We start from the raw sequence: 144,179 nt of genomic DNA on the forward strand, positions 1-144,179 counted from the left end.
CCACTGACGTCACCAGGAGCGTACTGTGCAGGCCCAGTGCGCTCCAGGTGACGTCAGCCGGAGTGAGGGCACAGCAACACAGGCACAGTGGTTTTTTAGACTTTAAAGTCTGAAATTCCAGAATTGAACCGGAGGCGGGGCCGGAGCATCAGTGAGTGGCTGCGCGGGCACAGGATGTCTGCGGGGGACCATTAGAAGAAGCCCGGGGTAAGTTCAACTCCTTTTCACCCGACCCTCCCCCCACCCCCCTTACAATATTCCTTTAAAGCCTTACAGTTGCAAAGGAGAACCCTGGCTAACTCCTAAGTAGGATTGGTACTACTCGTGCTTGATGATTATTCCATTATGTTTAATGTCACATCAGGTACAATTTAATGTGCAAATATACTGGTAACTCTTTAGTTCCTAAAGTACTAAGTATGATATTTATTTTGTGTATGTTTCTAGGATGGATGTTGAAAAGGGCAAAATAGAAGATACAGGAGGAAGTGGTGGATCATACTCTATCAAGACACAATTTAACTCTGAGGAGCAGTGGACGAAGGCCCTGAAGTTCATGCTGACTAATCTGAAGTGGGGGCTGGCATGGTTTCCTCACAGTTCTACAACAAATGACACTGGGAGAATGTTGGCTAGGCTGCAGCTCACGTTGCATTGACACTTGGCATTTGAAGCTAAAGGGGGAGCCCGTACCTTATGGCTGTATCTGAAGTCCAACCACGTCAACTCGCATCTGGGGCTGGCTCTGGAGATTGCTAAAGCAGCTTTCCTCCTTCTCAAATGTCACATGTGTGTCAGCTTGCTGCTGTGGTGGCCATTTTGTGTCAGAGGATGACTATTGCACTGCAGGAATGAGACTGACCCATAGTATGTAAGATGCGTACAGTAGTTCTTTACATTTTAATGAAAGTATGGCAATGAGGACTGCTATTTCGAGTTATGCAATGAAATATGTTGTAGCAACCTAGAGACACTTGTATTATGTTTTTCTCTGGCTGCCTATATAGTATCTCTCCTCTACCACATGGAAGACTGATGGGGCGGAGCTAGTTTATTTTCTGCACAGCTGCATCTTACTTTAACCTCAAGCAATAGGCGGCATCAAGGACTGAAAGTGTTATGAATTCATTGTTTGAAAGTAATACAGAAATGTTATTTGTAATGTATATTTTCAGCATCTCTGCACTGATGACCTAAAACACTGAAATAAATAATATTTTGTAACCAGCATAGATGCTGCTATTTTCCCTATCTATCTTTATGACTGTTCCCTTCTTACCCCTTTCAGCATAGTTATTATAGTTATTTTCCTCACCTATTCCCATAAAAAGGTCACTGAGAACATGAGGGAAGAGGGATCTCTTAAACAGACGCGGACCTACCATGAAGCCTCCTGATTCAGGCGGCAAAACATAAAGGGTGGCATTTGGACAGTTTGCGCCACCAGCGTCCTCTCTGCTCTTCCGCCCACCTTCCTGGCACTACCCTCCTCATCCACGCATCCCCATCCTCATTCGACCTGTGGCACCTGCTGCCTTTTTTTTATGACATCATAGGGCATGCTACGGTAAAACCCCATCACCGGCGAGAGATTACCATGGACTGTTAGAGAGGAAATTTGGCATGCGATCAATCAGGAAGGGGAGTCCTGGCAACAGACTGGCCAATCCCAGCCGCCCGCTTATCCTTTTGCTAATTGGTGCCGATGGTCTTGTGGGTGGGACACATCCTCCAAAGTTTGCTTCAGGCAGCTAGAAAGTCTAGAACTGGCCCTGCTCCTAAACAGGAAAAGAGAAAGCAATAAAACCATGTGCATTTCCAACCCTTTCTCATTATTCCTGAACAAGTAAAACTTTTTAACGAGACGTACTTTCATTTGAACAAAATTATTGCAAGCCACAGACTGAATACTAACACGGGTGCAGGGGAGTTCATATTTCTTCACTAAGAAGAAAGTATTTTCAAAAATTTTAATTTGGGCTACAGGTAAAACTACCTATTTCTCAGCAGTTTATACTTGCACGGATGGAAAACAGATCAGTGTAAAAATTGATCTGTGGCACAGATCAGACTTTAAAAGGTTTCGTTTTCCATCCTTGACCCTCCGTTCCATTAGCGCACGAACGGTCAATGCAATGCATCAGTCGGTCCGGAAAAATCACAGCAGACCCAAACTTGCAGTATGTTTGGTGAAACGTGCCAAACTGATCTGTTCGAATGGCTCAATGCTAGTTATAAATATGCAAAAGTTATAAAGCTAGTGCCACCATGTTGCAAATTTTCCATAGATTTCTATTAGTCGCATTGCTGCGATGCTTGACTGCATTAGTCTTCAAATGCAGTTTGTTTGTTTTTTGTTTACTTTTACTGTGGATCAGCAACTGAACTATATATTCAGTAGGTTTGAATCCTGGCCAGGACACTCTGCATTGGGTTTGTATGTTCTCCCGGTTTCTGTGAGTTGCCTCCCATATCTATTCCTATTGGTGGGTGTAATGTCACTACTACACTATTGCTGTGGCTGGACATGGAGCATTAGATTTCGAGCTTTTGTGAAGGACAGTTAAACGCATACATTTTATCAGTGTAATCTGTAAGCAATGCTGAATAAGTCAGCAATGTAGAAATGCATAATAATGCAATGACTAGGAGCTACAATTTGCCATTGTGGTTGATGGTTGCCTGTGTAGCCACTAGAGATGGCCCGAACGGTTCGCCCGCGAATTTCGGTGGTTCGCATTCGCCCGCGAACTTTATGGCGGTTCGATTCGCCTCCTATACTACATTATTAGGGTCAACTTTGACCCTCTACATCACAGTCAGCAGGCACATTGTAGCCAATCGGACTACACTCCCTCCTGGAGCCACTCCCCCTTATAAAAGGCATGCAGCGTCCAGCATTGGACTAAGGGCTCGTTTCCACTATTGCGGTGCGGAATCGCCTGGATTCCACCGCTGATGAAATCGCATGCAGATGCGATCCCCCATGCGTTTTTTTTGCTGCGAATTCGCATGCGTGAGGGTATATGCGATTTTAACCATGTCACTGCCTGTGTGAATTTACATTGGTACCTATGCGAATTCGCGGCAAAAAACACATGGGGAAATCGCATGCGATTTCCCTATTAAATACATTGCATGCGATTCACATGCATTCCACTCGCAGGCGAATTCTGCGGCTCTTTTGTGCGTTTTTTCACCGCTGAAAAAAACGCACCTCAACAACGCTACAGTGGAAACAGGCCCATCCACTTGCATTACATGTGTGAATCCGCATGCGTTGGACGCATGCGGATTCGCGATAGTGGAAACGAGCCCTAACTCGTGTGCCTGCATTAATTAGAGAAGGGAAAGCTGCTGCAGACTCTCATAGGGAAAGCTTAGTTAGGCTCTTGTAGGCTTCTTAGCTTGCTCCTTGCTGATTATTATTGCTAAAAAAGCACCCCTCGAGAGCTCTTTTGAGAGCTAATCTTGTTCTTGTGATCTAATTTGTGTGTGTGTGTGTGTGTCCCACTGACACTTGTGTTGCGTAGACAGCCTTGGTAATTCCTATTGTGTGTGCCACTGCCAGGCCCAGCATATTCAGTGACTACCTGTGTGTGTGTGTGTGTGTGTGACAGGTGCACAGTACCCATCATTGCATATACCTACCTGTTGTTCATAGTGCACCCACCCACCTACGTGAGCGCAAGCAGTGTCACTGTGCCTGTCCGACCGCTACCTGTCTGTGTGTGACAGGTGCACATTATAATACCCATCACTGCATATACCTATCTGACAGTCAAGACAAGACAAATAACATTTATATTGCGCTTTTCTCCTGGCGGACTCAAAGCGCCAGAGCTGCAGCCACTAGGGCGCGCTCTATAGGCAGTAGCAGTGTTAGGGAAACTTGCCTAAGGTCTCCTACTGAATAGGTGCTGTTTTCTAGTTTTCAAAGTTTGCCTCCCCATTGAAGTCTATTGCGGTTTGCGTGAATCGAACTTTCGCGGAAGTCAAAAATTGGAGGTTCGGGCCATCTCTAGTAGCCACCAATCTGGCCAGCACAGTGGTATAGTGGATAGCGCTCATCTTGCAGTCCTGGTTCAAATCCCAGCCAGGGCACTATCGGCACAGAATTTGTATATTCTCCCCATGTCTGTATGGGTTTCCTCTGCGCGACTCTAGGGACAATTTTATAGGAAAGCCAATTAACCTATCTGTATTCATTTTTCTTTTTTGGGATGTGGGAGGAAACCAGACTACGATGGACATATGACTATATGGTAGGATTAGATTATAATGTCCTCTTAGGGACAGTTAGTGACATGGATATAAACTGTGTAAAGTGCTGTCAAATGTCAGCGCTATATAAATGCTAATAATAATTCCATTAGAATAAATAGGGCAGGGCAGCAGATTGACAGGTTTTATGGGTTTCATCAGGCAAAGCGTTATGTTCAGGCAATAGGTTCAGTATGGGATCACCAGGGCAATAATGATTGAGCACTTAAAGTGGATCCGAGATAAACTTTTACTCATTGCATAATTGTGTTCCTTTCAGGGCTGTGGAGTCGGTCCAAAAATCCTCCGACTCCTCAGTTTAGGATTCCACCGACTCCGACTCCTCGACTCCGACTCCTCTAATTTGCATATTACAATTTTGTTGATTAAAAGTATGTAACGTGAAATTCGTCTCTTAACTGCCAACGCTTAGGATTTTTACAAGACAATTGAAGTGAGAAGGATATGTAGACTACTATATTTATTCCCTTTAGACTAAAACTAGTCCTTGGTAAGAGTACTTGTAAAAGGTACAGACCGGAACAAAGAACATTTATCAGGCCCTAGGCAATGTAAGTGTGGGTACATGTAAGAATGATGTGCAGGTACTCTGCAGGGGAATGAGGGTATTCTTCCTCTATTACACATTCTTCATGCACAATCTGAACAAGGTTTATGGGTAACAGACAACACCTCTGTGTTCAATGTGCACAGCATTCTCAGTGGATTCCCTGCAGCTCTGTGGGGAGTGCATATGTAGAGTATAGTACTACTGTGTAACAAAGTAAACCTGAGACAGATGAAATTAAAGTTTTATACATACCTGGGGCTTCCTCCAGCCGCCTTCAGGATAATCAGTCCCTCGTTGTCCTCCTCCACCACCTGGATCTTCTGCTATGAGTCCAGGTACTTGAGTCAGTCGGGCGTAGTGCGCATGCACACACTCCGCCGCCAGGAGCATACTACACCTGTGCAGCACTATTGCGCAGGTGCAGAATGTTCCTGGCTGTGGGAGCGGCATGCAGCCGGACAGCGCTGACTGGCTGAAATACCGGGACTCATAGCAGAAGATCCGGGTGGTGGAGGACAGCGAGGGACTGATTAGCCTCAAGGGGGCTGGAGGAAGGCCCAGGTATGTATAAAACTTTAAAGGGTACCTGAGATGGATGAAAAGTAATTTGTAGTCACCAAACCAAATTTTAACAACATATCAAATTATTTGATTTCATCAGCAAAGGGAGTGCATACATTTGCATAAATCAGCATCAGTGCAGAATTATTTCCATCTCATTGACCATCTCTATTAGTGACACAGCTACACATCAGGCTTTATTCTTACAGCATAGATGTTATTTAGTATGTATAAGATTCCTGTGTACACATCATATATACAGTCACAATCAGATATGTATATCTGACCTTAAAAATACGGGGACTGCTTTATTGAAGCAGCACAAGTAACTAATTTTGATTGGTTTTTGTGGACTAAGCACAGCTATTAATGTATATATACTGTATATATATATACATTATTTTTAATGACTATTATCTGAGAAATAGAACATTTTATTATATTTTCTATTTTAATTACAGTTACAAATTCATTAGGAGTCGGAGTCGGTGCGTTTTTTCCCGACTCCGACTCCAGGCACCCAAAATTGCCCGACTCCACGACTCCGACTCCACAGCCCTGGTTCCTTTCATATAGTTTATAGGGCATTCCCCAAGCCAAATACTTTTTTTTTCTTGTTTTAATACTCTAATGCCCTATAAACTAAACAAGCCTCGCCCACAGCTTTCCAGTGCCTTGGCACTCTGAGCAGAGGGCCTATGAGAGCTCAGGCTGGGCAGGAAGAGGAGGAGGTGTTACTAGCCAGAGATTTCAGAGGAGGGAGGAGGAGAGGGCAGTTAAAGCGGACCCAAACCAAACATTTTTTTTAATTCAAAATATTTAATTGCACCACTCTGACACATACAAAGATAAATAAACACTCCTTCAAGCCTATGAGCATTTCAGTGCATGTTTTTCACCCTTCTCTTTTCATAAGTAGGATTATACTGGGGGCAGCCATTAGCAATTCCTCCTTTGCTGGACACCATCTACTTCACCAGTTTGCCGGATTATTTGAAGGCAAAATGAAAGGAAGGGAGGGGTTTCTCCAATAAATGTAAAATATTTTATATTTGTCATCATGCAGCTGAAAAAAGGCTGCTATCTATTATTATAATTTAGAAAATAGATTTTATTTCTGAAATCTTGTATTTTTAGTTTGGGTCCACTAAGTTTTCATATGCTGAGGGGTGGAGATGCAGAGCAGCTTGCCTGTGTGTAATGATGACAAGCAGAATATGGCTGCTCTCATTGTATCACAGAAATAAATAATCCTATACTGTTGATGCTATTTGCAGCTAGATTTGCTGTCTAAACGTTAGATAAGATACTTGTTATAGTTTTTCATCTCAGGTCTGCTTTAAGCTCTATTAAAAGATGTGTAATCAGGGCCAGATTTATACTTCAGGAGCTTGTGGGCACAGAGATTCTAGTGCCATAAACTCCAACCCTCAACACAGGTCATACCCTCAATCCCAGCCCTTATTTTCTTATCACATAAAATGGTCCTGTCCAATGCCTGTCTTGGTTTGGGTAGTGATTTTCATTGTGAATTCTGAGTTTAGCCCTTAGCATGTAGTTTGAACATTTGTCACTAGGTGGCATTCTTTCCTCGTTTATAGTATTACAAGTAAGCTCAGACAGTATATTTTACTGATGAAGATCCTGCAGGTAGAGCAGGTCATTACATAATGAATAGCAGGTACAAATTAAAGAACAGAGAGTATAATATATAAACGTTACTCCCATTCTCTGTATTGATATGTTTCTTAATTGAAAACATTGATATGAAGGGAAATTAATGGTAGAACTAGCAAGTGTGGTTTGAATGATAGAACTGTGTCTTTTGCTTATGAATTATTTGTACAGCAAAGTCCCTGTTATCCAGAACTCAGGCAACCGAAAGTCTCAACAAGCTGGCATGCCTGAGGGGATAACTGGGATAACAGAGGACACGGAAAGCCGCCAGGAGCTACAGGACATTGCTGGAAGCTCGGTGAGTATTTTATTCTGCATGAAGGGGGGGGGGGTGTGCTTTTTCAGCCAGTTGCTCAAGCAACCGGCAAACGCATGTGTCCGGCAATAGGCGATCCTGCCGGTGCCAGATACTGGGGACTTTGTAGTAGCATGCTTGACTAGGAGCGCGATTAGAGGTGTGGAAGGGGCATTTTGTAAGCTGCCCCAGAAGGTATGGTATGCCCAGCTATTTACTGTCCCGCTTGACACACTCCTGTTCACACTGTGCTCACCACCGCTGCTTGCACTATGTTCACACTGTTCTTTCACCACCCCTGTTCACACTGCATTCACTAACCCAGTTCAAACTGTGTTCACCACCTCGATTCACCACTCCTGTATTTAGGAAATTAGCTCTGGCTCTCCAAAGGACAAGCTGGAAAGACTTGCATATTCACTAAAGTGATCTACCATGGTATCCAGAGTGACAGTTTGTACCCAAGTTCATACAAACAAGTCCTGCAACTTCAGTTACTATCGAATGAAGGGGCTATGGTGCAGTACACCACAGACCTGATCTGAGAATGGGGAGGGGAAGGGAGCAATGTGCTCAGTGGATGCTGACCTACCGTACCATGAAGCAACCCATCTGGCGTCTGCCTTCTCTGTTCTCCTGCCTGCCTTCCCGACACACACACTGCCCTCCTCATCCATGCCCTCATTCAACCGGTGGCACCTGCCGCCCTTCCCTATGACATCATAAGGCATGCCACGGTAAGACCCAATCACCATGGCCAGTCAGAGGGGAAGCTTTGGCACGCAACCAATCAGGCAGGGCCAATGACAGCCACCCACTGCTCCTTTTGCTAACTGGTTCCAATGGTCTTGTGGCTGGGACCACAGCACCGTCATTGGCCCAATCACTGCACTCGATCCTTAGCAGTGACATCTGGAGTTTATATGGAGAGTTTATATGATGGGGGTATCTAATTGCTTCAGACAGCAGAAAGTCTAGAACCAGCTCTACTCAGCTGAGAGGACACTCAGGGCTCTTTCACACCAGAAAAAATGCAATATCAGAAAGTAGTCGTCGGCACCATCTATTTATAAATAGATGGTGCCGGCGACTACTTTCTGATATGAGTTTGGAGATGGGAGTGCTGGATCTCCATTAGCCTTGGCACATCGAATGTGAAGATTTCTGGGGTGCTGTCTACATTCAGTCGTTTAAAAAAAAATGCAATAGCAAATGTGTTTTGCATTTTTCCTGCGTTTCAATTGAGCCCAATGTAGTGCAAAACAAGAAATGCAAAAGAACTATTGTCTTTTTAGAAAATCAGAAATGCATTTACTATGAATGTATTCCCACGATTTCAATTATAACTTCACTGTACTTGTGTTTGTAAAAATGCAAGCGTTTTTAAAAACAAAACGCAATGCAGCCAGTGTGAAAGGGCACCGAGCTGAAGAGATCAATGGCATTTTGTGCACTCTGATGGATTTTAAACTCTGTCTCTCTGTGGCAAATTGCTCATTCTCTGTAGCAGCCTTTCCACTTTCTATCTAACATCTTGCTTTCTTTCTCTCTGCCAGTGCCATCTCTTTCTCTCTCTGCCACTCTGTGCCATTTGTTTCTCCCTTTGCCACCTTCTAATCTCTCTCCCTGGAGAGTCTAGTTTCTCATCCAAGTCATCCTAGTTGTTTTCATGGAAGGTAATAGAGATAAAGTCCTTCATTTTAGCAGGTGTCAATACTGGCATCCAGCTTACTGATGTACAAGCAAAAGCTATAAAGTAATTGTCCTATCTTTCTAAATCACAAATGTCTGGTGAAATTCATAGGTAGAATATTTCACTATCCTCAATGATTGCACGTCAGACAGCACATAAATACATAAAACTTTATTTACAAAACAAATTCATATTAAAGTGACATAACTACACAATAGCAAAAAATAGAATAATTCTATAATACAAGTGAATGTTACAGGCATGTTGGAGTCCACTGGCACATTTTTCTTATTTACAGAAGGAAATCAAGGGAGGATGTTTAATTATTTACTGTTACTAGTAAATGATAAGCTGAATTATTGTGAATTCCCTCTGTTTTAAGAAGGCAAACTACACTTAGTAAATGATAAGCAACACTACATCAAGTTTTAAGTATGTCTGAAAAGGTGTTCAGCACTGTACAGTGAATCTACGTGTGCATTGATAATATAAGGTACTGTGAATATTCTGAAATATATATACGAGTGATATAGTAGGGATGTATGATGGATAAAAACAAACAACAGACACCACATAAGCACATTATTTATACCTTCTGAGGGGACATCATGGATATTCTTGCTAACCCTGTAGCTGTGGCATTAGCAGATCCACTCTGCGCAATCTTTGGGAAAGGACATATTGCATTACACACATGGTTTTAGGCTAAATGCCTTCTGAAGTGCCTTTCAAAAGTGGCAGACCGCTACCTGTTGTCTCCTTGCACTGCATTATGGAAGGAGGCGGGGCCAAGTCTGTCAGGAATGTTGGTCGGGATTGCATGCGAGTTCAGGTGTGGCTGAAGGGGCTAGCAGTGGTCATGTGACTGCTGCAGTTTTACTGACCTGTAGTTGTGTTGTCACAATGTTTCTTGTTATACATAGCATTACTATCTTCTTAAGGAGAAACTCCACTAAAAATAATGTAATAAAAAAAAGTGCTTACTTTTTACAATAATTATGTATAAATGATTTTGTCAGTGTGTGCTCACTGTAAAATCTTTCTTCTCCCTAATTTACATTCAGACATTTATCGCATGGTGACATTTTTACTGCTGGCAGGTGATGTCAGTGGAAGGAGATGCTGCTTGCTTTTTTTGGCAGTTGGAAACAGCTGTTATTTCCCACAATGCAACAAGGCGACCACAGTGTGATATCAGGACCTCAGAGCTGTTAGGTGCTGACATCACCACAAAATCAGCCATACAGAGCCCCCTAATGATCCGTTTGAGAAAAGGAATAGATTTCTCATGGGAAAGGGGGTATCAGCTACTGATTGGGATGAAGTTCAATTCTTGCTCACAGTTTCTCTTTAATATTCAGGAGGTGGGTACACTAATAGAGAACAATTCCTGGAGATAAACTTTAGAGGAGGCCCCCTATAAATGCCCGTATGAAAGAATATACTATAGCTTATAACAAATTACAGTTCTGTCATGAGGTGTTGCTTCCTGGTTTTTCTAGGATTTGACAAAGTGAATACAGACAGCTTTGCATGGCATCAATTAAAGAGAAACGATAGACAAATTACAGATTTATATTAAATTAACCCAAAGTTAAAGAGGGGCTGTAGTGAAAATAATGTAATGAATATTTTTTTTTTTAAACAGTATTAATTTATAATGAATTTAGTCAGTGTTTGCCCATTGTAAAATCCTTTCTTCACATTTTTAGTCCTGTCACATGCAGCTCTGTGGAAGGTTTACTCTGGGAGGAGAATTCTGCATGGCTAAAAAGCCTGGGATAAGGACTGGGAGGTAAGGGATAGATATATATACACATTACAGTGCCTCTTTAACACGTCCATGGTGATGAACACACAAAAAAGTGAAGAGGAGATTCTTTCCACTGTAATCTCTGCAAATGTCCCGCGGGGTGGGACACTGCAATTTTTCCTGTCAGAAAAGGGTAAATTATCTTATGTGTCGTTTCTTTAAAACACATTAAAACCTAAGGCGATTCAATTCACTTTTTCTCCTAGGAGATAATTTTTCATTTTCTGTTTACAATAATTTGTTAGCACTGCAATTGAAAATGTATTTGAAAAGGTACCAAGTATTGTTGCTGGTGGCTTATAAAGCATTTTATTGATTAGGTAGGAAAATATCACACAGTGAATTGAATAAGGGCCATAAGTTATTACTATATTGAAACATGCTAGTTGTCTGTTACACTGGAAGAGAGATGTTGTTTACAGCAACAAAAATTAGAGTTAAAACTATTGACTTTACAAAAAGGCTACGAGTGGAAAGGGAAGCCATTCCTCTCATGAGCAATGACCTCCTCTCTTGAGGAAGCTCTGTGGTCAGCCCTGATCCGTGCTCAATGACACTAAGGCTCAGCACTAGAGTGAGTATGAGCATTAAGTTACCCAGAACAGGGCCAGATAAGGCAGCTGTCACCATAGGCCTCTTTAGGAAGGACATTGGTCACCTCAGTAGGGATGCACAGTTCATTTACAACTTCATAAAGAGCATGTCATGAACCGTGAAAGGAGCCATAATGCCACACAGGTATACAGAGGTTCCCTGTCCTATCAGCTGATAAATACATCAATATTTGCAATATTCTTTAAGAAATGTAGCTATTTAAAAATGGCGGTGAAGGGGGTATTTTTCTGTCTATAGAAGCTGTTTGACCTTTTGTAAAGCTTTGCTTTTTCTGATTTTCAAACTGAGATGAGCAATGAGGTGTCACTATGCAGTAGCTGTACCTCATAAAGAGTATTCCACACATACCGTTGTGAAAGTGTGCTTTCAAGAAAAATTACCTTTTTTTTTCTACTGTCCAGACTGGTTGAGGGATGATAACAGTATAACAACTGTCATAAAGAGCTGCAGAGGGAAATAATATCCTTTAGTTTATGCGACTGACTGAGACTTGCTCCTCAGAGATGCTGCTGTGTAGTTACTTCCTGTTTTGCTGGGAGCACATACAGGGTTAAACTCCTGTGTTTACATATAACTTGTCTGAATGGCACAGTTCAGTCAGAGATGACAGCTCAAATTATAGTTGCTCATTACTAGCAGATAAAGGAGAGTTTGAGAGGCTGTTATCTCTAAAAACACAGAAGGTGGGTTTCTCTGCATTTTCCATCTCTCCTGTGGAAGAATTTAAGTCTTCTTTAACATTGTGGAATGGAACCTCATTACACATCTCTTTTAGTCAATCAATAACACCCTAGTGAGAATGCCATGGTCTGCGCAAGAACAGATTACTAGCATATTTGTGAATGCTTTGTGGGAATACTTTACACATAGCAACTTTAGGCCTCTGTCAAATGAGAAGCTGAACTCTGCGCTAATGGGGCGGCCCGGCCTGTAATTGGTCATCCACCAAGTGCCTTCTGGGTGTGGTTAAAGAGCAGCAAAGATTCACCTCATGAAAGTTTCACCTCATGTCACGTCCGTGTGGTCACAGCTGTACTCACATGTGACTCCATGCGCTGGGCGCCTCTTCACTGCCTATGTGGAGCGAAAGCAAGTGGCTGGACGATACACAAGAGCAGCTGACAGGCGGTGAATGCAGTGCCTTCAGACCCTCATGTAAAAGAGGACTTAACTTTTATGTTTCATCATACACTAAAAATAAATATGACAGAGTTCTCCTCAAATGCAAAATGGTCAGTGCCATTATGTTTAATGCAACAATAATCCTGCACGTTACATGTCATTGTTCTCCCCAGGCTCTTTTAGCCGGATGCTCCACCCGGCTAGTTCTGGTGAGCACCCGGCTGTCATTTACTCACCTCCTCCTATGCTGTAAGCAGAGTTGTGCAGAAAAGCACCGGCAGTGTTGCCAACTCATCCCTTTAATTACTGACACATCTAAGTTATACAGGTTTTGGGGCTAATCAGTGCCTTAACTGCATCTACCTAGCCACAAAACCTGTATAATTCATATGTGTCAGTAATTAAAGGGATGAGTTGGCAACACTGAGCACCGGCCCTGCATTCTCTCATCTCGCCCCACCCGGCTACTTTCTGATGCCACCCGGCTGGAAAACATATCTGGGGAGAACACTGCATGTGGACTGGTATCATTGATCACCTGATCAGGTAGCCAGTTAAGACCAGCGGTGAATAATTCACCATGAATGAACACTGCTTTAGCCCTGAAAATGAGCTATTCAAAAAACGACACAACGACACAAAATAACACATTACATCACATGTACCTTTACATATACACAGGAAAACTTGCCATTGTGACACACCAGGGACAAGCAGTTACATATGTAAATGCTGACAATAGACCTGTTCTTCGGTATGTCATCCCAATCACACCACGTATAAAACAGAAAGGCTTTGTTCCAGGTTTGGCGGCAACAAAGGTGATAAGTATAGCTTTAACATACAGTAAATTGCAGTCACTTTTTCATAGTCCAAGCAGTCTTTAAAAGTCTCAGAATTACAAAAATATTCCCAAGTGCAATACATGTATTATCTTAAAAAAAAAATATGTGCCCTTAAAATATTAGCGAGTGAAGGCCTCTGTTTTCGGTTGAGAATCATGGCCCAGCTCAGCCAAGGTCCCATGCCTTAGACAGGTATTTCTGTAGAGCAGTCTTCCATGAACAGAGCACTCTCTCAGGAGACCGGATGTGGCATCACAGAAGGACCAAGGCTTAGGTACTTCAGGGAAGCAACCACTGAGGCAGCAGATCCACAGCAGAGAGATCCAAGATGAAATATGGGCGGTTTTCATGCACGTCCGCATGTAACAAGGCCACAACAACAGAATTGTGTCTGCACTGCAGTTCAGACAGCCCTGGAATCCTGTATTCCTTAAGGTTACCCGTTTTCTTCTCGGCATAACATAAACTCGTGCAGACATAAGATACGTCGCTGCAGACGTGGGCTGGAGAGATTAAACCTGTGGCGGGTCAGCGGCCGTCTCTGTTAACACACAACCTCCTGCTGGATTTCCTTCAGAGCTGTAAACTGGTTCCTCACACTTTTGAGTTCAGTCTCTATGGTTTCCCTGCATGGGCAATGCACAGTGTATGAGGCCAACAACACAATTTCCTCCCTTGTCTCGGTGGTCTCCAGCTGACTTTCCTTCTGCTCGAATGGTTTGTCCTTCTGTGGTTCCGGCTCATGGCATGAGGTCAGCCAGGCATGCTTAAGACACTGATCAGCACGGGCTCGTTTTCTGCAGAGACGGGGAATTATGTAAGGTTATTTCAGCATTCTGCATCGGCTTAGAACAATCTCTAAAACATAACACAATTAATAAAAAAAAAAAGTTATACATTAAGAACTCAATTTTCTTGTCTATGGCAAAAATTCTGCTTTTTTTTTCTGATGTTCTAAACAAGATGTTTACAGAGGATATAAACCTCCAGGCTAAGTTCACAGTAGTGTGTCATGATGCAGTTTATGCATGCATGCAGTGAGTTACCGCAAAATACACGCCAAAACAGTTAGGGCCCTTTTACACTTAAAGGACAACTGTAACGAGAAGGATATGGAGGCTGCCATATTTATTTCCTTTTAAGCAATACCAGTTGCCTGGCTATCTTGCTGAGCCTCTGTCTCTAATACATTTAGCCATAGACCCTGAACAAGCATGCAGCAGATCAGGAGTTTGACTTTTTTGTCAAATCTGACAAGATTAGCTGCATGCTTGTTTCTGGTGTGATTCAGACCACTGCAGCCAAATAGATCAGCAGGGCTGCCAGGCAACTGGTATTGTTTAGAAGGAAATAAATATGGCAGCCTCCATATTATTTTCGCTTTAGTTGCACTTTAATGCGTTGCCATACGTTATGTTTTAACCACATGAGAACTGTAGGCTTACACCCCCCCTAGTGACCAGGCTATTTTATGCAATTAAGGCCACTGCAGCTTTATAGCCACATCTACACGCGTAGATGCGGCCGCGATGCTCCTTATCAATCGAGCCGCTGATGCGGCTCGATTGATAAGATCCGACAGGACGGATCTCCTCACCGCCGATTCCCTGCTCGCTCCCCGCGAGGGGACAATGGCAGGGAATCGTGCGGGAGATAAGCGGCGCCGGCGGGGACGAGCGGGCACGAGCGGGGAATCGAATGCGGCGCACGCGCGGCGAGCGGGGACGCGGCGGGCACGCGGAAGAGGCGATCCGGCGGCTAATCGAGCCGCCGGATCGCTGCAATGTCCCATCATGTAGATGGGGCTTAAGGCCTCGCTGCATGGCCGTACAACTCAGCACACAAGTGATTCCACCCGTTTTCTTACCACCAACAGTGCTTTCTGTTGGTGGGCTCTCATCGCTCCCAGGATTGTTTATTTACAAATGTTTTTTTTTAAATATTTTTTTTTTTAAATAATTGTCTTATCCCTCCCTCCCCCTGCCAGCCTATGACAGCGATCGGCCGTCGGCACACGATCTCCTGCAAAACGCCGCCCCAGGACTTGTTGCCAATTGGCGTTAGGCGGACCTGGGGGTGGTCATTAAAAGGTTAATGCATTTTCTTCTCCATTGTGAAAAAGCTTCAGTTTTCCAGCATATAGTGTAGAAGAGGCCATAGGGAAACAGACAATGGACTGCACATCACTTTCTGACAGCAACTGAAGTTACAGATTACCCAGCAAGCTCATGGGGAACCAGAACTCCTAGGAGTGTGTTAGGGGCTACAAAGGACCAAAAGCCCTCTTACATATAGTAAACAGGTGAAGCATACTTTTCATTGACTGTTCACTTCACTGAATGTGATGCAATGCATAGATAACATGCGGCGCCACTTTCCCGACACGTTGCATTCCTGCTATCATAGGAAAAGCATCACAACACCCACTGTATATGTAGCCCAAGAGATTGACATCACCTAATGGGGTTCGGGACCCGAGAGTAATCTACTGCAAGTACTTTAATCCTTGTAATATGCAGCCCGCACTGCAACGCCATAGCGGTTTAGAGAATTTGTTAAGATCAGATTTGATCAAATCTGCCTGAAGCCACCTGCTGCACTGAACTTTGATCAATAACTTGCAGTCGAGTTTCAGGATCTTATCATTCGAAAATGATGTTGGACAGGACAGACAATTTTGATGGCATTTGCTCCAATTCAATCGTTTTGTACTTCACTAAACAGATGTACGGTATCAGATACAAATTCAATTAATTGGATCAGCATATAATTTAGTGTGAAACTGCACTGCACTTAAAGGACAAGTGATGCCACCACTACGTAGTGCGCATGCGCAGAGCACTCCCGACCCCAAGTGCATGATCAAGTGTGCACTGCTCACCGACCCTGGCTGATCCGGAAGCAGCCTCAGGCAGCCTTTACAAGGTAACGGAGAGGGATGGAGAAGAATGGGACGAGCAGTGGGCATGAAGATTTAGAATCGCTAAGGTAACCTTTAAAAGTGCACTTGCAGCATTGTCACTGGAGTCACAGGCACTAATCTTTACAGTTTCTCCCCCCGATCGTTGCGCTGGTACAGAGGGTAAGCTCAGCCACTTTTGTGCATTACAACACTTAGCTCCATCCACTCCCACCATACACACCTACATGATGAATAGCTGTCTACACTATTGTGGTTGTATTTCTATTTCAAGTACTGGAAAACCACAAATCACTAGTAAGGGAAGGAATTTTGCAGAGGAGGCGGGGAAGGCCATACAACTCTAGGGTGAGACCACATCTCCTGTAACAGAGGGGTCAGACCACACGTTGAGCACATCCCCAAGGGTGTTCTGGTTGTGGATTCCCTGTAAGAGCATGTATTTCAATGTCAACTAGCAGGAATACAAGAAATAGCAAGAAAATCCAAAGAGCGCTTACTTTCAAAGTTTAATCTAAAGAACGGATTGTAGTGGGACGTGCAACCACCAACAAAAAGGTGCACCACCAATTCTCAATTATATATGAGTGGACAGTTATTGCTTTTCATTGTGGACTTTCTAAGGATCTGAACTCTCTTTGGATAAACCTAGTGATGCCCTTTTTGTTCAGCAGTTTGTGAACTGCAGCAACAGTACTAACCACTGTAAACACAGCCGTTTACAGTTGCTTAAAGGGGCACTATGGCGAAAAATTGTAAAATTTAAAATATGTGCAGAGACAAATAAGAAGTACGTTTTTTCCAGAGTAAAATGAGCCATAAATTACTTTTTTCCTATGTTGATGTCACTTACAGTAGGTAGTAGAAATCTGACAGAAGCGACAGGTTTTGGACTAGTCCATCTCTTCATAGGGGATTCTCAGCAAGGTTTTATTCTTTACAAAGATATTTCCTAAAAAGGATTTAAACAATGATGCTGGCCAGCTTCCTTACTCGCTACACAGTTTTATGGGAGTTGGACAGAGCAACTGCCATTCACTAAGTGCTTTCGAAAATAAATAAATCTAGAGAATCCCCTATGAAGAGATGGACTAGTCCAAAACCTGTCGCTTCTGTCAGATTTATACTACCTACTGTAAGTGACAGCAACATAGGAGAAAAGTAATTTATTGCTCATTTTACTCTGGAAAAAAAACTTACTTATTTGTATGTTTGCACATAATTAAAATTTTACAATTTTTCGCCATAGTTCCCCTTTAAGGCCCCGTTTACACTAACTCGGTTGGAACACGTTTTTTTTCTTCACCATAGCAGTGCATTGTGAAAAATTTCAGTTGAAACGTGTTAATGGGAACTGTGCCATAGGAAAACATGGGCATTACTTTGAAAATCAGTTGTCCTTTCAGTTATAAATGAGAGCAACTGATTAAGTGTAAACGGGGCATTAGGGTCTTATGCCAGTAATGCTATTTTTTCCTGGCAAATTTTAACATATATTTCAGCACTGAGATTTCACCGGCATGTTGCAACACTCATTAAGCACCTTTCACCTTCCAGGACATCTGCAGCTAGTATCTTGCTTGAGGTTCTGAAAGCAAAGTCAACCTTCAATCTAAATTGAGATTTGAAGCCAAGTGCAAACGTCAGAGAGCTGACAGGCATGCAAGCATGATCTGACAGGCCAGTAGGCATTACATCAAGTGACTGCTGCAATCACAGCTATGAACAGCTTCGCTTTGGCTCTTGTTTTCCTGTGTGACAACGAGCATGATGAATAATATTACAGATCCACAAGCTAAAGAATTAAGCTGTGTTCACAAACTAGATGAAACTTGGCCAAGGCAGTCAATAACTATCACCTCTGAGGAGAAACCAGCATGTGTACAGCAGCCCCTGACCCATCTTGGAATGTTTCGTCAGCGACCAGCCGGCAGAGAGCATTGTTGTCCCCACTCACCCAGTTCCCAGGTCATGTCACATCCACAACGCTCCGTCAGCACTCCCCCGGCCCCTCCCATCCACAGAACACTTCAGTAGCCTGTAGGCTAGCAACTCATCTGTACAGCCTCAGCCCTGTAAAGTCACCCTAGGGATTGCGTTCCTAGGGATTGGGTCACGGTCCCCACCAGGCGACATGCCTCATACGTGTGTACGAGGCTTAAGTGTAGGTAGAACATATTGCATTTTACATTTTTCCATAAGATCACCATGGTTACGATAAAGTGACTGTAAAGGGCTAAATGGTCTTCTCAAAAGCCTACGGCAACAACATTGACAATTGCATTGTTTCAAATTAAGAAACAGAATACGCTGACATCATACTATCCATGCATTAATGTAATACATTGAACAATTATGTGATGTAATCTACCTCAGGGCTCAACAAACCTGGCACCAGATGTCCTGAGTAATTATTAGCACTATGGTTAAGTCTTCTCTGTGTGCCAGGTTGTGTCCCAACGTCTTTTCAAGCTTTGTACAGCGCAGATGGTAATCACCATGCGGCTTCCATAACAAGTTCCTGCTGACTGTTACTGACTGGCACCACGCCTCTGTTATGGGGCTCAGAAAATGTACTTGCTGCTCCAACATCCTGTAGGTCTAAACTAAGCAGATAAAATTCCTGATCTTACAGACAACAAGACTGAAGAGCTAATAATGATGGGCCTCAATTTATACTGGGACTATGTGCCAATTCACTTAGGCGGGTGAGCAGTAAAGAACATGGACTGGGTTTAATGAGGCCCTTTTACACATGCAGGTGAAACCTGAGTTGCATTACCCTTTTTTGCCATAGAGGGCCTCAAAAGCAATGAAAGTCTATAGAGACTTTCACACATTGCAGCCCCTTGCGTTGCAATGGAAGTATCCGAGCGGACGAAAGGGCAACAGCGCACAACAGCTCTGCACTGCTCGAATGAACTTCTGGGTGGTGGGGGAGCAACGGGGGGCAGGGGATGAGAAACCAGCAGGGGGGAGATTAAGACCCCAATGGCAATAAGCATTGCCAGGCCACTTAAGGAAAGGTAATCTAGCTAACCATGGACTTTATTTAAACGAGTAGACGGTATCCCATCAGGTAATCACAGTAACTAGCCAATGATAAAATAGTAAGTTTGTTTCTCAAAAACAAACCTTCCTTGGTCATTAATATGTAAAGGACTTGCAGTAGGAATAAAACATTATTACCACTATGAATTTCATGTACAGTATGCTAGGTCTCTTTCTTTACTTTCTGTTTCATGCTTATGATAAGATGGTTTCCTCTGTCTCAGCAGTTGTCATAACGGCTCACCTCGGGTTCTTGATTAAAAGTGTTTGGATGAAGTCTATGGCCTGCTCGGAGATGCCCTCAAACTCGTCCTGGGTGTACTGGATGTTCACTTGTGAGATGTTCAGGAATGTCTCCTGCTTGCTGTCTCCCAAGAACGGCGACACGCCAGTAAGCATGACATACGTCAGGACTCCGATACTCCTAGGACACAAAAGATACAGAGGTCATCACAGAGCTGGCCTGCAATCAATAAGCTTCGGTGCACACCGAGGTTGATTTAATGAGGTTGGAGAACAAAGGAAAAAACTTAACCCTAACAAACTGGAATTTCTTTTTTTTTTTTTTTAAAGTTTGCAACCATCAAATGGGTAATAATAGAATACAACAACAACAGCTGACAGATTACTTAATTAGACTTTGTACTACAGCAGTCACATGTATCCCCCCACAGGCAGAATTATCTTTATTAGGTCCAGGACAGCCTGGAATAATTAGTCCTCACTGCTGGCTAACTCACTCACCCTACAGTTACAGATTGCCCGGCAAGTTCCTGGTGAACCAGAACTCCCTCCTAGAAGTGCGTAAAGGGGGCCATACATTGGGTGACTTATTGACCATCCAATTCGATTATATTAATCGAATTGGATGAAAACTGGTGCCGCCAAGTGCATGCCCACCCAATAAAGCGACCAATTTCGGGACGGAAATTGGTCGCATGTTCGATTGCGCATGCTGCAAGATGTCGGGCTGAAGTTGGTTGGTTGGGTGTGTGGTGGTACGAGAACGAGCAACGAAACCCCCGCCGCAGTGTAAGTGTATCTGGTGTGCATTATACATTACCTGTCCTGTAGCAGCCTCCAAGTAGTGTTAGTCCATGTCGCCAGGAAGCTGCATACACACTAGCGGCACATAGCGTCTGACGTCAGCTAGCATGTACCCATGTATGCGGAACCCCGCGACACGGACGGACACCACGTGGAGGCTGCTACAGGACAGGTAATGTAATGTATAATGCACACACTGTGGGGACACATATACATTAGGGGTGCAGCGGCAGTGCGGACACAGCGGGCTCAGCCGAAATCGGACGGCAATCAGCCCATAATCGTCAGGTCTATGGGCACTGAAAGAGACCAAAAAGCCTCCTTACTAAGATGCTATGCAGAACAGAAGTTTAACTTCTTAAAACAGAAGGTATTTATAATTATTATGGTTGGAGTGAGCTCTCATGTGGCCCACAGTGCATTACTGCTGAATAGGGCCATATTAATCCATGTTATGCACTGATGAGGATCAAACAATCCAAAACAGTCTGTAAGCATGTTGGATTAGTTTGGCTCCATAATATGGTATTAACAAGCTGACACATCATTGCATTCCAGTGGATCAAGAGGTGTGTTTAGCCATCAGGGACAACAAAAAAGATTTGCATATTCAGCAGTGATGCATTCTGGGAGTCTTCAGAGCTCTAGGTTGCATCTGATCAGCTGCATATCAGCTTTGTACTGACATAAAAACTACCCAGTCAGTTTTATATTGGTAGTTACTTCAGCCAGCAAGTGAGAACAAAAAAATTGTAGCCGATACATACAATTACTCACTTAAGAAATTACTTAGAATATTTTGCGTTCAGAAGTATTTTAACACACAGACTAGAACATTCAGAATGCTACAGCATACTTAGTATGGGAAAACTTACCACATGTCAGTGGATGTGCTGATTGGTTCGTAGTTAAGCACTTCAGGAGCTAATACAATAACAAGGAAATATACACGTTATATACAAGTTATTTTACATATGTGTTTATCTTCTAAATCAAAACAGTTTGTACAGTATGGTTCAACATTCCAAAAAAAGCTTCTGATTCCTTAAAGGACAACTGAAGTGAGAGGGATATGGAGGCTGTAATATTTATCTCCTTTTAAAGAGACACTGAAGCGAAAAAAAATTCTGATATAATGATTTGTATTTGTAGTACAGCAAAGAAATAAAACATTAGTATGTCTAATATTGTTTCCAGCACAGGGAGAGTTAAGAAACTTAAGTTGTGATCTATGCAAAAAAGCCACTGAGCTCCATGACAAAGTCGCAGAGAGCTCTGTCTTCTGAAGCTTATTATCTCAACTGTTAGTCACTGTATTTTCTTTTTCTCCCCAGAGGACAGGTCAATAGTTCACAAGACTGCTCTGTACAAACATTTAGAATGCTGAGTAGTGTGTAAACTGCAAATATTAGAGAATGATCCAATGTTAAAAAAACTATATAACTGAAAATAAAAATCTTTGCTACGAATGTTCTATTAATTATCCGTACTACACAACCAATTCATTAGATCATTTTTTTTCAGCTTCAGTGTCTCTTTAAGCAATACCAGTTGCCTGGCTAGCCTGCTAATACATTGCCTCCAATACTTTTAGCCATATACCCTGAACAAGCATACAGCATATCAGGTGTTTCTGACATTATTGTCTGATCTGACAAGATTAGCTGCATGCTTGTTTCTGGTGTTATTCAGACACTACTGCAGCCAAATAGATCAGCAGGGCTGCCAGGCAACTGGTATTGTTTAAAAGGAAATAAATATGGCAGCCTCCATATTCTGTTCAGTTGTAGTTAAATTTAAACAAATGTGAAATAACATGATGTGCCATAGCAACCATTTTGTTTGAATGACATAATAACCCACATTAGGTAGGTGTTCTACTGGAATGGGAGTAGCAGTAATCACACACAATGCACAACTATCTTTTTCCTGAGATTTCATACGCTATATTCAGTGAGACTTTGTACTCTGCAGAAATTCACTGAGATTCAATACTTTACAGAGATTTACTGAGATTTGGTACTGCACAAAGATTCACTCAGATTTGTTTTCAAAACACTTTATTAGAAGGTATAACAGATTACAGAGTTACGCAATAAATCCTAATTTGCTGTTTTACTCTCTGTTCACCATAAATCCAAGATAGGTAAACAGAAAATACAGGTTTCTTTTCAGTTTATGATTCAAGTTCTTACTGGATTCACTGAGATTTGGTAACGACAAAGATTCACTAAAAACTGGTACTCATCAGATATCTGCTGAGATTTGATACTTGATTTTAAGATTTAAGAGCCTGTAGGCACAAATTCCACCCCTAAATACATGCCACACCTTAAGCCACGCCCTTGTAACACAGCTGGCAAACTAATCACTCATCTATAATCTGTGAAATTTAACTGTAATAAAATGCCTCAGTAAAATGCCTGTGCTTATCTGCATACATATGGACATGAGTGAGTGATCCATACCGGTCATTGTAACTATATATTAAAGCACTTACGAGGCCAATTTTAGGGGAACAAAAAAAAGTTAGATACCTGCATCAGTTTGTAAGGCACGGAGGACGCCGTCCGCGCCCTCCATGCCGTTCCGCCAGGTCCCCGCCGCTCAATAGCCACCCCGAACGGCCCCTGACCGCACGGCCCGGGTCTGGCTCTCCAGCCTACACAAAGATGGCCGCCGGAGCTGGCCGCGGCTGCGCGAGTGCGGCTGCGCAGCTCTAAGGCCAACCACCCGATCCACGTAACAGGCTGTTTCCTGTAGCGTGGATCGGGGGGTTGGCAAAAGAGCTGCGCAGCCGCACTCGCGGCTATGCGGACTGCGCAGCCGCGGCCAGCTTCGGCGGCCATCTTTGTGCAGGCAGGAGAGCCCGACCCGGGCCAGCGGTCGGGGCCGTTCGGGGGGACCCGGCGGAACGGCACGGAGGGCGCGGACGGCGTCCTCCGTGCCTTACAAACTGATGCAGGTATCTAACTTTTTTTATTTTTATTTCTAAAATTGGCCTCGTAAGTCCTTTAAATATATGCTATATTGTTACACAGTGCAAACACACAGTTGCCCCTCCAATACTGGCACCACTACGCATGTACCTACTGTGCCTAATGAGAAATCTGGCCCAGTTGATATCAAAACCGTTATTTAAGGGGGGTTCCTATTCTGCTGGTATTTGCAAAAATGCTGCTTGTATGTTTGTTTATGTGATTGTTCGGCAAAATCCTGGCATTTTTCATGAAATACTTTATTTGCAGTCACAATGGAGAGAAAATCTATATTTCATGCTCACCTACATACTCCGGTGTTCCCAGAATCTCTCTAACCTCTTTGATAGTATCCACCTGCCTAGACAGACCAAAGTCCACGATGCGGATGTCACCCAGCGGATTGCTGCTGGTAAGCAGGATGTTCTGTGGCTGTAAAACAAGGAGTAGACACTTATGAGAAGGCACACAGGGAAAGTAAAGATAAGGCTGACATGCTGTGTTTTTTATATATACCGTATATTACTTCCATAGTCACTGCTAGGGATGAGATGCAAATAATTCCAAATTCACACAGGATTATGCAAATTCTGTATGCAACAATATGCAGCTTGAAAAAGAGCCAATTAAATTAAACCTTGGTGAGCCTTGATTGGTCCATTTTTAAGCTGCATATGTTTGCATACAAAATTTGCATAATCCTGCATCGACTCGGAATTATTTGCATCTCATTGACCATCCCTAGCCTCTGCTAACAGTGCCAATCACATTGCTTTAATGGCTGGTACACCATGCAATTTCTCGCCAGATAAATGGTCCAACAGAACGTTTCCGACAGGTCCGATAGATGGTTAGATAGATAATTTCCAACATGTAGGAAATGATCTATCTGGCAGGTAAATCTAACAGAAAATTGTATGGTGTGTACCTAGCATTAAACCGCATCTACACGAGTAGATGCGGCCGCGATGCTCCTTATCAATCGAGCCGCTGATGCGGCTCGATTGATAAGATCCGACAGGACGGATCTCCGCACCGCCGATTCCCTGCTCGATCCCCGCGAGGGGACAATGGCAGGGAATCGTGCGGGAGATAAGCTGCGCCGGCGGGGACGAGCGGGCACAAGCGGGGAATCGAATGCGGCGGGGACGCGGCGGGCACGCGGAAGAGGCGATCCGGCGGCTAATCGAGCCGCCGGATCGCTGCAATGTCCCTTCGTGTAGATGGGGCTTTAAGCTGAATGCCAAGCAGGCATAGCAAAATCACCATTCAATTTATCAATGGGGTCATAAAAGAATAATTAAATGCACAGAGCCAATAAAACTGATCGGTCCACATGCAGTTCACTTTTTCTCCTGAGGTTTCTCCTGGGTGATATTTTCACAACTTGTCATATAATGCTTTTTAAGCCACCAGCAAACAAACAAATACGGTACTCAAAATAATTTTGATAGGACTTTTTTACCAGCTTTTACTGAAGGTACTTTTTCCATTGTAAAATGCTTAAAAGTTATTTTAAAGAGAATATGAAAATGATCTCATGTGTTGGGTAAACCTTCTAAGGGCTTACAGGCTTATACAGAGAACATTTTGAATCATATTTTAACTGCTGCTAGGATGCAAGTTTCAGCTAAATGGAAGCGTAAGGAGCCCCCTAGTCTAGAGGAGGTTATTTTGTTTATTAGACGAATAAGACTGATGGAGTATCTGACTTCTCTAGTTTTTAACCCAAGGTGAAAATAAACTAATGAAATAAACAATTGTATCTATCCTCCTCCTCCTAAAAATGACTTTTTAGGACATTCCACAGTTTTATTTTATATTTAAATCTACTGTAAGTTTTTACTATTTTATTGTTTTTGCTCAATGGCACTTTCATTGAAGTATACCAGAGCTAAAAATCTATGAACTATTGACCCTTTTTATCTCTTTCCTGCTCTTAGAAGCCATTTTCTGCAGTCTTTTAGGGTATGACTCTACCAGCTTTGCACATCTAGAGACTGAAATCCTTGCCCATTTTTCTTTGCAAAACAGCTTCAGCTCAGTCAGATTAGATGGACAGCGTTTGTGAACAGCAGTTTTCAGATCTTGCCACAGATTCTCGATTGGATTTAGATCTGGACTTTGACTGGGCCATTCTAGCACATATATGTTTTGTTTTAAACCATTCCATTGTTGCCCTGGCTTTATGTTTAGGGTCAATGTCCTGCTGGAAGGTGAACCTCAGCCCCAGTCTCAAGTCTTTTGCAGACTCGAAGAGGTTTTCTTCCAAGATTGCCCTGTATTTGGCTCCATCCATCTTCCCATCAACTCTGACCAGCTTCCCTGTCCCTGCTGAAGAGAAGCACCCCAAAGCATGATGCTGCCACCACCATATTTGACAATATGGGGATGGTGTGGCCAGAGTGATGTGCAGTGTTAGTTTTCTGCCACACATAGCGTTTTGCATTTTGGCCAAAAAAGTTCAATTTTGGTCTCATTTGACCAGAGCACCTTCTTCCACATGTTTGCTGTGTCCCCCACATGGCTTGTGGCAAACTGCAAACGGGACTTCTTATGCTTTTCTGTTAACAATGGCTTTCTTCTTGCCACTCTTCCATAAAGGCCAACTTTAGTGCACGAGTCCATGACTAATAGTTGTCCTATGGACAGATTCCCCCACCTGAGCTGTAGATCTCTGCAGCTCGTCCAGAGTCACTATGGGCCTCTTGACTGCATTTCTGATCAGCGCTCTCCTTGTTCGGTCTGTGAGTTTAGGTGGACGGCCTTGTCTTGGTAGGTTTACAGTTGTGCCATACTCCTTCCATTTCTGAATGATCGCTTGAACAGTGCTCCGTGGGATGTTCAAGGCTTTGGAAATCTGTTTGTAGCCTAAGCTTGCTTTAAATTTCTCAATAACTTTATCCCTAACCTGTCTGGTGTGTTCTTTGGACTTCATGGTGTTGTTGCTCCCAATATTCTCTTAGGCAACCTCTGAAGCCGTCACAGAGCAGCTGTATTTGTACTGACATTAGATTACACACAGGTGCACTCTATTTAGTCATTAGCAATCATCAGGCAATGTCTATAGGCAGCTGACCGCACTCAGACCAAAGGGGGCTGAATAATTACGCACACCTCACTTTGCAGTCAGTTATTTGTAAAAAATATTTGGAATCATGTATGATTTTCGTTCTACTTCTCACGTGTACACCACTTTTATTGGTCTTTCACGTGGAATTCCAATAAAATTGATTCATGTTTGTGGCAGTAATATAACAAAATGTGGAAAACTTCAAGGGGGTGAATACTTTTGCAAACCACTGTACCTGATGTCATTCAGGCAGAGAAAGAAAAAAAAAAAAAGGTACACCGCATAGTTGTGTGCTTGGCAGTGTACATACCCATGTCTATCTCATCATGTCACATGTCACCTCGGGTATCCTTTAATGAAACTTCTGCACAGTTTTTGAAGGTATGAGATTATTGGGATATCAACCAAGAACTTCTGTCTGATTGATGTCTTATGATACTTATGCTTTTTTTTTGTTTTCGTTTGTGTTCTTTTATTTTTTGTTGCTCTAATGGACTTGTTAGAGAATTTAAATAATTGGATATATTACCTGTTTGTTTAATAATAGAAACCAGAAGGATTATTTACATGTGATGACTGTACTGGAAGGTTGTGTATTATCTTTGTATATGCTTTGGATAATGTGTAATCTTTGCAAGAATGTAGTTGTTCGTATGTAACCTTTTCTATGATGTGTTTCTTTTAATAAAAATTAAGTTACAAGAAAATTATCTCCTAGGACAGTGTTTCTCAAATTTGTCCTCGTGACTCCCCAATGGAGTACGTTTTGCAGGCAACCTCCCCTAAGCACAGGTGGGGTAATTAGTGTCTCAGCTACATGGATTCCACATAGCTGACATACTAATTACCCCACCTGTGCATAGGTGAGGTTGCCTGCAAAACATGCACTGTTGGGGAGTCACAAGGACAGGTTTGAGAAACACTGTCCTAGGAGATAACTCAGGAGAAATAGTTGATTACATATGAGCCATATGAGCGGATCGCTCAGAAGCAGCCGTATCAGTCCGCCGACAGTGCGTACACACGCCGGACTGTCGTTGGCACGCCCACCCAGCGCGAGGTAACGACGGACCCGCCGTTGCCTCCAGTCCGGCGTGTGTACGCACCTTATGATTCTTCCTTTATATCCTGTAATTTCCATCACAGATGCATTCAGTCTGGCAGAGGGAGAGTTGATAATCTGTTGACTAGGGAGTGTGAGTTCCATTACTGTAAGGGACAGCAGAATTATTAGGTCTTCAGTTAGCTGCTGACTGGCAGTATCCAATCAGCAGGCTAGGGAAAACCATGCCTCATGCTGAAGAAAAGAGGACAGCAAGGTAGTGGAGATTTTAATACTGACGGTACTGTGTTGCTGGGCTATTTGAATCACAGAGGCACTTACTGACCCTAGAAAGTGGAAGTACATACACAAAACATTTTGTTATTGTTTGTGTAATGAGCGGTTTTGACTATATCCAGACACTATGCATAATTACATTCATTTATATTTATGCTTTATTAGTAACGTTAAAGAGAGAGAATATATTCTACCTTTAAGTCCAAGTGGACAACATTATTTCGGTGGAGGTAGAGCACCCCCTGCAGGATCTGGCGGATGAGCCGAATGACGTCCTTTTCTGTGAAGGCTTCATCTTGGTCTGCTACGCACTGATTGAAGATCTCACCACCGGCTGCACTGCAAGGACAAACACATGTCATCTTTTTAATGGGTAATTAGCTGTATCCTGTGTTGGCTATTATTACATTTATGCATAATCTAATCTCTTGTCACAGAAGCATGTTACAAACAGGTTCTGATGGTTGAAGAGGAGTACAGAATGATCTGTATCTGTGGTGCCGGGAGACAACACAAACACACAAGTGCAATCTTGTCTCTAAACTTTGCTATGGGCTGTGTTAATGAAAGGTGAGTACTCTTGTGTATTCTGACAGGTCTGTAACAAGCCTATATATCATTGCATCACAGAGGATTGTGACAAGGGCATTTGGGTGGCAGTTCAAGTCTGTGTGGAGACACAGAAGAATTAGGTCTACTTTGAAAGTTTCCCAAGACGAGGGCTCTGGATACTATAGAACCTACACGTTCCTCCGTGCTGCCCTTTTCACACTTGAGGCGTCACGTTGCGTTGTGGTACTCTCCCCCGCCGCAGCTCGTTGCAACGGCCATTAATGTCTATGAGACAAGCCACAGTAACCGCGGTGCAATGTTAGTGCTCCGGGTGATGCTGACCCCTACGATTCCTGGAGGTGGACCGGAAGTCCCATGTTAATGTTTTTTTTTTACAGTTACATCGTGGCTATAATCATGGTGCAACTTGTCTAGACCATTGCGGTGCGATTGTTCAACAAATGCTGGACAATCGCACCGGTATAGTGCAAAAGGACCCTCAAACCTTCTCTATCTGCTAGCACTTCAGTAGTCTTTGGAAGTACTCGCTTCCACCAGTATTTCCAAAGACGAGCACATCTGTACTGTGTACGCGCGATTTTGGACTTCTGCAGCATGGATGCCCTTGTTTTTTTTAAGTGCTTGGAGATGCAAGTACTTCCGAATGTGGCAGGCAAAAAGGGCACCAGACTTTTGGGTGCCGCCATAGGCTGTCGCTAGGACAGCAGAGCTCCATGAGTCGGTCAATGAAAGTGGCTCCTGGCCCTGTGAGCCAATGTGTTTGGCTCTGATGTCATAGCAATCGCAGAGCAAGTGGTTTGCAGCAGTGGGTAGCGGCGCGATTGGCAGTAGTGGCGGGGCCTGCGGCACGTCAATTGAAACCTACACCCCGGCAGGGATAACAGGTCCCAAATAGGGCGTAGGTTTCAATTAGCTTAGTCCGGAAGTGATTAACAGGACATGACACAGGAACAATGGCCAGGACAAAGGAACAGGAAGACTCTATAGTGTCCAGAGCCTTCCCAAACTTTGCAAACACATTCTATTGTAACAAGGCAGAAAATGTGCTTCTTAAAACAGCCTTATTAGTCTGCTGACAGAGCGTACACACGTGCTACTGTCGGCAGAACGTCCGCCCAGCGGGAGGATCTGGCGGACCCTTCGTTGGCGGAAGTAGTGCGTGTGTACGCACCTTTAAAGACAGTGAGAGAAATTCTGCTAGATAAGGACACAAACGTCAATAAAAACCTTGAGCTGTTTAAATCATTTCTAAACTATTTAAAACTATAAAAAAACTATTGACAGCAATTGTGCTATGTGAACTGCGGGGGTATGTTGCAAAAAAAGAGCTCCTTTATTAGTTACCATATATTCGGTAAGTTAAAAATCAATGCATCCAGTTTATGGCACATGGATGAGCAGCACAACCCATGTGTGCCACGGCGAGGGTAGCAAGGGGTGGTTGCGGGGTACTAGAGGCTGGTCGCAACAACCGTTTCGCATTTTAGTACGCCTGATCACGCGCAGGGCCAGGCAATTGTGCTTTAACATACCCATTTAGAAGATGTATGTATTTTAACCAGAGCATTAACAAGTCACTGGAATATGCCCGCGGCCCCGGCTTGAAGAACAGTAGATTAGACAGGCAGAAAGGCAGATGGACAGATGTGGAGTGACGCTAAAGTATAGTCAGGATATCCCCAAGGCTTAGTGGGGTGTAACCAATACGATAATTGGCTCTGCCCTGTGTAAGGTTACTGATCAACCAGACGTTTCCACGCTTGTAGTCACAAAGCCTGTCACGCTGTCACATTATGGCTACAAACTGGCTGCCTCATAGCCGGAGGAAACCACTTAAGATGCCTGTGTCACTAGGGGAAATTTAAGTTACAGCTAAAGGAAAGGTGCTACAAATTTTACCTCATAATATCCTGCAAAGGCTCTGAACTTTCACACACAGGCCTGTTGCCTTTACAAGCATGTCAGCCTGCCTAGCAACTCACCAAGGAAGAACTACTGAGGCACAGGAGACTCAGGCCTGGCACTAGGCTGTAGTGCAAGGGATGTGCTGTTGAAGGTTGCTGACCTGAATGCATGCAGAGTGATTTTTCTCTTTATTTGTATAGTTTAGTACTACAAAGTTTTGAAAATTGATTTTTTTTTTAAGTTTAAAGGGAAAATACCTGAAAGATCAGTCATATCACTCCCTCCCATGCACTGATGTGGATCAGAAAGTCCAAAATAGTTGTCTGCATGTTGGATTAGTGGGGCTCTCTAAAATCACATGTATTAGCTATAGGCTCACTATACACCAGCGGTTCTGGATGTGCAGCCTGGCTTTCGGGGGCAAAAATAAATGATCGGCATATTCAGGAGTGATGCATCATGGGAAACTACAGATGTTTACTTAATACTGAATTAACCACAAACACACATACACACAGCATCCCGCTGTAAGTGTCATGTGAAAACTATTCGGCCCGGTTCACATTGGCACTAAAAACAGTCCATTTAGCGCAGGGGTGTCCAAATTTTTTAGGCCAAGGACCATATTGCTGTTCATGAGAGTGTTAGGGGGCCGAATTAGTGAAGTTAAAGGAAACCAGAGCTGAGATAATATGAAAGTTTTATACTGTACATACCTGGGGCTTCCTCTAGCCCCATCCGCACGGATCATTCCCACACCACCGTCCTCAGTCTTCTCTCTCTTTGGTATCGGGTACCGTAACTTCAGCCAGTTGCGGCCAGTCTGCGCAAAAGAAGTGCACTCTCTACGCATCTCTCTGGGGGCTTCTGGAGAGATGCATAGAGGGTGCACTTCTTTTGCACAGACTGGGCGTGACTGGCTGAAGTTACGGGACCTGGTACCGGAGCTGGAGAAGACAGAGGATGGCAGATGGGGATGGAGGAAGCCCCAGCCATGTATAAAACTTTTATATTATCTCAGCTCTGGTTTCCTTTAAACACAATTGTTAGGTACAGTATGCCCGTAAAATTTTGTAGAAAAAAAAAAATCCACGGGAAATAACTCATATACCGTGTGCAGTTAGTACAGTGGCAGCTGATAAACCATGGCCGCTACTGCTACAGTGGTGGCTGATAACCTACAGGCAAGCAAAGGGAGAGGCAGAGCGGCAACACGAGGTGGCCCCTGCATTCACTACCACAGACTTGACCTGCGGGCCACATGGAATTAACTACTGTAGAGAGCTTTGGGGCCACCAGAAAAGGCTTGAAGGGCCATGTCTGATTTAACGGAACTAAACAGACCGGAACCTAACGGAGGTGAATGGATTCTATGTTAATCAACAGGATACGTTCATATTGCTCCATTAGAGAGATACATTCGGTGTGTTCCATCGAACGGACCACAAGTTTGAGGAGGCTGCGTTAAATGCGGAGCGACGGACGCTTCACGCTGACCACACGCTAACAGAAAGGATAGTTTTTTTCCACGGATAAGTTCATCATCCATGCAGTATAAACCAGGCCTTAGTGCCCGTTTCTACTATGATGAATTTGCATGCATATTTGCATACACAATGTATTTCAATGGGCCTGTTTCCAATACAGGCAAAATTTGCTTCCACCCACAGGCAAAAAAAAACGGCTGCCTCTCTGTAACAATTTTCCATGCGGTGTATGTGTTAATGTGTGTTCAGGTACACGTTTTTGCATGCGCGGGTCAATAGTGATGAATGACGATGGGCAGAAAATAAATAAAAGATCCGCAAGCGTTTTTTTCTATGCGGCTTCGCCTAATTACAGTGGCAACGGGCCCTTGGGAGTTTGTTCTTCAACCTATGTGTTGTTTGCCTCACAAATTATGACTGTGGAGAAATTTTCCCTACTCGAGGCATTCCTATTGCTCACATATAAATTGCAGCCCACTTTTCCTGTCATTCATGCAAAGGTTACCAAATAAGAGCTGAATAGGTTAATCACCTCCCTGGCTGTGATAAGATGACTTTATGAGAATGTATTGTCTCAGCGCATTCCACATGCAGGGCCTGAAGAGATCCATGCACTGTCTACACGAGCAGGCGAGCGGCTAATGAGCACTGAAGCGCACAGCCCATTGACAAAGCCCTGACTAAAACAGCATCTCCACACAGCCACTCTGCCCTGCGACTCCAGCTGCTCTGTACACGTCATGGAAAAATATAATCAAATAATAAGCCAGAATTAGTCTTTGTAGCTAATCAGCCATAGAATTTACACAGCACCTGGCTCTGCATTTATGAGATGAAGTCAGCTGTGCATATGCTACACTAAAATCAATTCTGTGGTCAGGTTTAGGAATGTTTTAATCCTATTTATCTCTTAGATAGTATGTCTAGCTTTCCTGTTTCCTGTCAGTTTGCACAGAACTTTCACATCCATATTATTGAAATCCTATTACTTAATTAACCCTTCTGGCGGTCTATAAAAAACCGCCAGGGGCCAGAGCAGCAGTTTTTTTATTTTGTGTTTTTTTTAAATCATGTAGCAAGCCTAGGGCTCGCTACATGACAGCCGCTGTGCAGCGGCATCCCCCCCACCCTCTTCGATCGCCTCCGGCGATCAAGCCCGTCCGACAATCCCGGGATTTCCATTAGGGCTTCCCCCGTCGCCATGGCGACGGGCAGGATGACGTCACCAACGGCATCGATGTTGTGACGTCAAAGGGAGTCCCGATCCACCCCTCAGGGCTGCCTGGCACCGATTGGCCAGGCAGCGCATGGGGTCAGTGGGGGGGGTGTGGGGGGTAGCGGCAGCGATCGGAGTGCACACGCAGCTAGCAAAGTGCTAGCTGCGTGTAGCAAAAGAAAAATTATGCAAATCGGACCAGCAGGGCCTGAGAAATCCTCCTGCGCGGCTTACCCCGAAACCACGGGGTTACCGCCAGGAGGGTTAAGGGGTCCATACACCTAACGATTTTCACGCCGATATACAGCAGATTCGATCACTGTGATCGAATCTGCTGTGAAATCGTTGCGCAAACACTGACTGAACGATCGATTTCCGTCCGAAATCGATCGTTCCCGTCGATCCGTCCGTGCGGAAGATTTCGCTCGATCGCCAGCGGGTCGGGAGTGCGTCGATAGCGGCGTTCGAATGTCCGACGACAGCAGCAATACATTAACTGATCCGGCCGGCGCGTATCCCTGCTGCTTCTTCTCTCTCTGGGATCGGGCAGGCTTCACTTCTTCCTGTCCCGACAGGAAGTTCAACCACTTCAGCCTTCAGTCGTTTTCACTTTATGCATCCGAGCAATGTTCACCTCCCATTCATTAGCCTATAACTTTATCACTACTTAACAGAATGAACTGATCTATATCTTGTTTTTTCCGCCACCAATTAGGCTTTCTTTAGGTGGTACATTTTGCTAAGAGCCACTTTACTGTAAATGCATTTTAACAGGAAGAATAAAAGAAACACTGAAAATCATTATTTCTCAGTTTTCAGCCATTATAGTTTTAAAATAATACATGCCTCCATAATTAAAACTCACATATTGTATTTGCCCATATGTCCTGGTTATTACACCGTTAAAATTATGTCCCTATAACAATGTATGGCGACAATATTTTATTTGGAAATAAAGGTGCATTTTTTTCTGTTTTGCATCGATCACTATTTACAAGTTTAAAATAAAAAAGTATAGAAATATTTCATCTTTACATTGATATTTAAAAAGTTTAGACCCTTATTTACATGTTTTTTTTTTTTATTATTGTAATGTTTTTTTTTTTTTTATATTAAACATTTTATTTGGGTATTTTTTGGGAGGGTGGGATGTAAACAGAACTTTTATAATGTAAATGTGTGTTAAAGAGAACCCGAGGTGTGTTTAAAGAATGTTATCTGCATACAGAGGCTGGATCTGCCTATACAGCCCAGCCTCTGTTGCTATCCCAAACCCCACTAAGGTCCCCCTGCACACTGCAATCCCTCATAAATCACAGCCATGCTGTGAGGCTGTGTTTACATCTGTAGTGTCAGTCTCAGCTGCTCCCCCGCCTCCTGCATAGCTCCGGTCCCTGCCCCCGTCCCTTCCCTCCAATCAGCAGGTAGGGAAGGGATGCAGGCGGGGACTGGAGTTCTGCAGGAGGCGGGGAGAGCAGCAGACTGACACTATAGAGATAAACACAGCCAGCTCTGACAAGCTGTTTGTCAGCAGCGTGGCTGTGATTTATGAGGGATTGCAGAGTGCAGGGGGACCTTAGGGGGGTTTGGGATAGCAACAGAGGCTGGGCTGTGTAGGCAGATCCAGCCTCTGTATGCAGATAAAATTCTTCAAACCCACCTCGGGTTCTCTTTAAGGTTTTTTTTTTTTCCTTTTAGTTGTAGTTTTACTTTTGGCCACAAGATGGCAGCCATGAGTTTTACATGACGTCACTCTAAGCGTAACATACACTAGGAGGGACGTATGGGGGACGCAACAGCCAGAAAAAGCGGAGCTTCTGAGAGAAGCTGTCGCTTTTTCTGCGGGGGAGAGGAATCAGTGATCGGGCACCATAGCCCGATTCACTGATTCGTGGGCTAACGATCCGCGGCCGGGAGTGCGCGTGCACGCGCGGACGCGCACATGGCCTTCTGGGCGTAGCCAGTACGTCCAGGAGGCCAAAGTAGTTAAACAGTAGAGCACCCTCTACTGTTTAAACTTCCCCGGACAGGAAGTACAGTGAAGCTGCAGCCCTGGAGCCCAGAGCGGAGAAGACAGCAGAGACCAGGGGAGTTGCGCCGGCCGGAGCAGGTAATGTATGCGGGGGGAGGGGTGGCAGCAGCGGCAGCTTCACAGATGGTGAATCGATTTCATGCTGAAATCATTTCACAATCTGTTTGCAGTAAAGGCAGCCATACGATCACTCTCTGATCAGATTCGATCAGAGAGGGATCTATCTATTGGTCGATCTGATGACAAATCGACTAGTGTGGCCACCTTTACACTTAAAGTACAGTTCAACATCATAATGTCGTATTTAAAGGGGCATTATGGCGAAAAATTTTAACATTTAAAATATGTGCAAACAGACAAATAAGAAGTACGTTTTTTCCAGAGTAAAATGAGCATCTCTTCATAGGGGATTCTCAGCGAAGGCTTTTATTCTTTATAAACATATTCCCTATAATGGATTTAAACAATGATGCTGGCCAGCTTCCCTGCTCGCTACAGTTTTTTGGCAGTGGGACAGAGCAACTGCCATTCACTAAGGCCTAGTGCACACCAAAAACCGCTAGCAGATCCGCAAAATGCTAGCAGATTTTGAAACGCTTTTTCTTCTTTTTCTGTAGCGTTTCAGCTAGCATTTTGCCTGTCCTGTCTGAGTCAGGACTGGGTCAGACTACAGTGTGACCCTCACTGATAAGAAATTCCAACTATAAAACCCTTTCCTAGCAGAAAATGGCTTCTGAGAGCAGGAAAGAGATAAAAAAGGTCAACAGTTCATAGATTTAAGCTCTGGCATACTTCAATGAATGTGTCACTGAGCAAAAACAATAAAACAGAAAAAACTTAAAAAGTAGATTTAAATATAAAAGAAAACTGTGGACCATCTTAAAAAGTAATTTTTAGGAGGAGGAGGATAGATAAAATTGTTTATTTCATTAGTTTATTTTCCCCTCGGGTGTCCTTAAATATTTCATATATCCCTAATAAAAAAATATACAAGTAGTCTCTGAGTAACATATGTCCAGAGATTCATACGACCCGCTGATAAGAATGGCATGCCCATCGCAATGAGGTCAATTTCACACCAAATGTGAAGACAGAGAGCACAGAGAAGGATGGTTGGGGTGGGGGATTTTTTTTTGGCATTGAGAAAACTTGGCGGAGAGGAGGGGGGGGGGGAATACCAGTACAACATTTTTCACCAGTGAACTGTTCATGTATTTATGGTAACCCCCACTGTGAAAGAAGAATGTATACTTGGATGTGCGTGCCAGGCATGTTGGTAGAATACAGACAAATACAGACAATGTGAGAAATAAATGGTGTCAGCAGTGGTAACATTTGCTGTAACGACAAACCACAGATTTAAAGATCTGATGCGCACTTTCCTGAAATAGTTTCACAATCTCCTTATAAGGTGAGGAACTGAGAAGTAAAGCTGGTTTTATTGCTGCTGATGTTTGATCTGTGTTGGAGGATGTGGTCACCTGTGTGCTGTTCACTCAGGAGAGCTTCTCAGAAAGATGCGGCAGGTTGTCTAAGGTGCTGTGGTAGGAAATGTCTATGGTTTGCCTTGTTTGCAAATTGCAACATAGCTTGCTTGAGCTCAGGTTACCTAGACATGAGGACAACTAAAGGCAGCTACTTATATGTGTATGTGACAGTGGTATAGCAATAGGGCTCTTCGCTCCTGCTATTGTGGTAACAATCGCCTCTATTTTGCTGTGAACAGTGTTAATCATTACCTCTCTCACACTGTGACTGTCCTTGGAAAGCAGGTTTACTTGCAGGTTTGGGTGCTTCATGTCATCTGATGATTATATGCAGGGGTAGAGAACCTTGGCTCTCCAGCTCTGATAAAAGTACAAATCCCAGCATGCATTTGCCTTTATTAAAGTGGATCCGAGATAAACTTTTACTCATTGCATACTTGTGTTCCTTTCATATAGTTTATAGGGCATTCCCCAAGCCAAATACTTTTTTTAAATTTTGTTTTAATATTCTAATTCCCTATAAACTAAACAAGCCTCATCCACAGCTTCTCCAGAGTGCCTTGGCACTCTGAGCCTTAGTAGCAAGGGCTTATGGGAGCTCAGTCTGGGAAGTAGGAGGTTACTAGCCAGAGATTTCAGAGGCAGATGGGAGGAGAGAGGGGGAGAGGGGAGTGAAGTTTTCACAGGCTGAGGGCTGGGGATGCAGAGCAGCTTGCCTGTGAGTAATGTGACAAACAGAACATGGCCGCTCTCATTGTATCACAGGAATACATATTCATATACTGTTTAAGCTGTTTGCAGCTAGATTTGCTGTGCAAACTATCTAAACTTTAGAGAAGATATATAGACAAGTTACTTGTTATAGCTTTTCATCTCGGATCAGCTTTAATCATGACTGTGGCTGTCAGACTCCTGCAATGCATTGTGGGACTTGTAGCTCCTTAAAAGCTGGAGCGCCAAGGTTCCCTACCCCTGATTATATGTATAGTGCTGGGGAGGGGAGTAAACTCTGCACTGGGGCCTGCAGATCTGTAGCTACGCCACTGGTATGTGTGCTAATGTAATAGGTTCAGTTATTACTTGTAGAGAGAACATACTAGGTTCAAGGGTGCTGCTAAGGTTTTTGTGGCCCACAAGCTGCACATAACTTGTGTCCCCCCTTCCAAATAGAGCTGCGCACTAAGCATACAGCAGCAAAAATGGGTGTGACTAAGCCATTATGTGGGCGGAGCCAACTGCATGATGCTGTTGTGCATGATGCTATTGCCCCAGCCCAGTGTAGGTGGTCTGTTGTCATTTTTTTAATGGGATTTCCTTGGAGTAAAATAATTGATGGGTGTTTAGCCAGGTTTACAGGTGCTAGGTAAGTTTATACAGATCTTCATTTCCCTACAACCTTCCCATCGTCCCTATTATCACTGACAGGCACATTCTCTCACTCGCTCTATCGGTGCCTGCTGGTCATTCACACAGCCACCTCTGATTACTACACCCCCCTATAGAATTCAGTGGGAGAATAAGTGAGTGGGAGCTCAGCTACATGTGAGAGAGAGGGAGAGTGGCCATCCATGACCCCTCCTCTGCAGATCACAATGGAGAGGACGGTGACAGCCTAGCCATGCCCAGTTTTATTTTATATTTAATCTAGTTATTACGTGTTTACTGTTTCATTGTCTCTGCTCAATGACACCTTCATTTAAGTATGCCAGAGCTCAAATCTATGAACTATAGACTCTTTTATATCTTTTTCCTGCTCACAAAAGCCATTTACTGACAGGAAAGTGTTTTATGGCTGTAACTACTTATCATTGAGAGTTATGCTATAGTCCGACCCAGTCTTGACCTGGACAGAAACTCACTTCTATTCCTGATTTTTAACTTTTTCAGGCATAGAAAAAAGAAAATGCTTGGCACTGTACATACACATGTCTATCTCATCATGTCACATGTCACCTCGGTTGTCCTTTAACTGCTCTGTGTTCTAAACTAACAAAAAGTAAAGTGAGATTGGCTGAAATGGGTTACTTCTAATCCCTACATGCACTCCAATAATACTTATATACAGCCTCATACAGCAGCAGGCCTGGTTTCTGTAACACTTACTATTCCATAACAAGAATGATTTCACCGTTGGTCTCATAGACCTCATGTAGGTCCACCACATATGGTGAGAAGCGGGCCATTTCTAGGATGGCAATCTCGTTGATGATGTCAATGCGGCAGTCTTCCCCCTTCCTCCGCTTCCTCAGGAACTTTGCTGCATATTCTTTGCCGGTCAACAATTCCACGCATTTCTTCACCACTGCAAATTTTCCCCTAGGAGAACATGAGAAAAAGAATAACATTTCAATGAGTCTTTCAAAGTAAACCTGTGAGGTTTAAGTGGATCCGAGATAAAATTTTACGCATTGTATATTTGTGTTCCTTTCATACAGTTTATAGGGCATTCCTCAAGCCAAATACTTTTTTAGTTTTGTTTTAATGCTCTAATTCCCTATAAACTAAACAAGCCTCGCCCACAGCTCCTTTTGTGCCTTGGCACTGTAGCAAGGCTTATGGGAGCTCAGTCTGAGCAGGAGGAGGAGGAGGTTACTAGCCAGAGATTTCAGAGGCAGAGGGGAGGAGGGAGGAGGCAGAGGGGACTGAATTTACACACAGGCAAGCTGATAGCATCTCCAGCCCTCAGCCTGTGACAATGTGACAAACAGAAGATGGCTTCCCTCATTGTATCACAGGAAAAAATAATCATAAACTTTTGAAGCTGTATGCAGTTAGATATGTGACAAGTTACTTGTTATAGTTAGTTTTTAATCTCGGATCCGCTTTAAGTGAGAGAGAAAAATTAGATACTTAAGTCGTGAGGGGAAAGCCTGTAGATCCTTTAGAGGCTTCTCCCGTATTCCTACACTAAGCCATTTGAGAGCAGGGACCCCAAAAGTGAGGTCACAATGCGCCTGCACAGTAACAAAGAGACCCACTTCAGCGGAAATAGCTGAGCCCGAATGGGTCAGTGCTACTTTGCAGGCGGCTTGCACATGCGCAGTATCACTAACCCAATCGGGCTGTACGTTTTACACCAAAGTTCGAGTGGGTCTGTGCTACTGCACATGCCCAAGCCGGCGACAAGCCCTTCTTGACTGTTTTACGTCGGAGACAGCCCTGGAACTGCCCAGCGGAGGCTTCCTTCTCTCAAGGTAAGTACCCATTTGGGGCACACGGAGGTGTCTGGCTCTTCTACTAACCACATACGCTATTACGTTGTATTTATTGCCTGATGAAGCAGGATCAAATCTGCGAAACGCGTTGCACTGTCCCCCGAAGTATGTAAATAAAGTTGTCGTATTTGACAAAAACATTGGCAATTTTTGTATCTACTTGGAGGAGGTAAGTCCACCACTGCCGCCTCATGTTTTAAACTTTTTAGATACTATTATCCTTTTGGCGCCTCTGCATCCATACTACGCTTTTATTATCCCAGGTATGAGAGGGATATGGAGGCTGTCATATTTATTTCCTATTTAGACAATATCAGTTTCCTGGCAGTCTTGCTAGTCTATTTGGCTGCAGTAGTTTCTGCCTCACACCTGAAACAAGCATGTAGATAAATCTTATCAGATCCGACAATAAAGTCAGAAACACCTGATCTGCTGCATGCTTGTTCAGGGTATATGGCTAAAACTATTAAAGGCAAAGGATCAGCAGGATAGCCAGGTAACTGGTATTGCTTAAAAGGAAATAAATATGGCAGCCTCCATATCCCTTTCGCTTCAGTAGTCCTTTAAAGGGAATCCGAGTTACCAGATTGCTCCTAAAGATGGAAAATGTGGTAAATACCAGAGTTACCAGATTGCTCCTAAAGATGGAAAATGTGGTAAATACCAAAGAGGGTGTGGAAGGGAGTTCCAGAGGTGGATAGACTAGAGAGGAAGACAGAAGAATATTAACAGAGCAGAGTTTGTGTATAGGGTGGTGTCTGCAGATAAGTGTAGTTACAATGTAAGGAAAAGCAGGACTTTGTAAACGAGAGTTCGGGGTTCTGCCTTAACCATGCTACTTCAGGATATAAAGATTCCTCATGACAGAAAGGAAGCCATTAAATAGCTATAATCAGAGAGGAAGTGAAGTCTTCAGTGGAGCGTAACATCCTACGCAAGCCACACACAACTGTAAACACAGCTTTTCATGCCTCCCTTTATTTCTCTACTTCTGCATTTGCTGCTAGACACTAAATGCAACATTTGCCAGTAACACAACATTAAATAAACACTATTAACTCAATTGTGTACAAAGTACATTAAACACAACTGAAACAACCTAATCAGAGGCTGAGAGCCATTAAAAACAAATGGAGCTGCTGCCCTTTAAAGCGGATCTGAACTAAGAATTTCCTCTCTGCTCTATAGCCCAATCTACACGATACGATTCGATTACGATTCTATTTACGATCTGATTAAATCCGACATGTCCGATCGGGATTTGATTAGATTCGATTTGCCATTGTTTTGCAATGGCAAATGGAATTGAATTGAATCCCGATCGGACATGTCGGATTTAATCGGATCGTAAATAGAATCGTAATCTAATTGCACAAAGAATCGTATCGTGTAGATTGGGCTTAAAAGATAAGCAATAACATAATAACCTTTAAAGAAAAACATTTGTTACAACTGAAACAAATCCTGCAATAAATCGGCAGTGCATCATCTTCCTGCTTTCATGGAAGCAGACATTTTTAACATCTGGTGTTTGCAAATTAGCTGCTCTGCCAAGGCAGAGGAGATTCCTGAGCTGATATAGCTGAGAGATCAAATTACGGTGGTGATTAGTCACAGATGAGAGGGGATTAGACAGGCTAAACTCTCTAAATACATACAGGGTGCATTTATCTATGTTTTCCTTCTGGACAGTGCAAGAGTTCAGGTCTACTTTGAAGGACAGGTCAGAGGAGAAAAAAAAACAAGATCTACTTACCTGGGGCTTCCTCCAGACCCTGGCAGCCTATCTGTCCCTCACCGCAGCTCCGGTGTCCCGGGATCGGCATCTTCTGCACCTGCGCAAGCATGCCACACACGGTCTGCTCACTTGGCCTGGAGTGTTCTGCGCAGGCGCAGAAATACTGCATCTATGTAGATCTCTCCCTGCCACAGCTGCATGCTTGCGTAGAAGATGCCGACCTGGCAAGGAGGGGACCCTGGGACACCGGAGCTGTGGTGACGGACGGATAGGCTGCCAGGGGCTGGAGGAAGCCCCAGGTAAGTATGTCTTGTTTTTCTTTTCTCCTTGGATGAGAATTACTAATCCTCAGCTAATCAAGTTTATAGATGGATAAAGCTCTGTTGCTGAGTTTTTACACAGGACTAGGACAGTATTTCTAGCTCAAGGCTATATTAACAGATCTCTGGAGCCTGTATAAAGTGTTACCATATAACAAGTGGCTATCAACAATCAGCATCCATAGCAACTGGCTCGGTTTGGCTTGCATAGTTTCAGCTCCAGGAAGGGAAAAGTCACACAAGAGGATGCAAGCACTTCTGGAGACTCAATGGCCCTTTCCAAGTAATTGCGTGGAAAAACAACATTTAGAGGCAAATAAATAGCTGACCCACAATACACAGCATGATAAAATACAAAGACATTTAAAGAGAATCTGTACTCTAATATTCTTACACTAAAAAGCATACCATTCTATTCCTTATTTTCTCCTGTGCCCCTCTGTGCTGTTTCTGCCACTCTCTGCTGCAATCCTGGCTTGTAATTAACAGTTTTAGGCAGTGTTTACAAACAAACTAACCAGCTTCTAATAGGCTCAGCTAAGCATAGTGTGTGAGTATGCAGGGGGCCTGCAGAGGGTGTGTATCGCTTCTACCAATCACAAGCAGCCCTGCACATTCCACACAATCAAAGCCTTAGCCCGACAAACAGGACAGAGGAAAGATACATTGATTTATTACAGAGACAGTGTAATTAGGAAGAGCTGCAGTAAGCCCCAGCACATTAGAACAGGCATAGGAACTCATAGGATAGAAGAACTAAGGCTGAAAAAATTGTTACAGAGTCTCTTTAAATATCAACATAACAGCCTTTTTACTGTCTTGTGCATGGAGTATGGACCAAAGTTGCCGCATATGTCCACATCCCAACCCAGACCCACAGCTTAGGGCCCTACATCTGGGACCCCTGAACCTATACTTGTCATAGGCCAGGAAGCAAAACCCATGTCTGCCAACATTTGTGAGTCTAAAATATTTAATATACAGAAAATCTAAACTCCAGTCAATATTTTACTTTCATTGATCTTCCTTTTTTTTTTCTTTTTTTTATTTATCTCTAAGTTAGCCAATAAATGGTATCATGCTGATTTAAAACATCTTGCTTTTGCTGATGGCTAACACGGTACAATACTCTACTGCTGTTTTCTTAGAAAGCCATTTAAAGTGCAGCTGTCGGGCATAAAATCAAATCTGTATCTGGTAAACAAGTAATAAGGATGCAAACCAGGCAATCCAAAAGTTCAAAAATCCTCAAATTTTCTTATCCATCAAACAACATTCCCCAATTTCTGTGGTACATCTGCCATACACAAAGGAAGTTGCAGGGCATGCTGGGTTGTCCTTTTTTGCTTCTGCACTTCCCCTCAGACATAACAAACGCCTGGCGGATCGCTCAGAAACAGCCGTATCAGTCTGCAGACAGACTGTACACACGCCGGACTGTCGCTGGAACGCCCACCCAGCGGGAGGTGACGACGGACCCGTCGTTGCCTCCAGTCCGGCGTGTGTACGGACCTTTAGAGGTTTTGTTAGAGAAGGTGGGGTGGGAACTCCTTTTAAAATACTATAGAGTTTATCTTCTTTTTATGTTTTTGTAAATGTTTCACTTTAAATAATGCTAGAAATAGATTACATCAGCTGCACACAAAAGATATGGGAATTTATTTTCAGGCATTGCAATGATTGGATAAAGATGATGTTGGATTAGATTGGACAGGGCTGCTTTTACCTGGCACAGAGTTCTACCTGTAATCCTGCACTTCAAAGTGATTATCTGGGTTACCTGGGTATTGGCTGCAGATCAGGTGCAGTGCTTACAGATAACCTTGAGACGGCAAGTCAGGCCAGACTCGGCAGCAGACCTTTATCTCTTAGCTGGAGCCAGAGGGATTGCTGTGCACAGCCAGCTCCATTAAGAAATAGTCTCAGGTAGTGCGGAGGGGAAACTAGCTCATCCGGGGAACACTTGTGCCTTTATATCCAGATCCGCATAATCCTACCCCAAGGGCAGAAGGCATATGGACAAGCCCTGCCATAGCTTACAGTTAAATTCTAGCAGGCAGAGACACATATGGAAACGATTTTCATCAACCCTTTTACTTTGCACATTTCTATCATGCCAGATATACAGGATCTTCTAAAAAAATTAGCATATTGTGATAAAGTTCATTATTTTCTGTAATGTGCTGATAAACATTAGACTTTCATATATTTTATATTCAAATACACACAACTGAAGTAGTTCAAGCCTTTTATTGTTTTAATATTGATGATTTTGGCATACAGCTCATGAAAACCCAAATTTCCTATCTAAAAAAATTAGCATATTTCATCCGACCAATAAAAGAAAAGTGTTTTTAAAGAGAATCTGTATTGTTAAAATCGCTCAAAAGTAAACATACCAGTGCGTTAGGGGATATCTCCTATTACCCTCTGTCACAATTTCGCCGCTCCTCGCCGCATTAAAAGTGGTTAAAAACAGTTTTAAAAAGTTTGTTTGTAAACAAACAAAATGGCCACCAAAACAGGAAGTAGGTTGATGTACAGTATTTCTACACATAGAAAATACATCCATACATAAGCAGGCTGTATACAGCATTCCTTTTGAATCTCAAGAGATCATTTGTGTGTTTCTTTCCCCCATGCACTGAAGTTTCAGGCTGCTCTTTTCTTCCTGCAAACAGCTTTGCCCTTGTTAGTAATTCCTCAGTATGTGAAAGCCCAGCCAGCTCAGAGGATGATTTATCCAGCTGATTAGAGCAGCTTCTCTCTTATCTAAATAACACACAGGCAGTATGCATAGAGGGGCCAGGAAGGGTGAGTTCATAGCAGAACCACAACACTGAAGAACTTGGCAGCCTTCCAGACACAGGCCGACAAGTCTGACAGGGGAAAGATACATTGATTTATTACAGAGACTGTCATAGTAGAAAGTGCTGCAGTTAGCCAGAACACATTAGAATAGCTTTTGGAACATGTAGGATGATTAAAAACAGGATGCAATTTTTGTTACGGAGTCTCTTTAAAACACAAAAAGTTAACCTTCAAATAATTATGTTCAGTTATGCACTCAGTACTTGGTCGGGAAACCTTTTGCAGAAACGACTGCTTCAATGCGGCGTGGCATGGAGGCAATCAGCCTGTGGCACTGCTCAGGTGTTATGGAGGCCCAGGATGCCTCGATAGCGGCCTTAAGCTCATCCAGAGTGTTGGGTCTTGCGTCTCTCAACTTTCTCTTCACAATATCCCACAGATTCTCTATGGGGTTCAGGTCAGGAGAGTTGGCAGGCCAATTGAGCACAGTAATACCATGGTCAGTAAACCATTTACCAGTGGTTTTGGCACTGTGAGCAGGTGCCAGGTCATGCTGAAAAATGAAATCATCTCCATAAAGCTTTTCAGCAGATGGAAGCATGGACCCACTTTTGTACCAGAAACAGCGGCAGAAGCGCCTGACCTGGGCTACAGAGAAGCAGCACTGGACTGTTGCTCAGTGGTCCAAAGTACTTTATTCGGATGAAGGCAACTTTTACATGTCATTTGGAAATCAAGGTGCCAGAGTCTGGAGGAAGACTGGGGAGAGGGAAATGCCAAAATGCCTGATGTCCAGTGTCAAGTACCCACAGTCAGTGATGGTCTGGGGTGCCATGTCAGCTGCTGGTGTTGGTCCACTGTGTTTTATCAAGGGCAGGGTCAATGCAGCTAGCTATCAGGAGATTTTGGAGCACTTCATGCTTCCATCTGCTGAAAAGCTTTATGGAGATGAAGATTTCATTTTTCAGCACGACGTGGCACCTGCTCACAGTGCCAAAACCACTGGTAAATGGTTTACTGACCATGGTATTACTGTGCTCAATTGGCCTGCCAACTCTCCTGACCTGAACCCCATAGAGAATCTGTGGGATATTGTGAAGAGAAAGTTGAGAGACGCAAGACCCAGCACTCTGGATGAGTTTAAGGCCGCTATTGAAGCATCCTGGGCCTTCATAACACCTGAGCAGTGCCACAGGCTGATTGCCTCCATGTCACGCCGCATTGAAGCGGTCATTTATGCAAAAGGATTCCCAACCAAGTATTGAGTGCATAACTGAACATAATTATTTGAAGGTTGACTTTTTTTGTTTTAAAAACACTTTTCTTTTATTGGTCGGATGAAATATGCTAATTTTTTGAGATAGGAAATTTGGGTTTTCATGCACCCTGTATTTAAAGAGTTTAGCCTGTGTAATTCCCTCTCATTCACTAGTTGTAATTTGATCCCTCCCCTGTGTCACATGACTGCCTATGGCAGATAAGCAGATAAGCCCATTTGAAAGCACAGGCTGTAAACAATATGTCTGCTTCCATGAATCATGAAGTAGAAACTGTGCAGATTTATTTTAGGATTTGTATCAGCTGTAACAAAAAAATGTTTTTTGTTTAAATGTTATTATGCTGTTGTGTATCTTTTAGAGCAGAGAGGAGTTCTGAGTTCAGGTCCACTTTAAATAAAGTAGGAATGTTAGCCACACCCTCTAGCTCTCGGGTCAGTGCGGGCTACAAAGTAAGAAAAGGGATCTTATTGGTTTTCATGTAATGTGCTTGAGCTGTACACTGAGTGGCCAAAAAATTAGAGACACCCCTTATTTGAAAGTAAACCAGTCCAACAGTGACGTAGAGTGACGTAACAATGCAGAGTGGCTTATATATGGAAAGCTCAGCTTCAGACGATGTCGTTATCATGGATGTTAATGTCAAAATGGGTAAGACAAATGAGGGATGAATGAGGGATGATTGGCGGTGCAAGAAGTGCTGGTGCTAGCATCTCTGAAATGATGACTCTTATGCTGGGTACACACCATGCGTTTTTTGGGTCGATTTTCCATCCGATTGATTTTCGATTCGATTTTCCAATCTATTTCCGCTTCGATTCCGTTATCTTTTCTTATCTATTTCCATTCACTTCTATGAGAAATCGATCAGAAAATAAGATTGGACATCTTGGAAATTATCTAGCGAACTATCTAACACAAAATTGTATGGTGCATTCCCAGCATTAAGGAGCCTATTAACGGTACAATCTTTCACTAAATGCGATCGTTTGGTGCGATTTAAATGATCGTAAGTAATCTGAAGGCAATTATCGAATGTTCACATTTAGTGAAAGATTCTTCCCTCAAATGCGATCATATTTTCCAACTTTCAGGTCGATTTTATCCTATAAAGCAATCGACCGAAGAATCGTTCACCATTGAGTGCCTTCATAAACAACACATTTTCTATACAATTCGATCGTAAAAATTGCATCGAAATATTGCATTTGGATTTTCTCACCCAACAGTATTTCAGATGTTTACAGAGTGGCAGTTGAGAATGAAAACTTCAAGCGATAAGAACTAGTCTAATCGAAAAAGGCAAATGAACGAGAGAGGTGAAAGGCGAGTAGCATGTATTTTAGACTGTTTTAGGTATACTTAAGGGGCCCATACACTGAGCCGATTAGCGGGCGATCGATCGCAAATCGATTGACCAATCAATCGATTTGCGGCTGATTTCGATCGATTTCAATCGATCTGACATGCTGGAAAATCTAGGTCGATCTGTTGAGATTGCTTATCATTTTACATTGGACCTAATGGAAATCTGATGGCAAAAAAATGCCATCAGATCGATTTTCAATAGATTTCATACTGAAATCTATTGGAAATCTGTTCCCAGTAAAAAATGTTCCTAAACACATCAGATAGATCAGAAATCTATCTGATGATCTATCTGCTGCTAAACTAACGAGTGTATGGCCACCTTTAGGGCTTAGTCCTGTGGACCAAGCGTTGCTATCTCTCAGCATCTCTCAGAAAGAAAATCTGGACAGTGATAGCTAGGCTGGCCATACACTGGCCCGATTTCCCGCCGATCGACAGCAGATTCGATCACTGGGATCGAATCTGCTGTCAAATAGTTCGCGCTAAACGCATCTGACCGATTGATTTACTCCTGATATCAATCGGTCCATCGATCGCGCCGTGCGGGAAATTACCGTCGATCGCCCGCGGGTAGGGAGCGCGTCGCTTACGGCGTACGATTCGGGGCCTTTCGACGCAGGTATACATTGCCTGAGGCTGGCTCCCGGGCATCCCGTCTATCACTGCTCCCGTCATGGCACCTCCGGCATCCTCGTATAACTTCCGCTGTCACACCAGCGACAGTACAAATAGAGGGCGCTCTATTTGAGCTTTCGCTGTCACTGGTGTGATAGCGTAAGTTATATGCGGATGCCGGATGTGCCACATGACGGGGACATCACGCCCGGGAGCCAGCCTCAGGTAATGTATGCAGGGGGGGACAGGCAGCAGCTCAGCAGATTGTGAATTGGTTTCAGGCTGAAATCGATTCACAATCTGTTTGCAGTAAAGGCAGCCATACGATCCCTATCTGATCAGATTCGATCAGAGAGGGATCTGTCTGTTGGTCGATCTGATGGCAAATCGACCAGTGTATGGCTACCTTACTCTCGAAATGAGGTTGTCCACTATGCTGCCAGTTCCATGCAGGCTAGTGGGACATCCAGGTTACTTGACTGACTTTTTAAGATCGGATTTCCCTGAACATTCAGTGAATAACCGCATTGTCTCCTATTAAGCATTGCTACCAATGAAAAATTTGGGAGGGTTTTAAGCTATAATGGTAATTGCAAATGGATTTGTGTGGTATGACTGAACCTAGTCTTTGGTCAAGTTACTGAGGTCACCACAGTGCTAAATAAAATATTTATAATTTATATGGGTCATACAATAGTGATTATGGCTGGATGTTTTAGAAGCATCCCCCACCACCTGCAGCACCTCCACTCTACATCCTCTGAAGATCAAGCCACCAGAGAAATAAATGTTGAATGAAAACGGATTACGCCTCAGATCGTCCACCCTCCACCAGTCCACCCTACTTCAGGGTCTGTGTCACTGTAGTGATCACATGATCTCTCACAGGCACTTGACCACTGGCAGAACGCATACGAGAGAGAACGGCGCCGGAGACTTGGGCGCAGGACACAGCCAGTATATGGCTGATCCTGCTGCCGCACAAGTCCGGGCCGTGTTAATTACTATTCCCCCTCCAGGCCGACATGGATAGTGCGTAGATAGCCGTAGTTCCTATTACGGCCTATGGTGGCGCCGGCTGCGCCCAAGTCTCCTGCGCTGCTGCGCCCAAGTCTCCAGCGCTGGATTTACCGTGTTCGTGGCAGAACCAACGCTGGACACCAATGACCCACTGCAGCACATTGTTTACATTTATTTAACACAAAGTCCAAAACTTTCCAAGTAATAAACTTAAAACCATTTCAAAAGGTTACATAGATTCAAACAAGTTTGTATAAAATTGGACCCAGAACCATAGATTCAAACACTCGTCATTTCTTGAAAAAAAGGAAAAAAGTTTCTCAGAAATGCCTGAATTCAACTAAAATACACAAGGTTTTAGCTTTCCAATCCCTACAGCGGAGCCTGATCTGAAAATACTTGCATTATTTATGTCTCAGATATCTTCGTGATGGAACAAAGTTCCTTTCAGAGCTATAATTTTACCTTCCATACCAGGTACCCTTGGGCAATCAAGTTTTATCCAGGTGTCAGGCAAGTGAACGCACTACTCCAGCTGCAAGACAATCCTACACGCCTTCCTTAGCATGCTCAATATACAAAAAGAGAAAGAAAACTGTTTGTCTGAAAGGGGCACCTAACAAAACAAATTAACCTCTTAGGTTAACAGAAGCCATCTGTAGCAGATGTATAGAAAGGGCTCCTAGGAGCTGAAGGGACGCCTAGCAAGTGTTAATGTTTTCCACCTGTGCCCTGTATGTGCTGAGCTGAAGAACTTCACCTTCAAGGTCAGATACACAGGAATGTAGAAACTAATCCCTGACTTCTAGGCCTGTACTCCAGAGAGGTGGCTATTCGGTGGTGCTAAGTGCTTATCTGCAGACGCCAGACACGTTAATTCTATTTTAATAATGTGTCTATTCTTTTCCAGCTATATCCCCCCTCCACCCGATTCACAGTACACAAAGGTCAACATCCCATGATGGAATGCAAGCTGCAACCAAACAAAACGTGCATTTATAGAACCGCTAATGCCGACTGTAGACAGGCTGTGCAGGTACGGTCTGAGCTGTGTGAGTCGCGACGCAATCATGTAGTCATCAAACTCAAGATGCCTTCTTTAGGCCACTCAGTGTAAGTATTGGCTAAGGGTTAGAGGTCATAGTTCTGGTGATACTAATGATGACAGAAGAGCAATGTTTGTTTTCTCTAATGCACCGGAGTAGATAAGGAACATTTTAATGTGTCATTTTCCACTCTGCTAAGATGTCACAAATTCACCCGATGGATTAGCAGCTAGTACATCTTATTTGATGTCTACAAAGTAATGTGACACAATGCTGATTGCAGCAAGGACATTATTCAGCAATGTTCTGTACAGGCAACCTGGGATACTCAGACTAATCCCAACTAGACTAATATTTAACGAGGCATTTGTTTTGCCACTACGGGATGGAATACACAAGTAATTCAAGTCTAGTGATGGTCATGTCTAGGAGAACTCAAGAAGCATGTGATCAGTTTGGTCAGCTGATAGATATGTACGTCTCTGAATTGCTAGTCATGTAAAGGAAGGAACAAAAAATTGTGTGACGCACTCATGGCAAATGCTGGGAACTCTGAATATATACATATTAAGTGTATACAGTTATGTGTGTTTCTGGCTGTGTGTTTTTTCTTGTTTCAGGTACTGTCTGTGAGGAGTAACATTTCAGCTTCTAGAAGGTGCTATTGCTGAAGATGCTACCTGGACGTCATCCACTCAAAAGATTGACTGAGGGCAGGGTGTGGCGATTGGCTCAGGGATAGCTGTTGGTTCCCTGGGTGACCCAATGGGTGATCAGATATGGGGCAATATAGAAGATAAGGGAACCTGGAGCTCTTAATCAGTTTCTTCTACCCACCCTCCCAATCTCTTCATATCATTGGGTTTGTCGCGGTACCTACTTATTGGGGGGGGCTTCCCACTGGTAGGGGTGGACATTTGGTATGTTGGATGGTCAAACGATGCATTGCTAGGGTTTACAGACCATGCAATATTCTCTGGTTGAAAAGAAAAGTCGTTGGTTGTGTTAACTGAAGTTACAGTTTGAATAAAGTTTTTCAAATTGGTTAAAACCCGCAATAAAGCAAGGGCCGCAGCCTTTTAACAGCTTTATGTGTCTTGTCTTTTGATTTGACAGGAGGTTTCCATGCATTTGCCATGGCCATGTATGATTGACCATGTGCTAAAGCGGGATGTGATCACAGCAAATCGGAGCTTTGCAATCTATCAACTGATCAAACAAATCACATGCTTCTCCATGAGTTCTCCTAGGCATGACCATCACTATTCAAGTCTAATGATTTCAGAGAAGTATGTCCTGAAAACTGAAGGAGCTGCCAGATGTTGGTGGGAGAACAGTGAATACTGAGAATCAGATCCACTTAAATTTGAAGCATTGATGGAACTGACCACAATTTAAGAAGATGATATGAGGTGGCACGAAAGCAAATAAAGGATCATTCTCTTTCCTGTGTAAAATAATGGAATGATTTTGTTGCAGGGATTTTCCAGCGTGTTATTAAACTCTCCAGTTTATAACAAGGCTTTCCACCATTCTGCAGACCTTGTATTGTTTTCTAGTTAACCAGTAAGTTACATGGTTCGTCTGTGATAAACGATGCATGAATCTTTGCTGTGTTTTTCCAAGGCACCTAACCACATGCACAGCTTGAAGTTGAGACCCACTAATTATCATTGGACTGGACTTTCAATAGAATTATTGATTAACAGTGCCTGATAATAGTGGCATCCTTAAAAACAACAACAGAATGCCTGGGTATTGCATTTAAAACTTGTCTAGAGCTAGAATTGTTTTGTTTCCACTGCCCACCACACAGTGTATTTATTTGGGTCAGTCCCACTACCTTCCTTGGGCCAAACCACACTGCCTTCAGGCAGGGAGATGTGGTGCAGCTGAAGTAACCATTTGCAGCGGGTTGAGGCAAGAGGCAAGAACAAAGCTATAGGCCAGCTGAGTTGATCACGTGATGGGTGGCAGTTGCAGTACACACATCTGATTATTTGCAGAGGTCTTTATCGGCTGCCTCAGCCAACTTTAACTAGCGTGTGTATTAGGCCTGAAAGATAAATAGAAATTAAATTGAAATCGTGATCACCAAGCTCACAATTTCTGAATCGTCAAAGTGGCAATTTCCGTGGTTATTTCCACATGGGGGAAGTTTGAAGAAGCAGCTTCAAACTTCCCTCAAGTCCCGGCGTGTGGCCCACAGCATTGGCAGTGTTGGAGATACCTTCTGACAGGAGTCAAGCTCTTTTCGTCCTCTCTTGCCGTCTCTTGTGCGCGGCATACTTCCTGGTTCCTGTATGTCATGTGCCGTGCATTTGGGACTGCAAGAGGCGAAGCGGATAAACGGCATTGCTGGACTTGTGTTGGAAGGTATGTCCAGCAGTACTGCAGCTTGGGGGATGGGGTTACAGAGAGAGACCCAAAGGGTGCACAAATAGAGAGAGGAGGACAGAGAGGCACAGAGGGGGAACAAAGCTTGTTTTGAAGGAAATCGTGAATCAAATCAAAATCGTGATTTCAGAAAGAAATCGCTCAATTAAATTTTTTCTCAAAATCGTTCAGGCCTAGTGTGTATGGGCCTTAACCACTTCGCATCCAGACCTTGTTTTCCCCTTATTGACCAGAGCAGTTTTGACGCTTTAGCGGTGTCCCTGTTTAATCACCAATAACTTAATCTGTACTCGTGCCACATAAATGATCTATATATCTTTTTTTCAAGACAAACTAAGCTTTCATTGGGGGGTATTTGGTCCCAAGTAAAATGTTCCTCTCTATGCATGTTAATGGGAAAAAGGGGGGAAAATAAAAAAAATTCACTATTTCTCAATTTTGACCAATTTCTGTTTAAAAATAAAAAGTGCGATTGACATAAAAACTGTGCCACCAGTTAAAGTCGCCCCAGTATAGATATCCAGATGTGTCCCCAGTATCACCCCACCCCCCCACTATAGCCAGATGTGTCCCCAATATTAGCCCCCCCAGCATAGCCAGATGTGTCCCGTGTTTGCCACCCCCAGAATAGATTGACAGATGCACCCCCAGGAATAGTGCCCCTCTGTATAGCCAGATGTGTCCCCAGATCAGGATTACCCCCATTATGGCCAGATGTACCCCCAGGATTAGCGCTGCCCCCCATTATAGCCAAACGTGCCCCCAGTATTAAGTTATGGGCCCCCCCAGGTGCCCAGATGTGCAAAATTTGTAAACCCCCCTCCCCTTGGTTCCTCAGATGCCCCTCAGTAAACATGTATACCCCCCTTTGCATATCCCCCTCCCCTCCCCCCAAGAAACTATAGCCAGATGTCCCCCCCCCCCCCAATCAGGCAGCCCCCTCCGTGCACATATAGTTAATAAAAAGGCACTCACCTACCTCGGTCCTGCGACTATCCTGAAGCCTGATCCTCCGATCCCCGCTCTGCAGTCAGCCGCATATTGCCGGTAACCCGGGTCCCGGCTTGATGACGGGAGCGGGGATCGGAGGATCAGCCTTCAGGACAGTCGCAGGAACGAGGTAGGTGAGTGTGGCTGCTTGCTTGTGCCTTTTTATTAACTATATGTGCGCCGAGGGGAACAGGTGAAGGATCGCTGCAGTTCACTACTGCAGCGATCATTCATGGGAGGGGGGTATACTAATTGGCCAAAAGGGAACATGTTCCCTTCCACCAATTAGTATTGCAGCTGACAGTGCCGGAGGGTGCACTCTAAAGAGCACCCGACCGTGCACAGCAGGGCTTCAGCCAGGTCAGTATATCTACGTCGCTGTGGCTTGGAGGATGCCACAGCTGACGTAGATATACTGTAGTGGAGGGGAAAGTGGTTAAGACTATGATTAGCTACTATGGGGAACGGCTCTTCCTTTGACTGAGGTAACTTAAGCTAGATACTCATCAGAAAATGGAACAGGGAATCCAAGGCGATATGACGTACAAGCGTTCCCTGATCCATCTTCCGCAATCGCATACCACGGGAATAAACTACGGGCGTAAAGGACACTGTCGTGGTAATTAGCATGGGAATCTATTAGCATGCAGATCAGAGCGATCGCCCACGATGGGATCCATCATGGGGGTCGCGATTGCTGCACCTTGCTAAATATTGTTTAACTAATGATAGTTAAACAATGTTATACAATGCTGCAAAAAGATTGTTGGAAAAATTGTTGCAAAAATAGCGTCATGGGGATAGGCCTTTAAAATGGAACTGAAATTAGAACTTCCTCTCTGCTCTAAGATAAGCAACAGCATAATAACCTTTACAGAAAAATATGTGTTACAGCGGATACAAATCCTGAAATAAATCTGCAGTGTGCCAACTTCCTGCTTTCATGGAAGCAGACATTTTGTTAACATCCTATTCTTTCAAATGAGCTTATTTGCCATGGCAGTCCGCTGACACAGGGGAGAGATCAAATTACAACTTGTGATTAAACACAGATGAGGGGGAATAGACAGACTAAACTCTCTAAATACATACAGGGTGCATTTCTCTAGGTTTTGCTTCTGCCCTGTGCAAGAGGTCAGGTCACTATTCCGCCACATTTCCATACAGGATGACAGACTGGACACCCTGCTATGCAGATCTCTTCCTTCTTGTAGGAATTCAGCAATGCTGGGGAGGGAAGCATTTTTTTCAGACAAAGAAAAAATGCCAAGACAAGAAGTCCATTGTTGGAAGCTGGAAGGTGGTCAGCCAGGGGGACAGTGAAAACGTATGCCACAAATAGGGTGAGATTCCTGGAATTCCATCCCAGCAGAGGTGGAGAGCCCGGGCACAAATGGCTCAGATTGAAGGCTGGCTGCTTTCTGAGCCCAAGCCAAGAATCTAACGATAAATTTTATAACACGTATGAAAATGTCAGGTTATGTACACAGAAGCTGGGTTCCAAGTTCGCTGCTCACCAATTAAATTCCCCTTTCACCTGCTGTGGCTTTTGTTCTGGAACGTTGTTGACTACTAAGAAATTCCCTCCTTTGTTTGTACCTGGGACTCCGGTTACATAAGTGATATAATTCAGCTATAGACAGCTTTAGGTTCTACCCTTCTTGACAGATTTATGGGACTGTGAGATAAACTCAGCTTCTGGCACGGACAAGGCTAGCCCTTCACTAACCGCAAGAAACACGCCAGGACTTATAGATACTTCATGAATACAGATGATTCCTGATAACGTTATCTAGGCCTGCTGACAGATTTAATGGGGATCTTATCCAGGTGAAATATCTTGATGTGCTGTTGATAAGAACGGATTAAACTGCGGAGGCTTTTTTTTTTAATAGATTTCCTGGATAACTCTATACGAAATGTATACATTGAGTCATTTTACAAATAAGTATGGGCTTCCGGTGTCTCCAAAGGCCTAGGTTAAAAAGACACTTCTGAGCAGAATAGAGGCACATGGCTATGACTGAAAGGCTGCCTGCGGTATCTGTTGGCATGGTCACTGTGGCACTTGTTCTTGCACTTGCGAAGGTGTGTGTGCTGTGTACATCCAAAGCTTTGCAAGGGGGGAGGGGCAGTGATTTCTAGTTACACCTGACCTTATACTTTGTGCATTGCTATCAGATAATGCAACAGCACATTGATAAATGTTGATTGATTGAAGTTTAAAGATAATGGCCACTTTTAGGTATGCTTGCTGTGTATCCTGAACAGTGTACCAGCAATCACTTCAGAGAGCTTATAGCTTCGTACACACACTAGACCATTCTCGACCAAGGTGGCCAGTCAGGGCCATCTCTGCCAAGAATCTGACGTGTGCAGGGCAACCATGATGTGTCGGTAAGAGATCCTGCCAGATAATCTTGTCTGAGTGCAGTCACAGGGCCGGATTTCTGGAAAGGCCACAAAGGCCCAGGCCTTGGACGGCAGCTGGACATAGAAGAGGGATTGCTGCAAATGGAATATGGAAGCTGCAAATAAGAAGCAACATATGGACACAGGGAGCTGTGGGTCAGGAGGCTGCACAAGGATTAGGAGGGGGTTGCTGCACATGGAAGGGGAACCGCAAGAAAGTTGGCTTCGGATCGGAAAAACTATAAATCAGGGCTGTGGAGTCGGTCCAAAAATCATCCGACTGACTCCTCAGTTTATGAAACTACCAACTCCAACTCCCACTCCAGGTACTCAAAATGGCTCCGACTCCTTTGTCTAATACTTACCAGGGCGGTGGATTGGGTGCAAAAATCTCCCGACTCTTCAGTTTATGAAACCACTGACTCAGACTCCAACTCAGACTTCAGGTACCCAAAATTGCTCTAACTCCTCCACTCCAACTCCGACTCTGCAGCCCTGCTTTATAAATCCAGCCTCCAGTGCAGAGTGAGGGTACTATTCTCCTCCTTACCCCTGTTCAGTGCCACTACGTTGTATTCCAAGCCGTGGTAACCCCCCCCCCCCCCCCTCCTTTCCACAGCAACAGAACACGTCGCTACTCGGCCCTAAACGGTCGCCCAAGGGATTAAGTTCCAATCCTTGAGGTCAGCAGTCTTCACGCATGGTGGAGCTGGACATCGGTATCTACAGATTGCGCCCCATAGTTCATGGTTTGTGAGTTGCTCTGAAAGCTAAACTTATTTGTTTCAGTTTAGGGTGTTTTTACTCTAAAAATGGTAAAAGCACTGCCTGCAGCAAGTCAGAACATCAGCTGGACATCTGTGTGATTGTTTTATTAAGGTTTGATTCATACTTTGCAGCTGGAATGTGTTCATGTCTGCAAACGCTTTGCACTTCTCGAGTCTGCTGAGTATTTATGAGGTGTTACAGTGCCAGGATGTCCTGTTGCAAAAATAATCTCCAAACTTCAATGTATAAAGAATTCTTCAGATCTGTGTATACGAAGGTCTGTATTCACCGAATGGTTTAAGCAGCTCTGCCAATTCACACAACCGACCGGGGGGGGGGGGGGGGGGGGAGGGTCCCAAGCATTCTATGCTCACAAAATGTGGGCGTGAGGCCAACAAACTTTGGGTCATCTGCTATAGGTAGCTCCCAGAGTATAGAAAGCACAGCCTGCAACTATGCCCCTAGGGACAATGCAATCTTGTGATCAAGCATCATGTTTGTTTCCCACGCAAGTCAAACAGTAAGCAGAAGTGAAAGGTGATCACATGACTGTGACCAGCCAATCAAGTAACTGGCAGACATCATAGTTTATTCCCTGCCTAAAGCGGACCTGAACTTAGAACTTCCCTTCTGCTCTAAAAGATAAGCAGCAGAATAATAACTTTAAAGAAAAACATTTCTTTGTTACAGCTGATACAAATCCTGCAATAAATCTGCAGTGTGTCTACTTCCTGCTTTCATGTAAGCAGACAGAGTTAACGTCATGTGTTTACCAATTATCTGCTCTGCCATGGCAGCCAGCTGACACAGTTTAGAGATTAAATTACACTGGTGATTAGTCACAGATGAGGGAATAGACAGGCTAAACTCTCTCAGTGCATTTCTTTAGGTTCTTCTTCTGTCCTGTGGAAGAGTTCAGGTTCACTTTAACAAAAATCAGACTTTGCTTTAGGGCCTTTTGACACTGGTGTGTTGCGGTGGCCTGGTTTCGCGGCAGGCCAACGCTACGCCAATGAAAGTCTATGGGGCCTTTCATACGGACGTGCTGTGGCGCTATGCAGCGGAAGTGACCTTTTCGCCGCATCCCCAACGCAAGCGTATACCTACCTCTGCAGCGAAATGCGTTGAACCGGAAACCATATAAGTCTATGGCGACACATGGTATTTAAAATGACCGCCGCAAGTTTTACGCATTGCGCGAAAGCTTACTTTAGCAATACGCTTCCGTGCACGTCATCGATTCGGCCACAGGAAGTGAGCGTCACTTCCTGCTTGGCTGGCTGCCAGGCGGGGATTACCACATACTCACACAGTAATCCCTGAAGGCCGTTTTCATTGGTGCGTCCCCGGGGCAAACACATATATTCAGTGTGAAACTGACCTCATAGTTTTGATTCCCAACAGCATTTCAAATAGAAAACACAAAAAAAGAGAATGTCATGAGCAGAAATGATGGGGACCTAATCATTATCTACGTTTCAGATATCATTGGATCCGCTAAATGCTGAGCGGATCGTTCAGAAACAGCCTTATCAGTCCGCCGACAGCGCGTACACACGTGAATACTGTCGGCTAAAGACTGCCCAGCGGGAGGGTCCGGCGGACCCGCCGTTGCATTTGTTAGTGCGTGTGTACGCACCTTTAGAGTGACAAACAACTAGACGAGTGATAACAAGCGGTTTTCTTGATCCATCAGGCGGACCAACTCCCAGGACTGTTGGGCTGATATCGCACAGCTGGCCACATGTGTACAAATCACCTGAACGATTTGTACTTGTTTTGAATGCGGCTGTATTGTGCAGTCCATTGTTCCGCTATGTGTGTGCAGTATGCAAATGAGTTAGTCGTTCAGTTGATTGGTGTGCAGAAAATACAACTTGTGCAACTGCTTGTAAGGTTGGTCATTTGCAGTTGGAAGTGTGTACGAGCTTTTAACCACTTGAGGACCCACCCTTTACCCCCCCTTAAGGACCAGCGCTGGTTTGATTGATCTGTGCTGGGTGGGCTCTGCAGCCCCCAGCACAGATCAGGGTGCAGGCAGGGAGATCAGATTGCCCCCCTTTTTTCCCCCCTATGGGGATGATGTGCTGGGGGGGTCTGATCTCTCCTGCCTGCTGTGGGTGGCGGGGGGGGGCACCTCAAAGCCCCCCTCCGCGGCGAAATTCCCCCCTCCCTCTCCTACCTGCTGCCTCCCCCGGTGATCGGGGCTGCACAGGACGGCTATCCGTCCTGTGCAGCCAGTGACAGGACGTCCCCTGTCACATGGCGGCGATCCCCGGCCGCTGATTGGCCGGGGATCGCCGATCTGCCTTACGGCGCTGCTGCGCAGCAGCGCCGTACAAATGTAAACAAAGCGGATTATTTCCGCTTGTGTTTACATCTAGCCTGCGAGCCGCCATCGGCGGCCCGCAGGCTATTCACGGAGCCCCCCGCCGTGATTTGACAGGAAGCAGCCGCTCGTACGAGCGGCTGCTTCCTGATTAATTAGGCTGCAGCTGGCGACGCAGTACTGCGTCGCTGGTCCTGCAGCTGCCACTTTGCCGACGCACGTTATGAGTGCACGGTCGGCAAGTGGTTAAAGTACTTTGTCCAATCAAATTCTAAAGCAGACCTTTCTCTGGGCTCTAAAAGATACACAACAGCATAATACCCTTTAAAGCAAAACATTTCTTTGTTACAGCTGATACAAATCCTGAAATAAATCTGCAGTGTGTCTACTTCCTACTTTCATGGAAGCAGACATATTAACATCCTGTGCTTTCAAATGAGCTTATCTGCCGTGGCAGTCAGGTGACACAGGGGAGAGATCAAATTACATCTCGTGATTATACACAGATGAGGGGGAATTAGACAGGCCAAACTCTTTAAATACATACAGGGTGCATTTCTCTAGGTTTTCCTGCTACCCTGTACAAGAGTTCAGGTTTACTTTAAAACCCAACTGAGACAAACAACAATCAAAACAGACAGACACCAACTACAGAACTAGAGAATGGATGGGCTGTAAAACGGTTTGCTGATTGCTAATGTATTCTGCTGATTACTCATTTGTCCAGCTGATGTACATAATGAATTAAAAAAAAAAACCAATTGTTTGAGGATTTACTCATTACTGATGGAATGATCAGACCTTTGTGTTTGGGTGCACTTACTACTGTATAAACCATTTCTTTTATCTCTTGTAAGTAAATCCTGGTGAATGTGCAGTGTTGACACTCCCCATGCCTGTCCTTTCTTCTCTGATGTCAGCCACTGACCATATTGTGTGTATACAGACAGCCCATCATTTCTTGATAAGGTGGATACCTTTCTAGGTCATGAAAGGTTTAAGCCACATATCTCTACCCCCCACCAGTCTTCTGGCCTGATAATGACATGCTGTGTGTTCTCCTCCCTTGACTGCTTTCATCTTCTTGACTTCCTTAACTATTTTCAGACTTTTTTTTTTCTTACTTTTACTAGACCGCACACTACCAGCAATTATGATGCAGTTGTGTTGTGATTAGTTACTGACCCCTTAGGACACAGCAACTACATTTACACAATTCCAGTAAGCATTACAAGCCTCAAGAGTTCATGTAAATAGTGAAACTCAATGTGGTCCTTGACAGACTCAAGTGGCTTAAAGTGAAATTATCCAGAATCTTTCTTTGGTTGTACACATTTAGGTTGTGTTCCCAATTACGCATCAGGTGTGGCCAGCGGGGGCGGACAGTATAATGTCCGCTTCAATGGTCCGCAGTGATGCGGCTGAAGTCTGGGGCAGATGCATTACCTCCATAGGCTTTGCGCCTAGCCTGGGATTTTCATGGACTGCACAGAAGTGCGGCCCACTTATTGCCAAGGATCCCGCGGATCCATTGCAGAGTGCCAAGTGTGACCGGCTCCGATGTATAACATAGAAGCCATTCATTCTCTGCTTAAAGTGAACCTCCAGACTAAAAATCTACTCAGCAGCACTGAAAAGGCCTGGTGTTTCTTTAACAGTTTCACAGCATCAGAACTTTGTTTCTCTTATACAAGCCTCATTTTTAGCTGCACAGAAGAAAACTGCCCGGGCATTTTTCCCCTGATGCTGTGCAAAGCATGATGGGATTTCTGATGTTGTTCTCGTTCTGCTGTTTTGGTGCAATTTTTTATTTTTTACATTTTGAATTTGACATTTGAAGCCTAGCGCATGCAGCTGGGAGGGGTTATCAGGACAAAGGACAGTACGAACTGTGCCTTATGCTCCCTGTCACCTCCTTTCAACCAAAAAGATGGCTGCCCCCATGACAAAGATGGCAGCCCCCATGAATCACAAACTTGCCTGTTCTTTTAAAACAGGGTGGGTAAAAAATTATATTACCTATCTAATCTAATTAACATAACAGTATGTTTGTTTAGGCTGAAGTTCCCGTTTCCCGTTTCCCGTTTCCGTTCTCCGCAGTAGTGGCAACAGAGCCTAAGGCCTCATTCACATCATGACGCGCAGATGGCTGTGCAATAGAAACGATCGTGCGCCATCTACGTTTTGTGGCTGTACTGTAGTGAATGGCTCAGCCGTGCGTTTTGCCCAAAAAATGGGTGCAGAAGTCTGTTAACGCTACGCAACGCATGTAATGTGAACAGACAGTGCAGTCTATGCACTACTGATGTTTGTGTGTGTCCGCCTCCGTATGCGTTGCTGAAATACAGACGGCAACGCGTCTAATGTGAACGAGGCCTTAGTGCTAGTTCACACCACAAATCGCTAAGCATAATCGCAAAAGCTTAGCAACTTTTGTTGTGATTTGTAGTATTGATGCCGGGCATGTGCCTAGAGATTTTCTATTTATGCCTAACGATTTTGGAGCATTTGCATTTAGCGATTTTGTAGTTCTTATGGCTTAGTAAGTAGGAAGTACACTTTGACCTAGAAGTGAACAGCTTTTGACAAAAACCACTTTGAAAATCGCTCTGTCCAGCAATATTTAAAGCAATTTTACAGTTTTCCTATACTTTGCATTGAGCCGTAATCACCTCCGAAATGCTGCTTCACACTTGTCAATTTGCAACGGATCCACGTGATCCATTGCAGTAAGTGGACAGCACTTCTGTGCAGTCTGCGATAATCCCAGGTCAGGCGGATGCGTTCCCCTATATGGCATATGAGGGAGTGCAGCTGCCTCGGGCTACAGGCAGAACATCGGCTCCCGCTGGCCGCACATGGTCCGGAACAAGTGGCAACACAGCCTAAAGCCTTCCCCTTTAGTAGCATAGTTGGGCAATACAAAGCCCTGAGGTCATATTATGCCTGCAAATCCGGCCACCTTCTGATGTCTGTAGACACCTATATGTTGATATCAGATACTCTGTGCATTCCAGCTAAACACAACATACGTTTTCACACGAATCCCCTGAACAAAAGGACTATGAAAAAGACAATCTGAGTATCACACAGTCTGTGAGATGCCTTCCATTCCCTGAGAAAGCAGTTAAAAGATCACAAGTCAATAGCTTGAAATCTTTTTTTTTTCAAATCCCTAGAGATCCAAAAATGTCAAACAAGGGAAAGTGGGGTCTGAGGCAAGAAGGCCTGTCAGTATAACGCTGAGAGGAGAAGATACTACTACTCTACGGGGGAAGACATGCAGAAATATTGCACACACTGTGCCAAATACAAGAGATGAGTATAAAAGACCCTGCCCTTGTGGAAGCTGGACATGGTGTATAACCAGACCTCGATCAGTGTAAAGGAGGCCATACACTAATATATATATGGTCACCGAGTAAATAGGAACTCCAGTGAAAATAATGTAATAAAAAAGCACTTCATTTTTAAATAATTATGTATAAATGATTTAATCAGTGTTTGCCCATTGTAAAAGCTTGCCTCTCCCTGATTTACATTCTGACATTTATCACATGGTGACATTTATTACTGCTGATAGGTGATGCTTTTTTAGCAGTTAGAAACAGCTGTAAACAGCTATTTCCCACAATGCAACAAGGCTCCCATAGTATGACATCAGTACTATGGTCCTGACATCACACTGTGGGAGTGGTCTCACCACAATATCAGCCATATAGAGCCCCCTGTTGATCTGTTTGAGAAAAGGAATAAGATTTCTCGAGGAAAAGGGGGTATCAGCTACTGACTAGGATGACGTTCAATTCTTGATCACGGTTTCTCTTGAAACCACCAGATTACTCCCTCTCAGATGAAATTCTTCCACATGCTGTACACACATTTACAGTTGATTTTACCATGAATTCTATTAAAAATCTCTGGAGCTGCACACTGCTAGCCAGCACCTTCCCCCCCCCCCCACTCAGGTGTCCTCCATCTATGTGCCCCCACCCCCTAAAGAGTTTTCCCCGGTCCTCATTCGTCCCCGCAATGTTGACCCTGGAACATTGTCGAGGTTAATATTTACTCATCACAATCCAGCACAGACGCAGTAATGGCTCATATACACGTGGCACGCACATGTCTGGGCGACAGTTGCCCCGTGTGTATGAGGAGCGCACCCCAAACTGTCGCCGGAGACAGCAGTTGCCGTGCAATTAAAAAGTTCAATCGCCGGCAACTTCTGTCTTCGCAACGGTCGCTAGTCCACCACGCGTACTGCGTGTGTTTACGGACTAGCGACAGCTACCCACACACTGTAAACGGAGCTTCTGGCGGGGGGCCGAACCTTCAGTGACAGCTTCCGCTGCGTCTCTGCCTGTTGGGCAGAGACGTGTAGACAGCTGTCGCTCAGGCGGAGCTGTCGCCGAGCTGTTGCGCACACGTCTCCTGCGTGCTAGCAACAACGGTGCCCCGTGTGTATGAGCCTTAAATCCATGTACTCAGGTAGAAGTTTATTGCCTGTATCTTGAGAGACGTGTTGCTCTGCTCATTCTGTGGTATTCAGACAGGAGGGGGGAGTAGGAACCACCATGAGAAGGGCCTAAAGTATGAGGGACATCTCATGAACAAAATTTTTTGGGTAGCAAATGAGGAATACAGTCAATGCAAAGTTTTGATTTTCCATACATCTCTATCAGCTGTTTGTTTAAATGTGGGATGATCAGTGAAACGCTTGTATTGAACATTCAGAACATGAAGGGTGAAGAGCTAAACGCACAGCCCATGGTTATAATCATCCATGACGAGTACAAAAGGCAGGGGATACCTGTACAGGCATCAAACTATTCCAAGTTTTGAAGCTTGGAAGTAAATAACAGACCAGTCACATGCCGGATCAGAGTAATGATTTGCAGAATGTGGGTTAACAGTCCACATCCATCATGTGCTTCGCTGTAATACAGTATATTCTACCACTGGGCATGAGGAGGTCTCTTCCTCAACCCTCCCCAGTCCCCGTCCTGCATAGACAGCTAATTTGAGAGTGCATGTTTATGTCGCACTCATACAGAAAATATCTCAGGTGAGGACGGCATTACTCCAAGATACAGAGTGAGGGCTCGTTCACATCTAGGGCGTATTCTGCATTTTTTCCAGCGCAGGCGATTTTCAAAATCGTCCTAAAACGCTTGTTCAATGATTTCGTATGAGAGAGTTCACATAATCGCTTTGTACAGCGATTGCGTTCGCGTTTTTAAGAATAAATACATTGTATTTATTATTTTCCGGGCCAAAGAGTTTACTTCCTGACTTGCATCAGGGAGTGAATTTAAAAAAAAAACGGTTTTAAAAAAAAATGCAGCGCAGTGGAGTGCCAGGAGGCACTAAAGAAAAAAATTGCACACAAAATCGCAAAACGCTTGTGTTTGCGATTTTAGATGTAAACACGGCCTCACTGATACCAAGGGGCACAGAGAGCAGGGAATGGAATCCCACCATAAGATTGAAGAGCCCCTTTTCTCAAGGTCTTTTTGAATCTGAATATTTCTGAGTGGATAACTTTTAATGGGGATATAAGTTTGTAAAGCAGATATGCATATCACCTGAATCACCATTCTATTTCATGAGGTGTTCTTATGGGACTGTTTTTATACAAGTTTCTGTTATATTAGTTAATTGTGTTTTGTTGAATTATGTTAGTGCATACCCAACTGTGCAAGTATGCCAGCATTTATATCTTACATAAAGTTGACTTCATGTATGGGTGTATTTGGCTATGCTCACATTTTTCTGTCTGTACCGCACATCGGTAATCAGAGTTCCCTCACCCTACCAGGAAGTGCAGTACTGACGATTGCCTGGCTGTGCCTGTGCACTGATCAGTGTTATATGTCGATTAAAATGTAAAGTGGTGCAAGGCGGTCACTGTATTTCCAAGTCTTTGGCATGATGTCAGTAAGGTCAGTCACTTACTGGATTCCTAAAATGCAGCAATTGGAGTAGAAAGAATCCAGACACCAGACCACATCCTCAGAAAAATTAGGAGTGTAGCCTAACACAGCCGTTTCACGGGTTATACCCACTTCGTGAGAGGCAAAAGACACATTAGATGCGTCTTTTGCCTCTGAGGAAGTGGCTATAGCCCATCTGTCATTTTTCTGAGGATATATTAAAGGTGACGCTGCTCTGGAACCTGTGGTCTGGTGCCCGGATTCTTTCTACTCTAACTGCTGTATTGATCACCTATAGTCTGGAGGCACAGCCCACCTCACCTGATTCCCTCATAGGTCTGCTGGGTCTCCTGGTGTCCCCTTACATCTATCTGCAATGGACTCCTAAAATAGTTTGGGTTCCCCCGAACATTAAAGCACGTTGATATGGCCATAATATGCCCTTTTCAACTTCAAGTCAATCAATATGGTAGCAACTCAAGTTCAAGCAATATGGTGTCCTAGTTCACAGCAAAACTCTCATGTACATTGCTTAAGCCTCAGCTCTTGTGATACTCTGCAGTTAACACATTTAGTTAAAGTTTGTGGATGTGCTTTGAGGTTTACTTAAGTTACCTAAGCAAATCACAAAAGGTAAACATTGTTTTTTCAAGCCTATGTGTAGACCACAGGATATAAGACTGGATTACACATCAATTAGACCGTATTCACCATTATCCATTCACTCATAATTGCCCTGAGGATTAGTGTGTAAAGTTTTGAATCAGGACATACCTAGGCCAACCTAGCCCCCAGAGGAAGCAACAGGACAGCTTTCCTAATCGTAAACAAGGAGATGGGTCAAGTAATCATTCTCTCCTGACCTCGGCAGGCTGCTTGGAATTTCAATCTGATCACTCGCTTCTCTGGTATAAACAAGCCAGGATTTAATTTCTGCTGTAATGTATAGCTGGAAATCTGAAGGTACTACGAGAGCACCTGACCCGGCTTAGGTCCCATGCTGGCATTCTCAGACAGCCGGTCACATTCCCCCCATTGTGTGCTGCACTCATAAATTCATTGTGGCTCCAGCAAAACCGCAGAGACCTTGAAAGAGGAAGTCCTCTTCTCATGTTATGGGAAGGGTAAACATGGAGCAAGAATCACACTGAGCATTTCTCAAGCTTATATAGAAAGGACTCTATAGCCTGTTTCACGCTTTTTTCTTTGTTATAGCTGTACCTGTTAACAAGATCAGCTCAAAGCCCTTCTCAGATTTTTTACCACAATAGATGGCCTCATCCCTAAATAACACCTCTGATGCATTAAAAAAAACCAGTGTGAATACTGTAGTTTTACCGTTCAGCAGCGAGGTCACATGACCCTCACTGATCCCTGTTTGATTCCTTAAGTTGCCCATACATCAGTCAATGTATGGGCAGGTCGACCATGAGAGATCTGTCTCAAACCGAAAATGATCAGAAAGATCTGTTGCCTGCCTATACACCGCAAACCGATTTCTGGTAGATTTCAGCATGAAATCGTCCTAGGGACATCTCCTTCGTGCAGGGCCGGTGTTCTGTGAAGGCCTTGGGTGGTAAAACCAGAAGGGCAGCAGAGATAAGAGGTCACATGTCAAAATAAATCATCCCTCACTGCTCTCATCTCCCCTTGACAAGTGCTGCTCATACACAATGGTCATTTCTGAAGTATGTATGCCCAGAACACTATGGGCTGCTGTGCACATCAGGGCAGGGGCACAAATTTACAGGGAGTGTGAGAGGAAAGAACATGCACTGCTTCTTTGATCTATGCTGTAAGGAAGAGGCAGGGCAATTGGTGACAGTGGGCCTTAGGTGCTGGAAAGTACCAATCTGACCATGCTTCCGCGTGCCTAGCCGCCCTCCAAATTTAAAAATGTCACCCAGTGCCGGTGTGCCTTAAAATCTCACCTGCCTGCTGGTGCAATTCCTGGTTGAAGCTGCCATGTCGGCTATTTCCACAATAGCCTGCACTACGTGGCACCAGGCGCGTGTGACGTCACGCAACTGCCAAATGTTACAGACTATCCTGGTGAAGGTGGACAAGGCAGTGACAGCAGAGGAGACAAGGAATCGCTCTGGCAGACAGGGTAGAACTTAAAACACTGCACACGGGCACAGGGGACATGGTCTGGAGGTCCGTTGGGTACGTCGTTCTTTGCAATATGTATTTTACCATAAATATCAATGGGAACATGACAGTAAACACCGACCCTGCTCTCCGTTTCATTCTTCTCTGCTAAATCTGCCTGTTATCAGCCCTGATAAGGGCTGATACAGGCAGATTTAGCTGAGAACAATGAAACAAAGACAGGTGTTTACTGTCATGTTCCCATTGATATATATGGTAAAATACATGAGGGTGCTTCATCTCTGGTTCTCTTTAAGTGTTCAGCTAAGAGAGGGTCTGAGGCCACCAGAGGGGTCACAAAGAAGCAAAGCAGTGAAAATACTGCACAATTAACCCAATATATTGAAATCAGTTTATCTTTTCCAGGTGTCGATCACTCAGTACACAGTCATCAGCCTGTCAGATGATTTCACCACCAGCCCTTAAAGAAATATCTAGCAACTCTGAGTCAATTCCAGTTCTGTTAGTAATGGATGATATACTGTTATATAACTCAAGTCTCACTTCATCTTAGGTTATACAACGTTTGCCAAAGGGATAATTACTGTCCTGTCAACTCATCAGCTTTGTGTTTGTAGCCTAAATGTTGTCAACCAGTTCTTTCACGATAAAGATTTCACAATCACTTACCGATATAATCAAAAGAGAAGTGGAGAAAAGAAATATAAGCGTGTCAGAAGTAAGGGGGAGGTGGGAGGCGCACATACCAATCAGATTCTTGCAATACTCATCTGGGAGCTTTTGGGTTGACATGAAGTGAGAGACATGTAAACAAAATGGCTACAAACAGCAAACTACCAGACAATTTTGCTTTATTAATGCTTGCTGGATCTAACTACCCCAGGGGTATGTCCCAGACTACAGCACCCAACAGAGCATTATGGGTGGGGGGTGTGACCTGAAATATCACTCTCTTCCTTCTGCACATCCCTAGGTAGGGGTGTGTCCCAGACCACGGAACCCAACAAAACACTATTGGAGGGGGTGTGGCCTTTAGTATCATTCTCTTCCCTCTGCACAGCCCTAATGGAGGGGTGTGTAACAGACCACAGCACTCAACAGAGGTGGGAGGTAGTGTGGCCCGATGTACCATTCTCTTCCATTTGGCATTCCTAGGGGAGGGGTGTGTCCCAGACCACCGCAACCAAAAGAACACTATGGAAAGGGGTGTAACCTGAAATACCATTCTCTTCCTTCTGTACATTCCTAGGGAAAGGTGTGTCCATGACCACAGTTCCCAAAAAGGCACTATGGGAGGTGGTGTGGCCTGAAGTACCATCCTTCTGCGCTCACTCACTCGCCAGTACACTCCTTCTGCGCGGCCCTAGGGCAGGGGTGTGTCCCTGAACACAGTACCCAACAGGGAACTATGGGAGGGGGTGTGGCCTGAAGTATTCTCTTCCTTCAGCACAGCCCTGAGTGGAGGGGGGGGGGGAGCAGAGGTCCTGGAAGTATCTTGGATATATGGTGAAATAGAAAAGCTCAGTGACCATCACAAAAATTGCAGGTGATAGATATAATAAAAAGCTAGTGTTTATTTAGAAAATCCATTACTACTATGGCTTGGGTGTTTGAGGGATGGGGAGCAAAGGGAAATTAAAAAGTATTGGATTTGGGCTATTTGCAGAAGGTTTTGACTTCAGTTCCACTTTGATACTAAGGAGCTGTTTTTCAAACATGAAAGGTAGACTTTCTCTATGCAAAATATAAAATACAATAAAGGCAAAGTTATGTAAAGCTGCTATAAGCTTAAGAAGCCTTCATTCATGCCTGTTTCATTATGTAAAACATGTCTTCTCTTACATGTGAGCTGGTGCCATAAGAGTCAGCACTGCTCATTATCTAATGAGGCTGCATGAGTCAGATAATCACAGACCAAAGCCTCTCCAAACTGCTGAACATGCTAGGTGCTGAGCACAACAGGAGAAAAGCAATGTGGTGCCTCGCACAGCTACACTAGCCTCTGGCTGCTAAAGACCCAGGAAAACATGAGTTGGGGTGGAGATGCATATTAAATCACTTCATTGTCATGTCCTTGCCGTGGCACCTTTAACCCCCTCCCCAATACTGACCACGTGTCACAGGGCCAAGTGGTGCCTGAGCAGATCCCGTACCCACCAAGAGTGGCACAGTGCCAAGTAGTGTCTGAGCAGATCCCCTACCCTCCAAGAGTGGCACAGTGTTTTGCCAGTTGGGGAGGCATTGCTACACCCCCTTTTGCAAGTCACCTCCCCATTGCTGGCACACAGAGTCTAGCACTGCTACGTAAGAAAGCTCCATACTGGTTTTTCTTCTTGTTTAGGTAAAGGCAGCCCAAAGTGAGAGGGATATGGAGGCTGCCATATTTATTTCCGGTACTTACATATTATTCCGTCTGGAAAGTGTGGCAGCTTTTTATTAAAGTTGTGTTTGCTCTCCCAGGAAGATCTGACCATTTTTGGAAAGCTGAAAAGTCACGGCTTTCTGTTGCAATGGGTCCCAAGTCGGTATGATGCTCAGTTCATAAGTTAAGGTATTTTGAACGAGGGGGGTCCCCTGAACTTGGCTGCAGAAAGTGCAATTACAGAAGTACGGGATTAACACGACATGATAAGCAGCACCCCCGGTAGGTCTTCCTCCTTCGCTGCATAAATCTGTGTCTTCAAAACTTATGTCAAGTGCCCTGGGTCTCTCATTACAGATGAAGGAGCAGCACAGCTATGCACCCTCGTCTCCTCTCTGTCTTACTGGCATAGGCAGGAGACTCAATTCCACTGTGCTCTCTGCAGCAAAGTGCAGGAGACACCCGTCCCCCAAACCCCCATAACTTGGGAATGGGGCATCGCATTGACCCAGTGCAAAGGAAAGCAGGGACTTTCAGCTTTACAAAAATGATTAGATCTGGCTAGGGGATCAAACAGAACTTTAACAAAAAGCTGCCAAACTTTCCAGATGGGATAATACGTAAGTACCTTATTTCATTGTAAACAATGCCAGTTGCCTGGCAGCTCTGTTGATCTTATGGCATAAGTAGTGTATGGAGTCAAAACCCTGGAACTAAACATGTGACTAATCCAAGAAAACCTAAAGCCTCATCTACACGCGTGGATGAGGCGGCGATGTGGCTTAAGATCCGACAGGTCGGATCTTGCTACCGCCGATTCCCTGCTCGTTCCCCGCGAGGGGACAATGGCAGGGAATCGAGCGGAAGATAAGCGGCGCGGGGACGAGCGGGTATCGAATCCGGCGCTCGCGCCGGCGAGCGGGGACGCGGAAGAGTCGATCCGGCGGCTAATCGAGCCGCCGGATCGGAGCCTCATCTACGCGTGTAGATGAGGCTTTAGGCAGAATACCTGATCTGCTGCATGCTTGTTTAGGGTCTATTGCTAAAAGTATTAGAAGCAGAGGATCAGCAGGACTGCCAGGCAGCTGGTATTGTTTAAAAGGAAATAAATATGGCAGCCTCCATACCCCTCTCAGCTTGAGGTCCCTTTAATGTAAGCAAATAACAAAATCTGAGTTGAACAAATGCATATTTTACATAACAGGTGCATTGCCCCACTGTGTCTTACCAATAAATGTTTGCCTGAAGCATTCTATTCATCAGCCCTGAGGATGGCTGAAAAGCTGTCGAAAACATATGCAATAAACTTTTTCTCCTGAGTTTTCTCCCAGGAGATAGCAAAGTACCAAAAAGTATGTTAAAAAAAAAGTAATATACTTATTTTGAGTATTTTCTTGCATTTTATTAGTAGGTTTGAAAGTAACTCCATGCAGAAAACTCAGGAGAAAAGTTATTAGGATATGGCCTAAATCACCCAATGATCCAGTTCAAACTCCTAAAACTATCTTTGTAAGCTCTACATAGGCTATCCCCTCCATACATTTCCTTATTCATCTCCAGATATCATCCATCCTGGAACTTTCACTCCTCCCAAGAAACCCTCTTGTCCAGCTTGGTCACCTCCTCTTCCTCTCGCATCCAGGACTTCTCACGAACGTCACCTCTTATTTAGAACTCTCTCCCACAGCCTGTCTGTCGTGCTACAAGCCTGGAAATTTTCAAACGTACCCTCAAGACACACCTGTTCAAGCCTATAATTTGTTATAGGTATAATTTAAAGCTCACTACCTCATCTGCTAACCGTGTTGTCTACTCCCCTAGTGTCAATACCCCCCCCCCCCCCCCCCCCCACTACCCTCCAGATTGTAAGCTCGCCAGAGCAAAGACATCTCCCTTGTGTTTACTGTTTTTGTGCATTTTCTCAAATGATCATCCATCAATACTGATGTTTTTTAAACTACACATCGCTTGAGTGTATCTGTACTTGTATCCCTAGTTGTCCTGATTGTACTGTATGTTGAAGTGCTCATGCTCCCCATTATTGTATGTTTTTATACATTGTACAGCACTTCGGAAGAGGTTGACACTATATAAATAATAGTAAAATAAATAATAATAATAATATGGCACATTGAATGAGATAATTTATGAACATTTTTGCATGAGTTAATAATGCATTTAATTTGGCATTTATTTATGCAAACGTATTACATGGATGCTTAAAGGGAACCTGAAGCGAGTAAAATTATTTAAAATAAACTCATAAGGTAGCTGCAAATAAATATTACATGCTTACCTCACCGTCAGTTCCTCTCAGAAGCTCACCATTTTCTTCTTACAGTGATCCCTTCCAGTTCTGACAACATTTTGTCAGACTCAGAACTGAAATATACCAGTTGCTGTCAGTTATATATCAGCCGCTGTCAGTTACAACTGAATGTACAAGGTAATGTCCATGTTTCCCTATGGCTCAAGTGGGTGATATTACAGTTTAACAGTGTGCTGACCAGGAAGCTCTTATGGGATAATTACCATTTTAAAAATGGAGGACAGAGAATGCCATTGATCACAGTGGAAAAATTGGACGTAGGAGAGGAGAAAGAGATTGAGGAGTAGACTACACAGGAGGTAAGTATGACCTGTGTATGGTTATTTTGACTTTTTATTTTCAGTTCAGGTTCTCTTTAATGTTAGTGAGTCATGAGGTAAAGAAGCATTAGTTACAGTAAATGCTACAAAAAAATACGATAAAACAGGAACAAAAGAAGTTTACTACATCAGGCACAAAGTACCTACAAAAAAGCATTGTGGTTCTCATTACCGTAGCTTCTCGTGCACTGATGCCTAAAACACAGAGACATGCTTAACCATTCCAAGTTTCATGTATTTGTATGAATACACTTCCTCTCTGTATATGACCATTTGAACCACATTGTGAGGTCGCCTGGCTGGGCAGCCAATGTTTAACATGTCTAAGTTCTGCAATTATAGCCTGCGTATGAATTTGTCAGGTTGGTGTTAATCATTAAGTGGCTGTGTGCATGAGAAATAGCGCGGTGTTGTGAGTGACATATGATATATGTGATTAACCCCTTTGCTTTCTATCACTCATTGCCAGGGCCCCAGTACAGCCTAGTTATGCACTGTAAGCTACTGCAAACAGAAAAATAGCAATGCATTACTTCAAGACAAGACATATAACACTTACATCGCATCAAGGATGCAGCTACTTAGGGAGCTCTCCACAGGCGACCAGGAGCTTTAGAATGCCTTGCCCAGAGACTCCTTAATGGTTTACACAGGGATTTGAACCCTGCTCAAAAGGTGGCCACACACCATACAATAAAATGATCCAATTTTACAGCAATTCAATAAAAACTAACGGCTTTCACAAAAAAAAAAAAAAAAAAAGAAAGTTCCCATTTTAATGTGATAAAAGAAGATCGGGAAAGTTGGATTTGTCTGGTCAATTTTTATGTGTGGTAGATTGTAATTACTTGACATTCAGATCCAACCAATTTTTTCTTAGCTTTCAATCATTTTTTTTATAACTGGGGAAAAACTGAACATATGTGTGTGGTACATTGGTCAAATTTATGAAATGTTACAATCAGTCAGAAAAATTGATTACAATTCTTGAATTGAAAAGATGTACCACACACACATATGTTCAAATTTTCCTCAATTATGATAAAAATGCTTGGAAACGCTTAGAAAATTATACTAGTAAATTGAAACCCTACCACACACCATTCAATTTTCATAAAAATTGATAAGAAAAATGCACCGTTCCCAATCAACTTTTATCAAATAAAAATGGGAAATCCGATCAGATTTCTTGCTTGAATAAAAAAAAAAAAAAAAGCTTTTGATTTTTTCGGGAAATCCAACCTTTTTTTATCGAATTGCCATAAAATCGGATTATTTTATTGTATCGAGTGTGGCCACCTTTAGGCTAAGTGGGTTAGCACTCTTATTCTGGGAATACACGGGTGGATTTTGCCACTCTATTCTCCCGCTCCATCAATATGCCCCTCGAATCCGCAGTCAATTCTCTTATCTTCCGCTAGTTTTTCTTATCGTTTTCCATTCACTTCAATCCGGAATCGAGCAGCGAAATGATCAGGCGGGAGATCGGACATGTCGGAAATTATCTATTGAGCCATCTTAATGGCTCAAAATCAAGCCGTGTATTCCCAGCATTAGCTTGCAACACTGCAATGCCAGGCTCAAATTTCATACAGATCGCTATCTGTATTGGGTTGCTAGGTTTTCTCTGTTTGTGTTGGGCGCTTCACTTTGGGACAGTTACCTTCCTTCGGTGAAAATGGCTCAAGACTGATGTAGGCACCATCATCTGTGAGGCACAGTAATAACGGATGTGAATTCTCCACTGCACTCAGTAAAGCACTGCATATTCCAGTATGTATCCACTAATGCTCAGCTACCAATATGATATGTACCGGTATGTAAGCTTCCAAACAAGAGACAGAAATGTGCAGGGGCTAATCAGAATCTGGAATGGCAATCAAACACCAACTAGTAAATAAAACAAAAGTTTGCTTTCCTAAAACAGAAATAATTTGCGATAATTCAGGTTGGAGTGAGCTTGAGATGTCTCCCAGAGCAACACTGCTGAATATATGCAAATTAACCATTGTACCCTTAGAAGCTAAACACACCTCCAGAACCGCTGGAATGCAATGATGTGTCAGCTTGTTAATTTGTACAGAGCCATAATAATCCAGCATGCATAAAGACTGTTTCGGATTCTTTGATCCTCATCAGTGCATGACATGGATTAATTTGGCTCTATGGAGTAGGGCTTGTGAATCCGAGAGGCACAGACTAACCAGCAAGCTCATGGTGACCCAGAACTCATTGGAGTGTGTAAGGGACTACAATGGTCCTAAAAGCCCCATTACGAAGATGTAAATGTATCAGCTACTGGTAAATCGATTGTCGGTTCCAGATTCTGACTAGCTCACCACACTGGAAACTGGCACACCAGGTAATTTCCTTTAATTATCTTTACTTAGATACACTGGGTAAATGCTTGCCTAGCAACCAGATACGAATTATACCAGGGTGGGTGGTCAATTCGAATATGAACAAAACAGACTTTTTCTTACGAAAAATGATATCTTTTCCTGATTCAAGCCTTTCAAGTAAGCAAACAGCATTCATGTTTGTTTATTGCTACAAAGATGGTGTTGTTATACACCAGGCCTTTATACTAGTTGGCCTTAACAGGTTTGCACTGGTCTTCCTAGTGACGGATAAGCAAGGCTTTCAATAGAGAAGCAAGAACCGCATACCCAAACAAAGCTGCTCTTATTATACAACCCTGAAGCAAACGAAATCAAAGGCAGCCATCCATCAATTATTAGATAAGCCATCACATGTAGGTAACCAGGTCACATTGCTTGTTGCACAGGGGTAGCAGCAACATTTTGAGCAACGAATATAAAGTAAAAGTATATACGACAAAAAGGTGTACAGTGGTGTCACTAATGATGGACATTAAGCCCTACTTCCTTTATTGCCTGCTTCTTGTAAGAGGAAACCTCCTTAGTGGCTGCTTCCTGCGAGGAAAGGCCTTCTTAGCGGCTGCTTCCTGTGAAAAGAAACCTCCTTAGTGGCTGCTTCCTGTGAGAGGAGACCACATTAGTGGCTGCTTCCTGTGAGGAAACCTCCTTAGTGGCTGCTTCCTGTGGGAGGAGACCTTCTTAGCGGCTGCTTCCTGTTAGATTAGACATTTTTAGTGGCTGCTGAGTCCATTGTTTCCTACCTCACCCTGCCTGCTAGAAACCGATTTGTTGCTCCCGACGCTGTCCTCGACTCTGCATAGACAAGGATTGTGTAGCTCAGCTGTTGCCTACCAACACGGGCCCTGCAGTATCACCTGCTGAACTGATTTCCATCCTGGTGGTGCCACTAACTGAGAGGAAATAATGTGTGTGTACACACCTTTAGGCCTGGGGCCCACTATAGAGCTTTCAGCAGTGTTTCGAGAATTGCCAGTGATTCCAAACGTGTCAGGTTAATGAAATACTAAGTGGTAGAAAAATCAGCACTGATCAGCTATGCACTGCTCAAATAATTCCATTTATCTTGTTCGGTGTCACACTGGAGCCCCTCCCTCATAAACAAAGGCAAACTAAATATAGTTTTAGAAGGTAGCGCTGCACAATAAAAGCCAGAATGGCTAAAGTCCATACACAGTCCCAATCCTTGTCTGAAGCAATCTTGGGTACACAGGTAGTTTCCACAAACAACAAGAGGATACCATCACCACACCCGATGCAATCAAACTCTGGGTGGAGCGTAGATGCGGAACTGGGAGCAAGTAAAGAACATGCAGCATCCATAGCGGTATCTGGACTATCCTTACATGTGGAATGTGGATTGTGAATGCACCGGTCATACACATAAGTGGAGGGACAGAGCCAAGGGGGAGAGCCCGTCTAAACACTCTATGCGCTTTTAATTAATGTGGACATTTGAGTGCACCGTTTTATAAATTGTAATAAAGTGGTTCTTTTTACATTATGAAAAGCTTACTCCTGAGGTTTTATGCTGCATATTGAGGAAAGGGTGTACCAGTCATTCTGTATTACTGTAAAGAGGAATCTGGGCGTTTTGTGAATTGATCATCACCCATGCCAATGTGGTGGGAGAAGGCCATAAACATCCCAAAGCGTGACTAGACCTGTCTATAGACCATCCCATCTGGTGAGTTTGATCACATCGGGTGTGGTGGTGGTATCCTCTTGTTGTCATCGGTGGAGAGTACCTGTATACCCAAGATGGCTTGAGACAAGGTTTGGGACTGTGTATGGTCTTTTGCCATTCTGGACATTATTGTTCAGCGCTGTTTTCTAATGCTAGGTCAATTAAAATCAATAAAGTTTATCCCACAGTAGCCATTGCTATTTCCCGAAATCCCAAAGGCAGCGCCTGCAGCATTTTGTAATCAGCATTAGCATAGGATTGATGCAAAATGGTTTTTCGATGTACCAAGCGGTTTTGAAACTTTTACTGCCAAACCTATGGAAATCACATCACGAATTGGTGGTCGCGACAATCACAATATTATATAATGCAGAAGTAGTAATCTCTAGTACAGATACTATGCAGTCTGCACAATCATGAGGGAGTCAGCTAAGCCCTGGTATATCTTCCATGTAGAAAACTTCAGACACACACAAGTGGATTGTTTATAATAAAGTATCGCTGGAAGATGTAAGCACACCACATAATAATAACTCATACTTCCTACTCGTCTGTTCCACGAGGAAACACGCATAACGTATAATTGTTACCACAACATTTGCCTTACCGGGGGATGCAAGCCATAACTGTTGTTTACATTTACTTCTAGTTAAAGGATTTCTAAATAGCTTCCAGATCAATAAAGCAAACATAAAAGCTTTCTAATGATCAACTCCACTCCTCACACAACCTCTCATCCAATCCTGTGTAGGTTCTCAATGGAAGAGCTTGTTTTTTATCTGTGTAGAATCTTGCGCCCACAAGGGACTTCTTGCAGTGCAAACTTCTAGAGCCATAGGCTCTGATCTGCTCATACAGCTCTGTCTGCTCTGCATTCCGTTGCAGTCTTGCTATTTTCTAAAACTCTGGAAATGCACCATAGTTGAAAAATTGCCATCTGTGTCTCCTTTGGAGAGATTTCCCCGTTACTTCCTGCATCTCTGACTTACACTGAGCTTTGTAGCTATACTGCTAGTCCACGGGACAGGAAATTTAACAACAATAAAAACTCATATTTGGCCTGATTCACAAAGCGGTGCAAACTGTTTAGCACGGGTGTGCTAAACAGTTAGCATGTGAAGTGCATTTCGCGGACTTTTGCGCGCGCAAAGTGCAGCGATTCGTGGCAAATTGCACGCTCAGAAGTCCGCGATCGCGCAAATCGTGGCACTTTGCGCGCGCAAAAGTCTGCGAAATGCACTTCACGTGCTAACTGTTTAGCACACCCGTGCTAAACAGTTTGCACCGCTTTGTGAATCAGGCCCATTGTCTTCTAATATCCTCATTACCCCAATGTCTTGAAATTTGGATAACATGACCAGAAGCACTGGCTACAGAGTCAGTTTCAGGTTACGTGGGCGTGGCTTCTGCCTGCAATGCATCACCCTACTGTTCATTTGCAAAGAAGAAGGCACAGATGGATTTATTATTTGACAACAGCTAATGAAGGGACACAAGTGCTTCTAATGCCTACCGAGGACCCCCGAAGTTGTATTCGACCAGCTGGTAGATATTCAACCAGGAGGTGGACTGAGGGCACTGAGAGAGGACCAGGAAGGCTCTATTACAGGGATGTACAACTTCAGTCCTCAAGGGCCAAGGTCCTCACACATTTTTGGCACAGCTTAAATTAATTGATGGGACTGAATGAGGAAAGGTGTGGTTCGTCAAGTAGGACACATTTCTGTTTTTCAATCCATCCTAAACACTGGTATGGATATGACCTTCGAGGACTGGAGTTTGACACCTGTACTCTATGGGATCCAAAGCTTTTGGTGAGTATCTGACTTTTCTTTCAGGTCATGTCAGTTATACTTAGATGGTAATCAATCATACGCATACTTGTTTGCTCTATCACTTAATTACAGATTGCTCATGTAATTCAAGCTGGTTATTAGTAAACAAGATACTGTATTTTGTTGATTAGGAACAAAAACTCTCCACACCATGCTATCTCGATCACACAGCAAAGGTGTCTAGCGTCTGCTTGGCGTGCATTCTGTGACCACCCTCAGCTTCGACAGCACTAAGTATTCAGCAAGCTCCAAGTTTTCTGCAGCCACTTCTACTGATCTCCATGAACCATTTGCTGTCATCACTTAGCCCACAAGATACCGATTCCCACATCTGCTGTATGGCCTGCAGGTACCACTTTGTATAGTAACACAAGGGGGGGGCGCTAAGAACTGGAAGACCACGCAAGTCATCTTGAGCTTCAAAATAAATGCACAGAATCACTAAGGATAATGAGAGGCTTTATCTGCACACGTCTCAATTACGGAAGATGTTCCGGCATTGAGGCAAGGAATTTCTGTAGAGGAATCCTCGAACGTACATCTGTTTCAAGTGAAGTCCCAAAAGAATGCCTGGGAAAAGAGTGTTGCTATTATCTTAACCCATTTCAACAAAGGGTAGAATTGGGCAGAGTGCTTAAGCAAACATGTTATAATGACTTCTAATGATCTGTTGGGAAACCCACACAGCGGGTATTTGACAATTATATATATATATAAAAGGGACTCATAGACATAACATGTCTGGCTTCCAGCCAATCATGGTCAGACCGCGGAATAGTCACATGGGTTACCCGTGACCTGTACAGACACCGTTTAATGGGTTGGGCTTTCCATTCCATTGAGGCAGGTGTATCTGGAAAAGAAATGATGTTCGTTTTGTATTCTGAGGAGAGGGGTTTTGTTGCTGTCTGTGTCCCCATCTGAGAGAATTCTCTTGTCCAGATAGGAATTAACCTTTTCTGTAAAATAGTAAAGGTGGCCATACATCTAGCGAAGATGGTCAGATTCGACCAAGAGACAAATCTCTCTCTAATCGAATCTGATTAGAGAGAAATCTGTCGGCTGCTCATACACCACAGGCCAATTCCCAATCAACTTAATGCTGGAATCGATCCAGAATTGGCCTTATAGTGCACTGGGCATGGGGAGGGGGGGGGGGCAGCCCTGGGGTGCGCTCCCCCCCTCCCCCCCCCCCCCGGTTACCACCGTGCACCCGACTGATCACGAAGGTCCGACATCTTGCCGCATGTCCGATCAACATACTCAGGCCAAAATTGGTCGTATCGTCGATTGGGCATGCACTTGGCGGCACTGATTTGCATCCAATTCGATAAGAATTATCGAATCAGATGGTCGATTGGCCACCAAGTCGCTAGATGTATGGGCACGTTAAGTTCTACAACACACCAACTGCTTGTGAATGCTTTCCATTGCCCCATTATGAATGAATACAGTACATACAGGAAAGGGACCTGGAACACTGATGTAATTGTTTGTGTGACCTGAATATTAGACATAATTCCAAGCCAGACGCCCAACCAGTTTGTGTTGCATGTAGTCCAGCAGAACTGAACAGCATTGCTATGTGATACGAAACTCACTGACATTGGACAACAGCTGCCCAGTTAATCACTCTGATCAAATCTGCCAGAAATCTATTGCCCCAGCATGTCCAATTGATCGAAACTACTGATTGGACAGGACAGAAAATCTCAGTCGACTGGGCAGGAAAGAGCAGAGTTATAGCACTTTGAACAGTTTAATGGTGAGATTCTGTACATTTTCAATATAATTCCTGTAGAAATCTATTAGAAATTGACGTGCTGTTTGTGGTAGAAATTTATCCTTCTCAGATCAGATTCCGATCATAGAGGGATCAATCGTTTGGCCACATTGAGTGGCAATCTATAAGTATGTGGCTAGCAACAGATTGACAGACAGTATAATGAGTGTATCTTATGATGTATGCTGTAAAGATGGCCATACACTGGTTGATATAGCCAGCAGATCGATCCATCTCCAATCATTATCTGATCAGAGAGGATCTATCTACTCAATTGCCTTCACACACTCCACGCAGATTTTCAATCCCATTCCAGCATGAAATCTAAAGGTGGCCATACACTTATAAATTTGCAGCAGATTCGACCATCAGATAGATTTCTGGCAGATGCCTGTCAGGTCGAATCTCACAGTAATCCATCTGATGTGTGCCACACACTAGGAACAGATTTCCAATAGATTTCAGGATTAAATCTATTGGAAATCGATCTAAATGCATTATTGGACCATTAGATCCAATGCAACTCTATGGGCCATCGATCTGCTGCCAGCAGCAGATCGACCTAGATTTTCCAATCCTGTCAGATAGATCAAATCCATCGAAATTGGCCACAAATCGATCGAATGGGGAATTTGATAGAATCGATTTCTGATCGATCAATTCTATTGAATTGATCGATCAGTGGCTGAAATTAACCAGTGTATAGGCCCCTTTAGAAAATCTGAGTGTCTGCCAGGTCCCAGATCCTGTTCACATGAACCAATAGAATAATTGGTGATGTGATACCACTTGGGTATGACCTAAAGGGGCCCATACACTGGTCGATTTCAGCCATCGAGCCTTGCAAATCAGCCAAGCGATTGATTTGTGGCTGATTTCGATCGATTTGATCTGACAGAATGGAAAATCTAGGTCGGTCTGCTGCTGCCAGCAGATCGATGGCTCATAGAATTGCATTGTATCCAATAGTGCAATAATGCATTTAGATCGATTTTCAATAGATTTCCAATAAACTTCTGTAACGATTGTGGAACTTTCTCCGCGATCAGCGTGCGCTGACACGGCGGAAATCCTCCACAAGCGTATATTTGCAGGCACCCAGCAAAAGGTGCTGCGCACCTGTAGAGGGAAATTCCTGTCGGCAGATGGCGCTGGGGAGTGCAGAGGAACCAATCCTCTGTACCTCCACAAGTGCCAGACAGGAATTGTACGAAGCGCAGAACGCAATCGCAAGTGAGGCGATTGCGAATGAGATTGAGCAAAGGGACAGGTTGTATGTGTGTGCGCCAATCCAATCGCCACCCCGCGACCGCGCACACACACAACAGCAGATATGAAATAGGAACGCGATCGCGAGAGGTGCGATCGCCAGACGTGACACAAGGCAGATCAGAATAGAATACGAGGGTAGCAAAGGCACAGCAAATAATACAATAAGGAGATACGGAAAATAACAAACGCTAGCTAACCGCGAACACCGCACTCATTCGCAACAGTGCACGCGGTTATGCGCGGTCTCCACGTGATAAGCACAATAGAGACAAGCACGCCTAACTAACCATCGACAGACAGACATGAAACAGAGGACGCGAGCGCTTGCTTAACGGTTACCTCACCGAGCCTCCAGCAACCGTAGCAGACAAGACAGACACACGAAAACAGGGACAAGCGAGAGATAGGATCCACAGCACTAGCGAAAAGTGGCTAGCGCGATCCAGGTACAGAGTAGCAGAACAGAAGGATCCCCAGCGCTAGCGAAAAGTAGCTAGCGCGATCCCAGAAGACAGAACAGAAGGATCCCCAGCGCTAGCGAAAAGTAGCTAGCGCGATCCCAGGAGACAGAACAAAAGAGATAGCTGGTAGCAACCGCTGCACCAGCTATACTCCAAGAACAGAGATCAGAACCATTTCCTGTCGACCACCTTTGGGGCAGGACAATGGCAACAGGCAAGACAAGACAGAACAGGCAATGCAGATAATACAACCTGACTGGGCTAGAAGGGGAGCCTAAAGCAACCCCCAGGAATTAACTATACTAGATAGCAATGGCTGACACTCCAGCAGTGTCCATCAGGAACAGACCATGGAAAGGAAATGACCAGCAAAGCCTTCTGGGAAACATAAAGCTCTTATAGTGCCAGTCATCAAAGAAGGCAGGTAGGGGATTTGCATAACGAATGTATGCAAATTCCCCAGCAAGCGAACAGACCAGAAACTTGCAATGGAAGGACAGGTCTCTGTTCCAGAGACCTGCAGCCCACAGACTAGAGGAATGGACAAACAGCTGTCTGCCTGTGCAGCCAGCTGAGCGGATCATCACAACTTCATTCTGAAATCTATTGGAAATCTGTTCCTAGTGTGTGGCACACATCAGATAGATTCCGGTAAGATTCGACTAGGGATTATTCTACTGTACAATATTTTGGAACAGACCTTGTGAATCATGGCTAATCATGCAGAATATATATCCTGACTACACAGCGCTCTTTATACACGATCAGTCATGCCAGTCCATAGTAAAACGTCCCGATCAAAATACCAGTGAGGGAGTAGCAATGAGTTCAGCACAGCATAGCCTAACAATCTGATTCATTTCAGATGTCTGACCAGAAATGAGTACAGTATGCAGCACCTAGCGCTAGGTCTGCTTTTGTAAAGCTTCAGCCACCAAAAAACATTGCTCTGCTTACAGTATATTACCTGCCATCAAGATCTTGTTTACTCTGTGCTCTGCTCACACACTTTTTCCTCTGATATCTCATTTTATAGATCGTTTTTGCAGTAAACAGCAGATAATCAGGCAGGGTCCATCCTAGTGACTAATTATGAGATTAGCGGAGACTGCAGCAATGTGGGTGGCCAATTTCAGCTTCCCACAGGGCATACATGGGAAAAGGGTGCCAGGAAATTTGGACGCCGGGTGAAGCCACTAGTAGAGTATTGGCAATACTACTGATATTGTACTATCACTTTACCTAACCTACCTCTCACACTAACTCTCCCTCTACCTACTTCTAACACTTACCCTCCCCTACCCAACACTACGCTATCCCTTCCTGTACATTATCTCCTACTGGCTTCAGTGTAGTGTCCGCTTCTAATGCTTGGAGTACGGAGCAGATGCATTTCAACCAGGGCTGTGGAGTCGGTACAAAAATCATCCGACTCCAATAACCGGGTTTGTGAAACCACAGACTCCGACTCCAGGTAACCAAAATTCATGGTCAAAAATGAACATCAAGAGCATTTCTGGGGCAAATGTTTTTGGGTAAAATCCTGAGAACCTGGAACTGTCCTTGGAAGGCAGGAAGGGCACCTCACATCTATGTGGTCACCACCAAATAGCTTCATGATGCCTACAAGCCTTACATAGCAGCCATGGATAAACAAGCTGCCTAAAATACATTCTAACACTGTCCTAAAGCCCATCTAAGGGTGATGTCACATGAGAGTTTTTCATACCAGTGATTGTTTTAACGGACAATCACCTTCTGGAAATTGCCCAGTGAGCTCATCTACTCGGCATCGTCTCAGTGTCAAAGTAAATAAATGCCTCCTCATCTCATCTCTCGTGCAACAGGATAGCAGGCATACCAGCAAGAGCTCCTGACTGACATCACCCCGACGGTGAGTTCACACAAGCCTAATGGCATGCCGTACTGCTATTATTAGGCAGGCTCACTGCTGTGCTGCCTGGGCATGGAGATGAATGTGGTCCTCTCTTCCTGTCACACCACTGCTGGAGATGGAGACCACAGCCAAATACTCTGCATGCATGGCTTCTGGAAGCTGATTGTTCCCCCCACACAGCTGGCGAGAGGGACAGCAGTTCTCATTCAAGGCAGAATTATGCTTGAAGTGCCTTGTCCAGCAGCGTTTATGGCCACAGCTGCTAATTATTCCAGAATTCCAGGAAAAATTCCAGGTATTCAGACAACTCATGTCACTCACATTCATACATACATACATCTCTAATAAATACACAGTTTTATACCCTTCCCACAGAGATATCTTAAAGAGAATCTGTACTGTCCGATTTGAACAATAAAAAAACATAAATCGAGTCACTGTGATCTCCTGGATCCCTCTTTGCCGTTTCTGCCGCTCCCCGCCGCAATCCTGGCTTTTAAGTTTTAGCCAGTTTTAGGCAGTGTTTACAAAACAAAAAAACTTGGCCGCTAACCAGAAAGTTATGAATGTGTGTGTGTTATATATATATATATATATATATATATTTAAGTATTTATATAGCGCCAACATCTTCCGCAGCGCTGTACAGAGTATATCGTCTTGTCACTAACTGTCCCTCAGCGGAGCTCACAATCTAATTCCCTAACATAGTCCTATGTCTATGTATGTGTAGTGTATGTGTTGCAGTCTAGGGCCAATTTAGGGGGAAAGCCAATTAACTATATACTGTATGTATGTATGTATATATATATATATATATTACCGTATACTACAAGTATTTATTACATAGTGAATTATCTGCACTCCAGTCAGGGATTTATTTATTTATTTATTTATTTATTTGTTGTATTTATAAAGCGCCAACATATTACGCAGCGCTGACAGTTTCCCACAGTTCTGTGGATTCCCACAGTTTCTCAGCAAGGGCAGCTCCCTCCCCCCTCAGACAAGCTGAAATTGAGAGCAGAGACCCTGTCTGTGACTAATAAACAAAGCACACACACACGAGAAGATTAGATATATTACATACACAGTGCAACTATAAAAGGCTGCAGTAAGCTAGTGCACATTAGAACACGTATAGGAACTTGTAGCATAGAAGAAATAAGGCTGAAAATTTTGTTACAGAGTCTCTTTAAAACGTCACTTTTAATTAATCATTTTAAAATCGTTAAGCCTGTAAAATTGTTCCCATAATGTAACTGGGAGAGGGGAAGGAAATTCAGAGGCTTGTGAGGCTATATAGATCCGCACATGTAGGTTTACCCAGACTGTATTTATGTAAACACACATCACCCCACCATCCAATCCAACATGTTTCAACCTGTAAAATATAGGGGCTTCATTAGGGGTACTATAACAAAGTGCTAGAGTGCTCAAAAGTGCTATACAGACATTATAAATACATTACACATGGAAAATAATAAACAGCAAGTGGGTCATAGCCTCACGGCTCTTATGACAGCCAAAGGCTGGTGGGGTGATGTGTGTTTAGATAAGAAACAGTCTGTGTAAAGAGGGGTTACCTACGATGTGAAGCTCTCCACAGCCTCACTCACAGGGCTCTGGGAATTTCCTTCCCCTCTACCAGTTACATTATGGGGACAGGATTAACGATTTTTAAATCCATTAAAAGTTACGTTTTAAAATATCTCTGTGGAACAGGTATAAACCTGTGTGTTTATTACTGAATCAGTAGTGTTTGTTCTGGTTAGTATACGCACATCTCTCAAGGAGATCATACAGGGAACATGCTTAGTACACACACTGCCTGCTCTGTTCTATGGAGAGAGGCAGGACAAGCAAGAAGAGCCAACTACAACAGAGGACCAATAGAGGCCTGTCATGTCAGACTACTTACTATGTTGTCAGTGGCAACAGGGGCCACCTGTACCCCCACCAGACTTTGCAAAAAAAACATTTCCAGTTGACCGTCAACCAACACAAATCTAGCTTAATGGTTCACTCTACAATGGATACAGCCAAAGAAGTAGCGTATCCAGCTGGTACAGTAAGCCTTGTGCCACTCGAGGTACGTTGCAGTGTCCGCTGTAAGGTGGAGTGGTAAGGTGTGGCATTCTATTGGATAATACATCTACACATCTACTGTCTGTGCAAATTGTGCAGGTCAGTGAAAGCGAACATGTGTGAACAAGCCCATAGGAAAGTATGGCTTCATTGTGCATATCTAGTGGTCCAATGCTCTGTGAACAGACCCTATAGCCTGGTACACACTTTCAATTATGATTGGCCAAACACTGACCAATTTTACCACCTTCTTGTAGTATGAGAGTGTACCTACACAATCTCAAAGTATTCAATATCTGTTGACCATCATACTACGTGGAGGAGGTAAAATTGGCCAATCATTGGCCTTTCAAAACTGAAGGTGTGTACCAGGCTTAAGGGTCCATACACACATACAATTATCATTGGCCAGTGTTTGGCTGATTTTACCACTTCCACATAGCTTAGCTACACAATCAGATCATAGTACCAGCGCTACATAAATAATCACATGGACATCATTCTGTTTGAGCTACACATCAAAAAATATCAGACAAAGCCTAGAACTCTACGGTACCCAATCTAAAGCTAAAAGAGAAAGCTTTCACTGGAACACCAGTTATCAGCAATACAGCGTATTCTAAAGTAATGAACATGAGTATATAACAGCAGATCTTCTGGATCAGAGTCCTGCATATACTACTCTAAAGATGAAAGCAAGGCTCGTTTACTATACTTTCAACCAAATGGGCTGGGACCAGCTGACAGATGATGATGCCACCACTGCCAACCACCCATCTCAGCTAAGTGATAACGTCATGCGTGGAAATTAGCTGAAGACTCCTGTAGCTGTGGTGTGACATTACCCTGATGGTGAATATGAATTCCTATCAGGATCTGAAATGGTTACGGGACAATGAAGCTATACACTTGGCTTGCCGAAATGCCCAAATTTCCGGGTTACTGCTCTGTGTATCGCAAACCTACAGACCGTCCCACATACCTAAGATATGACAGTTTTCATCCCAAGCACATTAAGAACTCTATAATTTACAGCCAAGCTATAAGGTACAACCGGATTTGTTCTGACAGGATGGACAGAGACAAGCACCTGGATCACCTTAAGAACACTTTTATTAAACAAGGTTACAGTCCTCCCATGGCTGAGGCCCAAATCAGGAAAGCCAGCAACATCCCCAGGACTGAACTCCTGAAATATAAGCAAAACCAGAAAGAGGAACGTGTCCCTTTGGTTGTCACCTACAACCCACACCTGGAAATCTTAAGGAGGATTGCTAAGGAACTTCATCCCATTTTACACAAGGATCACAGACTGAGAACGATATTCCCTAAACCTCCACTCTTGTCATATCGGCAACCACACAATCTAAAACAGATGATTGTCAGGAGCTCTTTGAATAGGCCTCAACAAAACGGAACATCACCCTGCCGACAAAAAATATGTGGGACCTGCAGACACATTTACTCCACTGACAGGGTAACGATACCAGGTTCACAACAGGAGTACAGAGTACAAGGTAAATTTTCTTGTGGGTCCACCAATCTGGTATATCTGATCATGTGTGCTAAATGCCCCAATGTTATGTACGTGGGAGAAACTGGACAAACTCTGCGCAAACGTATGAATGGACACAGGCACACTATTAATGATACCAAATCTGGACTCCCAGTTGCTACACACTTTCGGTCCAACGGACACAGCATGGATGATCTTCGTGTCACTGCCCTGAAGGGCGGCTTCAAAACGTCAAATGACCGATTAATAGCAGAAACAAAATTTATAAATTGTTTCAAAGCTGTGCAGAAGGGTCTGAATAAGGACAACAACTTTCTATATTGGTATGAGATGGATGATATATGAACTGTCTCAGCCACCCTAGCAGAACTTGTGAACTAAGAATTTACGATACCTCTGGGTCAATCCTAATACCAGGTCTGGGAGCAATAAAGTAAACAAGGATCCTTATCTTACCCCATTTAGATGGTCTGTTTGTATTAAGGCATCTTAATGATGTATTTATGCTTGAAAAAAATATCTGTTTTTCCTTTTGATGTTGCATGTATATAAGCTGTCTGTACCACCAGCTTGCAAACTAACAGGATATAAACCTGACGAAGGCTGCAAGGCCGAAAGCTTGTTTATTCTTATTCATTTGTAGTTAGCCAATAAATGGTATCATCCTGATTTAAAACTTCTTGCCCTATACAGCTGAGCTTCCAGATAGTCGCTTTGGAGGAAGTAGGTGGGACAGCGTACGACTAGCTCTACCAGGCTGTCTCAGGGAAAACAGTAGCGATCAGCTGAGAAAATCTCTCTGAGCGTAGCCAGGCTATGACAAAACAAAGACAAAACTCTGCCCAGTCTGTACAGGTGCCCAGTAACGATTCAGCGAATATTCGACCCTCTGATCAATCAGATTGTATAGTGTTGATGGTGTCAATTAACATCAAACGATCAGTTTATCAATAATTTCATCAATCCATTTTACAGATAGATTCTACTCGAATTGATCAGATTGGTTATATCTAATGCCATTTATCCCTCCCTCCCAGTGGCGTAGCTAAGGAGCTGTGGGCCCCGATGCAAGTTTTACAATGGGGCCCCCCAAGCACTCTATACATATCAATTTATACGGCGCACCAAAATCTGCCAATGGCAGCTACAGTGTCAGAGGTGCAAGAAGAGGATGGGGAACAGTTTGTTAATGATTACCACTATTCAAAGTATCTACAGAAGTCATTATTATGAGCATAGGACCAATAGAGAGCTAATTCTGTAGTTAAGGGAGGGCCCTTCGGGGCCCCTCTGGCCCAAGGGCCCCGATTCGGTCGCTACCTCTGCACCCCCTATTGCTACGCTCCTGCTCCCTCCCCCTCCCAAAACTGATTGCTTCCTATCGCAATTATTGGATCGGAAGGTTGATCGTTCGCTAAAATTGTATTATTAATGTGCACCCTAAAGGAAACCTGTAATGTCATTTAAAAAAAAAAAAAGTTACGCTTACCTGGGGCTTCTGCCGAGCCCCCTACGACGGAGAGCGCGACCAGGGCAACGGCGCCGCTGTCGGCTTGCAAGTCAGCAGAAACGAAGCCTAGCTGTGGCAGGGGACAGGAGGATCGTTGCGTACCGGCGTCGGCACAGGACGGCTGCAGGGGGGTGGCAGAAGCCCCAGGTGAGTGAACCACTTTTTTTTATGGCATTACAGGTTTCCTTTGAACGACCACTGTCATCTGAAGTCTTGACCACGGTCATGCAGTGCATACATACATACATACAGTGCAATCTGAGACAGCAAGTGGCTGGCATTGCTACCCTGTAGCACTAGGGTCACAACCTGCACAATAATAAAAAGAATACAAAATGCATATATATAGTATATTATATTGTTAATACATCACATAAAAGTTGAGCTCATATTCATTTTGGTTGCTGCAGCTCCCATTCACACCAATACGCCTCCCATCCTGAGGGGGTCTCTTACCTGCCCAGCTCTTTGCCCACCACTCTGTAGTTATCAGCGAAGGGGTCCGTCCTGAGGACAGTCTGGGTTTGCGTGACCAGGCAGCCTCTATCCATCATGTCTGCGTAATATAGTCCAAGGTATAGAAAAATAGCTGTATGAAAAACTGGCAAAGTGTTCCAGCAAAAGCCCAAACTTCTGTAATAATAGAAGAAAAGTGAAGAAAGCGCTGCCTGCTGACAATCAGATCCGATCTGGAGAATTCACATTGAAGATACAGCAGTGCAGAGTCACCGGGAATACCATGCAGCGCAGAGCACGGAGATCTGCACGCTGTACTGTATAATGTCCTGTATACGCTGAGGATGAGTAGCGCTTCCTTTCCCACAGCTGCTTCTTCTCAATACAGAGCGTCTGAGCTGCGGTGACGGCTGAATCTTACCTCGTCCTCCGCTGCTAGACGGGGCTGAGCTACTGAACGGGCCGAGCCACAGCCAATCCACAACAAGCTTAGCGCGCCTCTGCTGGACGGCTTGCAAATTGCAGCAAAATGTTTTGGCATTGACATGATTGCTCAGCAAGCTCATGGCGAACCAGAACTAGAAGTGTGGGGCTGACAGACATTTAAAAGCCTCCTTACTAAAATGTTTTGCCAAGTGGTGCAATCACAAAGAAAATTTAGAAAAAATAATAATGTATTGTATTATAAAGTGGCTTGTGTGCCGAGTGGTGCGGCCCTGAAGCAAGCCCTTAAAACTGCAGTGGCCTAAAAAATGGCCTGGTCACTAGGGGGGGTTTAACACCACGCAGAGGCGTAGCAAAGGTGGATAGCAGCCATAGCGATGCTATGGGGTTCCGCGGCAGCCCTACGTCACAGGGGGCCCGCAGCTGCCTGACAGGTCTTTTTTTTTTATTATACTGCTGGGCGGCCCGAGCCCGACCCCCCGCCCCCCTCCCTCATCTCGGGGGTCCCCCTCCTTTTACGAGCGGCAGGAGGTGCGGCATATTCAGCAGGCTCCGGCGGGGTAATCAGAAGCTCAGAATCAGAATCAAAATCAGAAACTTTATTTCGCCAAGCACGACTGGGTCGTGCCCGGAATTGGGCTTGGCACGTACAGGGTACTGATACACGATATACAGTGTTTACAGATACAGGACAGGGCATGCAGTAGGAACAGAACATTATACAGAATACAGAACATTATATAACTTTTATGCAGAGGGAGACAATGTGGCATAATTACAATACAAAAAACATCCGAAAGGTACGCTTGAGCTGAAGCGGCGTCTATGTGCAGGGTGCTTCAGTGCGTCATGGTATTGTGGGGTGGGGATGGGCATTTCCACGGAGAGAGTTCAGGAGGTTGACAGCCGAGGGAAAGAAACTGTTCTTATGTCTAGAGGTCCTGGTGTAGATGGATCGGAACCGGAGCTTCCGGCACGAGGGGAGCCGATTAAAGAAGCGGTAGCCTGGGTGCGAGGGGTCGTTGGCGATCTTTAATGCTCTGGTGTTCAGCCTGGAGTGGTAGAGGAGGTCCAGAGTTGGAAGGGATCTCCCGATGATCCTCTCTGCAGATTTGATGACCCTCTGCAGTTTGAGCTTGTCGCTGGCGGAGGAGCTGGCGTACCAGACCAGGATGGACGAGCATAGGACGGATTTGATCGTGGCGGAGTAAAAATTTGTCAGGAGTTTTTGGGCCATACCGAACTTTTTCAGTTGGCGGAGAAAGAAAAGTCTCTGCTGGGCTTTCCTCTGTGTTGAGGCAGTGTTGGTGTTCCACCTCAGGTCATTGGAGATAGTTGTGCCCAGGAAGCTAGAGGTTCAGCTGCCTCCCGGGCTACGCTGTCTCCTCTGTATGCTGCACGCACTGCTTCCTGGTTTATTGCACGCGGCATACAGAGGAGACACCGTAGCCTGGGGGCAGCTGAACCTCTAGCTTCTGATTACCCCGCCGGAGCCTGCTGAATATGCCGCACCTCACGCGCTCGTAAAAGGAGGGGGACCCCAGGTGAGGCAGGGGGGGATAGGAGTCGGGCCCCTACCCCACTAAACCAAAGCGCACCCACCCACCTAGCTGCCTAAGCACCCATCCACCCAGCTGCCTAAGCACCCACCCACCCAGCTGCCTAAGCACCCACCTAGCCACCCACCATGCTGCCTAAGCACCCTACCAACCCACCCACCTAGCTGCCTAAGCACCCACCCACTCAGCCACCCACCCAGCTGCCTTAGCACCCACCCGGCTACCTAACCGCCCGCCTGCCCACCTGGCTACCTAACTGCCCACCCTCCCACTGGGCTACTTAACTGCCCACCCTCCCACTGGGCTACTTAACTGCCCACCCTCCCACCCAGCTACCTAACTGCCCACCCTCCCACCCAGCTACCTAACTGCCCACCCAGCTACCCAGCTACGTAACTGCCTACCCTGCCACCCAGCTACCTATCTGCTTACCCTGCCACACAGCTACCTAACTGCCTACCCTGCCACACAGCTAGCTATCTGCCTACCCTGCCACCCAGCTACCTATCTGCCTACCCTGCTACCTAACTGCCTACCCATCTACCTGCCTACCCTGCCACCTATCTGCCTACCCTGCCACCTAGCTACCTATCTGCCTACCCTGCCACCCAGCTACCTATCTGCCTACCCAGCTACCTAACTGCCTACCCTCCCACCCAGCTACCTAACTGCCTACCCAGTGCAGTGCCTGCACCACAAATCGCGTGCCAGCCTGCCCAACCACCCTCCTTCCAGGTAATTAATGTTAGCCCACTATAGACCTGGCTACATATACTGCATTTTATGGGAAATCTGGCAACAATCTGATTGCATTTTGTTGGGGAAATTTGGCGACAATCTGATTGTATTTCGTCTGGAAATCTGGTGATAATCTGGTTGCAATTTGTGGGGAAATCTGCCACCAATCTGGTTGCATTCTTTTGGGAAATCTGCTGCCAATCTTGTTGCATTTTTTGGGGAAATCTGCTGCCAATTTGGTTGCATTTTTTTTTGGGGGGGGATGGGTCTGCTGCCAATCTGGTTGCAATTTGTGGGGAAATCTGCCGCCAATCTGGTTGCATTTTGTTGGGAAATCTGCCCACAATCTGGTTGCAATTTGTGGTAAAATCTGCCAACAATCTGGTTCCAATTTGTGGGGAAATCTGCCAACAATTTGGTTGCATTTTGTGGGGAAATCTGCCAACAATCTGGTTGCAATTTGTGGGGAAATCTGCCAACAATTTGGTTGCATTTTGTGGGGAAATCTGCCAACAATCTGGTTGCACATTGTGTGGAAATCTGCCGACAATCTGGGTGCATTTTGTGGGGAAATCTGCCGACAATCTGGTTGCATATTGTGTGGAAATCTGCCGACAATCTTGTTGCATTTTGTGGGGAAATCTGCCGTCAATCTGGTTGCATTTTGTGGGGAAATCTGCCGACAATCTGGTTGCATTTTGTGGGGAAATCTGCCGACAATCTGGTTGCATTTTGTGGGGAAATCTGCCGACAATCTGGTTGCAATTTGTGGGGAAATCTGCCAACAATCTGGTTGCAGTCTTTTGGGAAATCTGCTGCCAATCTTGTTGCATTTTTTGGGGAAATCTGCTGCCAATTTAGTTGCATTTTCTGGGGGGGGGGGGGGGGGGGGGATCTGCTGCCAATCTGGTTGCAATTTGTGGGGAAATCTGCCGCCAATCTGGTTGCATTTTGTTGGGAAATCTGCCCACAATCTGGTTGCAATTTGTGGGAAAATCTGCCAACAATCTGGTTGCAATTTGTGGGGAAATCTGCCAACAATTTGGTTGCAATTTGTGGGAAAATCTGCCAACAATCTGGTTGCAATTTGTGGGAAAATCTGCCAACAATCTGGTTGCATTTTGTGGGGAAATCTGCCGACAATCTGGTTGCATATTGTGTGGAAATCTGACGACAATCTGGTTGCATTTTGTAGGGAAATCTGCCGACAATCTGGTTGCATATTGTGTGGAAATCTGACGACAATCTGGTTGCATTTTGTGGGGAAATCTGCCGACAATCTGGTTGCATATTGTGTGGAAATCTGACGACAATCTGGTTGCGTTTTGTGAGGAAATCAGATTTCCCCACAAAATGTTTGGGTGGGAGGTCCGAGGTCTGTGGGGTTAGAAGGTCACGGGGGAGGGGGCCATCATTTTTTTTTGCAATGGGGCCCAGTCATTTCTAGCTACTCCTCTGACACCACGTTCCTCAAGTAGTTAATGTTCTCACATGACATGCTGCAGCTCAACACAATAGCACACAGACTGGCTGTGAGTCTGTGACAAACAAACTGCTCACCCTCATCCACTCCATTCCTCCTCAGGAATGTACACACAGTACAAAAAATGCTGCCCCCGAAATCTCTGCGCCTGATTCAAATGTTTCACCTTGCGTCATGAAAGAACCAGCCCTGGCTGCGTTACAAAAACGTAGTGTTGCATGCATTTCTGTGCGTTGAGCTGTAAAGTGCACATCTATGCAAGTGAAGGGGTGCGCTTTTTTAGCACATACAAACGCATAGAAATGCATGCATTTTTTTACCCCAATTGAAAAAAAAATACATTTTCATATGAAAACAAAGCTTTATTGACAACTGCTACTGCTACAATAGGCAGAAAATTCTTTAAAAAAGTGCACCACAACGCACTGAAACGCGCACTAAAGCGCACACAAACGCATGCGTCTTTTATCATGCGCTTTTACACGTTTCTCAACGCACCCACGTTTCTCAACGAGGCCTAAAGGTGCATACACACATCCAACTTTTACAAACAACTTGTCGTCCGACTTGTCGTTTGAATGACTTGTAGTGCAAACAACAAGTCGTTCAGACGTCCTGTACACACTGACCAACAAAGCGGCTGATATGCTAATTTACATGTCATTTAACCAACTTGATAATGGACAACGGACTGGATAGAACAATGGACTAGATGAAATGACTGATCAAACGACTTGTTGCAAGACCTGTTAATTTCTCAGAAAATAAACCAAAATAAAACACTCAGTTGAAATAAAAAAAAAAACAAATGTATAAATATATCAAAATTTGTAGGACAGACCTACTTATTTGGAGCGCTGGGGTATCACAGTTGAGATAGAATTATAAATATTATACAGATGTAACAGTAACGTGAAGTCACACATTTACAAGTATAATTTAAATTAAAAACCAAATGACAAGAAGAATCATATAAAAGACTAAATTCATAAAGATGCCAAGGGTCCCCCCCGGGCGGAGGCCAAGCTTCGGGGTGGGCTGTCTATGGTCCTCTGCTCCCCCCTCCCCCCCCCCCTTTTCCCCAGAGGTACAGTCACTGCACTCCTGAGCAGTGAGAGTGCTTGGGGTGTCAACACTAGAGATGTCGCGAACCTCCGATTTTCGGTTCGCGAACTTCCGCGGAAGGTTCGGTTCGCGGAAAAGTTCGCGAACCGCAATAGACTTCAATAGGGATGCGAACTTTCAAAAATAGAAAAAATTATGCTGGCCACAAAAGTGATGGAAAAGATGTTTCAAGGGGTCTAACACCTGGAGGGGGGCATGGCGGAGTGGGATACACGCCCAAAGTCCCGGGGAAAAATCTGGATTTGACGCAAAGCAGCATTTTAAGGGCAGAAATCACATTGAATGCTAAATTGCAGGCCTAAAGTGCTTTAAAACGTCTTGCATGGGTATACATCAATCAGGGAGTGTAATTAGAGTTCTGCTTCACACTGACCCACCAAACTCACTGTGTAACGCAGCGCAAACAGCTGTTTGCGTAGTGACGGCCGTACTGGACTGGTGTGCATCGTGGCCAGAGTGTAGGCCGTGGCGTTTTTCAAGCCCATATGGTCACCGGGCTGTGGTAGCTCAATGATAGAACAACAGTGAGGGCTCATTTCCACTATAGCGAATTCGCACGCGTTTTTCGCATGAAAATTCGCATAGCAATACAAGTGAATGGGACTGTTTCCACTTGTCAGGATTCCTTTGCGTTTTTCTGTGCAGAAAAAATTTGCATGGCAGAGCCATCAGAATTCGCATACCGCATACCGCTATGCGAATCGCATACAATGTATTTAATAGGAAATTCGCATGAGGTTTGGGCATGCGAATTTTCATGCGAATTCGCATAGAAACAATGGAAAAGCACACCAGCACTGCCATGGTTAAATTCGCATACATCGTCATCCATGCGAATTCGCATGCGAATTCGCATGAAAATTCGTATAGACCCGCATGCGAAATTCGCATCCGCATGCGAATTTTTACCGCGGCGATTCGCACCGCACAAGTGGAAATGCAGCCTGACTGTCCAGCTGATCAAATTTGGTCTGACCACAATGAAGCAACGACCTTATTATCTTTTGTGTGCCACCCCCACCCGAGACACTCAAATAGCCGGCGGTCATTGCTTCATTGTGATGCGCAAGCCCCTTTACCGCGGCAAGGTAATGATCATGAAGGGGGATGGGCACATGTACATGCCTTTTGTTTTGTTGTTGCAGCCGCCCGCAGTGCAGCCAGAAAAATTAGGCAGGCATGTACACGCACCAGAAAAATTAGTGTAGCGGCCACTGCTAGCAGCGGCCTTAAAAATTCAGGAATCCGCCTAGAGTCCTGGACCCTGTTGGTGGTGGCGGAGAAGGCAGTCAAGCGGCCTGCAGGCAGAGATGCTGTGTGTGGGGACTGACTTAGTCTTCGGTCGTGCAGTAGCCCTCCGGGATCCATTCCTCATTCATCTTGATAAAGGTCAGGTACTGAACACTGTCGTGACTTAGGCGACTTCTCTTCTCAGTAACTATGCCTCCAGCTGCACTGAAGGTCCTTTCTGACAGGACGCTTGCTGCAGGGCAAGAGAGAAGTTGTATGGCAAATTGGGACAGCTCTGGCCACAGGTCAAGCCTGCGCAACCAGTAGTCCAAGGGTTCATCGTCGCTTTTCGCAGAGTCTACATCCACACTCAAGGCCAGGTAGTCGGCTACCTGCCGGTCCAGGCGTTGGTGGAGGGTGGATCCTTAAGGACTATGGCGAGGAGTTGGACTAAAGAACGTCCGCATGTCCGACATCACCCTGAGATCGCTGGAGCGTCCTGTTCTTGCCTGCGTGGACTTGGGAGGAGGAGGGTTACTGCCAGTGGTACCTTGATTGCGTTGTGCAGCCACATCACCCTTAAACGCATTGTAAAGCATCATCGACAGCTTGTTCTGCAAGTGCTGCATCCTTTCCGCCTTTTGTTAAGTTGCTAAGAGGTCCGCCACTTTGTGCCTGTACCGAGGGTCTAGTAGCGTGGCCACCCAATACAGGTCATTCATCTTGAGTTTTTTGATACGGGGGTCCCTCAACAGGCTGGACAACATGAAAGAGGACATCGGCACAAAGCTGGATGCCGACGTACTCTCCATCTCCTCTTGCTCTTCCTCAGTGACGGGACGCAACTCCTCTTCCTCCCCCCAGCCACGAACAATACCACGGGAACGTGGAGCAGCAGAAGCCCCCTGTGACGGCTGCCGCGGTTGTTCTTCTTCCGCCGCCTCTTCCTCCTCCACAGAAACACCTTCCTCATCATCACCATCATCAGAGTCTGACTCCTCTCCTTCCCCACACGACTCCTCTTCTTCCTCCTCCTCCTCCTCCCCCCTCTGTGCTGCCGAAGGTGTTGTGGGAACATCGGGTTCGTGTGTAAATGGCTCCCACGACTCCTGCTGCCGTAACTCTTCTCGTTCACGCTCCTCCACAGCTGTATCCACCACTCTACGCACAGCACACTCCAGGAAGTAGGCGTAGGGGATCAAGTCGCTGATGGTGCCCTCATTGCGACTCACCAGTTTGGTCACCTCCTCAAAGGGCTCCATGACCCTGCATGCATTTTGCATCAGTGTCCAGTTGTAGGGGCCACAACACCCCCATCCTCCCAGATTGTGTCCTTGTACTGTATTGATACAGGTAGCGGGTGATGGCTTTCTCCTGGTCTAGCAGGCGAGATAACATCAGCAGGGTGGAATTCCAGCGAGTCGGGCTTTTGCAAATCAGGCGTCTCACCGGCAAGTTGTTTCTACGCTGAATCTCCGCAAAGCGTGCCATGGCCTTGTAAGAGCGCCTGAAATGCCCACACAACTTCCTGACCTGCTTCAGGACGTCCTCTAAGCCTGGGTACTTGGACACAAATCTTTGCATGACCAGATTCAGCACATGTGCCATGCAGGGTATGTGTGTCAGCTTTCCCAAATTCAACGCAGCAATCAGATTGCTGCCGTTGTCACACACCACGTTGCCGATCTCAAGCTTGTGCGGGGTCAGCCATTGCTCCACCTGTTTGTTAAGAGCAGCCAGGAGAGCTGCTCCAGTGTGACTCTCCGCTTTCAGGCAAGACATGTCTAACACTGCGTGACACCGTCGTACCTGGCATGCAGCATAGGCCCTGGGGTGCTGCGGCTGTGTAGCTGGAGAGGAGATCGTGGCACCAGCCAAGAAGGAGGAGGAGGATGACGACAGCGAAGTGGTGGTAGCAGGTGGAGAGGAGGTGGCTGGAGGCCTGCCAGCAAGCCGTGGAGGTGTGACAAGTCGGTCTGCTGCGCAGCCACGTACTCCCTGCTTGCTGCCATCGGTCACCAGGTTGACCCAATGGGCTGTGTATGTAATGTAGTGGCCCTGCCCGTGCTTGGCAGACCAGGCATCCGTGGTCAGGTGGACCCTTGACCCAACGCTGTGTGCCAGAGATGACACCACTTGCCTCTCAACTGCATGGTAGAGTTTGTGTATGGCCTTTTGTGAAAAATAATTGCGGCCTGGTATCTTCCACTGCGGTGTACCAATGGCCACAAACTTACGGAAAGCCTCCGACTCCACCAGCTTGTATGGTAATAGCTGGCGAGCTAATAGTTCCGCCACGCCAGCTGTCAGACGCCGGGCAAGAGGGTGACTGGCAGACATTTGCTTCTTCCGCTCAAATACTTCCTTCACGGACAGCTGAGTACTGCTGTGGGCAGAGGAGAAGGTACCGCTCAAGGGAAGAGGCGGTGTGGAGGAGGGTGGCTGTGAAGGTGCAAGGGAGAAAGTGGATGAAGACGATGCACCTGAAGGAGGAAGAGGAGAAGGAGGGTGGCTTGTCTTTTGAGGGGTGCTGCTTTTCCTCAGGTGTTCTTGCCATAGCTGTTTGTGCCTTCTCTCCAGGTGCCTTCGTAAGGCACTTGTCCCTACGTGAGAGTTGGCCTTTCCACGGCTCAATTTTTGCTGGCAGAGACAACAGATGGCTTTGCTCCGATCTGAGACACACACGTGAAAAAATTTCCAAACCGCTGAGCCCCCCTGGACTGATGGCGCTAAGGGTGGCATCAGCAGCTGACGTTGAAGGGCATGTGTGCTGGCTGGCCATAGCTGGCGATACATGGCGCCGGACATTGCCCCCAGCTGTTTCTGAGGACGAGCTCTCTCTGCTTCCATCATGGAGTCGTCTCCTCCTACTCCTCTCTGACTCCTCCTCTGAACTGTCCCCCTGGTCATCTCCTCTACCGGGAACATATGTGGTATCCGTATAATCGTCATCATAATCCTTCCGGCCAGCTGTGCTTTCTTCAAACACCTCCTCAAGTGCACCAACTTCAGGTGGTCCACCATCATCCCCATCCACACACGTTACGTCCATATTATCGCCACCTAACTCAGACGTATGAGGTGGTGTACCTGCGCCTTCTTGTTGTTGTGGCAGTAGTGGCTGGGAATCAGTGATTTCACCACCACCACCAAATAACTCCTGCGAAGTGTCAAATGCAGCGGATGTGGTGCTTGTTGTAGCGCTGGTGGCTGCGGGAGATGAGGTGTTCTGTGTTAAAAACTCAATCACCTCCTCACGATTTTGGGAAGTGATGGCACGTGCCTTCTTCTGAGCACTGTATTTTGGGGCAGGTCCACACGAAATCAGAGAAACACCACCTCGCACAGACCTGCCGGTGCCTGGTGGCCTTCCTCTGGGCCTGCCTCTACCTCTTCCTCTACCTGGTTTGTCCATTTTGTCCATCTCAGGGGGATGCTAGCTATATGCAGTGAGGTGGGTTCTCACTCAACACAACCGGTAGTTAGATGCAGTGAGGTGGCCAGGTGGGTTCTCACTCAACACAACAGGTATTTAGATGCAGTGAGCTGGGTTCACTCAACACAACGCTAGGTATATGCAGTGATGAGGTGGGTTAAGTATACACAACAGGTACTGGGTAGTTAGATGCAGTGAGCTGGGTTCACTGAACAGTGAATGTACTTAAGATGCAGTGAGGTGGGTTCTCACTCAACACAACCAGTAGTTAGATGCAGTGAGGTGGCCAGGTGGGTTCTCACCCAACACAACAGGTATTTAGATGCAGTGAGCTGGGTTCACTCAACACAACGCTAGGTATATGCAGTGATGAGGTGGGTTAAGTATACACAACAGGTACTGGGTAGTTAGATGCAGTGAGCTGGGTTCACTGAACAGTGAAGGTACTTAAGATGCAGTGAGGAGGGTTCTCACTCAACACAACCAGTAGTTAGATGCAGTGAGGTGGCCAGGTGGGTTCTCACCCAACACAACAGGTATTTAGATGCAGTGAGCTGGGTTCACTCAACACAACGCTAGGTATATGCAGTGATGAGGTGGGTTAAGTATACACAACAGGTACTACTACTGGGTAGTTAGATGCAGTGAGCTGGGTTCACTGAACAGTGAAGGTACTTAAGATGCAGTGAGGTGGGTTCTCACTCAACACAACCGGTAGTTAGATGCAGTGAGGTGGCCAGGTGGGTTCTCACTCAACACAACAGGTATTTAGATGCAGTGAGCTGGGTTCACTCAACACAACGCTAGGTATATGCAGTGATGAGGTGGGTTAAGTATACACAACAGGTACTGGGTAGTTAGATGCAGTGAGCTGGGTTCACTCAACACAACGCTAGGTATATGCAGTGATGAGGTGGGTTAAGTATACACAACAGGTACTGGGTAGTTAGATGCAGTGAGCTGGGTTCACTCAACACAACGCTAGGTATATGCAGTGATGAGGTGGGTTAAGTATACACAACAGGTACTGGGTAGTTAGATGCAGTGAGCTGGGTTCACTGAACAGTGAAGGTACTTAAGATGCAGTGAGGTGGGTTCTCACTCAACACAACCGGTAGTTAGATGCAGTGAGGTGGCCAGGTGGGTTCTCACTCAACACAACAGGTATTTAGATGCAGTGAGCTGGGTTCACTCAACACAAAGCTAGGTATATGCAGTGATGAGGTGGGTTAAGTATACACAACAGGTACTGGGTATATGCAGTACTGGGTAGTACAATGTGCAGCTCCCTGTCACACACACAGGTAGTCAGTCACTGAATGTGCTGGGCTGCTGGCAGTGGCACACACACTATCAATTAGCAATGCTGTGCATGCAACAAAAGTGTCAGTTTGACACACAGAAAAAAAAAAAAGTACAGGATGAGCTCTGAAAAGAGCTGTTGCTGGGTGCTATAAAAGCAATAACAATCAGCCAGGAGCAAGCTAAGCAGCCAAGAACTTAACTAATCTGTCCCTAGAAGAACAAGTCTGCAGCAGCTCTCCCTAGTCTGTCTAATAGCAGGCAGACGAGTGACTGTAATGGCCGCCGGACCCTGCCTAATATAAGGGGGGGTGGGGCTCCAGGGCTTAGTGTAGCCTGAATGGCTACAATGTGCCTGCTGACTGTGATGCAGAGGGTCAAAGTTGACCCTCATAGTGCATTATGGGGCGAATCGAACTTCCGCAAAAGTTCGCCTGGTGCAGGCGAACGCGAACCCCCGAAGTTCGCCTGGAACCGTTCGCCGGCGAACCGTTCGCTACACCTCTAGTCAACACTGCCCCCTGTTCCTTGGGGGCATGGGAGGCCTACACACAGCACCCCTGTTCCTTGGGGGCATGGGAGACCTACACACAGCACCCCTGTTCCTTGGGGGCATGGGAGGCCTACACACAGCACCCCTGTTCCTTGGGGGCATGGGAGGCCTACACACAGCACCCCTGTTCCTTGGGGGCATAGGAGGTCTACACACAGCACCCCTGTTCCTTGGGGGCATGGGAGGCCTACACACAGCACCCCTGTTCCTTGGGGGCATGGGAGGCCTACACACAGCACCCCTGTTCCTTGGGGGCATGGGAGGCCTACACACAGCACCCATGTTGAGATGCAAAGTTATTCTGCGTGGGCCAACTACTGCAGGCAGGGCATAGTAGTGAGTTAGTTAGACCCTGCTCATTCTGGCAAGCAGATGCAATATGCATTTGCTGTGCCCCTTTACATTTGTCAATATACAATTTGACAGCCAGTATATAAGTCACGTGATTCCTGGTCTGAGCACACACCTATTTTCCTTTGAATGTAATTCTTTATAGTCATGAATATCTGAGGTCTACAAGAGTTGTATCTCTCGCACCTCCCCGTCCCCAGCTAAGCCCGGCATTTTGTGAACCAAGCCTAATCGTTCCTGTATAGTCACCCCTATCCCTGCAAAAGGCCATATTTATACTTTTTTTCCCGCCTTTCCATGTGCTCCCCTCCCTCCTTCCACATACAGCAACTAATCACTGCAATTGCAGCAGCTCCCATGTATAACATATAGCAGTCACTTTCTTTCATGTACAGCGGCTCCTTCATGTACTGTATGTTTCCCCATTTGTAGCATCACTTTCCACTTGCTCTGCAATATACAGCAACACCCTCTTATATATCCAGCCACTCCCCTGAGATAGCCGCCATAGACCCGGGCCTAAGTTGCCTTTGTTGGAATACCACAGGGGCGTTGCTAGGATAGTAAGAGATCCGAGGCAGGTTTGGGCACTCCAGACGGAAAATGGGTGTGGCCACGCATCAGAATGTGGGTGTGGTCATCGGTAGAGCCAAATTCACATGAACTTAAATAAGTAGGCTTGCCCAGCAAAATGTTGGATGAAGCCCCCTCTCCATTAATAAAAAATATGCAGCATTTCACATAAATAGGCAGTGTCACTTCAACATAACTAGGCAGAGTTCTCCGGCTTCTGTGCTGGCTGGTCTGGCTTTCTGCTGGGTGGGCTGGCCTGCCACCAGGTTATCTGGCAGTTCCCCCATAGCATTCCCTGACCTTCTAGTGGACCCCCACCCATGCTCCATGGGCTTCCCATTGAGGCACCTCAACTCCCAGCATTCCCCCATAGAAGAACCACAGCTCCCTGCATGCTCCCATAAAAGCACCACAGCACCCAGTATGCTCACGTAGAGGTACCACAGCGCCCAGCATACCCCGATTGATGCACCACAGCTCTTAGCATGCCTGCCATCGAGGCACCACACCAGACTCTGCCTGGGGGGCACCCCAGAATAGATCCGGGGCACGTGCCACCGATCTTTGGGTCTAGCAACGCCTCTGGAATCCCACCTGTCACTGCATCTGCTTATGTCACAACTCTAAACTCATATTTCTCCTTTTCCTCCAGTAAGCTATAGTAGCTTTCCAGCTCCCCCAGTGGTGTATCTTAGCATGCCATGGCAGCTTCAGAACTACCACCTTCATGAGTACATGTAATAAAGGCACCTGGGAGTTGCCACTAGTAGAATACCAGTAAAATTACCAAAGTTCTACAACTTAATTCCAAACGTGATAAAATCTTTAATCTTTACAAATATGGAAAACAGAAGTTTGCTTTCTTAAAGAGAACCCGAGGTGGGTTTGAAGAATATTATCTGCATACAGAGGCTGGATCTGCCTATACAGCACAGCCTCTGTTGCTATCCCAAACCCCCCTAAGGTCCCCCTGCACTGTGCAATCCCTCATAAATCACAGCCACGCTGCTGACAAACAGCTTATCAGAGCTGGCTGTGTTTATCTCTATAGTGTCAGTTTGCTGCTCTCCCCGCCTCCTGCAGAACTCCAGTCCCCGCCTGCATCCCTTCCCTCCCTGCTGATTGGAGGGAAGGGACGGGGGCAGGGACCGGAGCTATGCAGGAGGCGGGGGAGCAGCTGAGACTGACACTACAGATGTAAACACAGCCTCACAGCACGGCTGTGATTTATGAGGGATTGCAGAGTGCAGGGGGGACCTTAGTGGGGTTTGGGATAGCAACAGAGGCTGGGCTGTATAGGCAGATCCAGCCTCTGTATGCAGATAACATTCTTTAAAGAGTAACTGTCAGGCTGCAAAAGCTAATTTAAACCTCTATTCTCCTGTGTTAAACAGTTTAGAAGGAAGCCAAAAAGGCAATACTGCAGTTAAAAATCTCTCTTAGGGCCCTTTTCCACTATGAAACGCAATCGCGTTTTAATTTCCACCATGCGATTGCGCTACTATACTCATAGTCCAGCTCAATCGCATACAAAACGCGGCAGGACGACGATTGCGCTTTGACCAAAATCGCATCGCAATCGGATCGCACTAATGGAAATTGTTGCTGCAGTTTCCATTAGTTTAATGTACCTTGCGATTTGCGATCAGACGCAAATCACAAATCGCAGGCTAGTGGAAAAAGGCCCTTACTTTAGATGTTTGCTGACAGCAAGGCTCCGTATTCCCAGGCTCCTAAGGAGGAAGCAAGCTGAATAACAGATACTGCAAAGCATTCTGGGGCCCTCCCCTGGCTGCTAGTGAGGCTCAAGTTTCAACAGCATGTAACAGTCTAGCTCACAGCACTAATAAATCTCGAGCAGAGTACACTGCAGGAGTCCGCTATTGTTCCTAGCCACATGGCTAATTAATATTCACTGCACAGTAGTGTTATTCATTACCAGCGTTTGTGAGACTGGAATTATCAGGAAGCAGGCAGGACATGACGACACATTTGGCTTCATAGGAGACAGACAAACATGGAACCTGCCATGAGCTGTCAGGAGCATCATTCTCTGCAAATACTATATAATGATTCTGTGAAATCCAAACGTGGACAGTGAAATGCATATGTAATGTAAGTACAGCCAATATTTAGCTACTGATATATGTGTTTATTTTCTCTGAGACCTTATACCTAACAGCTCCTCTTTAAACACACCTTGGGTTCCCTTTAAAACAGAAAGAATTTGCGATAATTCAGGTTGGAGTGAGCTTGAGATGTCTCCCAGTGCATCACTGCTGAAATATGCAAATCAACCATTGTTGTCCTTGGAAGCTAAACACACCTCCAGATCCACTGGAATGCAATGATGTGTCAGCTTATTTGTACAGAGCCATAATAATCCAACATGCATACAGACTGTTTCAGATTGGTTGATCCTCATCAGTGCATGGCATGGATTAATGAGGCTCTATAGAGTAGGACTTGAAACACCCAGACTACTTCTGAAATATGCAAATATAAAATATGCAGCAGTGATGCACTGGGAGACATCTCGGAGCTCACTCCAACCTGAATTATCACAAATTCTTTCTGTTTTAAGAAAGCAATCTTTTGTTTCCTATAGTATTTTAGTAGGAGGGCTTTTTGGTCCATTGTAGCCCCTTACACACTTCTAGGAGTTCTGGTTCACCATGAGCTTGCTGGTTAGTTTTTACCAATATTTGACTATGACCTTACCTAAATCTATACTCACACACAACCCTCCCTCTCCTGATACCTTAGATACCTGACCTTTAACCCCCCCCCCCCCGGCAGTGCCTAACCAAACCTAAAGTTAAAAAAGTGCCCATTTACCTATCTGGGGCTTCTGCCAGCCCCATGAAATCTACCTGGTCTTTCGCCATCACCCTGCACTCCGCCGTTCCTCCGGTGTCCCCCTCCAACGCGTGGATACACGGCCCCATGATGCCCGCCTCCTTTAGCACGCTCCTGTCTGTGGCCGGGAGCACTCTGCACTTGCGAAGTAGGTAAATATTGTTACCGTGCATGCGCAGAACACTCCTGGCCACAGGAGCACGATAGAGGAGGCACCCAGCCAGCGTCGTGCATGCGGAGTGGCCCAATGACTGGTCAGTTGGCTGGATTATGGAGGGTAACAGCAGAGGAGCGGCTGAGCGCAGAATGACGACGAGGGACTAGGAAGACTTTAGGGGGCTGGAAGAAGCCCCTGGTAAGTAAATGGGCATATTTTTTTTCTTACTTTAGGTTCACATTAAAAGTACAGTTAGCACCAGCTGGATGTATCACTGCACACAACTGCAGCCTGGCTGATTGCTGCAGACAGCACACTTCCCTGTCAAACTGTTATGGGAAGGACAGTCCTGGACTGGAGCAGAAATGTACAGATTTATGTGTCAACCAAGCCTAAAACTGCCTGAAGCTACGGGACTCAAGTATTCTAAAAGTACAAACCAAATAAAACATTTTGCATTTCGAATTAAAGCGGCCTGAACTCATAACTTCCACTCACCTCTAAAAGATACCCAACTGCATAATAACCTTTTAAGAAAAACATTTCTTTGTTACAGCTGATACAAATCCTAAAATAAATTGTCTACTTCCTGCTTTCATGGACGCAGATATCTTGTTAACATCCTGTGTTTACCAATTAACTCTCTGCTGTGGCAGTCAGCTGACACGGCTGAGGGTTCAAATTACAACTATTCCTTAGTCACAGATCAGGGGGAATTAGACAGGCTAAACCAGGCATGGGCAAACTTGGCCCTCTAGCTGTTAAGGAACTACAAGTCCCACAATGCATTGCAGGAGTCTGACAGCTACAGTCATGACTCAAAGGCAAATGCATTGTGGGACTTGTAGTTCCGTAACAGCTGGAGGGTCGAGTTTGCCCATGCCTGGGCTAAACTCTCTAAATACAGTACATACAGGGTGCATTTTCTCTATGCTTTCCTTCTGTCCTATGCAAGAGTTCAGGTCCACTTTAATGCAATTTCACTATAACATGTTTACAACGGAAAGCTAAACTACAGCTTTCAATTACATTATTGCTACAGCCACATGCACTAGACACCATGACCTCTACAATGAACTTATGAATGCCATTATCTTGCAGAGTAAAGCCATAGCAGTCTCTCTTATGATGGATACACTCCCTGCACAAGGAGAATAGATGCTCAGGGACAGCCTGTTTATGAAGTGGGGTGAGTGTGGCTGTGACTTGGGGACATAAGTGTGTGCTGGGTGTCTGCATTTCTTCTCTTTATGTGCAGTAGTAGGTCCTGGCTGTCTCCATTCACTAGGCTTGTATGGGTAAAGCCCCCATGGATTCTCCAGATTCCTTTGTGTTTTCCATGGAGATTGCAGGAAACAATTAGAAAACAAAAAAAGGAGCCGTTGTCACAGTGGTTGCTTATAAGAGGACCCCAGAGAGAATGGAGCCAGTTTGCAGACTGTGTGTCCTTCAGTTAACCCGACACCTTCCTACTAATTCCCACAGGTGTGGCTGGAGTGCTTGGAGCTTACATCTCAGTAATAAACACTAAAGTACAGGGGCGTAACTAGAAATCATCAGGCACCCCTGCAAAAATGTGGATGCCCCCCAGCCTGGGGCCGGAGGGGTTGCAGCGTGAGGGAAGAGCTTGGCCACACATCAGAGGGGAGGGGGGACAGTCCTCCCCCCCTCCCTCACTATGGGCTCTCCCCTCAGCGCTCCCATCCAGTGGCTATCAGCGGCAGCAGAGCGGGCTGGAACACATACCTCCATCCACCGCGAAGGTCCGATCTCTAAGTGCCTCACGCTACTTCCTGTTTAAACAGGAAGTAGCGTCAGACACCTAGAGATTGGAACCTCCGGCGTCGCAGGGATAGAGGTATGTGTTCTTCCCTGCATGCCGCCTGCGGCCACTGATTGACGCAGGAGGGGAGCGAGCTGAGGAAGAGAGCCCAAGGTGAGGGGGGGACTGTCCCCCCTTCCCACCAATGTGTGCCCATGCTCTCTCCTCATGCTGTGACCCCTCTTGCCCCCCAAAATGGCCCTGAGCGCCCCTCCCTCCCCCCGCCCTTCCCTGCGGATGCAGGGGCCGCAGCCTCTATTGTTATGCCACTGCTTACGTATGGCAATACATATAGGAGGGACGAAAAAAACACTTGCGTGAAATACATTTTTCAGTGAAAAACTAGCATTTTGATGAGCATTTTAAAATACCGTATTTTCCGGAATGTAAGACGCACAAAAATGAAGAGAAAAAGTCACTGGGTCTTATATTCCAAATACAGGCAGTACTTATGAACGCCCACCGATACGAACCGCCAACCGGAAACATTGTTAGGGAGTCCCTGTATTGTCCCCTTAGGTCTTCCTCCGCTCGCCGTGCAGAGTTAAAGGATACCCGAAGTGACATGTGACATGATGAGATAGACATGAAGTGACTACAGTGTGACCCTCACTGATAAGAAATTAACCTTTTTATCTCTTTCTTGCTCTCAGAAGCCATTTTCTGCTAGGAAAGTGTTTTATAGTTGAATATTCTTCTCAGTGAGGGTCACACTGTAGTCATTTCCTGTCTGAGTCAGGACTGAGTCAGCCACTTACATACCTGATATTTAACTCTTTCAGGCAGAGAAAGAAAAAAAGTAACACAGCATAGTTATTTGTGTGCTAGGCATTGTACATACACGTGTCTATCTCATCATGTCACATGTCACTTCGGGTATCCTTGAAGTGTACCAAAGCCAAAATACAAGGGCCGTCCATACCTAAAGAGACACTGAAGCCACATTAAAAACTTGATTTTACCTGTTATTTAGCTGAAGGGATAAGGCCAGTGCTAAAACGCTGCTGCTGGTCTATTTGGCTGCAGTAGTGTCTGAATAATACCAGAAACAAGCATGCAGCTGATCTTGTTAAATCTGACAATAATGTCAGAAATACCTGATTTGCTGCATGCTTGTTCAGGGTCTATGGCTCAAAGTATTAGAAGCAGAGGACCAGCAGAATAGCTAGGCAACCGGTATTGCTTAAAAGGAATCACTTCAATTGTCCTTTAAAAGCAGCGGCATGTCTCTCACCTCACCCATCGGAGTCTGCACAGATCAGAGCCCTCTCCACTCTCTCGCTGCTCCCCGGCTGTGTGTAATGGCCAGTGATGAGCGAAAATGCCAATATTCTTTTCGCATTCATTTTTGCAAAAATAATGTAAAATTTGATTTTCAAGCAAAAAATAAAATCGAAAATTAGTTTTGATACTTTTTACGTTTTTGTGAATTTTCGCGGACCATATATCGATTTTTCGCTGTCAAAATTATCACTGTAAAATTATCATTTTCTGCTTTGTCACGATTTTTGCAATTTTTCACTGTAAAAATATATTTTTATGTTTTCACAGTAAAAATATAGATTTTTCGCATATGCTAAAATACAAGCATTTTGGATGCGAAAATGACTGGTGAAAACTTGCAAGCAACACTGGCAATGACAATTGTTTTTACATATTACTGTAGTTACATGTTACAGAATTGTATAAACTGTTGTAAGTAGTTTAAAACAAAGTAAAAGCACGTTTAAAGCAAAACAACAACAACAACTTTATATATGGCCATATCCAAAATTATCCATAAGTAAATATTTTATCCCCAACCTCCCTACGCACAGGACTCAACTTACAAACAAACTTCTGGAACGTAACCTGTTTGTAAGTAGGGGACTGCCTTGTATTATTTTCATCATCATAATGATCGGTTTACCTGTATAGACAAAAGAAAGAGGATAAGATACAGGTGAACAACTGTTGGGTTAAAGGCACCCCAAGCAGTAAAAATAAATGGAATCGCTACTTGGGGCTTTCTCCAGCCCACCGTAGGTCGGGAGATACCCCGGGAGCTTGTAAGTCTTAAATTGGCACCAGAATCGTGGATGTAATGCATAGTTTTATATGTTGCGCAATGAAGTTTTTATATGTTTTTATTTGAAGAATAAATACAGTGATTCCAAGATTCTGGTATGGTTCACTGATGCCTTGGTGAAGCATACAGTTTGAGCGCGAGTTCCACCTGGAGACGAGGTGGCTACAATCTGGTGAGCCTTCCCAAGTATAGGGTGGTGGGAGCACGAGTGTTATCACCTGGTTCACACTGTGGAGTGTAAATACGTGGCAATAGTGTAACTGGATTACGCGATGTGGAGCTTTTTGTCTCTTTGGAATTCTATGGGCTGTATGTGAGAGCGCAGTGGAAATTGGAATCTATTTTAATAAGGATGGAGCATATACTGTAGGTTAAAGACAGAAGGCATGGCTAAGTGAGGCTTGCATAAGAACATTGAGAAAAGAAACAATGGTGTATAAATCACTGATGAAATCAGCAAGCTCATGGTGACCCAGAACTCATTGGAGTGTGTAAGGGACTACAATGGTCCTAAAAGCCCCCTTACTAAGATGTTAAGAAAAACAAAAATTTGCTTTCCTAAAACAGAAAGAATTTGCGATAATTCAGGTTGGAGTGAGCTCGAGATGTCTCCCAGTGCATCACTGCTGAATATATGCAAATTAACCATTGTACCCTTAGAAGCTAAACACACCTCCAGAACCGCTGGAATGCAATGATGTGTCAGCTTGTTAAATTGTACAGAGCCATAATAATCCAACATGCATACAGACTGTTTCGGATTGTTTGATCCTCATCAGTGCATGGCATGGATTAATTTGGCTCTATGGAGTAGGGCTTGTAAACCTCTCGGTTTACAAGCCCTACTCCATAGAGCCAAATTAATCCATGCCATGCACTGATGAGGATCAAACAATCCGAAACAGTCTGTATGCATGTTGGATTATTATGGCTCTGTACAATTTAACAAGCTGACACATCATTGCATTCCAGCGGTTCTGGAGGTGTGTTTAGCTTCTAAGGGTACAATGGTTAATTTGCATATATTCAGCAGTGGTGCTCTGGGAGACATCTCGAGCTCACTCCAACCTGAATTATCGCAAATTCTTTCTGTTTTAGGAAAGCAAATTTTTGTTTTTTGTTTTTGTTTTTTTTAATTTTTGTTTTTGATGAAATCATGTTTATATAACTTAGCTAGCCTTAAAGGGAACCAAAACAGAGAGATAAGGAGGTTTCCTTTTAAACAATACCAGTTGCCTGGCAGTCCTGCTGATCTCTTTGGCTGCAGTAGTGGCTGAATCACAGACCTGAAACAAGCATGCAGCTAATCCAGTCTGACTTCAGTCAGAACACCTGATCTGCATGCTTGTTGAAGGGCTGTGACTGAAAGTATTAGAGACACAGGATCAGCAGGAGAGTCAAGCAACGGGTATTTTTTTTAAAAGGAAAAATCCATATCCTTCTCAGTTTAGGTTCCCTTTAAAGGCGTTATCAGGCTTTTTAAATGAAAATAAGTGCTACTTATCCGGGGCTTCGTCCAGCCCCAAGCTTCCAGCATGTCCCTTGCCGCAGCTCCGCCGTCAGCCGTTCGTCACTGTTACCTCCCAGTCCCTGGCAATGACCTCAGGCCGACCTGTTTCGGAGCGTACTGAGCAGGCGCAGTACGCTCCGGTCCACGTGGCGGTGATTAACAGCGCCGCTCGTGCAGGCGCAGTACAGGCCAACCTCCAGGTCGGCCTGAAGTCATCGCCGGGGACCGGAAGGCAGCGGCGGCGAATGACTGATGGCGGAGCTGTGGCGAGGGACATGCTGGGAGCTTGGGGCTGGACGAAGCCCCGGGTAAGTAGCACTTATTTTCATTAAAAAAGCTTGATAACTCCTTTAAAGCCTAAAACCTAGCCATGAAAAAGGCGAAGCGATGTGGCATTAGGTAAGACGATTCCGATTAGACAACTGGAACCTGATAAGGTAGCCAAACATCTAGCGCTTTTGTATCAAGCGTTTGCGGCAGTATATCTACGCCCTGTGGGAAGACTGTTTCCATCCCAGGGACATAGATAGTCGTCTATTAACTCTAATGCAAGGCGAATATCTGCCATCCTGCTGGCTAAACAAATTGATGTAATTCACCCAAATATCGGTCCATTGCAAAATGCTTGAGCACACTGATTCAGTCTCCATTCCAGTGGTGTAGCAATAGGGGGTGCAGAGGTTGCGACCGCACCAGGACCTTTGGGACAGAGGGGCCCTCTCTCAACCGCAGTATTAGCTCTCTATTGGTCCTGTGCCAGTAATAATCACTTCTATAGAAGCTTTGAAAAGCAGCAGTAATCATTAACACACTGTTCCCCATCCCCTTCTTGCACCACTGACACTGTGGTTGCCATTGGCAGGTTTTGGTGCACCATATCAATTGTTATGTATCATGTGCTTGGGGGACCTAAAGTAAAACTTGCATTGGGGCCCATAGCTCCTTACCTACGCCACTGCTCCATTCAATAAAATTATCAAATCGGTTAGTCGCTCAGGCCACAAAATTGCTAAATGTATGGCCACCTTTAGGGTGTCACAGTTTAAAATGAAGAGTGGGTTGTGCAGTGAAGGTATTTCTAATGTTGAGAGTTTTATCTTCTAAGTATACGGTAAAGTTGTCAGCAGAGGTACAGGAAGAGGAGGTGGAGAACATAGTAGGGCATCGATGGTATTGAAAAGCTGTTTGGGGTTAGGAGAGATTGACGTTATTTATGCATATTTAAAAATGATTGCTTGATTTGCTCATTCCCCAATACCTTTTGGCCATCTGAGTAATTTCATGAAATTACGGTAGTCTAACTAGTGACCCAGGGTTGTTTGATAGCATGGAAAGGCTGGTGGTTTGTAAAGAAAGAGACTAGGTTAAGGGCAGAGGTACGGTAATTGTGTTCTGGTAATGAGTTGCAGCTAGTTCAAGGTCAAACTCATTCCGAGGTCCTCACGCTGGCAGTGGATACAAATGCATCCTTCACAAACAATGAACGCACACACAATGAACACATATCTGCTTGGACAAAAAAGCGAAAATGGACTTCACTATAGTTGCCTATAAGGTCAGAGGGCCTGGACCTCATGGGGAGCAGCAAACATCAGGGGGTCAACCAGAAGAATCCCCCTATGTTGCTTCGCTCACCATATTAAACAACAGAGAAATGGCAGCTCACTCAGTCAAGCTAATGAGTAGCATGTGAGGATCTTAAAAGGCAGAGCAAATAAACAGTGGGAATTTAAAGTGACCTTGGGTCAATCTCACATGACACCTCCGCCTGCAGCCAACCTTGGTAAAGTTCATTCTCAAGTTTTTGTCCAAATACAGGTTTGTCCCACAGTGGATGGTCTCATCGTTTGTGCTGAATGGGTCTGCAACCACTGATAGAGAAAGGACCCAGCATGAGACTGCCCTAGGCATGGGTCTAGAGCTTGTATTATATATGTATACATATAGAACTGGGCCGATCAAATGTCGTTTCTGTAGATTTGGACTGGCCTAATCTCAGGTAGATTACAAATTTGCATCAAGTCAGAAAAAAAACACGGATTGTTCTTTTCAAATAAAAAAATATCAAAAACTGTATGGTGCGTGGCTACCTCTTCAAAGATATAGAACCTGTAGCAGTTTGAAGATTGCTGTTTGGAGGAGGTACCTTTCTCATCCCAGGATTGGTGAAGAAGTATAGGCCACATGGTAAAGAAAACCCAAGCTGTGGAAAGACCAAAGTTGAAGACTGAAGCTGAATACTCACCTATTGACCCAGGAAGATGGATCCCAGCTATGTCCCCCAACGTCAAGTGTTCCCCGATCCATCCTCCTGCGGGCGGGTACACGCGACGGCACACGCCGGAGGGGGAGGGGAGTGTTAAAGAAATCAAGCGCTCACGGTACTTTGCACAGAGTCAGAGGGGATCTTAAAGATCCGATCTGCCGTGATGGTCGTTGTTGCTGCGCGTAAACAAACGTCGTTCGTGTAATTGCGCTCCTCTTCCAGCGTTGTGAGAACTTTACCCATTCAACCCTATGTTGTCACGTGCCTCAATTTTATTGGGTTCATGTAACTCTGAAGATGTGAGTGGACAAGTTGGAAGTTTGGGTGATATGATCTGTTGATTTTTAATTTTCATAACTTTTGGTTATTTAACTAGGGTCTTTTGAGCTAGCTATGATGTTATAAATATTTATTGACAGATTTATGCTGCGCTGACACAATGAACCACTTAGGTGGAAGGTTCAACAACTGATTAACAATCCCGGTATTGCGTTTCAAACAACACAAAATAAAAGCCCAATAAAAGCCCAATAATACATAGATAACATAAGTCCTTATGGTGCAAAAAAACCCCAGTATTCTTTAACCAAATAAGACCACAGAGGATTTGAGGTCCACATTCAGACTAAGGTAGACACCACACACGTGTCACTTGCTTCAGTTTTATTGGCGTTCATGTCACTCAAAAGACGTGAGTGGACAAGTTGGACATTTGGGTGGTATGGTCTGTTTATTTTTTATTTTGATAATTTTTCGCTATTTAACTAGGGTCTATTGACCTAGCTACGATGTTGTAAATAATTATGTTAAAATAAATTATTTCGACTGATACCGATAATAATAATTCATTTCAACACCAGTAACAGTCCACGGGCCATTTTTTTCCAACAGACTGGTTACTTTTAGGCAAGTTCAGGGGCGTAACTAGAGGGGAGCAGCACCTGCAATCGCAGTGGGGCCCAGAGCTGTGGGGGACCCCAACTACCAACCTTTACTTCCTCTGATACAGGAGACTATACTTCAGATCAGGTGTTTGTGGCTACACTTGTTATGGGTGTGAAGATCACGACGGCCACACTTGTTTTATGACCCTTGTGAGATGGGCCCCCAAGGCTGTGAAGGGCACCAAGGGGAGGCAAGGAAAGAGGTGTGAACATTGGAGGGCCCATCAAAGTTTTGCAGGCGGCTCCGATGAATTGTAGTTATGCCACTAGGTAAGTTAATTATAATAGGTTTTATAGTGTCTCCTCTGTTGATCAGAGGATGAAGGAGCAGTGCAAGCTCTGTTCACAGTGTGTTCCTAGCAGTTACACCCGAGAGCGCTCTACGCATGGGTACTCCAGAAGTGTCACATGCTCTACTCCTTCATTTTCTGTTCAGCTGGCTCCAGTCAGAGCCGTGAATGGGGGCAGAGCGGCGCAATAACAAGACAAGACAAATAACATTTATATTGCGCTTTTCTCCTTGCGGACTCAAAGCGCCAGAGCAGAGCAGCAGCCACTAGGGCGCGCTCTATTGGCAGTAGCAGTGTAAGGGAGACTTGCCAAAGGTCTCCTACTGAATTAGTGCTGGCTTACTGAACAGGCAGAGCCGAGATTCGAACCCTGGTCTCCTGTGTCAGAGGCAGAGCCCTTAACCATTACACCATCAGCCAACAATGGAGGCGAGCCCAGCCAAACATTAAGACCGGTAAGTATTAGGACCTCATAATACACACATTGGTATGTGTCATTTAACAAATATGGGGTCACTTTAGGTAGGACCCCATAATGCACACATTGGTTTGTGTAGTTTACCAAATTATTACTATTACTACAGTATTCATTTATATTATAGAAATCAATACTGCAGTAATATTAATAAACTACATGTACCAATATTGGTAAACTACATGTACCAATGTGTGTATTATGGGCTCCTACCTAAAGTGACCCTATATATAATTAGTTAAGGTTACAGACAATATTTAGGGGTGACATACAGCAATAACACGATATGCAATAATGCAAACCAGATCATGCAGCTCAGTAGGAGTACAAGATAATGCTTAGCCAGTCACTGGATGGGAAGCATGCAGATTAGGCAAGTCAAGTTCACATTAAAGGAGTCATCAGGCAGAAAATGCTGCCCTCTGATATACTTACCTGGGGTTTCCTCCAGCCTCTTGCAGCTGACATGTCCCACGCCGCATCTCCGCTCGCAGTCACCAGCCCGGGGTCCACGCCAGTGCAGAGGCTGACCTTTAGTGCACCTGCGCCGCTGCCAATCAATCAATCATTGTCCGCGGTGTACTGCGCAGTAGTTCTGTGCCAGCACAGTACACTGCAGACAACGTGGACCTGATTGACAGTGGCGCTTGCGCAGGCGCAGTGAGGACTACCTTGGGGTCGGCCTCTGCACCGGCAGGGACCCTGGGTCGGCGGCTGCGAGCGGAGGTGTGGCGAGGGGCATGCCGGCTGCAGTGGGCTGGAGAAAGCCCTCAGTAAGTATATCAGAGGGCAGCATTTTCTGCCTGATGACTAAGTTTTTCACTGGATGCTCCCATATGCATTTCCCTGTGTGGCCATACACACTTTTATTATTTTAAACTGATGCCATTCGATTTTTTTGCCTTTTAGGGGTAATTGAGTACTATTCCCTTTGCATCATAGTGTAAAATTAAGTCTGAATACTGCAAGGGATAATGAGGTGATGATTTAATACTGCACCATATTAAATTCTCTGTCATGCTTGAGGAAGCTTGGCAAGATGAAATCACAGGCTGGTACCTCACAGCATGAGTAGCTTGCTAACATGTGAGTGTGCCAATCATGCTGGATCCTGCTGGGTCTGAGTGGGGATGAAGTGACTGATCATCGCTTTGCTATGATGCTGTGGTATGTTGGTCTGGAGAGAGGCAGATGCCTGGGCTTAGCAGCTGCTATTTCACTCACTCGCCTCTCCTCTGTTTGTTCTGCCCTATCACAATGACATTCGCCAGCAATAACACACAGGAGTACTTTGTACTGAACTGCAGCATGGAAAGCCAGGTCCTTACCCATAATATCTGCCTTCAAAATAATATTTTGATAGTTATGTGGTATGAGAATCATTATCTATAATGCCTTGCAATTGCAGAAGCTTGGTGTGGTGGAATACAATTCTAATAACAAGAACTATGAAGGAAAGACCGATTAGTTACATCACCACTCTAGTTGTTGCATAACGGTGACTAGCTATAGCATATTAATGTGGCATGATAGGAGTGTTGCTGATCGTAAAGGGAATCTAAAGCAAGGCTTCCATATTTATTTCCTTTTTAGCAGTTGCCTGGCTATCCTGCTGATCTCTTTGGCTGCAGTAGTGTCTGAATCACACACCTCAAACAAGCACGCAGCTAATCCAGTCAGACTTCAGTCAGAAACATCTGATCTGCATATGCTTGTTCAGGGTCTATGGCTAAAAGTATTTAAGGCAGAGGATCAGCGGGACAGCCAGGAAATATGGCAGCCTCAGTATCTCCCACTTACTTTAGGTTCCCTTTTATTCTCTAGATCCAAGGTTGTCAATGCATGGTACATGTACCCCAGGGGGTAATTAAGTAGGTCCCAGTGGGTGCTTGAACTTGTCATAGTCAATCCATTACAGTCATTTTTTTAAGATTAAAAAATAAATAACAAACAAACCTAAACAAGTATTCATAATTAATTTAACCACTTAAGTACCAGCGGTCTCTGCCCCCTTAAGGGCCAAAGACTGCTGCTACAGAAACGGTGGAATCCTGGCAGATAACGACAAATCGCCGCACATACCCGCCGCAATCGCCGTCACACGTCGGGATCCTGGGCCACCCTCTCGGCCGTCTCTATGACGGCAGAGTTCCTGTGAGCCGGGTTAGGAGACGCTTTCATTGGCTCCTGACCCTGTCTTTCAATGTAAGCCAATGGGAGCTGCTTACGTTGATAGACAGGGTCAGGAGACAATGAAATCGGCTCCTGGTCGGCTCACAGGGCTCTGCTGTCATAGAGACAGGCCGAGCAAGTGAGCTGCAGCGAGATTGATGGAAACAGTGGATACGCGCCGTGGCGGCTGATTGAAATCTACACCCTGCCAGCCAGGTAACCACCAAAACAGGGCGTAGATTTCAATCAGTTTGGTACTAAAGTAGTTAAAGAGAACTTGTGAGCAAACTAAGTGCCCCTATATGGTACTTACCTCGGGAGGGAAATCCAAATGAGGCTTTCCAGTCCTCCACCATCCCTCCGTCCCAGTGCTGTCAGACGCCAAAAATACTGAGCTCCAGGATCATAACGATCCTATAATAGCCTCCCACAGGTAAGGTAGCGGCTTTCATTTGGGCTCAGGTGGAAATAGCCAAGCCAGATCAGAACTGCTCTACCGTGCAGGCAGGCAGTGTCTGTGTCTGCGCATTAGGGTGGATACGATCAGCTCGGCTATTTCTGCATGAGCTCAAACGGAAGCCGCTACTGCGCCCGCAAGAGGCTCTCATGGGATTGTTATGGTCCTGGAGCCTAACAAGCTTGTTAGCTGACAGCATTGGATTGCCGGGACAGAGCAGGATGGGGGAAACCTCATTTGGATCCAGAGACTTCCCACTCCTGAGCTAAGTACCCCATAGGGCACTTTTTTCTTTACAGATTATCTTTAAAGTATCAAGGAATGCTTGAACAGTATTCCTAAAAACTATGGAGCACTTCTAAAGTATATATATATATATATATATATATATATATATATATATATATATATATATATAATGAGATATCTCGTGTAGGACCACCCAAGACGAGCAGGTCATTGCAGAGAGATCAGACTCAGTACAATCCGCTGGAGAAGGTACTTGGCAGCCCACTCCACTTAACTTTTGCCAAGAAAACCAGATGAACAGAAGCAACCAGAGTTATGTCGATAGGCATACAAAAAGGAGTCTGAAGATGCCCAACAAGCTACTGAGGAAGAGCAGAAGTCTAGTATGAGTAGATCAAGAGCTAATGATGCTGATCGATTAAAGCGAAGAGGACATACACATGTTGAGGTGCTCAGATGTATCAAAAGTACAGTCCGGTGTTGCAAAAGACAATATACCATCGGAACTTGGAGCGTAACATTAATGAATCAAGCAATGTTAGACGTGATCAAGGATAAGATGGCAAGGCTAAACATTGACATCTTGGGAATTAGTGAACTAAAGTGGACTGGAGCTGGTCAATTTACATCAGATATACATCAAATTTTCTATTGTGGACAGGATACTCACAGAAGAAATGGTGTAATCATCATCATCAATAAAAAGGTGTCAACATCAGTTCTTGGTTGCAACCCAATAAGGGCCAGAATTATCTCACTTAGATTACAAGGCAAATCATTCAGCATCACTATCACAGTGATACAAAATTATGCTCCAACAACTGAAGCTGGTGAGAAGGCAGTAGAACAGTTTTATGATGCTTAGCAAAAGCTTCTGGACCAAAAACACCCAAGAAAGGCATTACATACATCGAAGGTGGCTAAAGTTGGCAGTGAAAAAACAATTGGAATTACAGGCAAGTTTGATCTTGGAAAACGTAATGAAGCAGGACTGAGGCTAATAGAATTTTGCAAAGTCAACACATTCCTTATCGCAAATACCTTATTTCAACAGCATAGGAGAAAACTTTACACTTGGGCATCACCAGATGGTCAGTATCACAACCAAATTGACAACATACTTTGCAGGAGGAGATGAAAGCTATACAAATAGCTAAAACAAGACCGGGAGCCGACTGTGGCTCAGACCATCATCTAATTGTCTAAAAGTGTAGAATTAAATTAAAGAAAAGCCTGTAGAACATATGATCTGAACAATATACCATATGAGTTTACAATATAGGAGAAGAATAGGTTCAGAACATTAGATCTGGTTGATAGAATGCCTAATGCTGGGAATACACCATAGGTTTTACCCCCGATAGATGGGTTCAATAGATAATTTCTGACATGTCCGATATTCCTTCTGATCGTTTTTTTTGGCTCGATTTCTCATAGAAGTGAATGGAAAAAACATAATAAAAGTGGAAGATAAGAAAATCGAGCACAGAATCGAGCGGAAAAAATGATCTGGTGGAAAATCGAGCGGAAAAACGTATCGTGTGTAATCAGCATGAGGAACTATGGACAGAAGTATGTCATATTGTCTAAGAGGTTGCAACAAATAATATCCAAAAACAAAGTAAGACTAAGAAGGCAAAATGGTTGTCAGCCGTGGCTTTAAAGTTGCTGAGAAAAGGAGAAATGCGAAAGCTATTGGAGACAAGGAAAAATGTGTCCATCTGAATGCAGAGTTCTGGAGAATAGCATGCGGAGATAAGGAAGCTTATCTGAACCAACAGTACAAGGAAATAAAACCCCTCAATGTAATGGGAAAGACCAGAGATCAGATTGGCAACATCAAGCAAAATGCAAAAATGGGAAAGGCGAAAGACAAGAATTGAAGGGATCTGACAGAAGCAGAAGATGTCAAGAAAACATGGCAAAAGTATACAGAACAGCTGTACAAGAAGGGCATAGGCATTACTTAGACTTTGAATACACACAAGAACCAAGCATCTTGACAGTGGCATAGAAATATGGGATGCAAAGATTGTGACCTCACTGGGGAACCTGGACCAGAGAGGCTAAGTGCCCTCCTTCATCCATCTTATTAGCTTTTCATTGGTGCTATCAGTGGCATAGCTAAGGAGCTGTGGGCCCTGATGCAAGTTTTACAATGGGCCCCCCCCAAGCACTCTATACATAACAATTGATACGACGCACCAAAACCTGCCAATGGCAACTACAGTTTTAGAGGTGCAAGAAGGAGATGGGGAGTTTGTTAATGATTACCACTATTCAAAGTATCTGTAGAAGTGATTATTATGAGCACAAGACCAATAGAGAACTAATACTGTAGTTGAAGGAGGGCCCTTAGGGCCCCTCTGACCCAAGGGCCCCAATGCGGTCGCCACCTCTGCACCCCCTATTGCTACACCCCTGGGTGCTATGTTGGTAATGAACACCTCTGTATATGCATTGCATAGTGATAATCCTTAAAGGAATACTATCGATACCCAAGTGTTCTAAAATGACAGTGTGCAAATAATGTCTAAGTAGCTGTGTAAACATTTTCCTACTTTTCATGTTAAATATCAGAGGCAAAAGCTGTAATTTATTTAGGGTAGGATTTAGCTATATTGGGACAAATCAATTGCAGAAGGGGTGTCTGCTTCAATGCACAGCCGGAGTTGCATATCAGACTACAGAAAGCAAATATCAAACATATCAAACTCTGAAAGCAAAAACAGTATGAAAAAGCTGTGAGAATTAGTTACATTTCCTCTGCTCTCTTCAGACAGGTCAGTCAGAAACACAGGACACAGAAGCTGCAGCTGTTGGGAGCTCTCTTCTCTGTCACACACAGAGCTACACATAGAGTTAACTGATCAAGTGTGAGGGGAATTTCCCCTCTCCTTATGGCTCAGTCAGCCGTCAGTAAACTTTGAATGTATTTTGATAACAGTAAACAAAGAAGTTGCTACTAAAATGTATACACCAGTACTTAGCAGCACTTCCCAAATAATTCCTGTGTCAATTGAAAAAAATATGTGAATTGATAGTATTCCTTTAACAAACTGCTATGATTACACTTCTTGGACAATGCAGCTGTCCTGGTTTGGTTTTGGGGTGCCATATGAATACAATGCTTGGGGCCTCACGTGAAACTTGCACTGGGGCCTCAAGCTCCTTAGTTATACCACTACATCTTGATGACTGAAGTCAAATGGGCAGGAAGTGATGTTTACATTCCAATCCCAAAAAAAGGAAATACCAAATAGTGCTCAAATTATCATTTTCTCTTCCCCTGCTGAAGATTTGTGGTGGTAAAGTAAAGGAGGGTGTGGCCAGACTCACTGCAAAGCTCATGCCAGATAGAAGTTGTGCTTCCTGCAGCCTCCCCCTCAGAAAAGGAAGAAACGGGGCCCTTGGCAAGATAGCGTTTTTTGCCCACCTTTGATAATTACCTAGCTTTTTTAGTAAGATTTGGTGGTGGCTAACATCCTCCAGGCCCCTAGACTCTCTGCAGGCCCTAGGCAACTGCCAAGGTTTGCCTTGTGGATGATCCAGCTCTGCTCCCCCAACACTGATCCAAACAGTATTGCCCACAGTTATGTTAGTTCAATTTGCAGGGATGTAGAGCTGCTAGGAACACAAAATCACCATATTTCCTTTAAGAGTAAAAAACGCTTTGACAGCTGATCCATTTTAATGTGTCATGATTAACATCAGCATCTCCTGTTATTACTTTTATGTGTATTTTTAATAGCGGTACTCTGTTTAATGTTAACATCATTTTGTTTTATACACCTTTTAGAATGCTGGCACATGTATATATGTTATCAGCAGTGGCATAGAAATAGAGGGAGAAGAGGTGGCCCTTGGGCCAGAGGGGCCCTTCCTCAACTGCAATATTATCTCTTTATTGGTCCTGTGCTGGTTAATTATCACTTCTATAGACGCTTTGAATAGTACTTGTTATTAAAGTGAATCCGAGCTCAGTAGCCTATTGCGTTGCCCTGATCCAGAAAGAGGAGCTGCGTGGTTCCCGATGTGATTAGCGACTATGCCTTGTTGTTAATCTTCCGTGGCGCCGGGCTCAGAGACGGGGTACAGCGGAGTAGCGAGGGAAGCCTCAATAGTATCCTGAAGCTTCCCTCTCTTAAGGTAAGTATCTGATTTTGTACTCTTAGCCACAGTGTATGTAACTTAACTGAGCTTGTGGACACAACTTTATAAAGAGACACTGAAGCCACATTAAAAACTTGATTTTACCTGTTATTTAGCTGAAGGCATATGGCCAGTGCTAAACCGCCACATTCCCACGGCAGAACGAGGGTTTTATAGCCTCCCAATCCTGGGGCAAAAATTCACGACTTTCAAAGTCTTGGATTTTGCTGCCCGGGGAGGCAGAGCTTAGCGCTGTAGCTCTGCCTCCATTAGCGTCAATCCACCGCTAGTCGCCCGTCTCCCCGCCCCTCTTAGTGAAAGAAGACAGAGGGGCGGGGAAAGGCGGCCATCACCGGGGATGGACGTGAGTAGAGGCAGAGCTACATCGCTAAGTCTCAGGGATTTGGGGGTTATAAAACCCTTGTTCTGCCGCGGGAATGCAGCATTTTAGCACTGGCCATATACCTTCAGCTAAATAACAGGTAAAACCAAGTTTTTAATGTGGCTTCAGTGTCTCTTTAAGTATGGACAGCCCTTGTATTTTGTCTCTGGTACACTTAAACTGTTCCCCATCCCCTTCTTGCACCTCTGACACTGCAGGAGTCCTTGGCATATTTTCTCCAGGCAGTATCAGTATTAGGGAGTCTTGCTCAAGGTCACCTCACTGAATAGATGCCGAAGAAATGAGATTCGAACCTAGGACTCCTGTATCAGAGGCAGAGCCTTTAACCAGTACACTATCCAACCACAGCCACAGTGTATGGAACTTAAAGGACAACTGAAGAGAGAGGTATATGGAGGCAGCCATGTTTATTTCCTTTTTAAGGGACCCTGAGCAGTGCCCAAATTTAAAAGATTGCACTTACCTGGGGCTTCCTCCAGCCCACCGCAGGCGTCCTCTTGGCTCCTCTCCGTGCACCTCCACCAGTTTTCCGCACATGTGCAGACCTGTCACGCCGTCCGCCATGATGACGAGCAGCGTAAGGATCCAGGAAGAGCCAGCCCGACACTCGGCCCGGGTGCCGCCGGTAACGGGGGCTGGCGGAGGCGCACGGAGAGGACCCAGGAGGACTCCGGGGGACATCGCGGCCTGCGGTGGGCTGGAGGAAGCCCCAGGTAAGTGCAATCTTTTAAATTCGGGCACTGCTCAGGGTCCCTTTAAGTAATACCAGTTGCCTGGCAGCCTTGCTGATCCTCTGCCTCTAATACTTTCAGCCACAGACCCTGAACAAGCATGCAGCGCATCAGGTGTTTCTGACATTATTGTCAGATCTGAGAGATTGGCAGCATGCTTGTTTCTGGTGTTATTCAGACACTTCTGCAACCAAACAGACCATCAGGGTTGCCAGGCAACTGGTATTGTTTAAAAGGAAATAAACATGGCAGCCTACATAGTCTTCTCACTTCAGTTGTCCTTTAACTGAGCATCTGGACCCAACTTTAATTATGGACAGCTCACAAATCACAAGAGAGCTAATGCAATAACAATGTACAATGTAGGTCTCATGAGTAAAAATCACAACACTTGTTGGTCATGACCTTAGCAGTCCCCACTGAAATAATCCAACCAATGGACTAGCATTATTCCATTCATACATATACTAGAGTGTATACAACAATGTTCCCCAACGCAGATTCCCCCCACCTGCTGTCATCTCAGAGAAATAAAGATGAACACAAAATTCCATCCTCATGAATAATGTTTCCTTCAACAGAGCTCCTCGAAGAATCTCTGATGGAGTCATATGTTACCTATGAGTAGTTTAATTGCTGCCCAGGACTGTCAGAATCACCAAATGATGCATATCCAATGACTGATCATAGCGTGAGAGCGCTTGAGATTGCCAATAGTTTAAATACCTGTCAGTCCAACTTTCCATTGTTCACCAAAGACATCCAGCAGCCTGTGAGCTTTATGTATTGTGAGTGCATCAAAGCAAATCTGTCATGAGAGCTGCAGTCCTGATCACTTTCTAAAAACTGAATCACCACCCTGGAATAACAAGTGGAGAGTCCGCAGCAGAGGCAGAGATCTAGCAGTGCATACAAGAAGGTAAACACTGCATTCATTGCTCGTTAGTTACCGAATGCATTATCATTAGCAACTAGTGATAAATGATACCAGTGCTGAAAGCAATCGGAAAAACGGGGGGAGCAGCCACATATGGGAAGCAGTCCTCATGCCCACTGCTCCCCCCATTCTCCGTCCCTCTCCTTTTTTACCTAAATGCGCCCTGCAGTGTCTTCCGGGTTGGCGAGTCGCACAGCTGTGCGCAAGCACTGGCCCATAGTTGTGACGTTATGTGCAAGCACAGTGGATCTGTGGTAGCGCATAACGTTGTGCAGCTTGGCCAGTGCCTGCACACTGCTCGTTGACCCGGCAGAGGCTGCAGTGGCTGGATAGTGTACTGGTTAAACACACCGCCTTTGACATGGGTTCGAATCCTGGCTAGGGTCAGTACCTATTCAGTAAGGAGTTCAAGGCAAGACTCCCTAAGGCCTCTTGCACACTGCAAGTGATTCCGATTCAGATTCCGCTTTTTAATCAGTTTTTACATCCGATTCAGATTCTGATTTACAGTGTGCAGGGAGCAAACTGACAATCGGAATCTGAATCGGATGTAAAAACTGATTAAAAAGCGGAATCTGAATCGGAATCACTTGCAGTGTGCAAGAGGCCTAACACTGCTGAGTTGTCTCTTGAGCGCGTCCCAGTGGCTGCAGCTGTGCTTTGAGTCCAACAGGAGAAAAGCGCTATACAAATGTTCAGATTATTATTTAGGTGAGACAGAGTTATTATTTAGGTGAGACGGAGAAGAATAAATGTTGGTTGAATTTGTTAAACTTCAAATTTCTGGCTACAAAATTCAGCTTTGCAGATATTAACATCCCAAACTCTGTTCAAGTTTTGCAAAGTCACCAGAGCTGAAAGCAATGTGCTATAGAAAAAAAAAGTCTCTTTTTCAGCCAGTCCTTATTGAACAAGCCGAACTTGGATGGAGCCTTTGATTCAAAATGAGGGATATTCGGTGAGGTGAAAAGAATTCCAAGTTGATGCAAGATTATGCAAATTTTTTATCCAAATTTATGCAGCTTGAAAATGGACCAACTGAATCTTACCAAGGTAGAATTAGATTGGTCTATATTTTTATATGGAAAACAAGGACAATATGGATGAAACACAGTTCTATAGCACACCTCGTACCAAATACATATTGGCATTGATAGTGATCAAGGCTGCAGAAAGAATCATCGGGACTTCCCTGTCACCACTGGACCTACTTCATGCCTCCAGGTTAAGCAACAGGGCAAACAGGATTGCACAAGACCCCTGCCACCCCGGCTGTCGCTTCTTCAACCACATGCGCACAGGCCGCCGCTACAGAACTATTCCAACTAAAACTTCCAGGCACAGGAACTCCTTTTTTCCCCCAAGCTGTGCTCGCCCTTAACTAGCGCCTCCACACTCAGCACGCCCTCCAGGCAGGGCCTCACGGACACCGCGCTCTACAGCTTAATGCTATATAGACCCCTGTACTATGCCCTATACTGGGCACGTGTGCTTCTATACTGTCTGTGTTTTTTGTATTTCTGCACTATGACTGTTTTTTGTATTTCTGCACTATGACCGTTTCCCTCACTTTATGTTTTCTTTTGCTATGTCCATGCTATGTCCAATGCCAATGTGTACCAAAAATAATTCTGAGTGCGGCATCCGTCACACTTAGCGAAATAAATCCGATTCTGATAACTAAGTTACAATTAAAGAGAGGACCTGCTCATTTGAGCCTACAGTCTACATTTATAGCCTGGGAGTCATCAGCATTATAACCCTCCTCAGAAATGTGCCTGGTCTTTGTGAAATGATCTTATAACCCCCCAACAAGCTGTGGGGCTGGAATGAATGCTAGAGATTAGTCCGCCTTGACCCCAGACTGGTCTGACCAGATTCCAGAATGTGACCTCCTCAGGCCAGAGGTGAAAGAACAGTTTACTCAGCACACCTTGCAGAGCCTTCTCTAGGGCCTTCCATATTTGTTTACTCACTGCGTCCCATAAGTGAGGGCCTGATGTCTTCAGTGCTGCTCCACACAGCAGGTGGCCACTAATGCTAGCCATAAACTTGAGATTCTGCATGGAAAATATGTCAAGTACAATAAAGCACCACCAGATCTTACTTACCATGTCAGATGTAGCATGAAAGAAATCAAAGCACTAAGCAGATATCAGGAAACAATTTATCAAAGCATGGTTCATTCTCTATCTCCTCCATCCCTCCCAGCTAATCTAACAGTGCATCAGCCCAACCCCGATCCTCCATTCTCACCTCCCAGAGCCTTCAACTTCAGGGTCATACAACCACTTCATCCAGCAGGACTAATATGGAGCCCAAAGCATTCAGCTAGTTTAGGCTCAAGTCAGTATTGTCCTGACTCCACCCCTACCACGAGGTTGGGTGTCATAGTCACTTATAGTAAGTAGTACACATTTTACAGGTTTTAGACTAGTTCATCTCCTCATGGGGGATTCTTAGGGTTTCTTTTTACTGTACAGCAATTGCTCAGTCAAAATCCCAAAATAGTGTGCAAACAAGTAGGCAGGCTGGCTGGCATCTTTGTAAAGATTCTTTCCAGGGAGTGCTTTTGTAAAGAATAAAGTAGATACTGAGAAACCCCCATGAGGAGATGGACTAGTCCAAAACCTGACAGATCTGTCAGATTTTCACTACCAACTGTAAGAGACAGGAATATAGGAGAAAAGTCATTTATAGTCAGTGACGTAACAACAGACCTCTGGGCCCCAATGCAGAATTTGGACCAGGGCGGCAAAGACCCCAACCCAGGTGTGGGCCGGTGCACACCTAAAAGCGCTAGCATAATCGCAACTGCTCATTGATTTTAGAAGTGATTTTTCAAGGCGATTCTAGGCATGTGCCTAGCATTTTCTATTTATACCTAGCGATTTTTGGAGCGTTTTTGTGTATCTTTTCTTTGAAGTACAGTGTAACTGCTAGTGAACTTGTTTTGTAACAAAAACACTTGGAAAATCGCTCTGATCTAGAGCTTTTAAACCTTCCTATGAGGCTGAATCGCCACAGAAATACTGCAGGACCCGTGTTTGCTTTTTGGGAAAAATCACATCACTCTGATGTGATCCATCCCACAGAGAAACATTAGCCAAGCACTTTTGAAAGCACCGGTGTTTTAAAAAGCGCTCAAAAGCGCTCTAGGTGTGCATCAGCTCTGTGCAGCATTATGCATACTCTAGCGCTGGCAGCGTTGGAATCCAGGAGGGAAAGTAACTGTACTGGGGCACACACTGGTTCCCACAAGAGCAAGGGCCTAGTTGTGGCTGGATGCCCCTCTTGTATTAGGTAGCAGGTATTTTCCCACATTGCATTATTTTCTGCTGACATGTTGTCCACATTGCGATATTTTCTGCTAACATGTTGCCCACATTGCGTTATTTTCTGCTGACATGTTGCCCACATTGCGTTATTTTCTGCTGACATGTTGCCCACATTGCGTTATTTTCTGCTGACATGTTGCCCACATTGCGTTATTTTCTGCTGACATGTTTCCCACATTGCGTTATTTTCTGCTGACATGTTGCACACATTGCGTTATTTTCTGCTGACATGTTGCACACATTGCGTTATTTTCTGCTGACATGTTGCCCACATTGCGTTATTTTCTGCTGACATGTTGCCCACATTGCGTTATTTTCTGCTGACATGTTGCACACATTGCATTATTTTCTGCTGACATGTTGCCCACATTGCGTTATTTTCTGCTGACATGTTGTCCACATTGCGTTATTTTCTGCTGACATGTTGCCCACATTGCGTTATTTTCTGCTGACGTGTTGTCCACATTGCGTTATTTTCTGGTGAAATGCCACCCACATTGCATTTATTTTTTGGTGTCTGGGGTAACTGTTGCTGCATTTAATATTGAATGGTTATAGTTGGCTATATTTGCTGCTTTGGGGTTAGGGTATACTAATAAATAGCATCACACAGTTTCTGCACACCCATGATGCGAATCCTCGTTTCACCACATCATGGCGGAAACACTGCTTTCTTATGCCTCGCTGTTACATCATTACATTAGCTCCGCCCATACAATGTCATGCCCCCCCCATTGGCACTCAGTGATAAATAAGTAGATTTTGGGCCGCAGTTTGGGCACTCGGCCTCTGAAAGGTTCGCCATCACTGACTTATAGTATGCCGCCAGATGAGAGAGTAGAAGCCAGACATTGCTGGGGATTTCACGCATAACCGGCAAGTGTGTTGTGAGACTCATTGCTCGAGCGTCAGCAGCATTGGGACTCAGGAGGGGTAAGTGTAGTGTACCACGCACCAGCCCCCTGAAAAGCATGGGCCCGGTCACAATTGTGAGCGCTGCAACTGCGGGCCCTACGCCACTGTTTAGAGTGCATTGTACTCTGGGAGAAATATACTTCTTATATTTTAAATTTCAATTTTTTTTGAAATAGTGGTCCTTTTAAAGTGAAATAAAACTGACATAACATTCAATAAACATGTTTTCCTACTTTTTATTACCCATTCAGTTATCATACTTGCTTTTGTGCACAAGTAATATTGTCTCTTTACAAATTACAAGTCCCCAAACTACAGTTTATCTGCTCTAAAAGCTGCCATTGAATTTGATTGCAGAGCTGCTGTATTTATATATTGAAATCCTCTAGTGAACTCTTCTGAACTGTGTGAATGCTTGAAGCAAAGAGAGAGCTCATTTTCAGCTTAGCTAGGAATGTAGTAAACACAGGAATGTAAACAAAAGATAATGTTATCGCCTCTTTAGATGCAAATCATTAGCTGAATGGGGCTTTCCACTGCAGAACATAGTGCTGTGTTTAACTGTTTGAATGCTGTTCTGCTACATTTTTTTTCTGGTAGTAGGTTTAAAGCTATAAGTAATCTTTTAGAGCAAAGAAGAAATGCTGAGTTTCAGACCACTTTAAATAGTTGATGAGCAGGCCTACTGCTGCCATTGTTCCATGTTGCTGGATCTATCATTCAAAAGAAGTGTTTTTTCTTGAACAGTATTGATTATTTGGGCTGCAAATGTATGCAACCCCAACCTGCGTCATTGTAGACCAAAGGTTACTATAAGATGGTGGACCAATGGCTGTGCTGTTTTAGTGAACTGTACAAACCTGGACTGAAATATTTTGTAATTCTTTAGATTGTAAGCTTGCAAGGGCAGAGCTCTCTCACCCTTTTGTGTCTTGGACTTTGTTATAAATTTTGTTCATCATTTTACATTTATCACTGTAATTACCATTATGTTGTATTATGTACTAGTGTCTATATTTTGTCTATACCATGTCTGTTTTTTTACTCTGTACAGCACCACAGAATATGTTGGTGCTTTATAAATCAATAATAATACATTCTGCCCTAGGTAGTCGTCCTTCACAAAAAGATTTCACTGTAATTGTGTGTATTTAAAGGGACTCCGAGCTCAAAATAATAATGAAAATGGTACGCACCTGGGGCTTTCTGCAGCCCACCGTAGGTCGGGAGGTCCCACGACGTCCATCTGGCTCTTCTCCCAGGCCTTCGCCAGATATGGCTCCCCGGCGGCTTTCCGGCGACTCTGGCCCGAGTGTTAATTTCCTAGCCGTCAAGCAGAGCTGGCTAGGTTCTGCTATAATCAAAGCAAGCATTGCAGGCTTTTGCCACTTAACAGTGGACTGCTTTTAAAGTGGACCGGAACTCAGAACTCCTCTCTGTTCTAAAAGATACGCAACAGCACAATAACCTTTAAAGGGAAGGTCCAAGCAAAATAAAAAAATGAGTTTCACTTACCTGGGGCTTCTACCAGCTCCATGCAGCCATCCTGTCCCCTCGTAGTTAATCACTGCTGCTCCAGTCCCCCACTGGCAGCATGCCGACCTCGGAGGTCGGCGGGCCGCATTGCGTACATTTTTACGCATTCCAGCTAGTGCAGGAACATTAATACATACATTTTTATGCGTTAGTGGATCAATGCGTCCCTTACTCCACCCCACACTTTCTACCAGAGATAGGATTAGGATGTAATGGGGCCCTAGGCAAGGAAGTAGGTTTGGGGCCCCCTTGTGGTCTTTTGGAAAGCTGAAGTGGAGAGAGGTCAGAGAAGGTGGCAGGTGGGCTCTTGAAACCCACTAGGCCCTGGGCACCTGCTTAAGTTGCCTGGCGGATGATTCTACTCTGCCTCCTACCACTGGCCACTCACTGACCGTATCAGTTCCCTGCATGCCCACCTCAACCTGTATAGAACCTCAACAGGCACAGAGCTGCTAAGCTGATGGAACAAAGAGTGATAGTCATTGATGTTCATGACATGAGGAAGGATATGAGGATACTTTTGTTAGAAAATTGCTGTAAACATAGATCAGTTCAGCACAAATCCACCTTATGTGTCATTTAATTAAAAAAAAAAAAAAATCTATTTGTTTCAATTTGCAACTAGCTTTGCATTTTTAAAATGGACAGTAAGGGTGTGTTCACACTATGACCATTTGCATATTTTTCAAGCGCTGGTGATTTTAGAAATCGCCCTAAAAGCGCTTGTGCAACTATTCCCTATGAGAGTGTTCACATGTGAGCAGTCTGATTGCAATCTGCTTTCAAAAGAGCTACTTGTACCATTTTCTGAGCGCTTCGGCTCAATGGAAGGTATAGGGAAAATCGGGAAGCACTTTGTATAGCACTTTCCCAAGCGTTTCTATAAATAAATACAGAGGCCATTTGCAATTAATTTTTTCACCTGAGTTATCTCCTAGGAGATCATTTTCATCTTCCCTGTAAACTAAATTTTCAGCATTTTACAACTGAAAAAGTACCCAAAAGTTGGTGAAAAAGTGCCATCAAATTTATTTTGAATATTTTCTTGCTTGCTGGCGACTTAAAAGGCATTTTATGACAAGTTGTAAAAATATCACCTAGGTGAAAAGTCAGGAGAAAAAGTGAATTGCATATGGCCCATTGTATTTATTAATTTCCGGGTGAAAGAGTTCACTCATCTTTGATTTAAAATAAATAGTTTTCCAGTACTTTTTAACTAAAAAAGTACCAAAAATTTGGTGAAAAAGTAATTGTAAATATTATTTTTAGTATTTTCTCGCTTTCTGATGGCTTAAAAAACATTTTATTGACAAGTTTAAAAATATCACCTAGGGGAAAACTCAGGTGAAAAAGTGAATTGCATATGGCCCCTGACTGACGTCAGGAAGTGAAAATCTCAATCGCTCAGCAAAAGCGCTTAGAAAAGCGGTTTTCTAAGTGCAAAGCGCAGGGAAAAGCGCTGTCAAAACTCTCAATAAATCACTCTGTGCTTGCGATAGCGCTGGCGATTTATGATGTGAACATAACCTAAGCAAGTGCACTCACTGTTCGGAGTCCAGGCTGCCCAGAAATGTCCTGAAATGAATTGGGTTTAAGAGTAATAATATTTAGGAAGTTTATTGTGTTTTATCCCTTTAAAATGTATTTGGATGAATGCTAGTCAGATCATTGGAATTTGCTACAGCTGTCCAAAGCCCTTTGAAGTAGCCAGCATTTTTCTGTCTAAGAAGAAAGTGTAATCAGTTCCAACTTTAAATCTTGTGGAATCAGTGGGCTTCTGATTCATCGGTTATATTGGCTGACTTCCTCAGGAGAAGAAAAGCTGTCTTATTTCAAGAGATGGTCAGATGACAAAGCATGAACCAAACAACTGCTCAGAAACAGTCCAAACAGGTGACTCCCAAGACTGCAACTTACTCCCACATGTCCCACAGAAAGCTGTATCCACATGTCCCACAGAAAGCTGTATCCACTTTCCAATAAAGAAACACTTTTAAAAGACTGGAATATGAAAAGTAGAACGAAAGAGCTCAATCGGAACTACAGTCAAAATTTCCCTCTGTTCCAATAGATTAGACACACAATTATAAATTATAAGGACAAACTATTAAAGGATACCCAAACTGACATGTGACATGATGAGATAGACATGTGTATGTACAGTGCCTAGCACACAAATAACTATGCTGCGTTCCTTTTTTTTTCTTTCTCTGCTTGAAAGAGTTAAATATCAGGTATGTAAGTGGCTGACTCAGTCCTGACTCAGACAGGAAGTGACTACAGTGTGACCATCACTGATAAGAAGTTCTAACTATAAAACACTTTCCTAGCAGAAAATGGCTTCTGAGAGCAAGAAAGATGTAAAAAGGGGAATTTCTTATTAGTGAGGGTCACACTATAGTCATTTCCTGTCTGAGTCAGGACTGAGTCAGCCACTTACATACCTGATATTTAACTCTTTCAGGCAGAGGAAGATAAAAAGGAACACAGCATAGTTAATTGTGTGCTAGGCACTGTACATACACATGTATATCTCATTGTCACATGTCAGTTCGGGTATCCTTTAAAAACAAGACCTGAAAGGTTTCCTTCAGGAGAGCAGCATAAAGATCAGAGAGAAATCGATTCTGCCCATACACTGCCCACAGGGGCGTAACAATACACCCTTCAAGAGATGCCGCTGCAGGGGGGCCCAGAAGCCACAGGGGGCTCCGTATTGAGAGACTGGTAACTAAGGGAAGGAGAGAAAAAAAAAAACTTTCTGCTCTCTGCACAATTGTTCTAATTACTGCATCTGCTCAGCCACTGATAAGGAATAATAAAAAGTTTTACAGACAATAATTGTAGACAGTCCCTATTCAGTGTGCAGCATTCTCTTCTGTAAAGCGCCCAGCCCCAACCTCTCTACCCCTTCCCAAGTGCTGTGTACTGTAGTGATGCTGGAGGAGTCTGCAGAGCAGTTCTGCTCCATTAGAGATGGACAGAGTGAGTGTAATAAGCTGAGGCAGGGAGCACATTTGTCTGTCGGTTTTCTGTATAAGAGCGGAGGTGGTGGTGAGGAAGTTAGCGGGAGGGGGCCCCATCCAAAGTTTTGCAGGGGGGGGGGGCTGTGATTTCTAGTTATGCCCCTGACTGCACACAGATGAAATCTATTGAAAATCTGTTGAACTGCGATACAGTGCAACACTATGCGACATCGAGCTACCGCCACTCTCCTGCTGCGTCTGATTGACTGACAAAAATCGATGTGTGTATGGCCTGCTTAAAGTGACACTGAAGCAAAAAAAAATCTATGATATAGTGAATTGTATATGTAGTACGCATAATTAATAGAACATTAGTAGCAAAGAAAAGTTTCATACAGTATTTTTTATTTTCAGTTATATAGCTTTTTTTTATAACATTGCATCATTCTGTCATATTTTCAGTTTACAAACTACACTCTGTATTTTAAACTATGAAACAGGGCAGAGCTAATGACCCTTTCTTGCTTGTTTAAGTGCTTGAGAAAACAGCACTGTTTTAACCCAAGTTGGGTGGGAGAGCTCAGAGAAGCTCTTTAGCACAGATAACTGAAGTTTCTTAACTCTTCCTGTACTGGAAACAATATAAGACTTTTCTTTCCTACTAATGTTCTATTTCTTAGCTGTACTACACATACAATTCATTATCTCATACGTTTATTTTTACTTCAGATTCCCTTTGAGGAAAAAAAACATTTTTAACAAATTGCTGTAAAACTGCATTTCATTGTACAATGTGTGGACATCTTTGGTCTGATAGGGACTATGTTAGTGATTAGACTGTGAACCCCACTGGGAGACAGTCACAAGATTATATACTGTGCAAAGTGCTGCATAAGATGACAGGGCTATATTAATAAATAAGAGAAAATACACTGATATTTTGCAAGTTAAGACGTCTCACCTTATAATAAATACATCTTTCACACCTGCTTATCGGAGTTCTAACATATGATTAAAATGACCTCCAAGCATGCAGAGCTTACTTCATTCCAAAGCACAAAGGCAACAAGGACACATGAAAACCGATAGGCAGAAATTCCTGTCTAATATGGAAACATGACTAGGACATGTGAGTTACAGTATGTAGGCTCCGAAAATGCTATACAAAACTGAACTGCTGCTTACCTCATGGAACAAGTATGGAATCTCCTCACACAAATCAGGCAGGCAATATGTAACTGTCAGCACAGCCACATGCCCTAGTTGGTCATACCCGTTTTCTTCACCATACACTTCCTTCTCCACATAGCCCTATGACTATTTTTTTCTCAAGTCCCATCATAAATATAGCCTTTCTTTCATCATACCAGAGGTTGCCAAGCCCCAGCCTATCTAGTGAACTTGGAAAGAGAATTGCAGAAGTGGAGATTCCATCTCCATATTCCACATACTTATTTATTATAAATGACTTTGTAGCGATACAAATAATGTTTGATCTGGCTAATTAACCAGTTATACAATTTGTTTTTTTCTCTAAGAAGTTCCTACTTAAATAAATCATGCTTAAAGTGCCTGGTGATAGGTACAGACACTGTCTTCTTCTTGCTCCACAACCTGTCTGCACTACAGGCTGCAATGGTCTCTGAGAGATTCAGTCTGTGGCTGCACCCTTGAAGTCCTAATACCATGACAAAGCAGTCCCACAAATTGAGCCAACCACTAAAGCCCTGCACACAATTCTGTCAAGTGATAGTCTTTTGATGAAAAGGTTTGTCATACATGAACCAATTTAAAGTGGAACTGTCAGCCATACTATCTCAGAAAAAAAACACATATTTAAGTAGATAAATACTTGCTTTACTTACATAACAGATGTAGTGCACTGTCCACATTTTGATTTTAGTGATTTTCTAAAGTAAAAAAAAAAAAAAAAAGGATTTTCTTAGGATTTTCCATTTTGTATGCGTCTATCTTGAAGCCAACCCTGACTTCATTTCCTCCCTTACTCTGTCTGTGTATCATAGCCTGCCCCTCTCCCAGTCTTCAGACACTCCCACCCAGTTCTTCAGCAGAAGGTGCATTGAGAAATATTGGCCAATCAGAGAACAAGAGGTGTGGCAGTGAAAAAAGGAGGGAAAGAGGCTTCAGCCGATCAGGCTGCATTAGTTAAGTCTGAGGGGAAAGTAAAGAAGAAAAAAAGAAAACCCAGCATGCCCTGCAACTTCCTTTGTGTGGCAGATGTACCAAATAAGAGCCAGGGAAACTAGAGAATGATGTTTTATGGAGAAGAAAAATAAAGGGGCCCATACACCTAACGATTTTCCCGCCGATACACAGCAGATTCGATCACGCAAACGCTGACAGAACAATCGATTTCCGCCCGAAATCAATCGTTCCCGTCGATCAGTCAGTGCAGAAGATTTTGCTTGATCGCCGGCAGGTCGGGAGTGCGTCGATAGCGGTGTTCGAATGCCTGACGACCGATGCTAGCGGCAATACATTACCTGCTACGGCCGGCGCGACTCCCCCGGTCTCCGTGCTGGTCTCCGGTCCGGCTGGCTTGGCTTCACTGACCTTCCTGTCCCGGCAGGAAGTTTTAACAGTAGAGCGCCCTCTACTGTTTAAACTTCCCCGGCAGGAAGTTCAGTGAAGCCAGCCGGACCCGGAGACCAGCGCAGAGAAGAAGACAGCGGAGACCAGGGGACACGCGCTGGCCGGAGCAGGTATTGTATGCGGGGGGCGGCAGCAGCGGCAGCTTCACAGATTGTAATCGGTTTCATGCTGAAATCGATTCACAATCTGTTTGCAGTAAAGGCAGCCATACGATCCCTCTCTGATCAGATTGGTTAGCTTTAGAGGAGTATTTAGTTCCAATGGCAATAAGGAGCAGAGAATAGTTTGATGGGAAATGGCCCTCCTCAGATATTTTCTTGAGTGAGGCTATGTGAGCAGACGTGCATCGGACAGCAATCTCACACGTCACAACTTTTTGAGATAAGAAAGAGGAACACTTTAAGTAGCAAGTTGCTTAACCCATTCAGGTTCCGTCGTTTTCACGTGAGAAATGTTCACCTCCCATTCATTAGCCTATAACTTTATCACTACTTATCACAATGCACTGATCTATATCTTGTTTTTTCCGCCACCAATTAGGCTTTCTTTGGGGGGTACATTTTGCTAAAAGCCACTTTACTGTAAATGCATTTTAACTGGAAGAATAAGAAAAAAATGGAAAAATTCATTATTTCTCAGTTTTCAGCCATTATAGTTTTAAAATAATACATGCCTCCATAATTAAAACTCGCGTATTGTATTTGTCCATATGTCCCGGTTATTACACCGTTAAAATTATGTCCCTATCACAATGTATGGCGACAATATTTTATTTGGAAATAAAGGTGCATTTTTTCCATTTTGCATCTATCACTATTTACAAGTTTAAAATAAAAAAAATATAGAAATATTTCATCTTTACATTGATATTTAAAAAGTTTAGACCCTTAGGTAAATATTTACATGTTTTTTTTTTTTTTATTGTGATGTTGTTTTTTTTTATACTAAACATTTTATTTGGGTATATACTGTCGAGAAAACACCGTCTGGCGCTGGAATTGCAGTTCCCTTAATAATAAGCTGCGTGTTCCGTGGAGGGAATCCCTAGACCCTCAAAATTGTAAATATCAAATTATATATCGCACTTGCACGCGCTGATTTTCTATAACAATTTATTAAAATATATAAAAGGTGTAAATCACTCTCCACACACTCTCACAGTTTAAATCCTCCTGAAGAAGGCCGACGATTTATCGGCTGAAACGCGTAGAGGTAATAACAGAAGCAAAGTAACTGCCCATACTAATCTGCAAAGGTATTGGAAGGAGCGGACTGTTAGCGCGCAACAACCGCCAGTGAAATCCCAATAGCCTACAGAGGTGACGTCACCGAAGAGCAGTGCACGCGAGAAGCCGAGAGACTGACAATACGGCGGGCGCACTCCCGTAACTTCTATGCGGAAGTGACGTATGCCGCATGAAGACGCCGGTCCGGCAAGCGGCGGGCATAGGAGACGAATCTGAGGACACTGAGTCTGGTGAGACCCAGACAGGGATGGGAAAACCGGCCAGGACCCTAGGAGGATCCCAATAGAACGGTACACACAACATAAGTACGTGAGTTTACCAACACCGCTGTTCTTAATGAACTGTACACAGGAAAATTATACCTTGAACTGGAGAGACTGACAATATTGAAAATTTTTTATACTCAGCAGAACTATACAAAGCAAAGGAATAATACGTTAGCCTATTAAATGCAAATCCCCCAAAGAGATTTTTGAACCCCCCCTTTTTTTATTAGTGGTAGTAGTTAGACAGGGCAAGCGGAGAGGCCTCTCTGGAGTATGACTGTTTATTGAGAGTGTGTGGAGAGTGATTTGCACCTTTTATATATTTTAATAAATTGTTATAGAAAATCAGCGCGTGCAAGTGCGATATATAATTTTATTTGGGTACTTTTGGGAGGGTGGGAGGTAAACAATAGATTTATAATGTAAGTGTGTGTTAATTCTGTTTTTTTTTTTTTCAGGTGTAGTATTACTTTTTGGCCACAAGATGGCGGCCATGAGTTTGTTTACATGACGTCACTCTAAGCGTAGCACGCACTTAGAGTGACGCATCAGGAAGAAGACGGCCAGAAAAAGCTCAGCTTCCAAGAGAAGCTGTCGCTTTTTCAGCGGGGGAGAGGAATCAATGATCGGGCTCCGTAGCCCGATACATTGATTCCTTGGCTACCGAATCCGCGGCCAGGAGTGCGCGTGCACGATCGGCCGTGGGGGCGCGCGGTAGCGCGCATGGTTCCTGGACGTAGAAACTACGTCCAGGAACCAAAATAGGCTAATGAGGAATTGTCGCAAAAATCTTAAAATTTAAAACACATACAAATAAGAAGTATGTTTCTCCCAGAGTAAAATGAGCCATAAATTACTTTTCTCCAATGTTGCTGTCACTTAGAGAAGGTAGTAGAAATCTGACATTACTAACAGGTTTTGGTCTAGTCCATCTCTTCATGGGGGATTCTTAGTACGGCCTTCATTCTTTATAAGATAAACACACCCTTGTCTCTCACCGGGAAAGCTACCAAAATGCGATCACCAAGAAAAAATCCTCCTACCTATCACAGGAGATCGCAAAGGCCGCCAACAGACCAGCCCAACTATTCCGCACAGTTGATAGACTATGTAATCCATCCTGTCTAAAACCCACTATAACTCCCTCAAAGGAGCTATGTGAGAAATTTGCCTGCTACTTTGCTGACAAAGTATCTTCTATTCGGTCTCTCATTCAGTCCACAGCACCCAAGACTCATGCAACTAATGGAAATAGCTGCAAAAACAACCTAACACCCTGGACTGATTTCAAAAGTATTAGTGAGGAAGAGATCTCAGACATCCTCTGTCGTCTCCGCCAGACAACCTGCGACCTGGACCCTGGACCAACTAAACATATGCTGAAATGCCCTGACCTGCTTGGTCCAGCATTTCACAAAATAGTAAATTGCTCTCTGCAAGCAGGGAGGTTTCCTACCTCTCTAAAAGAAGGAATCATCAAGCCCCTTCTTAAAAAACCTTCCATGGATCCAGATGCTATGAGCAGCTACAGACCTGTCTCCAACCTCCCCTTCTTAGGTAAAGTTATTGAAAAGGCTGTCTATCTGCAACTTGAAACCAGGCTGTCAGTAAACAACATCCTGGACCCTCTACAATCTGGCTTTAAGAAACACCACAGCTGTGAAACAGCCCTCATCCAAGTCTGCAACGATCTGCTCATGGCAAGGGACAGAGGGGAATGCTCCATCCTAATCCTGTTGGATCTCTCAGCTGCTTTTGATACAGTTGACCATGAAATCCTGCTTAACAGACTGCAGGAGTACTGTGGCATCAGTGGATCAGTCCTCCAGTGGTTCAGATCATTCCTGACTGACAGAACACAGAGAGTATCCCTAGGACCTATAATGTCCAAACCTGCACCTCTACAATTCGGAGTGCCACAAGGATCAATCCTATCCCCTCTGCTGTTTGCAATCTACATGTTGCCACTCGGTACACTTATCCAACGACATGGCCTGACGTACCACTGCTACGCCGATGACACACAGCTATACCTGTCCTTCAAACCTGGTGGAACAGACCCTACCCCAAAAATAAACTCTTGCTTACCTGAGCTTCAGGCATGGATGAATGATAACTGGTTGAAACTGAATGCTGACAAAACTGAGGTCCTGTTTGTCCAAAGCCAGTGCTCGCCATCAAAACAGCTCTATCCTAAAGCAACACCAATCAGGATTGGGAATTCAGACAAACAGCTCCAACCTTGTGCGCAGCCTTGGCATACTAATCGATGGGGAATTGAGTTTCAGAAACCAAATTTCATCTGTAGTTAAATCTTCCTTCTTTCATCTGAAGAACATTGCAAAGATTAAACATCTGATTCCCCCAGAGGATCTTCAAACCCTAGTCCACGCCTTCATCACATCACGGCTGGACTACTGCAATGCCCTTTATGCTGGCCTCCCCAAAAAAGACCTGCGTCGCCTGCAATTAGTGCAGAATGCTGCTGCCAGATTGCTAACAAACCAGCCTCGCCACTGTCACATTACACCGATCCTTCGCTCACTGCACTGGCTACCAGTAGAATGGAGAATACTCTTCAAGATTGGACTGCTGACATTCAAATCCCTGCACAATCTGGGCCCTGGATACATGAAGGACTTGCTGAAGCTGCACCACACCTCTCACAACCTCAGATCAGCAAGTCCTATAAACTTGGTCACTCCCAGAGTGCACCTCAAAAAATCTGGAGACAGAGCCTTCTGTCATGCTGCCCCTACTCTTTGGAACTCCCTACCACACCCAGTAAAGACAGCACCATCCCTGGAGCTATTCAAATCCAGACTGAAAAGCCACCTGTTTAGCCTGGCATTTCCAGATTTATAAAATTCTTCCTCTGTACCACGATGGTCGGAGCCATGCTTATGCGCTTTGGGTCCCACGGGAGAAAAGCGCTTTACAAATGTTATTTGTTGTTGTTGTTGTTATAAAGACATTCCCTGAAAATGATTAATACAAAGATGCTGGCCAGCCTCCCTGCTCACTGAACACTATTTTGGCTGTTGGGACGGAGCAGCTGCCATTCACTAAGTGCTTTTAAAAATAAAGAAATCCCTGGGTTCCCCCATATGAGAAGATGGGCTAGTCTAAAATCTGTCAGTAATGTCAGATTTCAACTACTTACTGTAAGTGACAGCAACATAGGAGAATTTATGGCTCATTTTACTCTGGAAAAAAATGTACTTCTTATTTGTATGTGTTTAACATTTTAAGATTTTCATGACAGTTCCTCTTTAACCTCCTTGCCGGTTATCCCGAACACAGTTCGGGGTAACCTGCGCAGGAGGATTTCTCAGGCCCCGCTGGGCCGATTTGCATAATTTTTTTTTTTGTTACAAGCAGCTAGCACTTTGCTAGCTGCTTGTAACTTGCGATCGCCGCCGCTCGCCGCCGATTCGCCGCGCCGAGCCGCCCCCCCCCGCCCCAGACCCCTGCGCAGCCTGGCCAATCAGTGCCAGGCAGCGCTAAGGGGCGGATCGGGGTTCCCTCTGACGTCACGACGTCCATGACGTCGGTGACGTCATCCCGCCCGGTCGCCATGGCGACCGGGGAAGCCCTGCAAGAAATCCCGTTCTCAACGGGATTTCTTGCATACTCTGATCGCCGAAGGCGATCGGAGTAGGTAGGGGGATGCCGCCGCTCAGTGGCTATCATGTAGCGAGCCCTTGGCTCGCTACATGATTTAAAAAAAAAAAAAAAAAAAAAAAAAAAAGTGCGGCGCTGCCTCCTTGCCGGATTTTTTAGACCGGCAAGGAGGTTAAGGGCTCTGTCACGGGCGCAGGAGACCAGGGTCCGAATCTCAACTCTTCCTGTTTAGTAAGCCAGCACCTATTCAGTGAGGAAACCTTGGGTAAGACTTCCTAACACTGCTACTGCCTATATAGTGCGCCCTAGTGGCTGCAGTGCTGGCGCTTTGCATCTGTCAGGAGAAAAGCGTGATGCCGCCACCCCTCCCCCCCCCCCCCCCCCCTTATACATAGTACAAAGAATTTAGTAGCTAAAGATGTAGTGTTATCATTCAAACCACGCTGATCCTTTCTATCATCATTAGTTTTTCTTTGTTTAAACATTTAAAATAAGTAGTGTGACACGAAGATCATCCATGCTGTGTCCGTTGGACCGAAAGTATGTAGCAACTGGGAGTTCAGATTCGGTATCATTAATAGTGTGCCTGTGTCCATTCATACGTTTGCGCAGAGTTTATCCAGTTCCTCCCACGTACATAGCATGGGGGCATTTAGCACACATGATCAGATATACCAGATTGGTGGAATCACAGGAAAATGTGCCTTGTACTCTGTACTCCTGTTGTGAATCTGGTATCGTTAACCTTTCAGTGGAGTAAATGTGTCTGCAGGTCCCACATCTTTTTTGTCGGCAGGGTGATGTTCCGTTTTAGATTGTGTGGTTGCCGATATGACAAGAGGGGAGGTTTAGGGAATATCTTTCTCAGTCTGTGATCCTTGTGTAAAATGGGATGAAGTTCCTTAGCAATCCTCAAGATTTCCAGGTGTGGGTTGTAGGTGACAACCAAAGGGACACGGTCCTCTTTCTGGTTTTGCTTATATTTCAGGCGTTCAGTCCTGGGGATGATGCTGGCTTTCCTGATTTGGGCCTCAGCTATAGGAGGACTGTAACCTTGTTTAATGAAAGTGTTCTTAAGGCGATCCAGGTTCTTGTCTCTGTCCATCCTGTCAGAACAAATCCGGTTGTACCTTATAGCTTGGCTGTAAATTATAGAGTTCTTAATGTGCTTGTGATGAAAACGGTCATATCTTAGGTATGTGGGACAGTCTGTAGGTTTGCGATACACAGACGTTTGTAGGTTGTCACCCCTGATGTATATGGTGGTGTCCAGAAAGTTAATCTCTGTGTGAGAGTAAGTTTCAATTTGATTGTAGGATGGAAGGCATTGAAGTTCCTGTGGAACTGGAGAAGATCATCCTCACTTGCGGACCAGATGATTAAAATATCATCAATGAAGCGGAAGTAGGCCATGGGTTTTATGCGACATTCATTGAGGTATTCCTCTTCGATTTTAGCCATGAAGAGATTTGCATACTGTGGAGCAAATCGTGAACCCATTGCCACGCTCATCTGCTGTAAATAGAGGTCCTGTCCAAAAGTGAAATAATTATGAGTGAGAATGAATTTGATCAGTCCAGCAATAGGCTTGACGGGTCTGCCCTGACCCAGAAGATATTTACGGCAGGCCGTAATACCATCATCATGGGGGATGTTCGTGTTCAGGGACTCAACGTCCATCGTGGCCAGTATGGTTCCCTCAGGTACTGGGCCGATGGCTGTCAGTTTGTTCAGGAGGTGGGTGGTATCCTGTATGTAGCTGGGTCTTTTACAGACAAGAGGTTTTAAGATGTTTTCCAGCCACCCCGAGATGTTCTCTTTAAGAGTTCCGCTCCCTGAGATTATTGGCCTGCCTGAGTTTCCCTCTTTGTGGATCTTGGGAAGCATGTAAAAGCAGGCTGTTCTAGGCTCTTCAGGGATAAGGGTCCCTAAGCGTTGTCTGATGTTTGCAGGCAATCGGTTAACCATCCTATTGAGTACCATCCTGTAGCCTTTTGTGGGATCCCCCTGTAATTTGGCATAGTGAGTGGTGTTGGATAACTGTCTTTGTGCCTCCTGGATGTAGTCACTGGTGTTCATTATGACTATGGCACCACAATTAGTGATCAGTATGACAAAGGGAGCCTTTTCCATACCGATCACTGTATTAGGCACTGTTGTTGGCCTGGGGGGGGGGAAGGCTTGGACCCACGAAAAGCGTTGCTTGTGCTTAGTAAAAAATATTTAGTAAAATTGCAATAGATTTTGTCATTGAGGTAAGCTACCCCGTTTTACTTTTTGTTTTTAAGCTGTTTTTAGACGCTTTTATCAAACTAGGGCGCCTCTTTCCCCCAATAGTCCTGAAAGAGAGACAAATGACAGTTGGGAGAAATGAGCAATCTGAGACTCACAGGTCAATAATAATAGGATTTGTCCTTTCTGAAAGCAGTTCTATTCCATTGCTGCTATTGAAGATACACTTTAAGCATAATATGTGTGGCTGCCAAGCACATTTGTGGGTCAGTGAATAGTTTTAGTCTCCAAAAGGATAAAAGAGTTTTATCGAAAGCCAGTAATATTATCCTTAGGGGAAGGCCTGAATATTTGCTTAACCATGCTTTGATTAGGCAAATACCATGACTATATTACAAAAAATGGAACAAATAAAGAACATATTATAAATCAGATTGCTGCTTGGCAAGGCTAAATGTCTACCAGGTCGGAGGAGAAATATAGGTCAGGAAGGACGAGCAAACAGAACAAGTGATTAACATGCACTCTGTAATGCAAAGCAGGTCCTGTGTCTGGCACAGATATGTGACGAGTCTACTGGAAAGGCTTATGATCACCCGGTCCAAACATTGTGTATTACATCCCCGGGAATGATCATAATTGGAGCGAATTTCCTGTGAAAGGGGTTTCTGGAGATATGGATCTGTTGGAGAGATGGAAATACAGCCTAGGTTGAGCTAATCTGTAGAAGAAGAGTTAATCATGCTGTTAACTCAGAGACTGATTAGGATGCAATGGGGCCCTAGGCACAGTAGTAGATTTGGGGCCCCCTTGTGGTCCTTTTGGTAAGCTGAAGTGGAGAGAGGTCAAACAAGGTGGCAGGTGGGCCCCTTGACACCCACTAGGCACCAAGCATCTGCCTAGGTTGCCTGGTGAATGATCCTACTCTGTGTTAATTGTGTATTACCAGTATCAAATAGGGGCGGAGCCTACATCAACACATGACCATCCTTCCGGGAAGTGTTTGAGAGCCCGATGCGGGGATCTTAAAGTGGCATTTGGAAGAGCGGTCGCCTGGGGACCACATTTCTCTCTATTGTTACACGCCCATTACCCTGAGAAGCATGTGAGTGCATTTTAACCATTATTTACAAATATTAAACCGATCTTCACTATTGGAGTTTTTAAGTCAGAACAATGATTAGATCAGTGACTGCAGAGGAACTTAGGCTGTGTATCATCCCTAAAAACAAGTAATTCTACCTTCGGTCATTTTAGGAGGACAACGGGGTGGAGGGTTGCATGGTTTGCTTATAGTGGTAGCAGCATGGGGGGGAGCGGTGGAAGGAGATGCTCATGAGATGGAGTTACGCTATACGTGTTTTTATATTGTTTTTACATGTCACGTTTGGATCAAGCCTACAGCAAAATTAAAGTACTTGTTAACCAGCTGGACTGAGTTTGCCTTCTAGTGAATTGGACCGGTTGTTTTGTTCTTTGCACACAGTGTCTTGCCTGTGTATAGGTCTATAGCTATCTTGCCTGTATATAGGTCTAGAGCTATAGGTCTGGAGCGTACAGGGTATCTTTTGGGACTTTATCTATTCCCAGCAATTGCCAGCCATTGGAGGAGATAGATACCCACTAAGCATTTCCCTTCTATGAAGATAAGAAATATTTAGGTTGGTGCAATACATTTCCATAGTATCTATAATAAAGCCTTGCTGTCAAATGTGCATTAATTAGCAATGCACAATTTATTTTGCATTGCACCTATGTATTTATTGCATTTTTAAATTCCCCGGTAGTTGGTTCTTGTAGTTCCATCTTGCCAGTTCCTTCTTGAGTGGGAAGTCCTTCCCCAGCAGAGAGCAAATCGTCTGATCCCATCTATTTCCCCCCTGTGAGAAACAAATTAAATTTTTGTGGCCAGCACTGCAGCTACAGTTAGACCCTATCAGATCTGCAAAAAAAAAGGAGTTAACATTTCACACATCATCCCTATATAAAGCCATGTCTTATCACTCTTCCCTCCCAGCAGTGAGAACCCTTTTATAAATACATTGGGTAAAAGCCGAAGGCCGCTTTGTGCCAACAACTGGTTTTAATAGCCCCAAATTTTGAAAGGCTCTTCACAGTACAAGTCAATGCTTCAATTATTGGTTTGGAGGCAGTCCTGTCACAGCTGCTTCAGCTTTGGATGAGGCACTGTATGTCACTGAAGGGTAGTGGAATGAATAATGTATAGCACCTTTTTTTATAAATACCATGAGGGGCCTGGTGTCTGGTGAAAGTTCACCTAAGGGTGAGGGGCATTGGATGAAGAGAGGAGCCTAGGAACTTGG

The 144,179-nt window shown here is 44.5% G+C and overlaps 2 protein-coding genes across 2 annotated transcripts in view; one reads left to right on the top strand and one right to left on the bottom strand.

Annotated features, from left to right (window-relative positions):
* BECN1 (beclin 1) overlaps positions 1-1,230 on the top strand; it is a 38,959-nt gene extending 37,729 nt beyond the window's left edge. Inside the window, 2 exon segments of the mRNA XM_068263717.1 lie at positions 448-587; positions 590-1,230. Of these exon segments, the coding sequence (XP_068119818.1) occupies positions 448-587; positions 590-615 (166 nt within the window). The 3' untranslated portion in view covers positions 616-1,230.
* Positions 1,231-9,216: 7,986 nt separating this feature from the next.
* On the bottom strand, positions 9,217-89,254 carry LOC137542456 (serine/threonine-protein kinase 17A-like). The gene is made up of 7 exons (XM_068264368.1): positions 88,833-89,254; positions 38,667-38,879; positions 28,058-28,202; positions 23,757-23,883; positions 21,349-21,397; positions 19,671-19,850; positions 9,217-14,252 (listed from the first exon to the last, which is right to left on the bottom strand). The coding sequence occupies exons 1-7, from the start codon at positions 88,928-88,930 to the stop codon at positions 14,000-14,002; spliced, it is 1,065 nt and encodes a 354-aa protein (XP_068120469.1). The 5' UTR covers positions 88,931-89,254; the 3' UTR covers positions 9,217-13,999.
* Between the last annotated feature and the right edge of the window lie 54,925 nt (positions 89,255-144,179).

The sequence above is a fragment of the Hyperolius riggenbachi genome, chromosome 12 (assembly GCF_040937935.1).
Source record: "Hyperolius riggenbachi isolate aHypRig1 chromosome 12, aHypRig1.pri, whole genome shotgun sequence".
Classification (NCBI taxonomy): Eukaryota; Metazoa; Chordata; class Amphibia; order Anura; family Hyperoliidae; genus Hyperolius; species Hyperolius riggenbachi.

Bases quoted from the DNA above. Each gene is read 5' to 3' on its own strand.
- LOC137542456 (XM_068264368.1), bottom strand. From the start codon at position 88,930: ATGATGGATAGAGGCTGCCTGGTCACGCAAACCCAGACTGTCCTCAGG. The intron at 21,398-23,756 runs GTGAGCATGAAA...TTATTGTATTAG, and splicing joins GGGAACACCGGAGTATGTAG to CTCCTGAAGTGCTTAACTAC. The intron at 14,253-19,670 runs GTGAGCCGTTAT...CCGTCTCTGCAG, and splicing joins CTTTTAATCAAGAACCCGAG to AAAACGAGCCCGTGCTGATC.